The 140,579-nt window shown below is 41.7% G+C and overlaps 3 protein-coding genes and 1 long non-coding RNA gene across 8 annotated transcripts; 2 read left to right on the top strand and 2 right to left on the bottom strand.

Moving 5' to 3' along the window:
• Window positions 1-579: 579 nt before the first annotated feature.
• Window positions 580-1,382, bottom strand: LOC139614115 (uncharacterized). The gene is made up of 3 exons (XR_011686902.1): window positions 1,264-1,382; window positions 862-909; window positions 580-718 (listed from the first exon to the last, which is right to left on the bottom strand). It is a non-coding gene; the product is annotated as an uncharacterized lncRNA (long non-coding RNA).
• Window positions 1,383-1,396: 14 nt separating this feature from the next.
• ldlrap1b (low density lipoprotein receptor adaptor protein 1b) lies at window positions 1,397-33,872 on the top strand. Of its 2 annotated transcripts, none has more exons than XM_071471265.1 (9): window positions 1,397-1,701; window positions 16,659-16,801; window positions 17,848-17,960; window positions 20,772-20,886; window positions 22,282-22,354; window positions 26,858-26,953; window positions 29,374-29,468; window positions 29,909-29,943; window positions 32,448-32,641. In XM_071471265.1, the coding sequence occupies exons 1-9, from the start codon at window positions 1,428-1,430 to the stop codon at window positions 32,590-32,592; spliced, it is 1,089 nt and encodes a 362-aa protein (XP_071327366.1). In that variant the 5' UTR covers window positions 1,397-1,427; the 3' UTR covers window positions 32,593-32,641. The 2 variants fall into 2 exon arrangements, with proteins under 2 accessions (XP_071327366.1, XP_071327365.1); XM_071471264.1 differs by having other exon boundaries at window positions 1,407-1,701; window positions 29,374-29,507; window positions 32,448-33,872.
• A 16,477-nt stretch (window positions 33,873-50,349) lies between these two features.
• Window positions 50,350-57,383, top strand: LOC139614168 (uncharacterized). 3 transcript variants are annotated; one of them, XM_071471338.1, is made up of 6 exons: window positions 50,350-50,689; window positions 52,627-53,870; window positions 54,009-54,160; window positions 55,530-55,630; window positions 56,973-57,072; window positions 57,170-57,383. In XM_071471338.1, exons 2-6 carry the CDS (start codon window positions 52,629-52,631, stop codon window positions 57,297-57,299), a joined length of 1,725 nt encoding a protein of 574 aa, XP_071327439.1. In that variant the 5' UTR covers window positions 50,350-50,689; window positions 52,627-52,628; the 3' UTR covers window positions 57,300-57,383. The 3 variants fall into 3 exon arrangements, with proteins under 3 accessions (XP_071327439.1, XP_071327438.1, XP_071327437.1); XM_071471337.1 differs by having other exon boundaries at window positions 50,350-50,685; XM_071471336.1 differs by having other exon boundaries at window positions 50,350-50,535.
• Window positions 57,384-59,045: 1,662 nt separating this feature from the next.
• Window positions 59,046-92,149, bottom strand: fndc5a (fibronectin type III domain containing 5a). Of its 2 annotated transcripts, none has more exons than XR_011686916.1 (6): window positions 91,299-92,115; window positions 72,522-72,637; window positions 71,058-71,256; window positions 64,220-64,309; window positions 63,897-64,090; window positions 59,046-63,479 (listed from the first exon to the last, which is right to left on the bottom strand). XR_011686916.1 is itself a non-coding variant. In XM_071471339.1 (6 exons), exons 1-6 carry the CDS (start codon window positions 91,354-91,356, stop codon window positions 63,423-63,425), a joined length of 654 nt encoding a protein of 217 aa, XP_071327440.1. In that variant the 5' UTR covers window positions 91,357-92,149; the 3' UTR covers window positions 59,046-63,422. The 2 variants fall into 2 exon arrangements, 1 of the variants encoding a protein (XP_071327440.1); XM_071471339.1 differs by having other exon boundaries at window positions 63,957-64,090; window positions 91,299-92,149.
• Window positions 92,150-140,579: the final 48,430 nt, after the last annotated feature.

Raw genomic sequence — 140,579 nt, forward strand, 5'->3', positions numbered from 1 at the left:
ACTGGCAGATTTACAAGCAGAGAGCACGCTCTTTTGTCTCAAGCCTTTCATGGTTGTAGCTGCCAACAAAGTAACAGTGATTTAAAAGGAATGCACCGCGGAGTACAGAGGGATCGCTTAGTTTACAGCGCCACACTGATGTGATGATAATTCTCCAGCGGATTTGTTCTTTTTTCTGCAGGCTACCACCAGAACTTGAAGTACTGCTACCCGAGCTTCACACTGAAGATAGTGGTGGTGTTGCCCCATATCTGTCCTTAGGGATGTGTCATCCTGTTGCACTTTTATCTCTGAGCTTGTCATCTCCTATGAAATCTGGTACTGCAAGATTTTTTGAAGGCCATTCACACGAGTAGTTCATTTGCTGTGACACTGTAAGCAACAAAAGAAGACGGCTTACAATCAGCGTCATCGAGATACAAACCAGGATGTTATCAATGTCACATTAGTAGTTGGCCATAGTTTGCCCTTGTGTCCAGTAAACATCTGTTTTTAATCATGCACAAAGTGGTCAGTATGAAATTATTTTCTCTCGGCTGGTCAGTAGTGTCTCTTCTCCAGGACTGTGCAGTGAGGTGTCTTTGTCTGCAGTCTAGATCTCCCTGACTTCATATTTTTTTCATCAGGAGACCCCTCTCCTCCAGATGTCCAGCAGGGACTCTGTGGCTTCCAGTTTTGAGCAATGACTGATAGAGTGCATCTCTTCCAAGAAAGGACTCTTAACCCCGCCCACCAACCACACACACACACACACACACACACACACACACACACACATATAGGTTGTAATAGGTCACTTTTGGGGACACTACATAGACTTGCATTCATTTCCTGAATACATACCCTAACCTTGACCCTTACTTTAACTGACGTTTAGCCTTCAGTCTAAAATGTGTCCTTAAAAGTGGCCTATGAAAGAAAAAACGCACACACAGACAGCTGTTCACTTGAATGATACTGGCCATCAGACCACCAGGGCATGTGGGGGTTAGGGTTACATACAGCATAGGATGCACTTGTTCAGATAATCCTGGTATTATATTCAGTGTATGCACTGTATTACAGAGATCATCTGAGTAAAGTAGGACCATTAGTCTGTTACCATGAGGAGCATATTCACATTTATAAACAAAAATCTATTTACTTCTTATTATGATGCATAATGTGAATCTAGCTGCTTTTGTTTTTCATATCAACCTGTAAAAGGTGAGTGAACTGAATTAAAGTCGGTCCACTCTCCAACCTATTTGGTCATGACATTACCTGAGTTAAATACGCGAGGTCTGACCCCAGATGTCCCACAAAGACGCGGGGTGTGGGTGACACTGTGCCGCGCAGTAACAGGAACAAGGCTGCAGCACCGCCCGCCCGGGCTGCGACAGCCCCACAACCGGGCGTCACGCACGTTATCCGGTTAATTTACATACATGACACCGCCCACGGGGGACGAACATGATAATCCACCGTCGACTGAAAGCCAACCGTGCGGAGGGGAGGAAAAAAAACGCCGAAACAAAGTTTGGACGAGAGAGAGGGCTGTTTTAAACCAAGCCAAGTGTTTCGACAGAGACGAACAGGCGCTCGTCGGGCTCTTTGCCCCACTTCTGGATTACGACATGGACGCTTTGAAATCCGCTGGAAGGGCAATTATACGGAGCCCCAGTATCGCCAAACAGTCGTGGGGTGCGGGCAGACATAAAAGTAAGTCAATACATCACCGCGGAGGCGTTAGCTGGCGCAAATTTGGCTAAACCGAGCTAGCCAAGTAGCTATCACTACAACCGGCGTTTACTTAGCGTCACTTTACAACTCCTCTGCGGAGGCCAGCTGCAGCTTCTGGGGACAACAGCTGTCCGGGGGCAGGGTGTTTCATAGACCCAGAAACTCGAAGAACAGTGAGCCTAGCGAAACGCTTCCGATAGGAGCGGGTATTTCAAGTCGGAAACGTCTGGTTTTGCAGTTGAACTTGACGCTCAAACTGACAGCGGCGCCCCGCAGCTCGTAAACGGACTCCCGTTGAGACGTTTGCCCGCGGAGCAGCGGGGTCAGCTCCGGTCGTGGCTCCCACACACCCAACAAGTCCAACGGGTCGTTCGTCCGCTCCTGGCCGCAGGGAGCGGACGCGTGTCGCGACAAAAGTTTGAGAGTCCCGTGAAATCCTGTAGTTGTCTGCCACGTCACTCAGCCGGCTGACGGACCCGGTCTTGCAGGACGGAGGCTCAGGGTGACACCGGGGCAGACACGGCGGTGGAGAGGCGTGAGGAGGGTTGGTGGTCGTCCTCCCGGCGAGGCTGTACATCCTAGCAACGCACTGTTGCTAGGCGATACACTGTGAAACAAACCGAGAGGCTGTGCAAGGAGTGGCGGCGGAGGTCGGCGCGGCGCCTCGCTGAAATCTGTGGTTTTATTGTCATTTGGTTTTACTCGGGATTTCCTCACGATGCTCGCCGTCGTCCCCGGTGTGTCCGCTCGTCACCCTGAGCAGGCAGCGGAGCACGGTCACGCTGACTGTGCTAGCGGGGCTCCCACATGCAGGCTGAGCTGCCAGGACCCTTTTATGTTTCCTCACACAAAGGGGGGATGTCCCCTGCTCCCATGCCTCTCCTCCGTTTGTTTTTTTTACTGCACAGACAATAGAGCAGTTGGCAGCAAGATGTCACAGGTGCCAGACAGTGCTCTGTGTGGGTCCACTCCTCTCCCGGGGAGAGAGGTGGTCCCTCCACGTCCGACCGGGCAGAGGCCACCGAGGACTGACCAGCAGTCAGTGTCTGGTGTTGAACTTTGCCACAACTCCATGTTCAGTCTGTGGCAAAAGTCTCATCTCCTCCTCTCCTCTGCCACCACAGCTAGCAGAGGCAAGCCGAGGATTTATACCTCTCATGTCATTTCTTAAGCTACATTATTTTCTCATCGGGGGAGGTTACTGTGATTATTGTCTTTCTCCTATTTTCAATCACTGGATAAAATCATAGACTGCTGTGTCAAGAATGAGCAGCAACTTGTTTCATCTTGTAGTGTCAATAAGCTTCTGCTCCAAGGCGGACTCAGTTTGCATTTGCTGCATGCAGATATTGTAATTTAGACCCCATAGTGTGGGTATTCCTCCAACCTGGGTTATGTCTAGATACATAGAGGTCTGTAATTTGAGGCAAAGTTGTCTACAGAAAGATTTTGTGTTGGGCTTGGTCTTGTCAGAGCAGCTTATTCACTTCTTTGGCATCTATCAGCACTGCATTCCTCTTCTCCCACTGTCAGTCATGGATTGTAACAGGTTCCAGTATTGTTTTCATAAAACTGTCCATATCTCTTGAGCAATCACCACCCATCAATATTTAAAGCAGGCTGACATTAGCACCCGCTTTGTGGTGTTTACCCTGCTTCTGCAGGCTTGTTCCTCTGCACGGGCAAAAATGTGTTAGCTCTGTCATTTCCTGCACGGTTTTGAACAGCTCAGTTGCTTGTTGGCAGTCTGCTGAGCTGACAGAATGTTTCTCTGCACTGCCCTCTCATTACATCCAAATAGTTGCCACTTTACAGAGAGGGAAAAATGGTATGTAACATCAACCATCTTTGTAGGTCACGAAGGCCCTGTTTTTTTCTTTACCAATCTGGAAAAGTGTGGGAGGTAGAAAATCCCTGTCTGCACTGAACAGAGACGTTCCCTCCCACGTTCCTGGTCAAGGAGCTGTCTTCTGTGGGCCTGTCAATATCAAAATGGCTACATGTCAGGATGTCAGTCGACCCATACAGATGGCTAATGGGGAGTGCGTGTGATCTCAAGCCACTTGGACTGCATCATTTTTGACACTGTAGAGGTATGAGCCAATGTTGTGGTTGCAGCCACCAGAGGTGGTAGCTGGTGCAGCTTTTGACTGATTTGCATTTTGTGCATTATTCAGATAGCATCACTGCAGTGACAGACGTTTACATCTGTAGCTGTAATTTATATATCATAATGCTACATGACCTACATAATAGGTCTTAACTAAACAAGTAACTAAACCTCTGACCCTGCTCTGGTCAGTGTTGTGTCCCCTGCACAAAGTCATCCAAAGGTGGCTACCAGGCTGTAATGGAGATTGCTTTCTGCAGGAGTCCTTTATGGAGTTGTAAAGTCCTCAGCGATTTACAGCCCTGTTAGATCTTCTGTATCTGTAAGCTGCTTCTGTGTGGAATCGGTGTATCGAGTCACGTGTGAGTGTGTGTGTGTTTGGATAGGGCTGCACAATCATGCTTCGTCACCATTTCTCCACGAGGACAATTTTTAATCCTGTGGCAAAATAGATGTTTGACTTTCTCTTGTTTCAGCTGACACAGCAGGAAAATATGACACTTAAAACATCATAATTGTTTTAAATAGTTTTTAAACCAGTAACTGCCACAGGCTAAACTGAGCAGTGAATTGCAGTGTGAGAAATTTGTAAAGCAAGAGCTGATTTATTTGCATCTGTTATTCACTCTGCTATATTGTATTTGGTTATCTGTGATTAGAAAAACATGTACATCTCTTCCCATGTATTATTATGTCTGAGTAAACACTGTTTTCCTCTCTGTGTAAACTCCAACATTTGTTCCACAAGAAAGCTTATATTACAAAAACACATTTATTGGCAGAAACTAAGATTGGTTTGTTTAATTCCTTTTTCACCGAAATAGTCAGAGTGTGTTTTATTTGCCCCACTTTTTGAAAGACTATGCAGTACTGTGACGCCAGTAGAGAAGTGTGAACATGAAGCATGGTAGCTAACCTTCTTGGTAAGAAATAATTGATGTAATCTGCTTGAGCCATATGTCTAGACATATGGTCAGTGTGTTAGTTCACAGTTCTCTGTCTTCATTGTCAGTAGGAGATCTTGGTGACTAAATATATGCCACTTGAGACTTGAACAGCAAGACGAAAGCCTACAAATCCCAATTAAGTATGTTTAGACGGCTATCTTAGACTGGAAGCAGTTACGTTGTTGCTCATTCTGTGTTTCCAGCAGTTACTCCGTGACTCCTTCCCTGTTTAATCTGTTCTGTGCAAGTGAGTCAGTGTTAGCCAAAGCTACGGGCATGACGATAAACATTGGTCTACAGCTTTGAAAGCCTGAGAAAGATCGTATTGGACTCCTACAGTAGGAACAGTCAGGCTGTGAGGGTCGTGGGATGTCTTTTCAGTGTTTGACCAGTAGACAGGAATGAAACTCAGGTGGTTGATGTTGAAACCTGTCTTCCCTCCCCCCACATTCTTGCATGTAATTCAAGAATTACTTGCTGGTTTTAAGGACCTTCTCTAAAACCAATGCTTGTTACAAAACTTTTCTTTAAGGCCCTAATACAGCCAGAGCTATAGCTTGGAGAAAATCCCTGTTGTCTCCTGACAGTATTAGTGAAATCTTATGAAACCTCACGCGACACACCCTTTCCCATAAACTCATCTGGTCTATGAAGTCCCTGGGAATACAAGAGGGATTATTTTCATTAATGGAAGATTCCTTCACCTCCCACTGCCCTCTCTTTCTCTCCACTGCCTGTGTGTCTGCAACTGCTGCCAAAAGTACAACCTGAAACATGTCTCTGAGGATAAAAACATGAGCATATGACTAAAGATGCAGAGAAGAGACTTGCAGAAGGTACACACCTCCAAAATCACATTGCGCAAATCTGTGGTCTCGTGTGTCAAACACTGACGGATTGTACAAGAGAGACATTCATCAGCCCTCGGGGCAATATGTGCTTAAAACAAATGTTCAAACAGAGCAAACAAATGATTTGCTGTTTTTTCTTGCACTGGTTTGTCCTTACAGGGGTTCTTCGTTCCCAGTAACTGAGACGTGCCAGTGTGTTCAACACCCAGGTAGATTCAAATGGGCTCACCATCAGGTGTTCTGTCATCATAATCATCACAGCTGTCTGACCAACAGTGTAACACCACCCAGATATTCGGTTCACTAACAAACAAAGCAAAGAAAAGCAGCAAATTGTTCACCTTTGAGAAGCTGGAGTCAGACAGTGTTTGACAATTCTGCTCAAAATGAAAAGTTGGCGGTGTTGTGTCGCTGTTTTGGTTTTAACGAGTCAACCCCATTTCAGAGTAAGTCTCATTGTTCGGTTTTATTTTAGACCAGTTCTGACTGTCATTCGTCATTTTTTGAGTTAAGGATAGATTTTCCACCACTCTGTTTTCATTTGGTCCTGTGACGGCATCTAGTTTGGTTTACATATATTGATTGATTATAAGAATTGTTTTTTTGCAATTATTTTCCGATGATCAATGAATAATTGCGGCTGTACTATACATATCATAACGCAAATATGCTTATGTTTATAGACTTGAAGATATGGCATCCTTATTTGTCAGAATTATTTGAGTTGCAGTAGAATCCAGCTCCTCCCGTTGAGCGTTGCTGTGCACAGGGTGCTTGAGGGATCAGTTTCATAACCCTGATTCTTGTTGAGAGTACATTCTGGTCTCAGCTGGTCATCAGCTGTAATCCCTGACTGGCATGACCACTCATTCCCCCTCTCTCTCTCCCTCACCTCACTTTCCCTCTTTGAGTGGATTTGGCCAATACTGAAAGACACATGTCTTAATGTTAGGACTTTAACCATGACTATAAGACTCTTATCCTCTGCAAATCCTTTTCCTTCACCCAACTGGAATTGTTTTGAATGGTCATCAAATTAAATACAGATAGCTGTGCAGTCATCACTTCCTCTGTATCTCTGAAAATGCTCCAACACAGATATTATGTTTAAGAATATCATAAGCCTGTTGTGGAAACGAAACTAGAGAAGCATCCTGGTGTCCAAGGACAAAGACAAAAATGGTCACAGGCTGCTGGGCATAAAGGATCCTCACTGACTGTTCATCTTACTTACTTTGTATCGATTGCTCCTTTAGTGAACTGGCCTGTAGTTTATGTCTCTGGTCATTTTTGTCTAATGGTGTTATTTGTGCATGTCACACAGAGAGACTTTGACCTGGGTTACTGATAATATGTAAAACATTTCCTGTGTCCTTTCTGCAGAAGCTGCAGTTAAGAGGGGCAACAATGGATCAGTCTGTACCAGGCAGGGACAGACAGTGACAGTCACCCCATGTGTACTAACACACTTTTTCCCTTTGACTGACACTCAGTCCTTCTCTTCTTAACCGTTCTCCGTCTCGTTGTGAGGAATTAGTGATGATGAAACTTGTGTCTGACCTGCACTGCGCAGCCTGAACGGAGTACACAAGCTCACAGACACAGTGTGTACAGTACGTATATAGTTGCATGAGACCGCAATCAATAGTCTGCAATAGAAATGTAGGGCATAACTTTTTTTGGGGCATAGTTAAAGGTTGTCCACGGCTTTCTCTTCACAAGCTCAGTGCTGTGTGTGTCTGTGCACCCCTCCAGGCATCTTCTCTCACTTGAGTCAGCAGTTTCTAAATTAGCCCGAAGTGTCCTGATTGGAATCTAATAATGCTGGAATAGGTTGTTTTGTTTTTTTTTTTTGCACGCGTCTTGTCGTTGTGAGATAAGAGGAGGTCATCTCACCACAGGTGTAGGTCACCTGAGGCCTTAAATAGCCAAAGATACACAAGTAGATACACGAGTTGCAGTAAGCCTATATCATGATAATGGCAAACTATTGATCTTTTATGAACTCACTTTGTCCTCAAAGGTTGTTTGTGATTTGTCTTGGTGTTACTCTATATTTTCTTATTGTCAGCAAATTCCATGAAAAGACAAATCAACAATCAGTTGACACTACTAAGGATTGTGTGTGGAACCAAAGCTGGACAGTCCTGCACAAAAACTATTAAAACACATCAGTCAGCCACATCTTCGTTATGTTGATCATGGACAGTGTAGTTTATTTTGAGTAGATTCCAAATACACCGTCCTGCTGCTGGAAATACTCACTAGTGCACCAAACATATATCAGTCCAACAAATAAACAGTTTGCAAAATGAAATGTGTTGTGAGTTTTTTGGAACAGATAGAAATGGGAATATTTTGAGAGATAGAGTAGCACATCATTGGTTTTGGTCTCTTTATTGGATTAGTTAACAATAAGAAACAAGCAATTTCTTGTATTCCCTCCTACACCAATTTGTGAAGCTGAGAATTAATTACGACTTGCAAATGGACTCACAAAGCCTCCCTGGCTGAGGAGTAGTCAGTGCAACCTCTGTCTGTAGTTAAATACTGATCCTCTGAGAGGACCACGAGACAGACAGCCATACAACACCGCTTTTCCCAGTGCCCCAAGGTGACGCACATCTACACCCAAAACCAGAAGCGAGACCCTGTTATTTCCCAGGCATCGGTGCTTGTTTCACTGTAAAATCACAAACGTGTTTTAGAGCAACAGAAGGCCCAGTGGAGATTATATTCATTTCCCCATTTTTCTTTCAGGAGCTGTTATGCAGGTGGGCAGGACTGTGTCCAGCCAGACCAAAAACAATGAGTCATTCACAGTTTGAGATCCAGAGGGCTCAGATGAATGCAGCGGGACTCGCGCCTCTTGCTCTTTCACTGAAGCCGATGCGACACCACGCGGAGAGCTCTCCGTGCTCAGAAGCTCCTTTCAAATAAAAACAAAGGGGAAACTGTTGTTGCAGCAGGCTCAACTCGTGGAGCCTGCTGGAGCTGCGGAGTGGCGGCGGGGCTTTGACTGTTGACCTGAAAGTCTTTATTTGTGTTTGTATGTTAAACCAAGCCGGGCCACTTTGCTGCTAGTCCCCCTCCCCTTCCCGAGGATCTCAAAATAATCATTCATGACAGTTTCTGTTGAATATCTAACCGCAGTGGCTCACTCATGTACTCAGCGTGACGGACATAATGCGGTATCACTTGTAGACTGAACAAGGATGTAAAAAGATTTTCCCAGTCACTGCTAGAACATTAACTCCCACAGTTTCATGTGATAGTTAATCATGGTGTAAAGTCACAGCTGATTCACTCAGTCACACCAAAGTCAGGTCATCTGCACAACTTTGTCACCTTTTAACTTGTTTACGGTTGAGAAATGTGTCATTGACAGGGAGGAGTGGGCACTTTCCTCTTTAATTCATCTCTATTGGTCCTGAACCGTTGGACAGTTATATCTTGCATTTAGAGAAGCATTTTCATTCATTTTCAAGCAGAGAAACACTATTAATGTTGGCCGGAAGTAAGCCGATAGATCACAGTGATAAAACAACCAAGTTGTCATGATGGCGCTATGGTGATTTGCGTTTTTATCCCTTTATCGCTGCATGCATATCACCCCGTCTGCCAGCCCCAGAGTATTAACTGCATTATTTAGTCTGCACTCACAGCGTAGCAGAGTGCTCCTGCTGTTTCCACGGTGATTAAACTGTTGCATTTCTGTAATTGTCCATTACATTTGTTGTGCGAAGGGTTTATGTGTGTGAATTTATGGTGAGAATTTTGACTCGCTGCCATCATTTGCATATTTTTGTCCATGTTCGACTCTATTTCATGATTACCTCACTTCCATTTTCTCTTTTATCATCTTGTACTTCATTTAGGGATTTCTGGCTCCCTCTGTCTGTCCCTTCTCCCTGTCTCTACCACTCTGTCTGCCTGCCTGCCTGCCTGCATGTCGTCTGTCATCATCCCCTCTTAAAGCAGAGGCAAGGCCAGGAAGAGCAGATCCTCATTACAATCACTGTCGTTGGCTGTTGACAAGGATGGCGATAGTGATCCTCTCTGACCCTCCCTTGTCCAAATTCCCTGCTTCATTTCCTCTGTGTTGGCTTTGACCAAAATACCCACCACCACCACATCCACCACCTTTCTAATACTCTCCTGCTGCACAGGCTCAGCCCTCAAATCCCTTTGATTATAATTCCCTGAGACCTCTGTGCTGTCTTGCCTCTCTAGATCTCTTGTTGCATCAAATAGGCCTAACTGCCTCTGTAGTTTTAGCTTCATTAAAACTCCATGTAAAGTCCCAGCTTATGCATAGACTCAAATGATGGGATCTTAAACCAGAGGTTAAGGCCTCACCAGTACCTTTTCCTCTATAACAGCCATGTAACCACCAGAGTGGTCAGATGACCACAGCTTGGTCTGACACCCAGAGCTCTCTGACAACAGAGAGGCTGTCTGAGGTCCTGCCTACACATTCAATGAACCCCACAGCTCCAATAACCTGCCTGGATTCTACAAATACTGGACACTGTAGATGGTAAAACACAGTGTAGCTATGTTAATAATGCTATCCCTCTCCATATCAGAGAAAAGCAAAATAGAGATCATGGAAAAGGTGGTATGATGGGCCCAGTGTTATTATTTATGACAGCTTTTTTTTCATTGACACATAATCCGTTTTCCTTGAAATGGTTATTAAATTAAAATACTGTGAAATACCACAGATTGAGGGAACTTGAAATATGTGTGAAACACATTTTAGCTTTCTCATGCAGTGCAATATGCCATCTGACAGATCCTTGGTGCAGAAATCTTATTGCTTTAATGACCTGTTATCACATCCACGTACAGGAATATTTGAGAAGTCTGATGTTCCTGTACTATTAAGCCTATGTCTGCTTTTTACCGTCTACTCGGTTGACAGTGTGATGTAGAGCTTTTAAATGTCTGTTGGCTTACACGACAGTTCAGATGAGGTGAACTTCAGAGTGAGGAAGTAGCTGCATGTATGTTCTTTGTTCCTTGGCTCTTCTCCTGGCTGAGTCTCACTGGTGTGGTGTTGAGACTTGTACGAAGCAGGAGAAGTCAGAGCAGATGGAGCAACTTTCCATCTGACTGGCAGAGTGGACTTTAGGACTGTTGGCTCGCAAGGGGGTTTTTGTCCAGGTTATGAGTATGGGGTAGTGCTACTTGAGCTGTTATCACATTGCAAATTACACATGAAATGTAACATTATATGAAAATAAATATATAAGGTATCAAGAATGATTTAAGTATCCAACAGGCCTCCTTTCCTTAGACAGAGACATCACTTCTCACAATTAGAGGGCAGTATTAAATGTATAATAAGAAAATGAACCTTAAAGGCGGAGAGATTCAGTGTATTCAGTAAGTATTCAGACTCCTTCAGTGTTTTCAGATTTTGGTATGTTGGCCCTGAGGCCCTGTTCAGACCTGGCAAACTAATCTGAAGAACATGCGTCTTCAGTGATCTGATTACAATTGGTCAGCTCTGAGTACGTCTGTTCACACCTGGCTTTAAAATGCCTCTCCAGTGAGCACTTGTGATTAGATCTCATTTCCCTGCTTCATATGCAAATAAACAGGTATGCGGCATTGTTTTTAATAATCAATGCACTGTGCACAGCTCTACAGTGCACTTACAGCCATTAGAAATAGTAAAAAGTTTTGGTTCATTATGAAACTGTGATGGTCCTTCAGTTTGGCCCGGACACATTTGCATTCACACTGCTAAAAAAATGTGGTCTGAGTGATCAGATCTCAAATGCATCCTGAATGCATCCAGGGTGCGTTGACACCTGTACTTTGAGCTGATCCCTTGTGATCGGATCTCTCAGGATGCATTTTAATAACAGGTCTGAACGGGGCCCAAGGGTTATGTCTGGTTCCCTCCAGACATGACGCTTCAGACCAGAGAATCCTGTTCTTCACACTGTGAGAATCCTTCTGGTGTTTTTTTGCAAACCTTCCCTAAGGAGAGGCTTCCCTCTGGCCACTCTGTCATCAAGCCCAGATTGTTGGCGTGCTGCAGTGATAGTTGCCCAAGCAGGATCTCTGGAGCTCAGCCGTCTGGTTCTTGGTCACCACTCTAAGCAAGACCCTTCTCCCCTTATTGCTTAGTTTGTCTGGGCGGCCAGCTCCAGGAAGAGTCCTGGTTGTTCCACACTTTAAGAATTACAGAGGCCACTGTACTCTTGGGAACTTTCAGTGCAGCAGAAATATTTTGTAGCCTTCCTCAGATTTGTGCCTTGATGCAATCCTGTCTCTGAGCTCTGCAGGAAGTTCCCTCCACCTCATAGCTTGGTTTTTGCAGTGATGTGCATTGTCAGCTGTGAGATGGAATTCACCACAGGTGGTCTCCAGTCAAGGTGTTGAAACATCACAAAGATGATCAAGAGAAATGGCAGAGACCTGAGCTAAATTTCAAGTGTCATAGCAGAGCATCTGAGTACGTATGTTACTGTGATATTACAGTTTTTCCTTTTAATAAAGCTGCAAGAATTTCTAAAATTCAATTTTTAATTTGTCATAATTGGGTGTTGAATATAGAGAGATGAGAACAAAAGTGAATTTAAACAATTTTAGCAAAAGACTGCGATGTGACAAAGTGAAGGGGAAAAACTCAAAAGTCTCTGAACGCACTGTATATTTTTTAACTATTAATGTGCATATCCTGCGTCTGTTTTGGATTGTCGTTTGTCACATTGGTAAAATGAGAGAAACAGAACTTGCCATTATCATGATGTGCTTGGTTTAGGGGTCCTACGTACCATCCAGGGTAGTGCAGCTGCTTCTGATCTCAGTTATTAATTAAAATAGTAACCTCCTCACCATGTCACCATGTTTATTGTTTACAAATGCAGTAGCTCTATACGGTCTGAGTGATCTAGTTTGCCCTCTGGAAGTATCCTCCAGTAACATGCATTATACTTAGACAAGCGTGAGAGCGATTACTTTCACGATTCAGTTGTCTGTGCCAGTGCTTGGTTGAAAAGCAAATATATCTCTGCCTTCAGACAAACTGATCTGGCAACTACAAGTGTTAGATTTGGACTCTGAGAGCTATCTTTTTGTTTTACAGATACTGGAGGTATTAAATTCTTATTTTTCGTTCCCTCCAGTTTTCTTCCATAACACATATCTCCACCATCTGGCAAGAGCATCCCTGTTGAAATGTAGTTAATATTTATGTAATAGTGTGAGTGTGTGTGTAGAGTTGTGTGTGTTAAGTTTTCCAGAGGTTCAGGGTGCGGGCACCTGGCCCTGTAAAGACTTGCAGCGCAGGAGCCAGAACAAGACCGAGTGAACCACACTGGTTCATTATCTACACCATTCTTTGAAGGTGATTGGCTAATCGAACCCTCGCACTTCCCATGCTCACTCATGTTGGCAGCAGCTGTAGCTTTCTTACCTGTCCCCACAAATCCTATCCCCTTCCACTCAGCAAACATCAGTGCTCCGTCGCCTGGTCTCGCTGGCTTATTTACAGGCGGTGTCGCCCAGGCGAGCAGCACTCACTGACCAGCCAGAGCTCCAGCGTAGCCAAGAAGCCTTTGAAGTTGGCTCTAATCAGCACTGCAGCTGCAGAGAGCTGCTGTGGAGGGGGCTGGGGCTGGTGCTGGTGGTGGGTGGTGGGTTGGTTGTGTGAATGCAAATGTAACCAATATGAAAATGGATTATTATTCCATACAAAGCAGCATTCTGGGTTTATGCACCAGTCTAAAAATAGCTCTGGTTCATGAGTTACTCATTTGAACTGCCATCGTGTCTGTTCTTCAAGAAAGCTCTTGTTTCGTTGCTCACTAAAACTGCTGCTGTGCGGTTGCAGGGTTTTGTTTTGTTTTTTTAATTTTTTGCTAAATATTCATCTATTTCAGGGGAAAGACTCCCCATCATCCGTGTAGTCTAGTCTTATAGTAGCCTCCTCACTGTCTCATGGGATGGGGTATTCCTAAGACTCTGTGGTCAGGCTGAACAGGCTGGTAATCCCTGGAGACTTGCCTTCTGCAAGCATTAGTATGGGCAGTTGAAGTAGGGAGGCTTGCCTCTGATATCACTGCTGGACCAGCACAAGCCCGCTGCTGCACTTGTGTGTATTATGTGAATGACATCTCTCCTACGCCTTGAATCATTCAGGGCCTTTTCAAAGCACGTCTGACAGATTGTTGAAATTCAGCGTAGCAGATCAGTCAGCAACGTTTCCTTTTGTAAACACAAGAAATCTCTGGACCGAAGGTTCACGGCTGCTTTTACAAACACAAGCAAACACCAAAGGTTAGAAATGTCATTGCCCCCTGAGGTTAAGCTTGCATTATCCTCATCATATTTGTGTGACTTTGCAAATGCCTTAAGTGGCTACACCCGTTAATGGACATTTATAGTCCACTTGGACCACTCAGTAACTTGATTTAGGTCATGGGCAGCAGCTAGTGATTCTCTGCCACAGATTATATTACAGTAAGGGTGCTACTTACCCAGGCACTAATGTAACAGCAGCGGGGTACAGCCTGATCTGTTCACCACACTTAAGAGCGCAAAGACCTTGACCTTAGAGTGGGTGTTCACTGTTAAGACTCACCCATTACTTAAGTATGGGTTTGGTTAGAGCTGCATTTAGACTATTAAAACCCATTCTCCATGACCACTCACAGTTGGCTTGGTTTGGCCACAGAGGAGGCGAATGTTATAATTTAACCTCTGCTGCTTTCTTCAAATGGTTTCTGTTCCCTCAGCGATATTTTCTTCTTCTTTTCTTCAGCCAAGTGATAGTGTTCACAAAGTATAAATGCAATCACAAAGCTTTGTATGTAGTTGTGTAGTTGTCTGTTACAAGAGGTTGTTTTTTTTTTTTTTTTTTTTGGAACAATTTTTTAATTGAATACTTGAAATGATAATGATTTAATGATGTTTTAATTCAATAATTTGCTCATCAGTAATAATATCTGTCGGTGATTTATCACAAAAGCTAAAATATACGAAATGAATTTGCTAAATGAAGACGGAAACTGTTGACACGTGAAAGCAAGCACCGGTTTTTGCTGGGCCGAGAATGAGCGTGTCAATTCAGAACTGCGCAACAATCATGTGCTGTTAAAGATGAAAGCACTCGAGCTGTAATGGGGAAAATGAATCAAACTGATTTGAGCGCTATCAGATAGGTCAATTTTCATTTCAATTAATCAGCCGATTACTTTCTCAGTGAATGAACTCTTTTGTCTGACTTCTCCAAAACCCAAAGATATTCTGTGCAGTATTACACATGACTAAGGAAAGCAACAAAAAAGCAAGATATTTCAGAGACGGGAACCGGTGAGTTTTGATAAGCGGTTATCAGAAGTGAAGCCAATCAAGTTCTTGTCGATCAACTGATCATTAAATAGTTGTTTCAGTATAAGATAATGGTGTTAAAAGCATATAGCTGGCTGTAGCGATTCCTTGAAGAAAAACATGGTGACGGTGAGGATACTGGGTGACATGAAGACCATGAAGAGGCGGGAGTGATGTTCATTGTGTTTTCTGCTGGACCAATGGCCTCCACTCAGTATCACCACATAGCAGCAAGTCCATAAACTTTTTATGAGCTTCAAGGAGAAGTTAGCATGTTTATTGCCGGAGCAAATAGCTGAATACTGACGAGGCAGTTTGTTGTCGACCGATGTGTTCCCACAGTTTGTGCAGCTGGTTCCTCTATCAGCTCAAGTTCGGGCAGTTTGAAAGCTGATGAATGTTGGAGATCTAGTGTGGACTGTCAGCACTATTTGAACATGGCTCTCAGTCTCACACAAGCGCTTTTCTTTTCGCTGCTCCATCTCTGTGATCGCGCACGCCCGGCTCTCTTCACACTGATGTAACATGAAGAAAAACACATGGCCTTGAGCAGCTCACCAAGGTTTCCTCTGATGAAATAGACCAAAACTACAGTCTCAACAAAATTTACAATATTGAGTTGTGGATAAGTGTCATTGTCTCATAAGCTGCAGATGATATTTTATTAATGGCTTTGCAGGCTTGTAAATGAATTCTGGCAAACAGTCGAGAGGGAGCAGTTTTATCTCTTGAACCTGTATTTGACACGTTGACACTCAAACCACCACCGATGATGTTTAATGTTTAACCTTCATTGTGTTTTTATGGCATTTATGCTTGATCGGCCTGTATTCTGCACGGAGTGACAGATAAGAGGAAATTAAGGGTTTACAGTGGAGTGCAGACAGGGCCAGCTTAATTATGTGATACGTGATAAGATAAACTTTATTCCCCCCACGCAGTGAAATTGATGTGTCGCAGCAGCAGAAGTGCAGAGCAGATGCAAAGATAAGTCACTTTAAAAAAAAACCTGAAAAAAAGAACTAAGATGTACTAAACTCTATTTACAGTAATGTCTGTTGAGTCAAAAATACAATAAAATTGCTATATTCTTATTTCCTAATCCAGACAAAATAATATAAGCCCTCACTCAGTTTTTACGTTGTGAACCCAACATGATTTATTGTCAGCTATTTTCCCTTACTTTATATTTTCATAAAAAAAAATAAAGAGTTTATATTTTTCTTGGTTGTACAAAATGAGAAAAGAGATAACACATTTCTGGCAACTTGAGATTTGAATAAAAAATCTTTTTTATTTTCATTCCCTCTGGGTATTTCAACAAACGCCAGATAGTGCTACTTTACACTCCCTTTATCATGCACTCTATATTTGGCCAGGCTACAGGTTGGACAGCCTAAAAAGATGATCCATGTTTTTATTTAGATCAGAAAGACACTGAATTATGCATCTCATAAGAGCGCTTGATTTAGCTTTACTGCAAGGAGGAACAGCAAAAGCATGTGCTCATTACACACAGCCATAATGAGGACATGGTTTGGCTGCTGCCGTATCTAATCTAGAGTCCACATCCTGCAAGTGGACTGAGAGATTTACTGACATGCATCAGCCTACGGCAGAAGCAGCAGTGTTGTTGGTGAACAGTAGTGTCACTGGTGCGTGTGTCTCATCTCGCAGAGCTTCCAGAGAACTGGACGGACACGAGGGAGACCCTACTGGAGGGCATGGTGTTCCAGCTCAAGTACCTGGGGGTCACGATGGTCGAGCAGCCCAAAGGAGAGGAGCTGTCTGCGGCCGCTGTCAAGAGGATAGTGGCCACGGTGAGAGACGCCACACACTCGCACACCTTCACACACACACACACACACACACACATAACTGTAATAGTTTGACGCCCAAAATGTCCCGTCAACACACCCCTGTTCAGGGAATTTTTCCCAGAAAACGACTCTCTGAAATATTTTGTCCCCATTATCACCTCCGCTGCTTTATACTCCTGGTCATCCAGTAGTTTTCTCCTGTTTATGACCTGACACCTCCTTGAAAAGTGACTGGTTGGCTGCTGACCCCCCCCCATCCTCCCTCCCAAGGCCCAGGCTGACATTTAGAGAGGATGCAATTAGTTTAGACACTGTTGCTCATTGTGTGGCTCAGCCAGCTTTATCATGGTAGAAAAGGCTTAATGTTATTGGATCTGGCAGCTCAGTGGATAATGAAGTTAGCGGCGGCAAAATGGTCGGACTCGGGACACAGTGATATATGGAGAGGGAGGCAGAGGCTCTGGTTGGGCATAATCTGTTGGCTGCCATTGGTGTCCCTCTGAAATGGATGTTAGGCTACTGAATGGGAGATTTTTCTAACTTGTCATTTTATAGAATAGGTGGACTTGGCGTAAAGTAATGTTTTGTTTTGGCATAGTTGGAAGAGATTTCATTTACTCTGGACTGAATGTCTCTTTGGTTCTCACTCACACACATGCTTATTGTTGTTAAACTTCATTAACTCATTTAAATCATAGTTCATTTGATTTGTTTGTATGTTTATTTAAACAGCTTGTGGCAGATACATATTTTCATACTGTTAATCAAGCCATCAACTGTGCAGATTTTTGTTTAGCTGAGTCAGATCTCCAAGCATTTAGCTGAAGTTTTGGTGGCATCCTTTGAAAACTTGATGACAGGAAATTTGCTGTGATGGATTTAGTATTGCTGCCATCAGTGGATTTTGATTGGCTAGCTTGATTGGAAATTAGCAGTTTGAGTTGTAATTGGCACTTAGCTAGATTGATTTTTCCTTTTCCTTATCTCTCTATCTCACACACAGTTTTTTCTCTTCCTCCACCCATCTTCCCTTTCCTATCTTCCAGGCCAAAGCAAGTGGAAAAAAACTCCAGAAAGTCACGTTAACAGTCTCCCCACGAGGAATCATCCTTTACGACAGTGCCTCCAACCAGCTGATAGAAAACATCTCCATATACAGGTCAGTCCTCTTCAGACTCCTGAGGCCGTTGCTAATGTTTCTCACAGATTTTGTGTCCTGGACTCAGCTGGGCGTCTACAATTTGTGAAATACCTCCACCCTGAATTTGTCCTTATCACTTGCAGTACAACAAAAGTTGTTATTCTTCTCTTGTTCTCATCCATCACTGGTTGAATGTGAGTGTAAGGAGGTGTAGTACTCCAAGGCAGTCTGAAGTGTTTCTGTATGTGTGTGTGAGAGGAGAGCATCAGCAGTATGTCTCATCAATCTCAGCTCTCATGGGAGCACTACAACAGTTGTATGCCTGAGCTTTCACCTCAGGTGTGACTTACTGACACACACACACACACACACACACACACACACACACACACACATATATACACACTCCCCCCTCTAGTAAATGTCTTCAGATCTCACTGGCCTGCCACAGCCTGCTCACTTAAAGCTGCCTAACCTCCATTGGCCCTGAACTTATGAGCAAAGCTTGAATCACTTTTCTAAAATTCCAATTCCAAAATTCATAATGTTCCCATTATGAGCCCACATATTAAGTCAAGATGTGACTTTCCATCGTTTTTCCAAACATGCGTAGGCTCATGTTGAATAATTTCTTCGAAAAACTGGCAGATTGAGGACAAAATCTCAACTGTTGACAGTTTTCTTGAGTTGTCTCCGAGCAGTTTAATTGACAAGTTGTCTTCGCTGACCATGTTTCCAACTCTGCAGTGTCACCTGGAGATGTTTAGCTATTTTAGAGAAAAGTCTTCCCACCTGTTCAATATTCACTTGTCAACAGATAACCATTTTGTGGCTGTGCAAGATGGAGTCAATTTGTCAGACTCGCAGCATTTATCTATATTAAAAATCTAGTCTCTACATCTCTGGGCTGTTTTTTTTTTCAGATTGAACTTGAATAACCTAAGGTCGATTAAAGGCAGGATGACAGATGTCCCTGTCTTAAGCGAAGATAAAATTATGTCGATAAGATGTGTATATTGCATCAAAATGCACTGAGATCCAATTGTACAGAGATGGTCAACATCAGTTGTAGTATTTCCTGTGCAGTTTTAATCCACTCACAATACAGCTGATGATCATTTTCATTCTGAGTTAATCTGGTAATTACTGTCTTGCCATTACCATTCCCACTATAATCCTGACTCTTATCACAGTTGCAATACCTGTCAGAATCATCACAACATGATTTTTTTTTTTTTACTTGGAAAGTTTCACAGTGAATCTAAGAATATCTGCATCAGGTGTGTGGGAAGAAGTAGCCCAGCTACTTGAATTACCTCTGTGAGATGTTTGTCACGGCCGCTGCTGCAACTGTTGACCAAGTGGATAAGTGGGAAAAACCAGCAGCAAACTACAATAACTAACTTCCTGTTGTTCTCAGGAGACTGACATGCACCTCTTTCTTTCGTCTTCATTACAAGTTTGTTGTACAGTGCTCGTGCTCGTGCTCATCCAGTCCCTCTCTAATGCAATCCCAGCAAAATGTGGCACTGATAAAGGCTTCTGTCGTTTGACGAACATAAGTTATGTAAATAGAACAATAATTAAAAGGCTGAGTGGGTGAGGTGAGTCCAGCTGTAACCTCAGGATGGTGTGAAGACATAAAGCAGCTGGTTGTATGTTGCACCCCATTGGAGCTCTCCTCCCCAGACATCTGCTGAGAAGATGGATGACCAATAAAAGAAATGGATTTGCCTAGACACCCAATTTCCCTGACGCCCTCCCGCCCAAACATTTGCCAATAAATCTTGGTTGTGTTGTGCAGAGCGCAGCTGTGATTCTCAAACCTCTCCAAACTTTTCCTCCCTTGCTTTTATTTATATATTTATTACAAACCGTATATTCCCCAGTCATTAGTTAACCCAGTGTGCGGCTGTACTACAGTGAAGTTGGAGCACAGCGCTGATGCTCGAAGGAGAAAGGAAGGACAGATCATTATAGCCTTCCTCCATCATTTTGGGTCTCCCTCCCCAACTGGCCCGTGTGCCCATCACTTCGGTATTAGGGTAATGGCATGATGATCAAAAAGTGGAGAAAAGCTATATGTGAAGCATTACAGCTTAATTTAAGAGCCAGTTTTGCACCTGAGACTGACGAGCAAGACTGATGCCTCACAGACACGCGACATAGAGGAATCTCACATCAGGAGATGACCTTCTGCACCACAACAACACAGGCACAATCGCCTCCGTCTGAGTCTGCTTTCTGTACCTTACAGGGGCCTGACCCAATCTAAAAGCTATAATTTAAACCTCTGTGTGTGGAGGTTGTTTAACAGGTGTGCACAGTGGGTGTGATGAAGTAACTGCTTTAAAAAGCAGAAAGGAATGGCATCCCTTTGGCGGAACAGCACAGATGTCCACTGTGCATGATTCAGTTACGTTTCATGACCTGGCTCAGCCCTGTACCTGCGCGCACACACACACACACACACACACACACACACACACACACACACACACACACACACACACACACACACACACACACACACACACACACACACACACACACACACACACACACACCCAGCTGGGGTGTGTATTTGAACACGTGCAGAGCAGTGAGATTGTGAGTGCAGCTGGCTTTAGGAATGCCACAGATTTTTTATTGTAATAGTTTTTAGAGAAATGCTAGATTGAACAGTTTAAATCGGATTGCTGGGCTAGCTTAAGGGCTTAGTGCAGATGAAGTTGCATGATGGTCCCACTTGATCTTTGAAGACTGTATAAGGTCTTTGTTTTTATTAAAGAATCTGCATCTGTGTGCATTTGTGTGTTTTCCTCTCAGAATATCATATTGCACGGCGGACAAGATGCACGACAAAGTGTTTGCCTACATTGTCCAGAGCCAACATAACGAGACTCTCGAGTGTCACGCCTTCCTCTGCACCAAGAGAAAAATGGTGAGTAAATGAGTTTGTGGGGTTAAGTGTCTCTGAGAAACAAACCACTGTGTGCACAAGTGGGCTTTTTATCCATCACAGTCCAATGACCTGTTCATAGGTCCATAAGTTTATGAGTCTCACCTTCTGTAATATGACACAAAGAGCTTGAAACCACCTGCATCTAAATATTAGATAAAATGTTTACTGCTCGTTTCATTTTCCACTTTTTTAATTAAAGGATTAGTTCAACATTTTTGGAAAAAACACTTATTCAATTTCTTTCTGAGTTAGACGAAAAGATTGATATGAATATGAAGCTACGTCCAGCGGCTGGTTAGCTTAGCATAAAGACTGGAAATGAGGAAACAGTAGTCTGTCTGTCAAACGGTAACAAAGCCACCTAGCTGCACCTCTAAAGCTCACTAATCAACACGTTACATCTGACTGTTGCTTGGCCAGTGACGTTCTGAAGTCTTACCCTCGTTGTGAGGTTGCCAGGCAACTAGTCCCAACCAGGAAATAGTCCCTCCTCCCCTATAAAACCACAACTTTTTGTTTTCACAATTTTGTTTTTGAACTGAATAAAAACATGTTGAGCAATGAGTTTCAGAGTTTCTGGTAGGTGGATTTTGTTACATTTGGACGGAGCCAGTCCAGCTGTTTCCAGCCCTAATCCTAAATTATTTTTCCACTGGCTGTGGCTTTATATTTAGCAAACAGACTATGGAGTGGTTTTGATCTTCTCATCTAAGTCTCGGCAAGAAAGCAAATTAGCACATTTCCAAAATGTCAAATTATTCCGTCAAAGCCACTGGTTACGTATAAATAAATGTATAGTGAAATACAGATAGTGGCTGAAGCTACAAATGTAGACTAGAGATTCTTCATGCAGAGAACTTTGCATTCAGGTATCGCAGTCAGCTTTTGCTCCTGGCAGTGTGTGAAAAACACTTTATGCAGATATGTTGCAAAGGGAACAACTGCACTGCCACTTTGAGTCGCACTTTACTTGCAAATGTCCAAGTATTAAGTCAGGAGAAGGACAAGGAGTGAGAACATGAAGGGCGGGGAGGCCGTCATCCCTCTCTTGGCATTCTCTCCATCCCTGGAGGTTTGTAGAAAGAGTGAACCACTCCCTCCTCTTCCTTCCCCTCACTAATTTAGTTCTGGTCAAAAGGCCACGTATCCTCCCAGTTACATAAACAACTCGTCATAGAGCCCACTGGTTTCTCTTCCTCCTCCTCAAGTATCTGTGTTAGTGGTCAGTTCCTGTTTTTATCACTCATACTTCCTTGAATTCCCGGAGTTTTCCTTCCAGTGGATGAGATGCATCTTAGTATTATTCATCATCCTTTTGCTTTTTCTGTATCTCTCTGTCTCACTCTCGTCTGTCTCTCTGCTTCCCACCCCCAGGCCCAGGCAGTAACCCTCACGGTGGCTCAGGCTTTCAGAGTGGCGTTTGAATTCTGGCAGGCTGCCAAGGAAGGTACGCATGATCGCCCTGATGACCAGAGTGAGACGGATGAGCGAAAACATTCCTCCCTTCTTCCCTCTCCTCCCCATTGTTGTTATTCTTTACTCTTACTGTACATGTCCAGTATACAGTGCCCCTCTCCTTTATCCTGAGGTTTCCCCGACAGCACAGAAACATAAAGTTTCACCTGTCTTCCTGGTCTTGACCTTGACACCTAGTGGGGTCATGTGACCTACCAAAGAACTGTTTGATTGGTTGGTCGGTCCTGCCCATCACTGTTAATCCATCTCTCACACACACACACACTTGCATACAGTAGAGGAATGTCCCCATTGATTAGACCAGTTTCTCACACAGTAGTTAAATCATTGCCTTGAGAGCTGTTTCAGTTCAGTGATGCCTCTTTATTACAGGGAACTCAGTCATGGTTAAAGACTCATCTCGGTATCAGCGTGGGGAGGGGAGGGGTGGAGAGGAGTTGAGGTTAGCCTGGGGCGGAGGTGGGCTGACTCCCTGTTCCCTTTATGGTGAGAGCAGGACTCAGATGTGTGAGAGCTGGGATTTTCCCTCGATATATTTCCTCTTTGTTGTTTTTCTCCTCATGATATACAGTATATCTTCCTGCTTTATGTCAAACTTGTAAAGCACCCCCCCCCCCCCCCCCCCCCCTTTGAATTTGTGAGCACCGTTAATAGCCATGCACGGTGAGGAGATAAGCAGGCACCACGGCGAGCACAGCACGCAATCAGAGTGCTGTGTAAGGACGGTGTCACACACATTCTTTTGTACAGCTCAGCAGAACATGCGTGTAATTTACTGCATGTGTGACTCCAGTGTAAATGAGCAGTTCCTGCCACATAATATTGGTTTCAGCATCAACCCCCCCCCCCCCCCCCCCCCCCCCCCAATGTATCATCCTCATCTTTTACATGCATGTTGCTATGTAGGTGCTCTTTGAATTTTGTGATTATCCATTGTTGCTGTCCGTCTTGTTTTGCACCTGGCACCTTAATCCCCCTCACCCCACACCCGTCGAGTTATTTTATTCTCTCCTCCCCCCATAGCCCAGCACTTGCTTCTGTTTATTATGAGGACTGAAGACGAGGAGAGCAAAGGAAACGGGGGGGATGGGGATCAGGAGAGAGGGCAGGAGAGGATGAAAGGCGGGGCAGAGAGGGGTGTTGGGATGGCGAGTGTGTAAGAGAGAAAGGAAAATGATTGTATGCATGTGTCAGTGGGAGCTCAGCCCCCTGACAGATTCAATGTCAGTGCCATTGATTCTGTCTCATGCGAAGGCGAGCTTATTTATTCAGTCCTTCAGAGACACACACTCGCTGTATGAAAATTCCAACTGCCTCTTTCATTCACTCCACATTTCTACTCCGTCTTCTTGTTCTGCTGTGGTGTTTAAGAATGTTTTAATGTGTGCATCTTTCCATTTTGGGGGTGGATTATTTTTTTTCCAAGATCAAGGCCACAGGCCCCCTGCCTCCCGCCTCTTCGTTTGGCTGTTTGTATTTTGGAGCTGAATATAAAATCTGCAAATTAGCGCACACGGCCTCCTCCCTCTTTAACCTTACTCTTTTTCTGTAACACTTTACCGCTACAGCTTTTCCCCCCCTTTCTTGCCGTTGTTAACCTCTCCGTGTCTCCATTTTCTAGGTGGGTGTAGTGTCTCTTTTAATTTGCAGAGCTGCTTTCTTCTAGTTCAGTAGGGTCTCACTGATGAAGTAGAGCTGATGCCTAGTTGGTGGGAGGTTATGGAGGGGAAAGGAGGAATCTGTTTTTTCAAAAAGAAGTAGTGGCATTCTCTTGTGGCACTGAAGAAGAAAGTGAGATCGGGAGAAGAAAAAAAAATCCTTTTGAGTCTGTTTCATTAAAGTTAGAAGACTCCAGAGGATCAGGGCAGGAAGAAGGGGTATCTACTGTATATCTGTCTAGTTTGCAGCATCTGTTTTTTTTTTTTTTGTTTTTTTTTAAGCCTCCCCTCCACCACCCACAGTGGTTCTCCACAGACCACCACACATTCCTGACCTACATTCCTCCGTATATTACAGCTCCCGTCTCTGTTCATACATCTGTGTTGATAGAAAATTCCCTGTAAACACTGCATCTAGCTTTGAACTTGCATATCTGAAGTTGGTTCCATGTTTAGCAGGAGTTTGATGCTGCAGTCAGACTGAAAACTACACACTGGAAAGGCCGTGGGGAGAGAACGGGTGCTTGGGGACATTGTTGAAACGCTGCCATCACTAAGCTACCTGGGCTCATGGGAAATGAGATGAATTTTTTTTTTTTTTTCAGACTAAGGATGGTGATGAAATAAAAACAGCGTCTTGCCGTGAACAGGTCTCTTTAGGACAGACAGAAATGGACATTTAATCTCCAGCCATGCAGTTAGAGTGGGTCAGCATCTTGGCCCCTCAGGGAGTTATCACACTAGTGCAGAAGGTCTTGTGTTTTACTGGCGTCTTGATTTGTTTGCATCAGCCCTAACCTTTGCTTCACGGGGAAGAGAGTTAAGGCAGAGGTGGGTGTTGGCGCTCATTTGTGAGTAAACTCAGGGTCGTTAGTCATTCAAAACAAATTAATTGTATTTATCAAGTGTCGCAGAGTGGCGAATCGCCGCCCAGAACTTCTAATATGTTTTTTTTTTTTTATCATACTTTTAGTAACGTGAGTAGAACCATGTGGAGGTGTGCAATGATTTTAAATGAAGACAGAAACCGCAATAAAATTTTCCAATTTTTCATCTTCCCATTTTGCAATACATAGCAAAACCGAGGTATGAAACAAACTGTGATTCAAAAACTGAGGTCTGGACTGAAGCATAGATTCGGAGAATTGTTACACTCCTATTAGGAAATCATTTCTGTCTCTGCTGATATTTGAGAGAGCTCCAGAGGAGTTCTCTTTCAAGCTGCCAAGAGATTGTGTTCACACAGAGATATTCACTGAGAGGAGAGATATTTTGGGAATGCTTGATGATGATGATGATGATGATGATGATGATGATGATGATGATGATGATGATGATGATGATGATAATAATAATAATAATGAGCTTATAGAAAGATTGTTTTTACAAAATCAGAATAAAATGTGAGACTGACCTTGTGTTGGATGCACAGGAAAACGCACGCTGACCCTGCAGAAACTGTCGTCCTCTCAACATCACACTTGCTCCACAAAATGCAGCTGCAACCATGACTCTGTCAAACCCAACAGTTTCGAAAGTAATAAATAAAACTTTGTCGATGCAGACAGGAAATAAGGGGATAGAAGGAAGGATATAATATGAAACAAAGGTCCACAGCCGTAATTGAACCATGAATGCTACAGTTATGTGGTTTGCGCCTGAGCTATGATATTTGAAAGAAGAGGATACACTGTAACAATATTCTGTATGTTCGTATTGTTACAGTGCATTTCCTAAGACTGTCTGTTAAAAGGTGAATTGAACAGTAGGAACAGAGAGTTCATGTTCTTCATGTAGTGATGTACCACAACGCTCAGTGGGTTTGCAACATGTTCCTGTGCAAATTGTGCAAGATGTAGAACTGTTATGGGAACTGTGAAACTATGTGGTTGAATGGGGCTGATTTCATGCAGATGAGGTTCAAATGACCTCCTGTTTCAACGTATTTACTAGGCCACATTTATTTTTTACACCCTACTTAATGTAAATATCATCGTATGATTAATCATCCTATTAATAGCCTTAGAGGTTTACCTATGTTATTTACTCATTCACATAAAACCGCACTTCAAATTATACCTGTAATATTTCAAAGCACAACTGTCAGAGTGCTACAGTGCCTCATGATTATATTACTTTTGAATCTGTGTATCACATCTCACTCCGTCAGAGCAGAAGTCTTGGTTTCTTGCTGAAAATAAGTGTAGGACGATCCATCAATTAGCCTCAGGACCCATCCTGAAGAAGTGCTTTTAGTCCGAGATTAACTTTCAGCACAATTCCTAGGAGTATCTCTGACATGCTTGATAAATACTCCACTAGACCAGAGTGTAACAGAGCAGTGTTGTACAGGAAATACAATGAAAGCTGTTTTCAGTTGCACTTAGTAACCTGCACTGTGTTTTAAACCACTTTCTTCGCAGGTGAGAATGTTTACAGCGAGCAAAGCCTATTATCCATCTGACCCAGATGCCATGCCCACTCTGTTTGAATGCTGCTGTACTTACCGCTGCGTAAAATATGAAGTGTGTTACTTTGTTTGAAGCCCAGACAGGCCTTTTAGGTTTCTGCTGATGGATGGTTTGAGTAATGGCCTTAACCTGTACGTGCCAAGTTGCTGCTGCCAATTTGTTTACACACATTATATGCTTGCTTAGTGTAACATTTTAATACACACGTTTTCAGTTGCCAGAAAAGTAAACAGTTCCTTTTAGCAGCTGCGAGGGCATTCACCCAGCGGTTACAAGTTTCTGAATCATTCCCATGCTTCTTTTCTCTTTTTGTCTTCCTCTACCCCTCGCTGTACCCCCACACAGAAAAAGAGAAGCGAGTGAAGTTGGGTTCAGACGGGGAAGGAGCCAGCAACTCTCAGTCGGAGAGCTCGGCCAGCCTGGGCAGCCTGAAGGGAGGAGGTGAGTCATGTCACCCATCATCACACCCCACCCCCCCACCCCTCTCACCCTCTCTGTCACTGCAGTCGTAGCCTCAGGGGAAGGAAGAGTACTCAGCCACTTGTCAAAGGTTGGCCTATATTAAGGCTGCAGGTCAGCTGACAGTCACACAATCTGCATTCTGGTTATTCTTTCTCACTAACAGTCAACAGCAAATGACATTTTTAGGTGATTATGTATGATGATAATGGTAATGATAATGCTCTCTTTAATTTGAAAATATTAAGCCCCCCCCGCTGTGTTGTGGATCTGTTAAAAACAAATCGAGGTTCAGTGATCCCCTTGACATTTCATGATAATAGAGAACTGTTCATGATGGACACACAGTCATTTTCTGTCTGACTTTGTTTGTGTAAAAAGCATGAAAGAGGCCTACATTTTCTGTGACCCCCATGGTTCCATCAGATCTACCAAAATTCCTCCACTTAAGACTCAGTTCATGCCTTCGAAACATGTTGTTGACATCCACTGAGCCAGACGACCTCAAGGCATGATTAGCTCCACGTATTGTCCACAGCCTAAGATGAAATCGGATGAGGAGCATCCTCTTGCCAGTGGCTCAATGTCTGTACACTTATTCCTCATAATGCTTTCTTCTTTGTTTGTTTGTGCTTGTGCATGCCCTTTTCCTGTCACATTTTCAACGCCAGCGGCCACTGTTAGAGCTTCCCCTGATCTTTTTTGTCCTGGAGGCTTCAGTTTGAGACAGAGGCAGTGTTTTTTTTTTCCTACATCTGAAAACATCAGCTTTGTACTGAGCTTCCTCCCCTGCCCGGCCAGGCGGCCTCCAGCCAGAGAGGGATCTCTCTAAATCTGCTCTGATACTTTATCTGAGGCTGTGGCCCTGGATGTGCAGCATTTTATGAGCGACACAGGTTTTAAGGATGATCCCCAGTGAGAAGACTCAACAGAGTCGGACTTGGAAACAGATTCTAGGAACATAGAGGCTTGGTGTGCGTTTTTGGACTAACATCATCCCACTCACCATTCTGTGGGTCATTTAGCTGCCAGTGCACTGGATTTCTGTAAAGCAAATTGGTGTAATTGTACAGCAGAGTAATACACAGTGCTGCAGAGGCTTCGGAGTGCATTTCTCTCCTGACAGGTTTTCACTGTCAGCCCTAAAGCAGTGATTGGGGACAGCAGAGTTTTAGAGCTATCAGAAGGTTACATTTATGTACCCTTCACTGTGGCTAATCAAATGGCATGCCACTGAGTCAGAGGGAGTCTGAGCTTCAGTGGTGTTGTCAGGCATGATTCAGCTTTATTCAGGAGACATGATACTCTGAACTCCCTCCCGGCGCCAGGCCTCCTGCAGTGGATACAAAATATAATGCCACTTCTTCCTGTGTTTGGTTGTTTTCCTGCCTGACCCTCCTCCTGTGCGTGTGCCATCACTGATTTTGTCCGACCAGCAATCCAAAAACCAAAAGACATTTCATTTACTGTCATTAATGACTAAGATAAGCAGCAAATTGAACTTGAAAAATACCTGAAATGATTAAACGGTCAAATCACATCAAAATAGTTGTTGATTAATTTTCTTTCAATCAATTAATTGACTAATTGCTGCAGCTCCAGTGAAATGTGTCGACAGGGTGTCTGCTCCCAATGCCCAAGCTTCAGGGCATTACCATCAGACGAGCCTTGAGCCTCCCTCTTTTTCCACATGAATGACAGTCCCACAATATTGCCTTCTTGATAACAGCAGAACACTCTGAACACCTTTGAGCCGGTGTTGACAGAGGACAGGTTGAAGGGAATTACTTTTGCGTGCTGACTCAGTTGTTTATGAACCAGTCTTTTGAGGACTATAGATGTTGAGGAAAAGGTCGGTTAAGGATAGCAGAGCTTCAGCATCGGACTGCGTGATTCACAGGGTAAAGGTGTGCTGGCATCGGACGGATCACTGAGGTTTTTACTGTCCTCAGTGGACCACATTAGCCTAAAGACCAGTCAGAAATTAGAGTAGACGCATGTTATTGACACACATTTATCATTAGGCAGGCCATTACAAACCAATACTGTTACAGATCAGCGGAGTCACTGTGCTTAGACGTGCAAGTCAGGGGGTTACTGCATGCTCACTTATCAAAAAGTGACAATCCACAGATGGCTGCATAATGAGATACATTAGAGGGAAAGTGGACCTCAATGAATAGCATGGCGTTATACTTGGCGCATGCATACTGCTGTTTACTGTTGCATGAGGCAATGATAATCACAGGAGCCGATCAAATGGTTATTACGACTCCACTTCACTGTGCGTTCTTAAAACTACATTGGAAGTGAATGTAATGGGAGATTTGAAAGGTTGCACGTGAATTTTGATGCATTTGTATGTATTTTCTCAAATCTTGCCTATCTGTTTCCTGTTGCAGAGGTAGCCACGGGGAAACTTCTAGACTTGGCCGAGGGAGCCAACGTGGCACAGGTCCACTCAGGAACAAAGCAGGCTGAATCGGACCCCTTTATGGTGCATAATCACGCAACAGAGAACAACAATACTGTATGGGTAAGACACGAGTCAGGCTGGACAGTGAGTTTCAGCTGTTTAAGCTAGATAAGATAGGAGGAGAGAGATACCATGCAGGAAACAGTGATTAATCAGGGAAAGTGCCTGGTGATGTACTGTACCCGCTGTATTCAAAGGAGTGGACTCTGCAGCTGCACTGCTGCTGCACTGAGTTAGACAATAGCCCATTGAACAGAACTGACTTTATCAAATGGTCACATAGCTGAAGAGGGTGTGGGGCTACAAGTAGCCCAGACTGACCTCCCAAGGACGTTGTAGGTTAGAGGAAAAGTGGACAAAGGTGACTGTGTTCATGAGTGCGTGTATTAACATCTCATCTGTACAAAGTGCTCATTTATCATCACTTAACTTTAACCAAATGTGTATGCTCTCTGTGGCAGGAGTTGGAGGACGGTCTGGACGAGGCTTTCTCAAGGTGAGCACCAGTGTGGACATAGGTTTTCCGCTAAAGCCCGGTGTCTGCTAAACAGCCACACAAGCCGCTGTTCTGCAAATAGCCGCCTGTGGTTTGGGCTCCCCTTGTAATAAGCGCTGCCTCTCCCTCTGCTCGGCTCACCCTGGTGCACTCCCACAGACAAGAGACAGGCTCAGTTTACAGGCCCTGGCACAGCCGACACCCTGCCTGAGTCATGTTGCTTTTGTGGGCTCAGTTTGCCATCATCTCAGGCCCACACACTGATTTCATGAGAAGCCTGTGATTACCAGTGGGTGCTGCTGAGGGACACATTGCTTGGTGTTTATATCGCAAAACCATAGGAAAGTAACTTAATATGCAGTTTGAGGATAAAAACTAGGGTAAAAAGAGTAGGTCTCATAATTTTCTGGTTTAAAGTTGAAAGGAAAATCCATTGTCAGTGCTGTTTGGAAGTCCTTAAGCTCTGTCTGCGTCGTCAACAGACTAATCAGAATGGAGCTGGAGTCTAGTGTGATTAATGTTTCAATGTGGTGCGTATCGGCAGCACTCAGATAAGCTGCGGTGGTCTGCTGTCAGGTTGCACGGTGCAGCTGTTTACAGCTATTTGTTCCAGACTGCCATAAAGACTCATTCAATCCTATATTAGTGCATTCATTTCCTCTGGCTCCGCTTTTCATTCCCTCTGCTAATTCAACAGCGGTCGTCTTATTCTTTCACTTCCATTTAGTGAAGGGCAGAATGGGCTCCACAGTCTCTGTGATCAAACATTAAGAGGCCATTTTCGCCCTATTATCAGATGATTATTTGTCTGCACACACTGTAATTACACCCTAATGCCGTTAATCTCCCGCTCTGTGATTAATGAGGATGCTGCCAGCATAAACACAGATGCATCCATGTGTAGATTTCTGGACTTCAAGGAAGTTCAGGGGCCCGAGGGCCAGGTTGATGTCTTTTTCCTTGAGCAGAAGCAGAGGCAACAAGAGACAATTAATGATTCTGTGAATGAGAATATTACAGGATGACAGTGTCTGTGTTATCTTCATGCTACCTGATAGTTGGTGCGTGGATTTAAATAAACTCTGGATTAATGGCTGGTTTATAGTTACACAACATAAGTGTGCATCGTTATCTCTGTACTTTCTGAGTGAGCGTCCCCATAATAAAGACTTTAAACAGCTGAGATTAGTGGTCAGAGGGTGTAACTTATATTAAGCTTGAGAAACAGTTACAACTTTGAGACTACGAAAGATTTTTTCTTATCCTTCATGCTGTTTGAGTCATGGATGATACCGTCCTGAATTTGATCCAAGAACTCAGGAGATCATGTAACAGGCAGCAAACTGTGGAAATTATAAAAACATCTGCTCCTTCACTGCAACAGCACAATACCACAGTTTTATTCTTAGGTTCAAAGTGTCTGTTCCTAAATTTGATTCTTCCTTTTTATTTTTTGATGAGTGGCAGTAATGGTACTTTTTTTTGCCATGAACTGCAGATACATTCATGATAATTTTCTTTGCTATTTGAGAGACTGCACTGCCACCTGCTGGCTTCAGATGCAAACGCCTCTGAAGGTCCTGGTTATCATAAAGAGGAAAAAAACAATATGATATATATGTTTTCTGACATGCAAAGAGAAAATGGGTCTGTGGTGGGTTTATGGTCGTCAGTAAGTCAACTCTAGCCACAAGCATTTGGACGTGAAGTCAAACTGTCCGTCCACTTTATCTGAAGAGTTGGGAGTTGAAGTGTTGCCTGACTTGTGATGTTTCCTTTGCACCCCCAGCCACAGTCTGGATAGCTTTGAATCCTACTCAGGTAACATCATCATATATGGATGTAGTCACTTCACCTCATTCTCCCCCAGTCAACCCAACATTCAAGCCTGCTCATCTGCCTGGATGTCAGATTATTTAAGACACATGTAGTTTCACATTTTCTTTTAAGGCCATAAACCATTAACATAGTTCAGAACCTTTGTTTGACTCACTGAAAGGGGGGAAACCCCCTCCCACTGTCATTCACAGTTTGATCATAAGACGAGGCGCTGGTTAGTCCTGCTGTGTGTCCACGTCTTCATCACAAATGTTTTCTGTGCCTCTGCCTCACACTCATCAGCTTTGCACTCTGTTAGTGCCACGACACTGAACGAGTCCTGATGAATGTAAACAGTGTGTGTTCTGTGTGCACTGCAGGTCTAATGTGTGTGGTGTAGTGTTGTATGATGATGGCTTGCCATTATTAGTTCACAGAGGGAATCATTTTATTGCCACATCTGGCCACATGTCACTTTGCTTCATGATACTTTTCATTACAAATAGAACCACTCTGTTTAGAATCCATGTTTATGTCCATGCATTGTGCACACTCTGTACCTATCATTGTTCACAAGCTTTTTAATTGTAAAGAATTGTTACTTGTCATAAAAAATAATTTGGTCATTACCCAGGTTTCATCAAAGCAGTTACTAATAAACTGTCTCTTTTCCTCTGCTCCTGCAGACTCGCTGAGTCTCGCACTAACCCCCAGGTCCTGGACATTGGGGTAAACCCTCAGGACTTCAACACTGAAGAGTGCCTGTCCCCAGGCAAATGGGACCAAGAGGACACAGACTTCACTGCACAAAAAGACACTTTTGGGTGCTAATGTGAAGCCTTCACCAAGAAGGGAAAAACAGGGAAAGATGAGGAGAAAAGGTGGAAAAAGAAGAAAAGTAACAAAACCGACATTTGTAACATCAGTGAGGTTTCCCACCTTCTCGCTGCTGCCAAATCCTCTCAGTGGGGCAGTCTAGTGGCTCTCTGATGCTCCGGCATCTACACAGCCAGAGGAGGACGACATGAGCAGGCTGCTCACAGAACAGGCCAAAGCAATACAAACCAATTTCTCCTTTTCTATGGAAAAACATGCAGTTATTTAATGTTTGTTACAGTCAGTGTATTACTTCCTTTTTGTGTCTGTTTACCTGTTCACTGTTTGTAATGTTTGGTATGTGCTTGTATACATTGTGCACAGAAAGTGTGTGTGTGTGTGTGTGTGGGGGGGGGGGGAGATACACAGTATATAAATGTACAAACTGATATATGAGAATCATGAGGATCTGAGTGTGGAACTGTTCATTAATTGAGTTAAAGGTCAACAAGGGTGCTGTCGCATTTTATTCACTTAGAGTTGGAGAAATGTAACTGGATTAGAGGCTAAAACTCACTGGTGAAGACCACTGATGCTCCAGTTCTAATATTCTGCAAAGCTGTTAAGTTACTACCTATATGCTTCAAGGTATCAGCCTTTCGTTAGCCAACAAAGCTTTAAAAAAAAAAAAAAAAAGTGTGTATGTGTTGGTCAAAGAGTGTTTGTGTGAATAATGGATGAGAACAAAGTGACAATCTTTTTTTTTTCTTTTTTCTAATGCAAAATCTATTTTTGCACTCAGCATTCATCCATTTTTAAAAGCACACATTTCATGTAAGGGAATTTAATGTCAAATGCATCAAACTCTTTATTTAGGCTGATATGCAGTGCCTCTATTCACTCACCCCCTTGCATTTTTTCATCTTTTGTTGTTTAACTTTCAATCACAGTGAATTCGCGATGCTGCGGGGGCTGAAATGTTCAAGGATCAGGGACAAGACTTGAATAGGAAGTTGTTTTGTTTGACTTTAACATCGGTCCTTTCTTTGATCAAGTCAGCAAGCCTCATTAATAAACTGTGATTCATAGCTGAACAAACAAAATGTGAAGTCCAAGAGGTTGAGTATGTTAATTATTGGCGATCTACCCCTGTTTGTTAAATTATAATGTTACATTTGTTAGTTTACTGTTTTTTTCTGGGTATGGTTCCCTGTGTTATTTTTGACATTTTGGTTATGTATGAATATAATTTAATTCATTAATTTACATAAATTTCAATAAAAGCAAAATATGTATGTGTATGATGTTTATTTCAAAATCAGATTGTTCTAACTCTAATGTACATCTAATCCTAAAAGCCTTATTATATCATTGTTACAGCTCTTCATTCAGTTAGTCTCAGTGGTGTGATGCAATGTAAAAAGTTATTTTTTTAACAGCATCGATCCATTCAACAGAAGCAAATATCACACAGACAAACTATTTTAATGTGTTATGTCAAGTTCAAAACAACTCATTACTTTTTTGTTTTTTTGGGTAACAACGTGCACAGTTAAGGGCACTCAAACAACCATACAGTGAGAAATAGCTGATTTGTAAAATTTTAAATTTCTCGCGTGCATTTGGAAAATTTGATGTGATAATGTTGAACGCTCACATGGTTGAGATAAAAGTGACAAACTGAGTGACAGACTGGCATCACAATCTCTGAGGTATCTTATCCCTGCAAAACACATCTAACCCCAAGAATGATCAAAACATCCAAGTATTGTGTTGCGGCAACAAACTGCTGAACACGAGTAAATGAAAACCATGAGTGAGATTCGACCTCAAACAATTAGTCTGTGATGAATCTATGATCGACATATTGTTTGACTTTTTATGGACCAAACAATCTAATAATGAAGGAGAATGAACTGATTGATCAATAATAAAGATGAATGGTTTTATGCATTATGTTAAGTTGTTATGTTAAGGATTATTATGTTATGTTAAGGATTGGAGGATCACTGGCTATTCTGTCTTAAAACTAGTGTTTCCACAGCTGTGTGTTATTATTGAACACTGAATTACGGAGTCACACACAGGAACGAATTAAAGCTGTTTATTGATCTCAGTTCAAAAGTTCAAAGTTGCATTGATGATGATAATAATAATCTTTATTTATATAGCACCTTTCAAATGCTGTGTTACAAAGTGCTTGACAAGGAAATAAAAATTCAAACACTCAGATGTATAAAATCAATACAACCAACCAAGACCCCATGTGCATATGGCCTCACAGATGGGAGGGCCCTGGGTGACTTCAAGTGCCCTGTTTTCATCGTACAAGATCCTCAAGTGCAGTTAAAAGATGAGCTCTGCAGATTGACCTTAGCTGTGACCGAGACGCTGTCACTTCAGAGGCCCCGGTGACAAGCCAGAGCCATGAGTTAAACTCTGAAGGGCATCTCATGGTTTACCAGCACGATGCTGTTCGGCTTCAGGTCAGAGCAGATGACACCAAGTCTGTCAGCAACTGCAGGGACAGAGGAAGAAATGAAGATGGTTGAAGTTTTGGATCCTCTTTTTTAATTATTTTTTGGGCTTTTTTTCTTTTGCCTTTATTAGATAGGTATAGTGAGCGAGAGACAGGAAAGCTGGGGAGAGAGACAGGATGACATACAGCAAAAGGCCACCTGTCAGGCTTGAACCCCAGGCTGCTGCAGTTAGGACGAAGCCTTAATGGTACACACTCTACCAGGTGAGCCCTGAAGTTTTGGATCTTTTTCTGCGAGTGTACACAGTTAACATTCTCTAATCAAGTTTGTATACAGAGACATGCTGTTTCCCACATGTGCTTTTCTGCTTCTGTCTTAATGTTTAGACATTTTTCATACATTTTACGTTACATTGTCTCTCGCACTCTGCTGAAGTTTTGATCTCTGAAGGCTCTTTTCCAAAAGTACCTTTCATGAATGCAGACACATTAACATTTCAGAACCAGGACTTCTTACAATTTATACTTATGTCGAGATCAGGTTTACATAATCTCTCTGGAGAATGTCAGATCACAGATGGACAATCTGTAATTCATTTCATTTGTGACTGAAAGATGTGAACGTGTGTGTGAACACCTGCAGTCGCTGTACTGCTGGTCGTGATGACGGAAGTTATTGTTTGTAGCAGAGTTCAGTTTGTAAAGTTGCAAATTGAAACTCAAACTGCAAAATACACAGAATTGTGTCTGAAAAAAAAGATGCTTCAGTCAATGATACATAGTTTTAGTTGAGTTTTATCTTTAAAACAACATTAACTCTCAAACCCATACAATGCTGAGTGGTTCTAGGCAGATTTAATTGAATGGTTACCATTAAATTGTTGCTGAACCTGCAGTATCAATTTTAAATACTGAAACTATTGAAAGCATTCAGATGACATGGCCATCCTCGGTCTGACGCCCGGTCAGTCCGATGGTCTGCAGTATGAATCAGCATTAACTCAAACCTTTGTACAGCGGTGCGATGAACAATATCTCACTACTGAGGAGGAACTGAGGAGCTCATGGTCAATAGGTGACCACTCTCCACTGGTCGTCCATCAACATACCATCCAACATCTCACCTGCTATAAGTACTTGGGTGTTCATGTGGAAAACACTCTAACCTGGACAGTATATGTGGGAGAAGTGTCCAACAGAGACTGTATATATATATATTTTTCTAATGTTTTTTCTCTTGATAAGTGGACTGGGGTGTGTAGGAGTCTAACTTTTTTTTTTTGTGAAAGCAGTGAATGTTGTTTTTTTCCAGTTTGGCCTCATGATGGCGCTGGTGTCTCGCTGTCTTCTATGTGTCCACATGGGTAAACACAACAGCAACATGATGGCCGACACATGGCTGTCAGCTTTAAAGCACAGCAACATGTTTTATGACACCGGAGGCTTTTTCTGACTGCAGACGAACATGCACCCGAAGCAGCTGATGAATTAGTTCATTGTGCCATTCATGAACCGGATTGTTGAAAAGCAGAATCGGGAGTTTGTCGATCCTTTGAATGTCTAAGGTTTGATGTCAGAAATGAGAAACCGGATCATATCTAGCACAGTTGGACAGCAGGGGAATACAACGTTTTTGCAACACCAGCAATGGGGATGTTACTGAAGATGCAGACAGATGTGGGTAAATTTGAGCATCGAGCAGGGATGTAAACCAGATGACAACAGTCACGACAGAAACACCTGCACAAGCTGTCAACTTCCTATGAACTAACCCCCCTCCCCTCTCTAAAGATGGGCTCATAACAGAAGACATGACACTAATAAACGTGCGCTACAGTCTCGCTCCTGTCCAGTTACTCACGCCTTGCGTCAGCCAGCCAAGACACCGGAAGTGGCAGTTTCAAAATAAAAGCTACAATAAATAATCTTAAAGTGGGTTGTAAGTGCACCATCAAATAACAGTGTTTAATTCAAAGGGATGTTTGTGACACTTACACCCAAAACTGCCCCACAATACGATACAAGTACCAGGAAACAGTGACACAAACTAGCTGAAGCGGTTTTGCTTGCACAGTATCAATGTTGTGTCATTCTAGCAACAACATTTCACTGAGCCCACTGCTTTGATGATGGGATGGTGCTTTAGTTCAGATGTTAGATTTACACTTGCGTTTGCATTTGCGACTGATAAAATCTATTCTCTGTAGGTGTGATGGCATGAGAGAAATTTAAACTTCTTCCAAACTTACACACAACCTGAATCTGAGAACTGTCGTTTCCTTTATAAACTATTGTGACTGAGTTTGATTTTTGACTTTTTTTTTTATTTCTTTGCAAAACTAATGAACAGTTATGGTTGATTGTATAATGGTCTGTATTGTTATTGATAAGACATCTCTAGTTATATCTCAAATTACTCATTTAATGGCGCAACTCTACACATTTGTTGTAGGAAACACAATGCACCCATCCATTATCTATACCATTTATCCGTACAGGGACTGGTGCCAATTCCAGCTGACAATCTAGCCATAGCTTTTATTTTGAAGGTTGAGGTTGTATGACTTCCTGCGTGTGAGCATAAATAAAACGTGCGCGCTTGACCGCCGCTTCAGCAGGGCGAGAAAGATGGCTGCCGGCGGACGGCGGGAGCTTTTTGAGCTCATACTTGCATGTGAGTTATGTCTCATTGAAATGATTAATTGAAATCAAAGCCTGCAACCTGCACAACAAAGAGCAAACCCTTTTAGTGTGAAGTTATTTCGCTAACAGAGAGAGTTGCTGTTCCTGTTGCTGTTGCATCGCCGCTCACTCATGTTGAATCATACTGAGCCGTGAGCTCCTCAGCCTCTTTGATCAGAGACTCTGGGGACGGTGTGAGGGTATTTTCCCCTGAAGACGATCACAGCCACATGTTTTAGCACTTTGCCGCCGTCGACGGGTTCACGGTCCCGTAGGGGTGAGGTGAGTCAGGACCGGGTACTTAGCGTGTGGCCGGTGTTTATTATATTTATAACATGCAAAATATGTGACTCGATAAAGGTCGATAAAGTTATTTCTTGTCAGTCGGAAGTGAGAAAAAACAACTCGTTAGCTGAGACGTTTTTATTGCTGGTCCATGTAGTCCACACACACACACACACACACACACACACACACACACACACACACACACACACACACACACACACACACACACACACACACACACACACACACACACACACACACACAGCGAGGTGCCAGCGAAAGGCACACCGGGATTGAGCCTCTGTGCCGTGGGAATCCCCGTGGGAAGGTTAACTGAGGCATTTCTGCTTTAATAAAACAGTGCTGGGCATTTGTGTACTCTCTGTGTGTGTGTGTGTGTGTGTACTTGTACGTGCTACATAGTAAGGACCAAAAAAAGTATTTTACTAACAGAGTGAGGACATTTTGGGAAAGTGAGGACATTTTGGCCGGTCCTCACTTTTTGAGACACCTTCAGATCACATGTTGAGGGTTAAGACTTGGTTTTAGAGTTATGGTTAGAATTAGGTTTAGGTTAGGGTCAGGGTCAGGGTTAGGGTTAGGCACTCAGGTGTGATGGTTAAGGTTAGGGTAAGGCGCTAGGGAATGCATTATGTCAATGAGTGTCCTCACAAAGATGGAAGTACGCGTGTGCGTGTGCGTGTACGTGCGTGTGTGTGTGCAAATACCATGGAAAAGGGACTGGAGATGAGCGTGTTAACGGGGTGTCTTGTTTGCATAGCTCCCAGTCTGAGGTGGAGCCAATAAATACCTGCGACTATTACACTTTACAGTCATTTGACCCGATTGTAACTTTTAGCATTTAAGACTAAAGTCGGCTAGTAGCAGTTTCTTGTGTCCAGTGTAAAGGAGGCTAAAGTGAGCCGCGTATTACTTGATAACACATGTGACTTAGAGGATAGTCAGCAGTGAAGACACAACATGTCACAGAGAAAATGGAGCTCATAGTTGTGGTCTGCTATTCCTGAACATCCTGCCTGAGTTGGTGGCACAGTCCTGTGTTTACTTAAGAATAATCAAACATCTGCGTTTCAGTTCAAATGTAAAGAAACACAGGGCCGTAATCTGTCACAAATGTAATGAACGACTATTACACGTGCTTTCCTAAAACCGGATTATTTGAGCGGCAGTGTTAGGAACAGCAACACACACTCTGCATGTCAGCTTTGCCAGTTTATTAGCCATTTGCTGGCATAGTCTTTGGCATTAATGTATTATTGCAGTCTGTCTAGACTAGTATGGAGCATTTCATAACCAAATATTGCCTCTGATGGTGATGTGATGTGTTTGTCTTTTCATCCCCAGATTGTTTTCTGCAACCTTGCGTTGCACAGATCAACTGCACGGTCACTTGCCAGGCTGACCAAACTGTTTACAGCGTGCCAGATGTCAATGCATCTGACTGCGAGTACTCCTGGTCCTATGCAAGTGACACAAAAGTAAGTTGAACAAAACAGAATGGCTTAGCTCAATTTTCTGATATTACACGTGTTTTCATCGTTCTCATCACAGATGTCTTCATTTGTCACAGTTGTACACAATTGTAACTAACACCATTATTATAATTATTATTCTAATTCTAATTATTCTTATTGTGATTATTATTACAAAATAATATTACATTAGGACAACGTGCTTCCTGATGTTGAGTGCCGTGCTATGACATGTCAAATTATTACATCACTCTTATGTCCATTCGCAGTCGTATGATCACTTACCTGCTGAATGATATCTGAGCTTACTTTGATGAGCATCACTCATTAGCTTTTTGTTATATGGTTTGTGGGATGGACTGATTATTTTTCCCCTTTGTATTTTGACTTTAGCACACTGTGCTTGCAAATCAAAAGGAGAAAATCGAGACACTGGTGACGAGTAACAACATCAGCACTGTCATCACCCCACAATGCTTTGACTTGATCATCTACGACAGAAGCTGTGTCTCAGAGGTATTACACTTTGAATCTGAGTAAATATTACGGCACACTGACTCACAAACTCATGAAATGAATCATTAAAGTTTTTTCCATGCAGAAATATTAGAAATGTTAAAAAAAAAAACTCCAAATAACATTGGCCCTGTTCAGGCCAATATTAACATCTGTCCCGAGCGATCTGATCACAAGTGGACAGCTCTAAGTACAGGTGTGAAAGCATTCGGGACGCATTAGAGATCTGATCAGTCAGACCACATTCATAGGTGGTCTGGGACACATGTGGCCACGTTCTTTTAGCAGTGTGAATGCAAATGTGTCCTGTGGGCCGCACTGTAGGACTCTCCTCTGCCACAGTCGAATTAGTCCCATCCTATATACAGTCTATGGTCCCATCACAGTTTCATAATGAACTGAAAATATTTTACTATTCCTAATGGATAAAACCTTATTTCACTAAAGAGCTGTGAGCAGTGCATTGATTTGCTCCTCCACATCGCTCTCTCTCTCTCGCTTGCTCTCTCTCTCTCTCACTCACACACACACACATACACAGAGGCACATTGACAACAACGCATACATCTGTATTTGCATATGAAGCGGGGAAGTGAGATCTGGTCACAAGGGGTAACTTGAGACACATGTGGAGATGCATTTTAAAGCTGGGAATGAACAGACGTACTTAAAGCTGTCCGCTTGTGACCGGATCACTCAGGACAGATGTTAATACCAGGTCTGAACAGGACCATTGTTAGGAGAGCTGAAGAGCTACAAATATAAAGCTAAAGAGATTCATTTGAAGATACCAGTATTCTGCCGACCTCCAGACAACACTAATCTCGGTGTATTGTCCCTTTGTTTCTTCCTCATAGGGAATGCTTTACAAGGCAGAATGCACCAGTGAGTATTGTTTCCTGACAGACCTAACTTTGAATGAGAAGCTCAAACACTACTGTGTTTAATTCAATTGTCATTGTAAACATTTGGTTTGTACTCTTTAGGTTTTCCCTTCATGTATTTTTTGAATCTGTATTATTATTTATCCAGTGTTCTGATATAAGATGTGTTGTTTGTTGTTGTTGTTTTTTACAGTCAAGTGCAATCCAAGTCGCCAGGGGAATACACTGCCTGGGAAATACAATGGTAGGAATGAACTAAAAGTAATATATTACAGTACACTCATGTTTGTACCAGATATGGGTCACATGCTAGAGGAGACAGGAACAGTTAGATAAAGAATGAGTCAGTCGTTAGAAATGAGGTGAACAGGAAATCTAAAAGTGAGTCTGTTTCTTTTTGTGTTTTGCAATCTAAGGATGTGAAATTGATAATTTAAGGTTTCATCATGTGTCTGTACTTCCTTGTTTTCCATTCATAAGTAACAGGCAGCAGTTTTCTATGATTTACGAAGTTACATTTGCTTCTTCAGGTAGCACTGTTTGTCTTACCTGTACGCATTTTATCTGTCTTATTCTTATCACCAGATAGGGTGGGGCAGGTGCCTGAACAACTCATATAAGGATTTGTAAATAATATAGATAATATATAATATAATATAATATAGAGCAACTGCATGTTTACAAGAGTAGCTAAGGCCATATCTGTTATTACTGCTGTGCTTGATAGTGGAGTGTAAGAGGACTACATGGCACCCTGTTGTGTAGATTTCTATTCAAAATCTGTAAGAATAGTTGTAAGATGAACCAAGTTTTTTTTGTAGCTTCTGGTAATCGAGGTGTTTGAATGAACTATTGGACTTTTGAGTTGAAATAAAAATATTTTGTTGTTAGATTAATGGTCAACGTCTGTTTTCTCCTAACAGAGAACTACAAGTGGATTGTTCCTGCTGCTGCTGCTATCCTGCCGCTGCTGCTGCTGCTGCTGCTGGCGGCTGCTGTCATGAGCTACAGACACAGAGACAGAATTCTCGAAAAGTAAACATTTTTTTCACTCATGTCGGTATATAAAGTGACATGCATTGCCCTCATCTGGCATGTTTCGAATAATGTTCTCTTATCATTTGTAGGATCTGCAGTTACGCATCTGTGAATACTGAAGCTGATGTGGAGCTGGGGTAAAAGTAGAAAGACCTTCATTTAACAAGGGCAGTAATGACTTTTTTATCTGAGTCAACTTTCCATTTGATCTGTTACTGTAGTGTCATGATGTAATTCGTTTTCTTGTGCCTTCCATTTTTAATATATTGCCCTACAGTATGTAAGTGTAGACTGCCCTTTAGTTTCTCAGTAAATGCACCATAACAACCTTAAATCTATATCTACTGCTGAAAACTAGATTTATGCTTTTCATGTTTCCACCCCACAATCTTGTGGTTGTGGTGTGCTCTGTATTACTGCTGCACTACTCTTTATATTTAGCCAAAATCAGTGTGGTGTGCCTTTCTGTAGAAGACTCTTTTGTCTGTTTGAAATGATACTGCTGTGTATTCCCCTTTAAATCCATAGTTCAGCTGTCTTATCCAGTCATAAAACACTGTTATATTTTAATGCTCCTGTGTAGTATCCAAGGACTTCCTGTTTGACAAATTATCCATTAATTTAATCGGAATAATCATGTACATTAGTGGGATTTATATACTGTATGTTGGTATCACTTTGGAGGTATCTTGGTATACTTCATTTTAATTACCACCACAGTTGGCACGAGTTGCATGTATAACAGGATATGCCAGACTCTCTCACATAGAGGAGTTCCCCTTTATCAATTTTAACCACAGATTACCTTTATCAGTCTTATGTTTGGTAAGAAATGTCTAAAGCATTTATTTACTCATTCCAAAGATCAAAATTATGTTTGACAAAGCAGCATCTCAGTCTAGTAGCAGTGTTTGTGTTGCAAACAAAACACAATCAGTATTCATTCAGTCTTAACCTTGATTAAAGTTGATTGAAGTACAGCCAGTAGTCAGTGATGTATCGGTGAATAGTTCTTGAGGCTGTGGAAGCTGATAGACTCTTTGCTGCGCCAGCGAGTGCACTTTGAGGACCCAGTAGCAAAGCAATAACCCCCACAAGACCCAGTCAGGACCAAATAGTGGTGTTAAACATGAACCAAAGCTGTGGAAGCTAGGAGACTTGTAATGCAGCACCAGGGAGTGCCTTTTCAGTGTCCTGTAGCATTACAGCAGCCTCTCTTAATGTGTACCCGAAGCCTTAACTTACCTCCGACACTGCACAGAGCACAGATAGCATTACATATAATATTCTGGTAGATTATATTTCTATTGTATAGCTTGTATTTATATTAATATATTGTATTTCATAAATATATATTTATATATATTTATATTCATACTGTTGGATAATACACTAAATGTATTTATAAAATATTAAATGATAATATTTGTTACTATATATATATATATATATATATATATATATACACACACAGTATTTGTGTATGTCCTTCATCTTTGACATATAAAAAGTACTTTGAGTCTTGTCTCAACACATGTACCGTCCCATTAAATTAGCTCCTGTCTTTGTTGAGCTCCTTCAATGACTTTTCAAGTCAAGTCCTTTTTCATCAAGTGCTGTTTTATGACATTTAGTATAAGCACCAGCTACAAAGACAAACCATTACCCAGTGGGAGAGAATTGGCAGCATATTCAGCAGCCTGTGTATGTATATGTGTGTAATTCTATCCATTGCAGTTTTCTTTGTTGAGTGAAATATAGTGAAGATGTACTGTTGTTGGATTGGATTGGATTATGCTATGAGGTAGTTCCTGTCCTGTCATATTATGTCTTTAAGTCTTAGCCTATACATGAGTCCTTCTGTTACCTCTCTGCCTGTCAATCAAATCATGTAACATGTTCTTGTTTTTCTTGTCACAAACATTAAAAATGAAAAGTGAAATCGCGATGTTTTTGTTTTTATTGTCAAACATAGGTTTCTATGGATACAGGGGTGTGTTTTCATTATCTGGTGATTTTGACTCAGCCAGTGCGAGCGGGTTGAGGAGCAGCATGCTGTGGTGTGACGAAGCCAGTAACAGGAATTCTTGGAGTGTAATTCTAAAAATATGTCCTACACGACCTGCCCTGGCTACTAAAACTGCCCCTCTTACTCTCTGTGTCTAGGCAAGACTAAAGTGCTAAGACATTTGTAAAAGTAGTGAACACTGTACTGATAAAGGGTGAGCAGCTTTTCTGGAGCTAAACAAGATCATTTGAATGTCCACATGCAGTTAACTTTTTACTGACTGAGTGCAAAAAGGTCAGCAAAACATGGCCTTGTTTAGTCTAACCTAAATGTATAAAACACTGTACTTCACTTCTAATTCACTGACATGTGGTGTGACAACTTTCTAGTAATGTAATTATCAGTAGGTGTTTTTTGTGTGCATGTGGAACATGAGGTGAGCTGATGGTGTGATCACTTTACCCAATGAGAAAAAACAGGAAGTAATAAACACAAGCAACACTCTCAACACAAGTATGTAAATGTCCTGATGCTGACATCACATAAACATAACAGTGTTATCTAGGGTTTAAACACCAACTGGAGGTGACAGCCTATTTTGTATGAGAGTTTTCACCAAACAAGTTAACAGGTTTTGAATAAACTTTACACCTTAATTGACTGTGGCACTGACTTTGTCATGATCAGTACATTAGACTGAATGTTTATTGTCACACTAGCAGCTCTGTGAAGCACAGGTACTTAGGCACACCAGTGCTCTGAGCCACATTAGTTAATTAGCACAAACACAAATGGGAATGACATTAGCTTTACAGGTGTTTGGTCTGAAACCTGAAACATAAGATTTTGACCTGCGGGAATCATCAAAGGTTTTACAGTCTACGGGAGGAGAAATTAATATCTGTACCAAAATTAATTACAATCCTTCAAACTGGGTCTCTGACAGGATTTTAACCCAGGACCCTGTACATGAGACCTCTTTCCAGTGAAAATGAGAGGCAAACAAGATGTCATTTTCAGATAAATATGCTGAGTAATAGTGTCTGGTCTTTTGTCAAGATAAGAGATAATCACTCAGCTCGTGTCAGGAATCTGCTGTGCAGTATTTACTGTTGTTGCTATCTTGAAAACCATTTGTCAACATGACACCTCTTATGTATTGTACAGTAACAAAGACAGCAGTGGAAAACACGTGATTTACCACCACACAAAAACCTCAGACTTCTGGGAAACCAGGTCTGCAGCAGGGTCTAACTCACAGGAAATGCTTGTGCAATATAGAAGTAGTGGTTTGTAAACAGAGCAATGGAAAAGTTTAAATTCATTAGATGTATCATTACACATATCTTACTTTAAGGCCCATATTCACAAATCAGAAACTGTATATCTATAACAAGACTGAACTCTCAGACTCCCTATAATCTCCCCCATTCTCCCAGTTCATCTCATACCACCAGAGATATCCCCAAAAAAACCCCACAGCTTTAAAACCAAACTCAGAAGATTCTCAGGTTTTAGTATTTACAATGATGTCCCTGAAGACCTCCTCATTCAACAAGTCCTTCCACCAACAAGTTCCACTAGTAGGGTTACTATAGGTCATGTGAGTCAGCCCCTGAGGTAACTTAAGGTCACTGATCTTGTGGTTTGGGGGCATTTCTGGTGTGTGTGTGAAGGAGCTGCTCAGTGCTGTCAGAGTGTCCTGCAGGGGGTGGGAGGTGTTCTCCAACAGGGATGATAGCTTCGCCACCATTCTCCTGTCGCCCACTACCTCCACTGAGTCCAGGGGGCATCCCAGAGCAGAGCTGGCTTTCCTGATCAGCCTGTTCAGTCTCCTCCTGTCAGCAGTGGAGACGCTGCTGCCCCAGCAGACCACACCCTAAAAGATGGCTGATGCCACCACAGTCCTAAAAAGAGAGAGAGTCTCCATAGCAGGTACAGCCTGCTCTGTCCTTTCTTGTAAAGATGTGTGCTGTCAGTCCAGTCCAGTTTATTGTTCAGGTGAACACCCAGGTACTTATACGAGTCCAAAAGGGGTGCAACCGAGTGAAACAATTTCAGAATCAGAATCAGAATCAGAATCAGGTTTATTGCCAAGTATGTTTTCATGTACAAGGAAGTGTCTCACTGCAGCGATCTCGTGGGGGAGTTGTTCCAGCACTCCCCCACGCTGCGGGGGCCAGAACGCAGATTAGATTATGATTGTTTGGGTTAGGGCGAGCAGTCGTATTTCAATAGACACGGCTTACTCAGTTTGTCCATTCTGGTCATCAATTTATGGATCCTGTGAAAAATCATATCGAAATATTATATAAATTGCACTGGGTCCTAACTGAGAAATTGACTGCTAAATATGCCCTATGAAATCTGAGGTCTTTTTGGCTTCCTTTTGAAAAAATAAAAAATAAAAATAACAACCATAAATTAATTTCCATAAGTTCATTGGAAAATTCTGTATTCCCTTTTCCCCATTTCTCAATATATTTGCTGAAATGTTTGATTCCTGTTCAGATTGTCAATGACCTTGTTTGACCATGTTTTAATAAATTATACTCTGCTGTCTCTGGGCAAATTAAAGGGAAACCTAGTCAACCTGTAATGGAAAGATTTTTATGAGTATTTGAATTTGAGGATTTTATCCATGTGTATTTTGATTTTGGAGGGTGATGTATATGTATATAATCTGGTCATATGAAATTATGATGAGTCTGGACAGGAATCTATCAGGAATTATCAAAACTAATTCAAATTTCATAGGACATATTTAACAGCTGTCAGCTTCTTCAATTCATTTGTCCCCTTCCAGCACCCGTACCCTAAGTTCTCAAGGAGACTCACAATGAAGTCTGGCTCGCCTAAGGTTTTACCATTGACGGTCCACTTGGCCTCAGTGTTCAGCGTCATAGTGAAAAAAATGCACACCACTGTGATGTTGACGATTACGACATCTTGTGTCTCAATCCTGCCGGCATTCACTCTGCTGGGGGATTTCCTGAACATGTGGAGAGCTGCAAGAGTAGCAACGCATTTCACAGAAAAGCAGACTGAATTCCTACTGAGGCACATGGACAAGAGTTGGAAAGAGGGGATGGACACCAGTTATGAAACCACCTTACCTCTCCAAGTACAGGTAAGTTTCCTCAGCTGTACTGCCTCATCAGGTACTGATGATGTGTCAAAGGGAGGAGTCAAAGGTATTGTAGTGAATTCACCTCTAGGTGGAACAATATGACCACATGAATCACAGTGTGAGAGCGTTGGCTGCAGTTGTAAGGGCGAATGTGTCCATCCTTGCTAATACTGTGCATATTTTTACCAGTCTGCCTCTCTGCGTCATCAGTGTCTATATGGCCATATCAACTGAGCTGGTTGAGCTGGTTTTGCTGTCACCCTGTCTGAAGCATGCGATGTCTTGTATGGTTGACTGTGCTGAAGTGTGCTTGCATAGAGCTATTTCATTTAGTCACCAGACACATGAAGGAGAATCCAGGAGCAGCTCATGGTATGAACCTGAGTTTTATTTATTTATTTATTTATTTATTTAGGCAGGGGCAGGGCACAAGTAAACATTAACCTTGCAAAAAATAAAAATAAAATTTCCACCCGTAGTCCCTGAGCAGGTAAATAAAAGACAGAAAAGATGTAAATGGAATATGAAAACCAAATCGAACTTACAAGCAATATCATCCCAATATACCACCTCATCTGATCCCAAACAGTATAAGATTACAGTTACAACACAAAGTTGCAAACACAACTTCATACATATACATACATATGTGCAATCACTGCATAACCCAAGCCACCCCCCCACCCCCCCAAAACACTAAACAGACACACACACATATATATAGACACACAGACACACACACACACACACACACACACACATATACACACACACACATCAACTCAAAAATGTGTGCATGTTTGCTTTGACAATATCCAATGCTTTGTTACGCGCGAAAAGGTTTTAAAGTAATTATATCTGATGGGAGAGTCTACTGAAAACCTTAGAGACTGACACTGAGACAGCCTTTAATAGCATTGTTTTATAACAGTATTTTGATTCAGCACTGATGTGAAAATGTAAGTGTAGGACTGGATGGTATCACCTGAAGTCTATTACTTAGTTATTGAATTATTTTTGAATAGTGAATGGCAGTTCCTTTGCTTGGTTTTCTCATATTCTTGTCATTTTTGAAAGGCCTGTCAGTTTTCCCTCCACCCTTCGCTGCAGTTTGTTACCAGAGTAAATACAAATGTTGAATTTTAAATCTGTTCGTAAAAACAACACATTTTGTGTTTTCTCAAGGTGTCATGACTGAGCTTCTGAACCTGATGACCCACGTGACTGACCAGACACCACACCCTAATGGCAGACAGTGGCAGCGTCCCTCTGACGTGCACATATATCATTGTCACTTGGTTCTTTATAGTCATGAAGTGTGGATTAAAAGCAAGGTGAAAGACATGGCTCAGGCTCCTTTCTTGCGTTGTCTCATTTCAGGTTATGAAGGGCACGTCGTTATTACCCTCACTTCAACATCATGACATCCTTTTGGCCGTCAGTGTAAATGCAAGTCTGGTCTTTGTAAACCTGGTTTAAAAGCACATTTGTGTTTTCTGAAGTGGTCATGACTAAGCTGCTGGACCTGATGAATTCAGACAGCGGCCGCGTCCCCCTGACCTAACACACAGCTGCTGGTTTTGAGTTCAAATGTAATTTCTCTCAACAGGTTTGAGTCTCCTCTCCTGTAGTGAAGCAGAAGTCTCAGAGGCAGATACCTCAAGACCTCAGCAAATAAAAGCGTTGCATGGACCTATATCACAGTGGGTAAGTGGGAAATGTTCTTTTGTGTTTTGTGTGAACTGGTCGACATAAAGAGTAGAGCAGCGGAAGATCATTTCATATGGTGAAGGTGGGATACTTTTATTGGTATAAGAGAGACTGCACTGCTATCTGCTGTCCTAAAACATTTACTTTTAATGCTAGACACCATTAGCATACCTTACAACCATTGATGTCATTTATCATGTCTCATATATTTTACATTTTTTTCATGTTAAATTTTGTCACACATAATAAAATGTCTCTGTGCCTCTGCTCTTACCAACATACCTTTCATTGAAGGGAATTCAACATTATGTGTTCCAGTCACTACAGTGTAAACAGTACCTTTTTCACTGTCTTTGACTTTTTTATATTCTGTTGCTTTACAGCTATGAAACAAGACTGAAGTAGTGAACAATCTCCCTCCACAGAGGAAAAGAGATCATTTTGGTCTTGACTGTGGCTAAAAGACAGTAGGCTCAGTTCAGCCTAATATGAACATTTGAAACCTCTCTCAGTTTATTCCAGGATGATCACCTTTGACAAGGACGCCAGTCTGCACCATCTGAAAATGTTTTAAAGAGTGCGGTAGTGAATAATTGCTCCTCAAGGACAGATTATGTTAGATATGAAATTCAATTACCTGGTCAATTTTAATGTGCTCTCATATTCATTGTTTCAGAAATGTTAATATATTCTTCACACATTTCGACTTTCAGATGAATTTTTAATGCTCAGTTAAATATATATGACTTGTATTGAGTCATTACACAAAGGGGACTATCTCCATACCACTTCACTCAAGTGTCTTTGCATGTAGTTCTTTTGTTTTTGCATATAGTATTTTCTTTTTTTTGCCTCTAAACTGGGTTTATGTTCCCATACCAAATTATTTTTTTTAAATGTCACTTCACCCAAATCACAAATATAATCACATTATCTCATTCAGTCATAGTAATATCTAGAAAAGCAGAAATGTTTGGTTTTACAGGGGTTTTTAATCTTTGAAGATTCTTTTTTTTTTCAGCTGTCCTCAATACTAATAAATGTAAAATTGATTCTAGGGCTGCTCAGTGTCAGGATCAAGCAAATTTTTTTAGTAGACTTTAGTTTTTAAGAAATCTTATAAAAACTTATATTCAAGCAGAACCAAGTAAATTTAAGCTTGCTTCAACCCTAAATAAGGCCAGAGTAATATGCAATGAAATGCAGATGATGACATTTGAAATATAGTACAGTGAAGTACTTTGAGCTCAGTTACTCACTGCATGTGTCCCAAGAACAGTGATTCTGATTGTGACATTATATAACATGAATATTTTCATTTTCTTCATCATGTGTTGGTGTTTTCAAGACAACTCGTTAGGTTTCGTCTTTAAATCCATTGTGAAACTTCCACAGTGAGACATATTTTCAGTCAGCTTCCATTGGTCTCCTTGATTCTTGGTCTTGTGACAGTTCACATCACAGCTCACACTTTCTGAAATGAAATGTTGACAACAGCACAGAGACCACGCCGGACCGCGCCCCCGCCCCACGGGACCGCCCTGTCATCACACGCACCTGTGCGCGCCCCCGACAGAGCGGAGCCTGCGTGAAGAGCGGCGAGTAGCGTCTGTGCTTTGGTGACTTTAGGAAGGATTGTGCGTTTAATTCAGTGCCGGCACATCGTGGTAGAGCGCCGATGTTTAATTTGGCTAACCCAGATGAACCCGGCTCAGTTTGCAGGTTTACAGGTGACTTTTTATCGGTGGCGTTAACCGAGTTAGCTTTAGCCTGAATTGCTAACGTGAATGCCCGCCGAGTGTTTCTGCCGTTGAAAATCACCTTCAAACTTCACTGAGGTTGTTCAGCTTAACGTCGGAGATGTTTACATTTATCTGACAGTGGGTAATGTAATACTCACCATACATGAACTGAAACTTATGGCTTCGTTCCTGAAAATTAGACAAGATGTGGGTAAATTTAGCGGGGGAAAGCCACTCCATGTTCAGAGATATAACTTAGCTGATGTTCTGCACGCACACGTAGCATTTAAAGCTTATGCTAACAGTGACTTCTGTTTTTAAACCTTTTAAAGACATTATAGTTGTAGGATTGCGCCTTTTAGCTGCCCCATAAATAGAAAAGAGGTTGAACATGATTTTAACTTTAAATTTCGGTGTGTTCAGAAATTACTCGCACTGTTTACTTTTGAATTTAGTATGGGTCCCTGTGGGTTTTAGCAAAGCTTTGCTGTACTTTGAGTTTGTGAGGATAAACCTACCAGTATATCAAGTGTGTGATGGGACTTTTCTGACTTAATCGGGGTCCAGGTTACTTCTCCAAGGAATGAGTACAATTCTGTGCATAAATAGCCGACTTTGTATCATACTCATTTAAATCTGAACATACGTTTGAATATAAACTAATGAGGCCAAGGCAATATAATGGCGGGATAACTCAAAAATGTTATCTGAGTGTTAACTAAAACGATTTTGTGTCATTGAAACGATCTCCTCTGCCTTTGAAAGCACCCTTCACAATGGACAGATAAGGCTGGGGTTTACAAAAACCCCATTGGCAGCTTGTAAAGGCAGGGATAAATCGCTTTATGACCTTGACAATATTTCAGTGGGTCCTCAAGCCATCCAATAATGAGTTCTGCGAAGTACTTTTGTACCTCGAAAGTGGTGTCTGCTGTCAGACTGTTTGACGCTGTTGTCGAGATGGCACCACAGACTGTTACCTGATAAGCAAACAATGCTGTTAGTGAATGCAGTAATTAAAGAAAGACAACAACAACAAAAGAAAACCCCAGATTTTTCTGCAGCTTGTGATGTAGATTGCTGTGGATATTGTGCTTGGAGGGATTGATCTTCACACCCTCTTAAATCTGAGATCTAGCAGTGTGGCAAGTGACATAATGCTCATGGATTGCCATACGTGAAGCTTCTCTCTCAGCTGCTTTAGGTCTCCCTCCATTTGACTTGCCACTATATTTAGGCAGGGCAGTAAGTCTTGCAGATGGTGTTTTAACATTTTTAAAAGGGATAACACCTTTAGTCCAGAGCCATTTTTTTCCTTCTGCGAGCTCCTCAGTGGCTTCATTAAATGAAGCTAAAGGATGGAGGCAAGCTTTAATAGCTCTTAAGTCTTGATAGGTCAGTGCAGTGATATTTGTGTTCAGCTATCGGCTCCCTGAGCGACAGTGGGTTCAGCATTTAGTAGGTGATGTTCAATCAAGTTTCCACCTCTTGAATGATTTTTAGCGTAGGCCTTCCCATTTTTTCTTTAACCAAATGGAGGAAAATTTCCTACCTCATCAGTTATGTCATACATCTAAAACAATGAATGTGTCACACGTGTGCTTCACCGGACAAGCTCTGCTATGCTCAACCCTCACGTAACATCACTATCTAAAAGCCATTTTGAGGAATCAGTAAAGGCCCATTCTCTCGCTCAGAATATGACACTTTGCTTGTATGAGAGTGTGTTCTCAGTTTCAAACGCTGCCTTTGACAGGAATGAAGAGTGGCTTCACTAGGAAAGAACTGGTGGACATGGCCCGTACAGTCCAAAGGGAGTTAGAGCAAACTTGGGATCATTTATTAGGGGGAAAGCTTTTCGGATCTTATGTAGGATCTAATGAGCACAAATATTTTTTGCTTTTCTTGAAGAACTTGCGTATCTGCTATTGATAAAGTAAAAATATTTATATGTATGTATAGTGTTTATATTAGTTTGAGTCTAGTAATAATATCTAATAATTAAAATATATAATAATTAATATTTTGCTTGGGGTATTTAACTGATGGTCTGATTTGTGTGTTCTTGTTTTTCAACAGACATGGATGAAAAGGCACACTCAGGGAGTGCAGTTTTCATAAGGCTGAATCCATCGAAATGTGAACACTTGAAACCTCTTTCTGTGTATTCAAAGATGATCACATGTGGCCAAAAAGCCAGTCTGGATAGCCACAGAAAGTTTTCTAATTCATTTATAAACTTTAAAATTGAGGTAGTGAACAACTGTTTGGAAAAAAGGAAATTTGAGCATTCCAGTCCCGATGATGGTTATGAGTCTCCAGCAAAAAAGTCCTATAATTCAGAGGCTTTGTCCCCAGACCTCGGGTGTTTCATGGACGACTGCAGCCCCCCAGACTCTGCGTCCCCTTTCACCTTCTCTGCATCGTTAGATAAGACACATGCTCTGAGGAGTGAAATAAAAGAAAGTGTGAACTCTCAGCTGCACTCTGTGCATGTGGATTGTGGGTCCTCAACAGAGCCAGGGGGTGATAAGAGGACTGCAGCCCACAGTTTTAAGTGTGAGAACGTGGTCTTAAATCTGGCACCTACTTTTGACTGTGATGTTGATGACATCTTGTGTCTCAATCCTGTTGGCACTTACTCTGATGGAGGATTGCCTGAACATGTAGACAGCTGCAAGAGTAGTGACACATTTCAGAATAAAGCAGACTTAATTCCCGCTGTGGCACATGGACAAGAGTTGGAAAGAGGAGATGGGCAAGTGGACAAAGAACGAGAGGAGCGGACAAGAGAAATGCATCTAAATGTAAAAGATGAGGACACAGATAAGGGTTATTTCTCCATGTCCTATATTAAGAACCTTAAAACAGGAAAGAGCCCCCCTCAGTGTGGATACCCTCAGCTGTTCACAGCTGCCTCTAGCCCCTTGCACAGGATAGGTGAGATTCAGGGGCCACAGAATGAAAGCCATCCTGAAAATTCATCTGAACAAGCTATGCTGTCTGGACAGCAGAATTTGTTCTCAGTTAGTGATTTGTGTCCTACTGTTAGTGGGCCACGACTGGAGACAAAGAACTCAGATGTAGATTCTTTAGATGGTGACGTTGAAGAGATGTGGAATATCGGTCCCCCGATATTTGAATCATCAGTGTGCCACAGTGTCACAGTGACGTTGAATGCTGGTAGTGAGCAAAGTAGACAGGTGATAGAGGAGGTGTGTGGAGATGTGATGGAGCCTATCCGTGAGTGTCAGACTACACTTAGTGGAGAGGAGGCCACTTCAGACACCAGTTATGAAACCACCTTACCTCTCCAAGTACAGGTAAGTTTCCTCAGCTGTACTGCTTCATCAGGTACTGATGATGTGGTCCTGCTCACATGTAATTTACTGAGCTCATCTTGAACAGTATATAGTGTGCATACTGTATGTTCATGCCCACAGCCTCTGTGCTTTTTCAAGGTGAAATCAGTTGTGATGGTTCCCAACCAGCAAACCAGCAGTAAACCAGGAGCACCTGCTCTGCCGGAGCTGAACGCTAAACCTACAAGGCCAAATCCAGATAAGAGAGTTTCCCAGAGAGACAAATGTGTCAGCAGTGGCAGGAGTCAAAGGTATTGTAGTGAATTCACCTCTAGGTGGAGCAATATGACCACATGAAACACAGTGTGGTACACTGTCTCCACTTGGTTCCTTCCCTGAGTACACTTGCATGGAGGACTCTCTGTATACTATGTATATGACTATATATTAATACAATTTTATTTCACTGTAGAGCTATGATTCGCTGAACCTATCCGAACCGCTCTCTCTCTCTGACGCACGCACAAAAACACACACACGTACAGTTGTCATGATGGGTGAAATTAGCTGTAGAGTGTTGTTGTGTTTAGCCAATCCGACAGACGGATCTGTCAGTGTGTGTGTGTGTGCACGTGCGTACGTGCATGTGTGTGCGAGAGAGTGTGAGAGAGAGCGTGAGTGAGAGAAAGGGAGCTCTATGGATGGGTTCAGTGAATCAATGTGCACAGCTCTACAGTGAAATAAAGTTTTTGCCATTAAAAACAGTAAAATATATTGGGTTCTTTATGAAATTGTGATGGGATTAATTAGACTGTGGCAGAAGACGTCTGTAGAGGAGGTGGTCCTTCAGTGTGGCCAGGATGCATTTGTGTTCATGCTGCTAAAATAATGTGGCCCAGACCCCCTCCAAATGTGGTCTGAGTGGTCTCAGACCCCAGATGCGTCCTCAATGCGTCCTGGGTATGTTCACACCTGTACGTAGAGTTGTCCACTTATGATTGGATCCCGAGTCAAATGTTAATACCAGGTCTACTCAGGGCCTGCAGGGCTTTACTTGCTTTTGGAGCCAGCCTCAAGTGGTCACCTGGGGAACTGCAGTCTTTGGCACTTCAGTGTTTGCTTCATTTTTCAGCCCTGGAGGTTGCTGCTTGGTGTTCTCTCAAACACAGTCGTTGTGCACTTATTGCAATGTTGATTGCATCATTTGACCGCGATTTCCTCTCACCAAAACATCTGCTGGCTGCTTTACCCAATTGATTTAAAAGTAAACTGTTTACTTTGTGTGTGTGCCCCTTGTTTCATTCAGCATGGGAAATCCAACTTTTTTGAGTACACCATCGTGGTACTCACAGCACACTGCATGTTGCCATAAATGTCAGTTTGAATGCACTTATGCACTCGAAGTAGCAAATCTAAGCACAGAAGAACGCCAATTGAGACACAGTGCGGGAGTTCTGGCTGTGGTTTAATGGTTGTAAAGGTGACTACCTATCTTTGATAATTGTCGCATATTTTTACCAGTCTGCCTGTCTGTGTCAGTGGCTATAAGGTCGTATCAACTGAGCATGATTTTGCTTACCTCTACTCAGGATACTCACGCATACATTCATACATACATTGCTTTCCTGTCTCGTTTGGTGGCTGCAGTTAAGTGTGCTTATGATATTGTCTTTTTTTCAGGCGGGTGGTGTTTGACAGGGAAGTGGACTGGGAACGTGGAAAAAAGAGTTATGTCCATGCTGTCACCAGACACATGAAGGAGAAAACAGGAGCAGTTCAAGGTATGAACCTGAGCTCTACCAGTAACCCCAGAGAATCACACTGAGACAGCCTTTAATGGCATTGTTTTATGAGTGTATTTATGAGAGAATGTGAGTGTAGGGCTGGATGATATCACCTAAAGTCTATATCATGATAATTACTTTTAAATAGTGAATGGCATTTCCTTTGTTTTGTTTTCTCACATTCTTTGAATGTGAACATATTTGAAGGGCATGTAACTTTGCCCTCCATCCTTTACTACATTTTGTTGACAATCAGCGTAAATATTCAATTCAATTCAATTCAATTTTATTTGTATAGCGCCAAATCATAATATACATTATCTCAAGGCACTTTACAGGGTAAGGTCAAGACCTTACTTTGTTACAGAGAAAAACCCAACAGTCCCCACAACGAGCAAGCGCTTGGCGACAGGGGGGAGGAAAAACTCCCTTTTAACAGGAAGAAACCTCCAACAGAACCGGGCTCAGGGTGGGCGGCCGTCTGCCTCGACCGGTTGGGTTTAGGAGAAGATAGAAAGAGGGGGAGGGGGAGGAGAGGGGAGAGAAGAGAGAGAGAGAGAGAGAGAGAGAGAGAGACCAGGAACAGCTGTGTAGGTAATGGTGTTATCAATAATAATGATGACAGGTAACAGTGGTTAATAGTAAAGATGAGTAGTGGTGGATCTGGATCCTGCTGCTCCCGAGGCAGAGATACCTGCAGAATGAGGACAGAGAGAGGGAGAGAGAGGAGAAGCACAAACTACGGGAGAGAAAAGGAAACAAAGTTAATGGCATGAAGTCATCGAGAGAGAGAGGGGGAGAGAGACAGAAATAGGGAGAGAGCGCCCAGTGAATCATGGGAATCCCCCAGCAGTCTAGCTCTATAGCAGCATAACTAAGGGATGGGTCAGGACATACCCGAGCCAGCCCTAACTATAAGCTTTACTAAACAAGACAGTTTTAAGCCTGATCTTAAAGGTAGAGAGGGTGTCTGCCTCCCGAACCCACACTGGGAGCTGGTTCCACAGGAGAGGAGCCTGATAGCTGAAGGCTCTGCCCCCCATTCTACTCTTACAAACTCTGGGAACCACAAGTTGACCTGCATTTAGAGAGCGAAGTGTCCTATTGGGAAAATAGGGAACTATAAGCTCTCCAAGGTACGATGGTGCCTGACCATTAATGGCTTTGTAGGTGAGGAGGAGGATTTTAAATTCGATTCTGGATTTTACAGGGAGCCAATGCAGAGAGGCTAACACAGGAGAGATGTGATCTCGTTTCCTAGTTCCTGTCAGTACTCGTAAATATAAATGTTGATCTTCAAATCTGTTTTTAAAAACAACACATTTTGTGTTTTCTGAAGATGTCATGTCTGAGCTGTTGAACCTGATGAGCCATGTGGCCGACCAGACACCGAGCTCTCATGACAGACAGTGGCAGCATCCTTCGGACCTTACACGCAGGTACGTCATTCTGATTTAGCTCTTTATAGTTATGAAGAATGGATTTAAGACCTGTTTGAAGCAAAACACGTGGCTCAGGATCTGTGCTTACTTCCAGGAACTACCAGAAGCGCTTTGGCAATATGACTCCAAAAATGTCCCTGGAACAATGGCAGGAAAAGAACTATACAGCTCACAAGCGTTTTTCCAAGGTCCCCAAAATCTTTGAAAGGAGCCCATTTCCTTAAATTTGGACTTGCACTTAAAGAATTTAACTGATTGACTCAGTCCTAATACATATAAATGTATATATGATGTATAATGTAGATATAATGTTATCCCAGGTACAAAAAGGGCACTGCTTTTCTTCGTTAATTTAATGTGTGGTGTGTATTTTGTATTTTTGGGTCATTTTGAGTGTTGTCTGTTTTTTTGTTTTGTTTTTTTTCTTTACTTTCCATTATGCATGTGAAAATCTATGCATGTTTTAAAGTGTTTTGACCTTTTCTGAATTTTTCTACTGAACAAACACTTAAGTGTTTGAAGCACATTACATTACTAGCCTTTTTACTAGATGTGAAACTATGCCTGTTTTAAAAGAGTATTGAAGTACAGAAAATAATGTTGAGCACCACAAACAGAATTCCTCCATTCCTTGTTTTTTGAGGTGTCAGCAGAAATCTCATTTCAAAACCCTGCCAATAGCCTAAACAATACCACGAGGGGTTAAATGGGAGAAATGCTCTTAAGGATTTGTGTGAACTAGCCCTTCAATTGTAGAGCAGCAGTGACCAGTGTACTCTCAGCTGACTGGAGGATTCCCTGCACTGTGGTCTCATTAAACCCATAACCTTGTAAGGGAAGTCTAAGTGTTATAGGCGCTGAGTTGAGAACTCAGTCCCCAGAGTCAAAGCGGGGCTGCGTTTGTGTGGGGGCGAGACAGTGCTGCAGATGAAGTACTCGTAATAAAGCCTAGCCTGTTCATCTTACACTACAGTTGTTTGGAGAATAATGCTGCATCTTTGTCAGCTTTATTCTACTACACAGCATCACAGTGTTGCACACAGGTACAGGCTGACAGACGGGACCACAGGGAGTAAAAAATGGAACATGGACTTTATCAGCATGGGTCCCATCCATTGAATAATGCATGTTGTTAAAGTAATCCTGTCTGTACAGATAGTGGGGCAGCTTGTCCCGGCCAGTCATCCATCCAGAAGGCAGAGGTGTGTGGGTGTCAGTGAAGGCTTTGTGACACATGCTGTGCAGACTGCAAGGCACGTGTACAGCCAAGCAGCCACACCACCTCTCTACACCTTCTAACTATGCTTTTCCCCACCAGAGTCATGAGCAGGATCTCAGCAGTAAAGAGAATTAGTGTTTATCTGACATGCCTCTCAGTTCTCCTGCGGTTGTGTAGGGTATTGTCTCAACAGACTGCAAACAAAAGACTCTGAGAGATGAAGTCATGCATGTCAGCTACAAAATCCCAGAGCCTCATTTCACCTGCTCAGCCAAACAGTCAAGATGACTGCTCTTGCATTGATTCATAGACAATGTAAACATAATCTAATATCTAAGCTGTTACAAGTTCAGATGCGTTTTTTTTTCTACACAAGTTGCTGACTGAGCAGTAAATGCATTTTCCTGAAACCATGTTCTTGGGTAAATTTTTCAGGACGATTAATGTTTTTCTTGGGCAAAAGTCGATATCTCCACAGTAACAGTAAAGCACTAAAAAAGGTGCTTTTTTTGATGGAGAAAAGTCTGACAGGTGAAGCCTGGTGAAGTCTGAGGTTCGCATGTATTATTCACCAAAGAAAATTCCTGTCTGCCTGGATTTTGTAAAACTTTTTTTAAAAAAAAACAAAAAAACAAGAAAGAAAAATTTCACCACCCTGACTTTTTGCCCAGAAAGGTTTAAACTGTCTCACAATTTGTTTTGAATGTCACCTGTTAATGTTATTGTTCCAAATTAAGAATAGACATTTTTGTGGAAAATATGTAATATTTTATTGAAGCATACACAAGTAAGCATACACCATATTCTTCATAATAGAAGTTGTGTAACCTTGTGCATAATAGTTAAACCATGCTAGCCCTCATTAAGCAATGACTGCTGTACACTTCATACAATGAATATAAACATGATAGCACTAATAAAGCAGTTCATTTTTCTAAACCATGCTTCTTTGTTGATCTCATTCCTATATTTCAATAACTCCAAAACGAAAAAGTCCAATGTCTTTTTATCATCACAACACTGAGTTTCAGTTTCCAGGCATGTTTCTAGTCTAATACAAAATACACATTGTGTAAGTTGTTTTGAAAAATAGTGTGTCCCTTTACTGCCCTGGTGTCTCATCGCAAAATAGCCCATTACAGCTACTAAGCATATTTTTCAGGCATTGTATGGTACACACAGTAGCTTGAGAAAACATCTTGGGCCTGTGACACTGAAAGTCCTCAGTGTGTTAAAGCGAGGTTCGACACCACAGGGCTCAAGTGGAATGTTGAGTTCTTACAGTCGTCACCATTTGTCGAGTGAGATTAAAGGAAAGTACACGTAACCTGTTCTAACCAGACGCATCAGTAGTGGCTGGATGTCCTTGCACCAATTGTCAACTTGAATCCAAACATTTGTTTCTTTAGCAGTAGGAACACAGTCCACATATGGCTGACTGAGCAAACTGCGCCACACTACACCATCAGGTATGACGTGTGGACTCTAATTAGATACCCAAATATCTTCCTTTGATCCACAAAACATGTAAGACCTCCGTTTTTGTTTATCCTGGTTAAACTCATTTCTTTGTAAAATCAAAAACTACCCCACTGCTGTTTACCATCACACCGAGGCTGCTGGATTCTCTGCAGGAGAGCTCACTCAAACACATTGATTTAATGCAGAAGCTGCAACCCTTAAATGAATAGTCAGTATTTTGGGAACATGCTTATTTAGTTCTCTTGTTAAGAGTTAGATGAGAGGATCAATATGGCTCTCATATAAGCTATGTTGCTCCAGCCAGCAGCTGGTTAACGTAGCTTAGCATAAGGACTTGAAATGCTTAGCTCTGTTCAAAGGCAAGAAAATATGTTTCTAGTCTTTATGGGAAGCAAAGCTAACCAGCTGCATGTTGTAGCTTCATATTTAAGGTATAGATATAAGTGGTATTGATTGTCTCATCTAACTGCAAAAAAAAAAAAGTATTTCCCAAAATGTCAAACTATTCCTTTAACACTTAAATTGGACAACAACCTGCCACACAAGTGAAAGTTCACAATATCCCTACATTTAAATTAATAAGAAATACATTATTTACAGTGGCAACATAGAAGTTTCTACATACATTTAGAATCAACTTTATTCAGCCAAATCTGCAACAACTTTAAAAGTAAACCTCTTATGTTGCTAGCTGAAGTTTTACTCATTTAAGCGAGGAGGAAAGTAAATAGGGACTGCCTACAGGGAATGCTGTTGAGAAATATATTGCTGGCAAACTTAAGGCATGGCCCTAGTTCAAAGAAATCATCCGGGGAGACAATCATCATTATCCGTTGCTGTGTGGATGGATGCCTATCGATCGGAGAGCCTGCTACCGGTGCAGTACTCCTGGGGAAAAATGGATTCAGCCTTCAGCCGCAGAAGTTGTGGGTGAAGTGCTGATCACTCTGGGTAATGCAGCAGAACAGTGTTTTGAGTCTTCACCAAGTTTGTTCTGGCAACAGCTTAAACATCAGGGTTAATCTGTCAAAAAGGCCCCTCTCCTTCTCCCTTTTACCACTCTGTGACTTTCAGAAAAATTTTAAACCCCTTCTTGCCTCTGACATGAATCGGTGCTTATTGGAGGTGCGTAATCTTGAGCTTTTCCTGTCTTATTAAGAGTGGAAGACAAGAGAGAGAGAGGGAGGTAGGGAGTGATAAGAGCCTGCCCTTGCATTAGTCATCATTCTTTCCACTCCGCTCAACTGTAACCTTCATTGTTCACTCTTAACTGCCTCTCCCCTATTCACTATAGGAGTTGTGACCTGTTATGTAGGTGTGCACACATGTATTTGTCTGTTTACATTAAATGACCTGCCAGTGCATCGCAAAATGAGATGGAGGACAAGAGTGTTTATCACTGCCTGTCAATAGAGATTTCCATCTGAAAGGCTTTTAAATGTTATGTTTGGATGATTATTTAGAATATCCTGCACTCATCAAAAAGAGTCTTTTCTTATGCACATAAACAGCACAATGACATAATGTAATAGAAATACATTAACAGTAGAGGAGTGCTATGATAAGCTCATAATAACAAGACTTCCACAGCTGTGTATTAACATAAAAATCACCTACAGTTTCACAAGCAGCAGTGCCCTCTTACAGTACGTGTCTATACATTTTCCCTGTTAGTCTTGTCATATTTTAAAAAAGGCTCTTTAAACTGACCACCAAACAAGAATGACGTATAAAATGTATGTACACATTAGATGCCAATCATTACTTCCATATTTTCATACTCAGCTCAGTCTAAACGGCATCAATCTGTAGTGTTTCCTCTTACTTTGCACACACATTTAAATATGTGAAAGGTAAAACATATGATACAAATGTGATATATGAGGCCCTCCATCCTATTAGCTAAGTCATAACATAATTATTTTTAAGGCAGTACTACTGAGTTTGAATCAGCCCCCAAATACACCATTTGTAATCTTCTATCAAGTTCTCTTACAGTATACAGAGCACAGTACCGTATGGCCACAGTTGATCCCTTAAAATTACATTTATCCTCTCCACATGGAGTTCGACACAAATATTGACTTTGAATTGAGAAAAAAAGTGTTGATAGAAGCCCTTCGGTCTTGCTGACATCTGCTCAGGATGTCACAAAGAAGTCTTAGGGTTGAAGATTGGGCCCATAAAAACTTTTTTTTTTTTCTTCCCATGCTCGCCATCAGAAACCAAAGTTTTTACAACAGCGCTGAAAGACTTTTCTCTGAAAGTCCAGGAGAAGGATCACCTACAAACTCAAAGGCTCAGGATTCCCTCATATTCGATGTTCAGTTTGTTCATCTCTCTGAATGTTGCATGCTGGGAGGTCGGGTTCTGGACGAAGAGGCTACAGAGTTTGAGTCCTAGCTTCCGCACTCCACTGAGAGCTGTTATTGCTGATATAAGGGGTCTCTTTAGTCCACTCCTCTGTGGACATCCATAGAGTCCAGCCCCTTTTAAAGTTCATTAATTAGATGAATGCACTACATTATGGCAGTTCCTTTTCCTCCCCAGAAACGCTTTGAAATTCATCACCCACAGAAAAAGACACAAGGAAATACTAAAGGGCTTATCCTGGACATGGAATGTAACGTTTCAGAAATCTATAATAAGAGCAGGAAATAAGTGAGATAATGTCAAAAAGCAAGTGTGACCAAAAAGTTTTAGACTTCACTGTGTTCAGATCAGAGATGCCTTTCAAAATGATTTCATGATTTTCATCTTTTCTGTCAAAAGCAGGTGATTCGGCTCTGGTGGTGAGCTGAGTGATCCCTCTAAAGCTGCTCCGGCGTCATCACAGCACATCTAAGAAATGGCTCCTAAATTGGCCAGGTGGAGTCTGGATTCCCTGAGGGGGAAAACAAGCTCGCCAGAATGAAAACATTTCCCACAGGATGGCAAACAGTTTCTGCCCGAGGGGTGGATCAGAATTAAGGGAAAAAAAAAAAGAAAAAGCAATTCCAGAACAACAGGACTATTCTGGTGGCACCTTCTTAAAAAGCAAAGAAGTGAAACTTCGGTGAGACAGCTGGATCATCTACAGTATTCACCTTAGAGTAAGATGGAGTATAAAACATGTTATAAACAAAATAAGGTGTTGAAGATGAGATTAAGGTACAGAAAGTGGATGTATCTCAGTGCCATCCAGTAATGAGAAATGTCCAGGTTTGTGATCGTTGATAGCGCACTGAAAGATGTAGAGAAAAAAGAGGTGACAGAGGGAGAGAGAGAGAGAAAAGGTCTCTGGCTCTGTTTATCGGCTTTGGTCCCTGGGGTTGGTTGATCTGCAGTCTCTCCACCACCGGAGCCATTTGGACCTAATCTCTGCTGCCCTATGGTACAGTAGTCATTGGGCACAGCGCAGCCACTCAACTCTCGCCACAGTCCCACCAGTGCTGACGCTGCTCTCAGACCAGCACTAGCCGGGTCGTGTCTGACCCCCGGAGTCCTGCGGCTTCATTTCAGCACCAGGCCCTGCGCCAAAGGAGAGTGGGTGCTGCCGAGGGGCCCAGAGTCCCAGCCTCATCCTGACAAGCAGATGGGCTTAAAAGGGCCCCGCTTGTTTGTGAGAACACAAAGTCTTTTGGATAAAGAGAAGACGTCCTGGCAGTCACACCTCAATGATGTTGACAGATGGCATCCTATTGTTGTTGTTGTTCTTGGGGAACTGTGGGAGGAAAGAAGAAGATGACAGGTATAAGAAGGCTGGAGGACTCACAGGAATCATACAACAAGCCTCTTCATTGAGCATGAGGATGCCTCTCTATCTGGATGTTTTTTTTTTTTTTTTGATGTTGGTAGCAAGAGAGTAAAAGGAGTAAAGATTTGTATTTGACTTTTGTTTTCTGCTCCGGTTTTGCGACAGTGATGGTATGGAGCTCTGTGCGGTGATCAATAGAGACCCTATCAGAGCGGATGATTTGATTGTGTGTGGTGGTTGCCGCTGAAAGCTGCAGAGTCATGCACATAATGATGGCATGTTGAAGCAGTGCTGAGCGTTAGCCTGAAGCCGATGTTCAGATGACACTATGAGTGTGCATGACGTGTCAGTGGAAAAAGTCTAGAAGTGGCCGGGACCATTCACCTGCCCGGCGCCGCTGAGGGGGAGGCACCCGGGGAGAGGAGGAGTGGGGGTGGGTTATACCTTACTGCGCAACAGCCCCCCCGTCGGGTGTTCAGGAGTGCTGCACTCTGAGGAGTTTTTGGCTTTGTCCTTGTTGTTGTTGGGCTCGTTGTCTTTGATTATGTCATACTGGCGACAGAAGAGAGCGATTACACCTGGGAGGAGAGAAGGTATTCACAAATGAATCCACAGCAGGATTTCACCTTGGTTTGAGTCAGATTATTAACAGAAAGGATGCATGTGAAGCTGTCTGATCCGGGCTTATCCAACAGTTCTGTCCTCACCTGCCCACATGATAAGTACCACCACGATGATGATGAGCTCCCCCGCTCTCAGCTGGGTGGTCTGGCCCACTTCCTCCATCGTCACTTCGTCTGAGGGAGTCAAGAGAGCATGTGTTTATAAATCTGGTACAGGAAGTGGATTAGGATTGACCAAGAATGATAAATGAACCACTATTCAACATTAATCATTGAATAACACAGGCACAGCAACACTGACTAAAATTAACATGAATTTTTCTCTTGATGATGTCAACATCATCATACTCTCCACCGTCTCAAATGCCATTTCACGGCCTTAACGTTTCAGCCTGTTACATGCTCTGCACATCAAGGTGGTAAATGTCTCTCAGTCTTGAGGCGAGTCAGCGTTTGGAAGACAAGGAACTAATTGGCTTTGAACAGCAAATTGTACAACATATCAGCAAAATGTGTTTCTATGAAATCAGAGTTTTCACTGAGTCTAATGACTGACACTTGAAGCACCCTGAGCTTGGAGGCAAACAAGTCAGCATCAGTGTGTTTATGCGGTGCAGGTCTCCTGTAATAAGAACTGCCAGGTTGCTCTCTCACAGAGTGAGCACACAAATCCTGTGCAAGCTATAACAACGTTGCATCAACAATTTCCTCAGAGGAAAACCAGTGTTGTGATCAAAGAGGAAGTTTGTATTTTGAATAACTTGTGCCAAAGCTGATATGCAGATATCAAAAGGTAAACAACTTTGATATCCATGTATTCTCCTTGTGGTAATTAAGGGACTCTACGGCATTATTATAAGATTTAAATTAGATGGGACAAACTTAGATTCCAGATGCAGTGCCTGTTTTAATTATTGGTAAAACAAGTTGAAGCAACTCTGTACTATATTTTGAGTTATTGCTGTGTTGCATTTTTTTATCTTTCAAGAAAAACTAATAATGTTAAGGTCATGGTGTCTTCCATTTTTTTTTCCACACAGTTTGTATACTTTTCTTATGGGATTCATCTGAGGGTTTCTTCAACTCTTTTGCATTTTTTAACGGCTGTTTTTGCTCCTGCTACAGTGCAGAGTATAGCGGGCAGCAGGGGGCAGGCTGGAGAGTCCTCGTGAGTCTCATGGTCTCATCATCTTTGGGGGCCAACACAGTTGAGCTCTTCATCTCCACGTTGAGTGATACTTTTTTTTTTTTTTACCATCACCTCCCTGCATTCTGCTGTTCCTGAGAGGATGGGTTTCTTCTCTCTGTCTTTAGTTCTCGGTTCATGTTACTGTAGAGCCACAGCAGACCTGACTGAACTAAACTGCACAGTCATTTTATACATTTGGTGCTTCATTGATGCACTTTCTGCTTTTATTTTAGACGGTTGCAGTTTAAGGTCTGTATTCATACTCTTGAGATTTGTCTTGCTTTTAGCTCTTGAATCTCACTCAGAGTGCTGGTGTTACTATTTCACAGCTGTCTTATTCCCTAAATGTTCTACGAATCGAGTGCTTTTACCCATTCAGATCACACTCTGTCCTTCGCACATCCATAAGGGATACTGGCACTTGTCAGGTAGTCTTCTCCAGCTGCCATTACACCTTAAATTACAGGTGTTGCCCAGTAATGGCAGGGAGCAGTAGCGCAGGTGTAGTTGCAGTAGAAAGGCAGATAGAAGAAGTGACGGTTTTCTAAAGATTGACTTCATACAGGGAGCCACAGGGATGTATTTTGCGTGATCACTAATAGATCAAAGTCTGCGAGGGCTTGATGGAGTCAAAAGATCACAGAGAGGCAGAACATGAGAAGAATAGTTAAGGCCATTGGGGAACCCTCCGTATTAGAGTGTGATAAAAAGATGAAGCAATGAAAAAAGTTAATCACAGCAGTCATGATCAATTCACACCAGCCTCAATAAAACTCCATCATCTGCTTTGAAGTTGAATGACCATCAGGAGAAGTATCAAAGAGAGGGTGGTGTGTGTTTTTCTTGGTGCTTGCACGTACTGCATGTCTGCATGTGGATGCCTGCAGGTTTGTATCGAACAAAGCAACAACACGTAGGAACTTTTTCTCGCACCGCTGAGTGTTGTGGAAGTCAGAGGCTTGATCTAAAGTTCACTGAAGAGGAGAACGCACCCCTTTACTTTTATTAGATGCACTGGGTGACATTTGGAGGGCCCGGCATGGCAGGAACCACACGCTTCAGTAGCTTTTAGCAACAAGCAATCTGCTGATCGATTGGCCTCTGTTGCCCAGTATTAACTAATCAAAGCAGAACAGCCCAAGGCGTCTGACACTGTTGCCATTCGTCCTCACTGGGGCAAACAGGTCAGCTGTGACACTGCTGATGCTCACTGACCAAGCTCCAGATGAGGCTCTCTGTCTTATGAATTAATAGCTTTCAAGGTCCATTCACTTTTCTATGTTATCTTCATTTCATCAAGAAAGCTCTGTTGTTTTGTCGATTTTATAATTGAAAGTTTAGTTTTCATGCTTAAAATTACAGTGCAAACCTGCAGCTCTCATCATGTTTACGTCGGATTGGTTGTCTGACAAACTATTGTCTAACTATGTAATAAAAGTTAGTGTATTTTATCCTCTTTTGTTCTTATTTTAATCTGTCTTGTGTCACTCCATCATCTTAAAAGAAGCCCAATGCTCAATCACTGGAGTGACACTTTTTATTCCAAGTTATTTTTTTGCCTTTACTATGATGGGTGCAGTGAGAGAAACAGGAAAGTTAGGGGAGAGAGAGAAGGCATGACGAGAGAAGGCCCGGGCTGGTTTCGAACCTCAGTTGCTGTGGTAAGGACTTAGTTTTAATGGTACATGCTCTACCAGCAGGTAAGCTACTTTTTCAGTAGTACTTTTAGATTATTCTATAATTAATTTTTGTTTTGATCACATTTTCCTAAAAATTGTCAAATCACTCCTCAAATATACTAAAGTAGGGTGTAGAAATATTATTTATCATGTGAAAGCCCACTGTGTAAGTATAAATGACAAAATATTTACCACGCTTCAGGTTCCCATTTTCCCAGACAAAAGCACTGAGGACATAACCTCATGTTTTGCAGTGTGTTTACAGACTAACTGCTCCGCCCTGTTTCCAGTCTTTACGCTGAGCAGAGCTAACCATGTCCAGACTTAACTCCACAATTAATGCACAGGATGAGACTGGTATCGATTTCATTATCTCATGTAGGACTCGTCCTGTGTCTTTCATTTAGCTACTTTCATTCCAGTGGCCACACAGTGTAAAATAAAATCCAGGAGTTTTGTTCGTCCTTTGGGGTGTAGCAGAGCTGTCTGGGGAGCAGTACTTTACTGCAGCCCTGTTTTGACATGCATATCAAAGTACTATGTGACAGCACAAAAGAAAAACTAGTTTTGAGATTTTTCCAGAAGGGCCAGAGAGAGGAAGTTTTCCCTTTAATAGGTCTGAGGAGACCAATGATCCTTGTTTGCAGTAGTTTTTTTATTTGTGTGTCTGGTTGCCCAGGGAGTATACGTGTACATCTGTGTGAAACCACCACACATAGTTTGTGTGTTTTTGACAGTAGAATTAAATTGTCAGGATTTCTTTTTTCTCCTCTAAAGCTGCATCCTCTGTGACCCCCCCCCCGTCTTCTCTGTCTCTGATTCATTGTCTCTTTCTCATATTTGGTGTACAGGTTGTGCTGTTTTTTTTTTTCCATCTCCCTCTTGCTTCCTTTGATCTCCTGAAGCTTAAACCTATTGTGAAAGAGGAAATGAGAAGAAATGTGGAATAATCCAGCATCCGTGCTCTTCCTTTGCTCTTTCCACTCAGATCAGCATGATATGGCAGAACAGAAGGGCTGAGCAGTTGAGTGAGGATGGTGAAAACCTCCCTTTTCTTCTCAGGACATTCGCCTGTCATACCGAGACAAAGGACTAACAGCTGTACCGAGAGACTCTCTCTCCCACACTCTCTACTCTGAGCAATTATCTGGAGACAAACTGCATTTCTCTCATTTTTTTCCATCTATTTCTTACAATAACAACATTAACGTTCCCTTTCCCACTGTTTGGGCTTGCACTTCCTTCAATGAAAGGTAAACTTGGAAATAGTAATAGTCCAATTTAACAATATGAACACCTCAGTTAACACTATGTATGTTGTTTCTGCCGATGGGGAATTTGCAGGATAAGCAATGAATGTCTAAAAGGGTGAAGAAATGAAAATGATAAGTTGGCCCCCATTATTTGCCTAACTAGTTAGAACAAAATGAAGCATAAATGCAGTGCAAAACTACCACATGTCCTAATGGATTGAAACAAATCACTGAACTGAAGAAGTGTTTTAGCTCCGTATCAGAAACGATCCGGGTCCAAACTAACACACCTGAAAACACATTCATGTGTGACCATTCATGGACACTGGACATGCGTGAGCTGGTCTAAACAGGAAGCAGATTGTCTACCCTCAGGTGTGCTCAGCTGATTAGTTGCAGAAAATATTACCAACGAGGAAAGCAAAGGCTGTTGTAGCGTTAACATGAAGAATTTAACTGAACAACAGCTGCGAGTAAAGACAACGAGGTCAAGTGTTACAAGTGTTACACTTGTAATTCATGTTTTCACTACTGGTAGTTGAGGCCGATGAGACCCAATCAGGAAGCGGCCCGGTGTGTCTACGTCATCGTTTTTAAAGGTCTCTGTTTTTGCCCGTCCAGACTACAACGCAGCCCCCAACAGTGTTTCTGAAACGCTCCGTTTTCGGGGCTGGAAAATTCCAGAGTAGTGTGGACAGGAGGTGAAAACGTAGCAAAAGAGATGTGTTTTAAAATGAAAACGTAGTAGTGTCGACGAAGCCTAACACTGACTTTGACACCTCCAGTCCCAAATCCCAACTATACAGATTTTACGCTGAACTACAAACTGACTGACTTGAACAACATCATCAAATGGTTTCATTGTCTCAATGTGGCTGAGCTCTGTTAAACACACTTCCTTGAGCAAGCAGCTCAAATGAGACAGAGAACGATGTCCGGTGTTGTGTTAAACTGAGAAGCTGTTGCTGCTGAGTACGTGTGGTGGAGCACGGAAATATTTTTTTTGCTTTGCAGCGAACAGGGACTTTGACTCAGAGTGTGTGTGTGTGTGTTTGTGTGTGCAGAGCCTGCCAACATGTGGGAATCTAACATTTTTTGGGGAGTGGTTGAGTGAACTGAGGCTGAGTGCTGCTTCCTTTAACAGCTTTCCAAATAAACCATGCAAACAAACATTCACAGAAGCCTCGACTGCACTCGACTCAACAACCTCATCTAAAAACTGGAGGGTCTCTCCTCGTCCTTTTAAAGGAATATGTCCACATTTTTAGAAGATACACTTATTTGCTTTCTTCCTGAGAGTTAGATGAGAAGATCAGTCTTAGCCTGTCTAAAGGTAATACAATCTGCCAACCAGCACCTCTGAAGTCACTAACTAAGATGTTATATCACATTTATTTAAGCTGTACAAAAAAAATGGAAAGATATAAATGTTTATAGTTAAAATGAAAATTATTAGAAAAACATACATAAGCATATAGATTTGTTTTTAATGTCGGTTGTTTTAATAAACTTTCTTATATAAATCAAATATATATTGATAACATATATGCTTGAAACATGTTATAGGTAACACATATGGAAACATCACTCTTGATATAGGGACATATATGTCATATATTACATTTCTGTCAGGAAAACAATATACAACTTTTTAATGACTGAGTTTAAGAGCTGCTGTAAGACTGTTTTCCTGTTTCCAGTGTTTATTGCTAGGCTAAGTTAGCCGTCTGCTGGCCGTAGCATCATATTTTTACGAGCAAGGTTGTGGAGCCGCATCAATCTTCTCATCAAGCTTTCTCCAACAAATCAATGTTGAACTTTTTCTGTGTAATTTCGCTGTCGTCACTATCCCTCCTAAAAAATTAATTACTGCTCTCAGTGAAACTATGTCTGTGCCACTGTTTGCCTCGGTGTGTGTTTGTAGCTATGAGGCACTTCTGTTTATTTCTGTGCAATACACATGAGCTGTTTTGTCGTCATTGCTTTTGAAAACAGCAGGAGAGAGAATATCTCTGAAATGTGTGCATGAAATGTGCATGAAAATAATTTTTTTTTATCCGAAGCCTGTGCAGTTATTGATTTCTGTACATTCCTCCCCTCGCAGAAACAACTCACAGCCAGCCCTTCCTGTGCTAATTAGGCCTCAGTGGTGGAGATTACATTCAGTGTTCTGCAATGATCGTACTTATATTCTACATATCTCTGCCGGCCCACTCGCCACCATAATGGAAGTTCAGACTCCTTCTGGCTCCACGCCCTCGGACGTATCGGACACCAGCTCACATGAGAGATGAGTGCAAATGAGAGAATAGATGGAGCAGGGCTTTAGCCAAAAGCACATTGATTCACCACCCCTCGCAGCTCTGACGATCTCCTCTCTGCGTGTGATAAATGCCTCTCCTCATTTTGGTTTACCGTGCAGCTGTGCTGGGTGCATACAGGGTGAGGCCTGCAGAAGTACGTCAATACACAATGAAGTCTACACCCCCCTCGGCTGTTTTATTCCTGAGTCGTGGTCAGAGGCGGTCAGCTTCAGGAGCACTCTGTTGTGAAATTTCATTTCACGCTTTGTGTGTCTATTGATTTTTATTGGTCTTTAGACAAAATCAGTCAAGATATTGTCAAAAGGCCAAATCCCCTCTGCACTCACTGTCTCGAAAAGGACAGAAACAGAGTGAGGAAATGTGAAGTTTTTTTCTCTAAGTGTGGATATGTCAGATGACTGAGCAAGTGTTCGTATATATATGTGTGTGTGTGTGTGTGTGTGTGTGTGTGTGTGTTTTGTCTTTGTGCCTCTCTACCTTTACTCTTAGAGGCCTGAGTCTCGGCCTCCTTCGGTGTTCGGAAGCGCAGAGGTTCGCTCAGCGGGCTCATCCCAGACATGCTGATGGACTGGACATGCACAATGTAGTCTGTCTCTTCCTCCAAGTCCCATAATGCACAGGAGCGTGTGGTGGTGTTGACTTCCTGGATGAACCGCAGCATGCGCACATCTTTCTTCTGTTGGAGTCAGAATCAGAATCTGGTTTATTGCCAAGTAGGTTTTCAACATACAAGGAATTTACTTTGGTGTTTTGGTGCAGAACAATAAACATAGTGAGAAGAAAAGAAACAAGGAGAAATCAAGCAGGAATATTTACAATAAAAATGTAAAGAAATATAGAAATATTTATATACAAGCAGGAAGAGCTTACAGGGTAGATGTTTTGTCCTCAGTCGTATTCTAGAGAGTAACAGTTGAAGTGTTTGTAGTAAAAACACATAATATATAATATATAATATAAACACAATTAAAGCGCTAGTTCAGTATTTTGGGGAATATCATTATTTGATTTCTTGTCAACAGTTAAATGAGAAGATCGATCTCACTCTCCTGTATGTACGTTAAATATGAAACTGGAGCCAGAAGTCAATTAACTTCCCAAAACATAAAGACTGAAGGCAGTCTCCTGGCTTTAGCTTCATCATAAGCTTCATTCAGAGGACAGATGCAAGTGCAGCATCAATCTCCTGTGACACTTAGCAAGAGAGTGAAAAAGTGTGTCTCCTAAAAATGTCGTCAACTACTGTAAAAATACAGATCAAAAAAGCATGTACGTAATGTAACAGAGAAGAGAAGAGAAAAATAGTTACACTGCTGGCAGATGTATATTTTTCTCTTTTTACTTAAGTTGCCTTGTTTGGAAACAAAATAATACTGAGTGTGTTATTTATAACTTCTAACATTGCACTTCTTCAGTATTTCAGTTTCCTCTGCACACACCTCACTACCACTACGAGCAGGTGACCCATGCTGACCCCACAGCTGTCCTCCTCAATCATGTCACTCCCATCTCCCATGAGAGAGTCTGTATGTGTCCCTAAAATCACGAGCTGGAAGCTTGTCCCACGTACACTAATGCGATTAAAGTGTGGGTGTGAACCAAGTAGGATGTGAGTTTGTGTGTGTGTGGTTGGCAGTGAATAATAGCACTTTCCCCCTTTTTCATAGTTGTCAGAGTCTGCTGTTGCTGAAGAGCAGACAAGCAGTCCGACAGGATCCAGGGTCCTGTGATAATACCCATAATGCATTCTGACTCAGACCAAGGGAACAACACAATAAAGAGAACTGGACATGGCAGTAAACAACCAGTGATGAACCATAACCTAATTTAATTTTTTTGTGTGTGTGCTTAAGTAGCTTACACTTGCACAAGCAAATGCGTTCACCCTGGTGGCACATTTACACATAGATCCAGTGTGTGTTGTGTCTGTGTGTTACTCACCTGCTGTGTGATGGCAAAGCCGATGACGGAGTCTCCCTCGGGGATGTCCCATGTCACTACAGCAGAGTTTGCTTTCAGCGCTTTGATGGTCACATTGACGGGAGGCGACAAGCTATCTGCAAACAGAGAGAGAGAGAGAGAAACAAAAGCTCGTTTTATCTTCTGTGGTATGAAGCAAATGAGAAGTTCAGCTCCATTATATTTCCACCAGTTGCCGAAACGACCAGCAGCATGGCAGGAAACCAAATTCAGTGGTGTGAATAAATGGCTCAGCAGAATCTATTATGTACGGTGGAATCGATGAGCAGAAACACAAATTCCTCAGTGTGTTACAGTGGTACTGCCCAAGGCTCAGCAGACGCTGTGGTATGTAAGATATGGAGGGATCGATGCAGTCAGCGAGACAAAACCAATCATATCATTCATGAAATTAGAACTGAGATTTGAAAGGTTAAATTTGAGTTTTGAAAGTTAAAATTCTAGTTCAAACTTTAAAATTATATGTGAATGTTTGAAAATAAAACTGTAATGTGTTTATCAACAGCAGCAGGGGGGCTCAATGGATATTGATCTAATGGCCAAACAGCTGAACCAGGCCTGAAACGTCTCAGGGGCTACTGGCTGGACTGTCATGAAATTTGCGTTCATGTCCCCTCACACCTTAACTTTTGTAACGCTTGCGAACCTAATAACCTCCTCATCAGACTCATCCGTATTTTCTGCTTAGTAACAATTTGCTAATGTTAGCATGCTAACACACTAAACTAAGATAGTTAACACTGTAAACATGATACCTAGCATCTGCATGTTAGAATTGTCATTGTGAGCATATTCGCATGCTCACATTAGCATTTACAATAACAGTTTCTGTTACTTCACATTTTTCTTTGTGAATTTAATGAATAATGAAAATAAAGGCTTATCCTCTTGACATTCAACACAAACCTCTCAGAAATTCAAAGCTGTTCAGTGTTGCATGCATGGATTTCTAACAACACAGTGTTAATGATGAAATTAAATGAACTCTGGATTTACCATTTCCTTTTTGTTATTCTGTCCTTCTGTCTGTCTGTAAGAGCTTAACTAATGACTGCTGAGATTTTAAACTATTAAAACACCAAACAACTTTGTAGGAGAAACTCTTGATTCAGATTTTTTTCTTTTATTCCCCAAAACCTGAATGAACATTGTTTAGGTTTTTAAAGGTAGAAGGAAAGTTTTAATGCCACACAAAATACAACTGATAACACAAATGATGATGCCCGAATATGTTTCAGCCTCAGAATGAAACACTCTGAGGTCCCCGTGCAACACATTAAATCACAGGGGCCACCTGTACAGAGCATATTAACGACAATAGTCAGCAACACAGTTCATATCATCCCTCAATATGAAATAGTGCTGCTGTCGCTCTTGACTGTGAACCTGTCTGTAATGCTGCGAGAACAATGCGTACTGACACAACCAATGTCACAGTGCCCACTGCTGAATGTATGAAAAAGTCTGGAGCTGTCACTTTTACAAATAATACAGTAAAACTACAAAATCTTTCTCAGTTTTGACAGGTATTAACATTATATTATACTCCTCATCCTAATCCAATATGCATTTGGTCTATTATTTCTGTACAGGGCACAAAAGTACTATATAGCTAAAATACAAATAAGAATGAAAAAAAAAAAACCTATTAGCACATAACAGAATCTTTAGGCAACAGCAACAGAACAACATGTTACGCAGCAGCTCTCAGGCATTCAAATATTACAGCTTTTCAAAAATTCCTGCCTTTCAGATCTTAGTGTGAGACTGGTTTTTATGTCTTGTCCAAAGCTAGACAGTAATAAGACTTCATCAGTCGCTCTATATCACTCTGCCTCACTTTAATTGAAACTGGTGAGGTTGGTTCATAGCTGAATGAACGAAAGTCTCAACACTGACCGCAGTACATTATCATGAAATTCTACCCCTGACTCCTTCCTGGAAGTGACCGACCACTTTCAGTGTTTATGAAAGATTCTGGGAAGCTCTTTTCTCAGAATGAAAAACAAGTGCTATTACATGAAAACATGTACACATCACATCAGCAAAATATCCCAGTCTCTATATGTACAACAAGTGTGTGTTTGTGTGTGTGTGTGTGTGTGTGTGTGGCTTTCAGCTAGGTGTCATGCTTCATGTTCCAAACACACCTCCAGTTTAATTAAGGTCACAGGCTACACGATTTGAGAACAATGATTTGGTTTCATTATATAATTAAGTTTGAGGCTGTGTGTGCTGTGTTGCCCTCATCCACTTCAAAATAAGACTCTCTATAATTACTCTATGTGCTACTCCAGTCTTGCACAACACACACATATACACACACCTAATGGCTTCAGTCTTACATGAACGTGTGTGCAGATGATCAAAGTGCCTGCAGCAAAGACAAACCCATCAGTTCACTTTAGATTAGTGGGAAATGGATTTTTCTTTCACACTGTTTACAAAATCACTTTCATTTCTCCGCTTATAAAAATCATTTGAAGTGTAAACTGTGTCAACACTAATGGCATAATGGGCAGAAACGTTCAGAGTCTCAATATATATTTTGATGCAAAACTATGACTGTATGCACAGAAATTGACCATAATCTTACATTACTCTACTCCAAACTCTTGGTATGCTCTTGGTTTTCATTTAGATGCACCTATTGCTTTAGGAACTAATCAGTTTTATTAACACTGTGAACTGCTGGATATTTGAACTGCTGCCTGAAAATGATGACACGATGAAAGACCAAAAAATAATCAGCCCATCATTAAAATCAGTTGATCTGAATATAATGTTTCTAAATTAAACTGAGGTATCTGAAGTATGTCCATCCAAATTTAGACATTTGCTTTGCCCAACGTCTAATTCAGGACATTATTTAAATCATTCATTTTATTATATTTATATGTGATCATATTTTATTTATATTTTTAACACTTCTTTATGCCTTTACACTCAAGTTATACTCAACTATAAAAGATGGTAGTGGCTAGCATTTCTATACTGTATAGAGCATTTTTCCCAAAATGTCAAACTTGTTTATAATGTCAGAAGGAAGCAATGACTGTCACAGTTTGCTTTCATTCATATTAGTTACAAATACTCCTGTGTAGAACCATGAAGCCTGTATGTTGTATCATCCTGACCCATGAGAAGACTGTGTTGTTACACCTTTACACCGTAGCTGACAACAGTTCCTATGAATCACTGTGGCCTTGTGGGATGGATGGATATCTGTAATGTGAAGTAGGACTGAGAGAGATGAACAGGAATGTGAAGTGGTCACTCTCAGTGATGCTACACAGCTGTCTTTAATGGGATATAAATCTAATTCAGCACCCAGTGACTTACTGAATAGGTTAACGCTCACTTGCCCTTCAATGGAGACAAATCACATGGTTGGTAATTACAGGATGATGGGGTGCTGTAGCTCTAGCACACACGCTGACGTACTGTACGCTCAGAGACAGCACAGTGTATCCATGTAACATGTCTCCACCCTGTCAGCTGAATGGTGTGACTGTGGATGGCAGGATGGAGACCTGCTGCATCTCTTCATCAGGAGCGGACTCTGATTTTCGGAGTGGCTTCGCTTTTGTTTACTGTCTGCTGTGTGATTTCCTGAGGGACTGGTATCTTGGGTGGAGGGGGTCACAAAGTCACAAATCAAACTCATTATCTCTCAGTTAGTTCCCTCCCACTCTTTTTCTCTCTGTTATGCACCAATGTCACTCTCAAAACACACAGTGAGAGCAAACGTTTAGCCCCTCAGGGAACACATTCATTTCTGCGACTCTGACACAGACCATTGCTTTGTTTACTCGTGCTAAAAAAAGTTCTTCAAAATTGCAAATGTCTATTTAGTCTTCCTCCTTTTTTCAGCTCTAACAAGAACTGAACCTAAAAAGAGAATATAGGACATTAAATGAGTCATCCAGTGATTTACTTGATCAACATCTACTTCTTTACACGATTTACTGATGCACTCTTGTTATGTTTGGAGAGGACTGAGAGACAGACTAAAAATAAATAATAATTGGTGCAGCAGACGCCAAGATAACCTGTCTGATGGCATGTAGTCCTGTTCATGTTCACACTGACTTGTTACAAACAAGATGTAAACATGACGTCACATGGGAAACTTGCAGAGGTGGACGAAGTACACGGCTCCAATACTTAAGTAAACTGGTCAAACATTACTCCAATACAACTGAAAATTGGTCAGTCATATTTTCACTTGAGTTAAAGGACTGGTTTTCTTGCTTTTAAAAATACTTAAAGGTCCTCTCCAGACATGTTTTAAACTATGTAAACATCTGTTATGACTCTGCTATGATTAATGTTTTGTTTAACATAGTTTTCCCACATAAAAAGTAAAAACAAATGCTTACTTCCTCATTGAAATATCTAGATTAGACCTCATACTCCACCCACCACCGCTGCTTGTGATAGGTTGACAGATGAATAAGCAGACAGTATAAATATAACTAACAGAGAAAACATCCAGAGACTCAACCACATGTTTGAGCCCCAGTCAGACCCAGACACAGACTGTGACCAAAATCGGACTAGAAAACATGTGTAGTAATTTATGTATGATGTTTGTTAGCTTGCAACTGGCAGTGGCTGACACAGTGTTAGTGGTTGTGCTAATGCAAACCTTCATTCTCTGTAATGACAAGGTTTCTGGTTTATTTTGCCCTCCCCCTCAGGATTGGTACCTTAAATATGTTACACATGAAACCCTGGCTGTCTGAATCTGTTTTATGAGACTGTCATTGGTTCACTGCACTTCCAAGGTGGAAATGTGAAGCCATGGCATTAACTACTGATTTTGCTCATGATATGTCCTGTACTATATAAAAAAACATCACATGGACATGTTAACAAGGTTAAAAACCTGATTTTTATTGGTGGGGGTCTTCAAGTATTCAAAAGTAAACTTTTTTAAGCCAATGCATTGTTGTATTGTGCCACATTTACAGACCCTAATGACTCTGAAACAAACTAATGAATGCACTGACTGACTGTAGAACCTGCAGAATAAAAAGCTTGAGGATATGATACAGATACGATAGAAATGGACATTGTCATTTTCATCTCTCTCTTTTCTGTTATTTGTGAAGTTTGGTCGTGGTAAACACAGCAAACATTGAAAAAAAAAAGGAATCTTTCTTTATTTCTAAAAATTCAGTCATGGACTTAAGATAAGGCCATGGTGCTCTGCTGAAGAATCTTCTGCCTCATCTTTATCTGACGTAGCCACCATTAGGCCACTGCCAACTTCAAATTGAGCTGTTCAAAAATGCAGCAAGCACAACATGATGAGTTGATGAACACAGCCTATGGTCTATCACATTTTCAAAAATTAAAAGAAAATTACTAAAAGCTCTGCTTCAAAGTAACAAGTACTTCATAGAAATATAGAGGAGTCAAAAGTATAATATTTATCTTTTAAGTGTAGTGGAGAAGTTTCAAGTAAAAAAAAAAGAAAAAATTAACTAAAACTGAAGAACTCAAGTAAAGTCTGCCATTATAAAATCCTGTGGTTGGCTCATTTGTTTTCACTCTACAAATGAACTGCAGCAGAATTTGTTTGGAAGCAGACCAGAAGGCCTTCAGTCTGGGTCTGGTTGTCGAGATGATTTTGACCGAAAGCTTTCACACCAGCCAAAATAAACCAAACCAAAGGGACAAACACACGAGAGTTTGTTTGGACTGTAAAAACATGCTTAGTCCCTAGTATGGCTTGAGCTCAAAATACACAGGATCCTACACTTCCCATAATTCAGCTTGATATCGACTCTTTGCTAGACCCATGTTCTTTGAGGTCATCGATGACATCATCAAATCTCCTGCACACCTAGCACAGCTGTTTTCATGGTAAACGAATCTGCTATCTGTAAAAATCACTGAACTTCCTCTTTAAAGAGAAACAACAGACTGTAAAGAAAGAAGAAGGAGAAGAAGAACAAACTAATGACTGAGAGAAATGAAAGCAGATTTTGACATTAACATGAGTTTTGTTGATTACATAGATGGAGGAGAATTTTTTATCTTCCAGAAGCGATAACAGAATCAGTCTGGTGTCGCTCTACCCTTCTTTCTTCTCAATAATTGCCTGATAACGGTCTGATGTATAAAGCTCTACTTGTTAAGCTCTGCACCTCAATTCTCATGTCTTTTAAATCTTATAATTTGCACAGAGCTGGTTAACTTTAAGTAAAGCCTTTCAGACCTGCAGTCCTCTTTAAAAGGAGAAATGCCTTTCCTGCTGGATGATCTTAAAATAATATCTCACATTTTCATTGATGTCTGCAACTAATTTGTAGAGTGTAGCATTTCGTTTGGTTTCTCCTTCTTTTATTATATAAAGTACTGACTGCCTGTTGAAATGTGTAACTGAATTATTGTGTTTTCAAACCTCATCTGGAAAACAGGCCTTGATCTGTCCAATACTCTAAGATTAAATAAGAGAAAATGAAGAAAAGGTTACTATTACATATAGATTGCAGGAGACTGTAAAAAGATGGGGAGTAAAGTTTTGTAAAAAAAAAAAGAAAAAGAAAAAGAAAAGAAAGTGTTGTTATCACTCCTTAACTTTCTTAAAAAACAAAGTTAAATCGTCTCTTTGACTGTCCTCATGTCCCACAGCTTCACTTTTCATCTGTCTTTGAGTGTCTCCTCTCTGGCATATGAGTGTGTTACGCTGAGGGACGATGGGAGCTGACGTGGGCCGTGACCACGGGCCTTAAATATCCACGACATGAGAGTCAGCTCTAATGAAACACCAGACAGATGTCTTCATGAACTCCTTCTCATCGCTGTGACACACAGCCCGCCTCACCCTGAGAGATGGGAGTGACTTTGAGCCATGACGGATGTCCCTTGAGTGGGTGTGTCTGTGTGTGTGTGTGTGTGTGTGTGGGTGTGGGTGGGTATCTTTGTTAGTCCAGTGATGATCAGAGTGACAGTTAGGTGTCTCTCCCATGCTGAGTAGTTTGAAGGGTGACAGCTCTCTAATATCCCTGCTCATTAGAGAACCCACTGGGAGTTTGTGTGTGTGTGTGTGTGTGTGTGAGAGAGAGAAACTGTACACAGTCAAGGAGAGGAAGTTAAGTTGGAGTTTCACAACACAGACATGTTGTGAATGCACAGGCAGTGACCAGTCCTGGTGTATAAAGCTGATCATTATTTAATTAACATTTTCTTCATCTCTCTGTCGACCTCAGAAAGACAGACTCCATCCTCCTACACCTCCGCCAGGCTGGCTGCCATCCCTCTATCCTTACTCTTCCTCTGCATCTCCTTTCAGTTTGTTGGGTAAAATGCTGTTCACTGCTTTTAAGCTGGTGAATTTTTGAGTGGATTTATCAGATAAATATTACAGGTATATGAAATGTGGAAGACATGATGTGCTATAAAGAACAAATTGTTTATCTTTCATTTTACCAGATCTGTAACTTCTGATTTTACAATACTGCTCTTTTCCTCAGTCGGTCTCAGTCGGTAGTTTCAGTCCCCTTACCTAAGATTCTGTATGGTGGATCTCATTTACTCCTGGTATTATTATGCAATCTAGACAGCATCTAGATATTTAATATGGATGAGTAAAAGTGGTGTAAATACATGCAGAGCTCTTTGCAGTTCTATCCCGCCACAGTTTTGCTATGCAAATAATATAATAGGTATTTTTTCATACAGGGCCCTTTTACAGCACTTATCATCAGGCTACTATACCGCTATACTTTTGTGGAGTTTTTTTGACAATTGCCACACAGTGATCCTGAGGCTTCTTTACTCATTTGGCGGAAGTGCAGTAGGAACCCTTGGTGTAAGTACCAAGCACCACATCTATTTAATAAGTGCAAGAATACCAGGTGTAAAAAAGTGCATCAAAAGTGCACAGTAAGTAGTAGTTAGGCATGCGAGGCTGTTATAGGTGTTTGGAGAGGAGATGCTCTCGGAGGAGATGAGTCTTCAAGAGATTTGTGAAGATAGAGAGGGATGCCCCTGCTCTGATAGCATTTGGTAGCTCGTTCCATCTTCAAGGAACCACAGAAGAGAACAGTCTGGACCGTGATTGCCTTGTGTGCAGGGATGGCAACGCCAGGTCAACCCACAGGTCACTCTGAAGGCATTACTAGTGACTTGAATTTGATATTGGTGGCCATAGGTAGCCATTAGTACTGGAGTGACACTTTCCCGTTTAGGCTGACTGAAGGCCAGACAGGCTGCTGCACTCTGAGCCATCTGTAAGGGTTTTACTGTGTGTGAAGGGAGTCCCACCAGAAGAGCACTGTAGTAGTTGAGGTGAGAGATAACCATGGGCTCGACCAAGAGTTGGGTGGTGCAATGAGTCAGGTAAACATCAAACATGACAACCAGGTTTCTCACAACCTCCGTTGGGATAAGAGGTGAAGTGGAGATCTTGATACTGATATCATGATGGAGACTGATTGGTCAGGATGACTAAGAATACAGTCTTAGAGGTTTAGATGAAAGTGGTGTTCCTTCATCCATGTGACCATGAGGTCCTCTGGTGGGAACGACAGGTATAATTTGGTGTCATCTGCATAGCAGTGATATGAGAAGCCATACAAGTGGATAACTGGAATCAAAGAGGTGATGTATATTGCAAAGGGGCCCCAGTACTGATCCTTGGGGCACCCTTGTAGGCAGGGTATGGGATAAGGATGTTTGTCTTTGCCACTTAAAGAGCTCTCAGGAAGATAGGATTTTCACTGTCATTATCTGAAGAATGATATGAACCAGTTTTTTAACCAGTCTTTTTTACAGAAGACATTTTAATATGTTGCAATAAGAAAACGCTTGTTATAAAGTTATTATGGCTAAATTACATTTAGCTGCTTCTGCTCACTGGGACACTTGAATAGAACGGTGCCATCATTAATGTTATTATTAGCACCTCAAGTCAAATATACCAGTTGTAAAAAAGGACTGTTGGAATGTGTGATTAGCAAAATGGCCCCAGTGCTGCCTCCATGTTTGAATGTGCAGTCTGTGAGTTTAACCTGTTCAGCTGCTGCTCTACACTTGTGACCCTGCTCAGCTGAAACAGTGTGATTGAGTGTGAAACCTGTGCAGACAGCAGGGGTTTAGAGACTGAGAAATCATGAAAGCTGGCAGGGTGGTGTTCCAGCAGTTCCGTCTGCCCCCGTGGGGAGATATCCCTGATTTGTACCACCTTATTAATGCTTAGAAATGCATTTCTCACAGTCAGGCCCCTGGGCTTCTTCTGCTCCCCGGGATGTTAATGAGTTAGTCTGTCGGCTTGTGAACTAACATGAAAACTGCCTGTTAGCGACATCATGCTCCACCGTTATCTGGCATTTTAGCACAGGCCTTGGGTGTTTGTTACTTCCTGTCCTTTTCTTTGAATCACTTCATGGATCATTGTGCTGCTACTAATTCATCCTTAGCAACTTGAACTACTTTAGCTCATTTCACGGCTAATACGGGTGCACTTGAAGCAACTCTTTGGAAGAGGGAAGAAATGAAACTTGCCTGAGCCCACAGGGGAATTACTGGCTATAAATTGGAGAATTACAATTGCTTGCCGCCTGTTACCCGTTAACATATTATTAAGTCTCAGAGCTTTGTGAGCTGCAGGTTGCACTGCGCTCCTGTGAGTTACCATACATACAGCTGGCAGGGACGCTAGCTCCCCCCCATTCATAGTTAATGTGCCATGATAGAGCCATCAGGATATTGTGCTGATCAGGAGTTTGCCCTTGCATGTGTCAGAGGAGACCTTGGCACGTGGTCTCGTCCTTGTGGATACACATAGAGCACACACACACTCACACATACACATATACACAAGTTTAGGGGGATCACCGTTCAACACTCCCAGGCGAACATGAGGCGTTAATGTGTCTCATTTAGAAGCTGAAGCATCTGGTGAATAATTTAGAAGTCCTGTCTAACGCATGTGTACGTGTTGGAGTCACACTGTAACGCTGTTTCATGTTTTATAATTGATTGCCCGTAATGCCTTTTTCATTAGAGGCGTCCTACTGTTTCACAGCCGTGCCGCCACTTTTCCATACGGCATCTTGAAATGTCACCACAAAAGGGAGCTCCCACATGGATATCCTCTTCTTCTTACTTTTGCTCTCAGCACCTATTTCCCTGGCTGTAAAGGACACATGGTGCTAAACCTCCCACTCACTGTCTACCTGTTTTTGTCTCTCTTTCTTTTCATCTCTGTCTCTCCAATGCTTCTCGCTGTGTTTCTGTGCAGCTACTACACCGGGGCTTTTTGGCAGCTCCTCCGTAGCCTGGTGTTTGTAAAGATCTCTGCCTGTAACTGACACTTCAGTGGGAATCTGGGTGCAGAGAGGAGATGGTGGGTGAAACGGGGAGACAGTAGCACAGCTGTGACTCACTCATGTACTATTCTACTGCTGATCAGCCTCATGCTGCTTTAGAATATAGGCAGATGTTTATAGGCTGGGATATTGGCCACCTATAGTTTTCAATTTTGAATTAATTTAAGATGTCTAACTTTAACAGCCACAGAGCGCCTGTTTGCATGTGCAGGAGGCTGTAGTTGTGGGTTTTCTGCACGTGTGCACGTCCCACAGAGCCTGTGTGTTCTCCGTAGTCCATTCTGCCTCTGTTCAGAGCGGCCCAGCACCGTCAAATAACACCTAAGGGTCTTTTTGTCCCTTTGTAGAGAAATGAGTTATTTACTCATAGGAAATGAATTTTCCAAACCCGCTGGCCATGGAAATGCTGAGGTGGGGAGGGTGGGGTTGCAAAACAGCTTCTTTCTCCCTCTCTTTCCATCAGATGGACAAACACACACACACACACACACACACACACGCATACACACACACTTTTCTCTAATTAAATGTCAAAAGGCAGGGTATGAAAATCAATGCAGCATTGTGTGCAGAGAGAATGCAAGCCAGCTAATTCAGAAAGGCAAAGGAGTGCCGTGAGGCTGATTATTTGACAAGCCCACTGCTAATGAAATCTACTCTCAAAGCAGGAGCAGCCAAACCCCCCCCCCCCCCCCCCCCCCCCCCCCCCCCCCCCACATAGGGGGGGGGGGGTATTCAGTAATATGGAATGGGGCAGATAACACTAAAGGAGTTCATAGCTTGATATAAGGTTATGAATATGATATTAATGCTTGAAAATACACTTTCCTCTCTTTTCTTTTCTTTTCTTGTTGCGCCTGTCTCTGTGTCTCTGTGGAGCTGGGTACAGCTGGTAAAGTAACGCCCTCAGTATCTGCCTGGAGGGATTGGTGTCACAGGCAGGTGGAGGGGGAGAACGTGAATAATACTCTCTCTGATTCCTCCATGTTTCACTCTCTCCTCTTGCCACTAGCTGTCTCTCTGTGGGTTTGTCTTTCTCTGTTGTGTCTCTGACACTGGTGCATATATACATTTGCCTTCTCTCTATTCATCTCTGCCTTCATCTCTTTGTGTCTCTCTACCAAGTATTCCCCCAAGACTAACACTTGCTGTGTGACTGACTACTGGCCCCTGACTGAGGATTGAGCGCCCCCCCCCCCCCCCTTTCAATAAAACCAGATACATTACATTTATATTTACGCAAAAAACAAAACACCTGGAACAGGAGGCAAAATCTTTGTAAAAGAGTCAAACCAGCAGAAGTGTGTGTCTGTGTGTTAGTGAGGATGTGGTAGAAGAGGTAAGTTCCTTGGGGACACGTCTGTTCTCCAGGCTGCTCAAATGTAAACCCCCCCCCCCCCCCCCCCCCCCCGCACTTCTTTATTCAACCATTACATAGAGTTAAATCATTGTTTTAACCTCTTCTCATACTGCATTTATTTATCTTTGGACTGTTCACTGGTGAGCGTTTTAAATAATAAAAAAAAAGTTTGGTTTAGCTGAATTTCATTAAATGCTACAGCGATTTATCAGCTATGAATCAATACAAGAGCAGAATCTACCTCCTATGTTTCATCGTTTCATTGTTCACTGCATAAACATGAGTGCTCATATTTGATAAATATTTTCTTGTTTGTTCCTACACACACATTTACATTTTGATAAATGACGCTTCAGGTTGAAAAAACCCAGAACACACGCTCATGTACACATACAGATAAGTCTGTGACGCAGAGTAACCCACAAGCACCTTTACATCCATGGCACTGAGTTGCTCCAAATGGCAGCTGAGACCCTCCTCCACCTGCACACATTCAGACGAGACACCGGACAGACGACAGACTGCGTCAGAGAGCTGCCGCTGCCACGTCAGTCTTTTGGCATTGCCATCTCTTTCTCCCACAGGCCGAGTGTCCAGATGATTGTTCCAATCTGTCCTCTAATGCCGGCGCCATTTTTGGCAAAAATATAGAGCTAAACACTGAACGAATATGAACATGGTAAGAGAAAAGCTTCCAAGTAACATAAAAACAATTTTTGGGGCAAAAAATTAAAATCTCCATTATTTTCTTTGCTACAGCTCCTGCTGTTTGGTCTATATCCTAGTGTTGCCACCAGATCTGAAAGCTTTAGCACGAAAGAGCTCTTGCTATGAAGCACAAGGCCATCGCTGCATTCATCTGTGTCTCACAAAGCCATTGGCGAGCTCTCAAAAGAACTCGAGAGAGGCTTTTTGAAATAAAGAAAAGGGTGATGAGGTGCCAGAGGAAAGAGCAGCAGCAGTAGTGTGTTGATACAAACACTTACGTAAGAGCACTTTGAAAAGACATTATGAAAATGGATTTTCATCTGTGTTCCTTCACTTCTGCTTGTCACGTGACAATTAAAATGTGTCAGACTGTGAGAAGGATTAAAGAAGATTATCTGGGCAGTACTGACACAGTAACAACAGCAGAGCTACAGAGAAGATGGACTTTATCTCTTTTTTTTTTCTTTTTTTTTTCCCCCAGCCCCAATTCTGTTTTCCAAAAATACACAGATTCTGTCAGGCCAAGCAAATAAATTAGCTCGAGCTTCGTATTTGTATTCTAAAGCTCGTTCTGGGTTTACACACAGATCACCACACACCTGCACACCAAAAATACCTGTGTGCATGCAGCTGAAACAAAGTCTATGAGAGCGCCAGCACACACATAGCAAAGCTTATGCATATTAAACAGAAGTATGGCTCAGAATCATACAGTATGTTACGTCTCGCTCATCAAGAAGCCAAAGATCTTTAGCTCCACAGCTGAGAGCTCAGACGGAAAACAGAAAGTATGAACCGTGTGATTTGGGAAATGTGGAAATGAGTCTCATTGTCTTTTTTATACAAAAAAAAAAAAAAATTAAATTAAATATTCTGGTGTACAGAGGGTGAAAGAATTAAATGATTATTCACTTTTTATATATTTAAACTAATTAATTAGTAAAGACGACAAGATGGATTACACAATTACATAATTAGTATTTTTTTCTATGATTTCTACAGTATCATACAGTAGCCCTAATGTTTTGTCAGTCATTTATGAGTCTTGTTATAGACATGAAGGTCAGGTTGGGTGTTGAAAGTTATTCAAATATCTATTTGTGAACATTTCACTGTAATGTTTACGCAGCACTCTGGGTCTGCTGGAGCTGGTTTGTAAATTCAGGCTTAGCCTCCTTCAGATGTAAAGGTTCAAAGCTTTTTAAAACAAGGTGCACCACACAAACGGATTCTTATTTAGAGATGAGTTGTTACTAAATATTTACACCCAATAAGTGCCGGGTGTGACTGTTACAGCTACTGAACCATCTGACAAAGCTAATGTTAGCTTGCTAATAAATACAGTCTATGTATCTGCCGTGAAACATGACAAATGATGCTTCATAATGATGTAAACCTTAAAGACTTTAAATTACATTTCATTTCACAGAATACCTCACCACCACGAATGCTAAAAATGCTGGACTAAATGATTAAATAACGTCAGCAAGGTTAGCATAATTGGATACTTCCCTCTCATTATAGACTGTATGAATAACTACTTACTCTGAACCACATCTGTCTGTGTGTACATAAGCAAATGAATAAATAAATACCAACGTATACACAAGATATATCTGTTGAAGCTCTAAAACTGTAATTCTTTTAGTTGTGCTAGCTTGTAATGCTGCAGTAACTTCCTGTTTACATACATACAGCATTACAGATGTTCCTTTGCAATAGATTTACATATTACTCAAGTCTTTACCAGCTAAGGCACGTATTAAGTTGTAATGGTGCAACCTGGTTTAGTAAACCACTAGTCTGAAGCTAGCTAGTATAAGACCTTAAGAAGGTTACTTAGTTAATTGATTTATGAATAATCCTGCTTAATGTTGATGAGTGATTCTTTAGTAAAGTAGTGACAAAGACCTTGCATCACTAGTTTTGCTTATTAATTAGACCTCAAAGCTTTGATTAATTATCAAACAGCACTGTAAAATCAGCAAATTCAGTCAGTGACTGTCACAAAACATACTGTCGTTCTAGTTCTGGCACTGTTACATGCGCCTGCATCATAATGAGGTATTTCCCTGTCAACGCCCCAAATCCGATGCAACATATTTGTAAGAAGAAAACGCGGTGACTACATGGTGTCTACTGTAATTAGCTCATGGAAAAAGTCCAGTAGTCTGCTTTTAAAAAACTTGCAAACAGCAAACAAGATTACCAACAGCTAATAATTACAAACAGCTAATTGTGCTCACACAATTCACTAGAGGGAAACTAATGAACTGATAATCACATGCACACACAGAGTTCTGTATCCCCTGCGACATGCACACACACACGCACGCACAGCTCCCATCCTTTCCATGCCCATGTTAAAGAGGGAACAGTGATGATTCAGCCCTCCAATCAGGAGCCTGCCCCAAATACCCTGCAGGTCACCACATTTGAATAAAATCAAATTTAAATGAATAATGCAGCGTGATGTGACTACCAGACAATCAGTAAAGCATAAAGACGTGTTTGCAATGTGTGCTTACCGTATGCATGTGTGTGTGTGTGTATGTAAGAGACAAACAGCAAAAACTGTTATGAAACCCTGTGATTTAGTTGTTTTTTTTTTGCATTTCTCTGACTGATTGGATGTCTGCTCAGAAATATTCACAGTGTAAGTCTGTTTCTTGTGCGATGATAATTTGGTGAGAGAGAGGAGAAGATGGATAGCTTTTACAAACTCTGGCTTCCACAGCTGAGGCCTATAACTCCTCTCTATGGATGCTAGATGGCTTAGCACCTGACACATAATATACTGTTCTCACACAGAATTTATCACCTGGCTGGTGGCTGCCAAAGTTTTCTGAGATTCAAAGAAATAACCTCTGCGCTCTTGAAAGACTTTGCTTTCTTTACTCATTATTACAAACACACAAAGCGAACAGCCTTGAACCTTCCCACCACCTTGCATCACTGTTCAGTTTGTTGATTGATTCATTGATTTCTTTTCTTTCTTTCTCCAAACTCAGAACTGTTAGGGACCGGGGGAAAATTGCCTGCCAGGATTTATGGCCTCATTTAGATGAATGTGTTAGAGAGTCGATTTACATTTTAAATGGAAACATTACCTTTCCTTTCCCGGTATCAACCAACTGTTTATGAGTCACTATAAACACAGACACAGTAAAGACGTCACCCCGCTATAAATTTTATGGTGCCGTGGCGCGCACCCACTCACTCCTGCCAGTCCACCTCTCCTCCTCAAAATCGATTTGGCCTGGTTTCCCAGTGCAGGTGTCTGAGTCTTAAAATAAACTGGGAGACAAAAAGTTGAATCAAGTTGAACTGTGAAAATAATTCAGTTACACTTCAGTTTCTTTGGTCGCATCTTCCAAACATTTGGACTCTTGAGATTGAAAATATAGTCTTGACTTCGAAAACAGCCATTGACAAAACGGTCTCACTTAAGGGTCCATTTGTCGGTGTTCTGGAGCTTTTCATCGTTTCACATGATCTTCATTAGTGGATAAAGTTTGCTCAGTTGTCATGGAAGAGTAGGTGTTTTAATTGTAGTTTTTTTTTTCTGTGTACTTTTTGGGGCATTTTGTGCCTTGGATATAACCTTTATTTAATCAGGTAGTCTCACTGAGGCCAAGTCTGTTTCCCAGGAGACAGAAGAAAAAATACATATTCAGACATGACGAAAGCACAGACAGCTTCACTGACCTAAATCACTAAATTGATTCAGACTAGATTCAGTTTTAAAATCCTCTGTACTTCAGTCCATTTATAAGGTGAAAATGACTAGAAGACAGTCTTCTCAACTTTAGCATTTACCTAAGGGGTAACTAGATTTTAACAGTCCTGAGATCTGCTTTGGTGACCAGTGCTTTTAAATTAGAGAAGACTGAGAAAATACTTGAGCCCCTTTTGAGAACTTTATGCAGTTTTTTTCCAGTGGACAAAACTGGAACAAAAAAATGGATTTGCAGCCTTAAATAATGCAAATGGACCAAAGTCTCTGCACTAAAGTTTTTTCATCCGTACGATCATCATTGGATTTTGTTAGTTGCAATAGTTTTCAAATCTGTTGGATAATGAATCCAAGGCTGGGAGCTGCGACAGTTCAGAAAAGCCCTTTTCATCTGGATTTATCGTAACTTAACATACAACAGTCTGCAGAGCAGTGTTTTGCTGCCCTCTCTGCTTGAAAACTTGAAACTTGAACACCCAGCATCACCGCTGGGTGTAGTTGGGTGTGGTCAGGTGTGTGCTGCTGTTGCAACCACATGCAACGGTGGCGGCACAGCGTCCTGGAGTACTGCATTGTTACATCACTGCAGCGAGGTGAGAAGTCAAACCACTGGAGGTAAACAACTGGGGACAAGATTTTCAAGGGCTGTGAAGTTACTCTTTAAAAGCTGAGGTTCAGTGTTTCTGATGAATATCCTGTGATATGAGTTAAAGCTCCAGGACAGCGACTAAATGAACCCTAAAGTGAGGGCTGTTTGTTTCCACTGTGAACTCATAACCAAAAACAGTCACAACATGATGAAAGCTATTTCTTTATTCTTTATTCTTTTTAGTGTTTTTAGGATTTATGCAACGACTATTATTGTAATATTGTACGTATCAGTGGTTAAAAAATAATTGCATTCATTATACCCACAATATTATCATTGGATAAGCAGCAAGTAATTCATGGTTCAAAACACACTATAATGGAGCTGTAAGCAGATATAAAGACATTTTAAGTATTTATTTGTCATTTGTCATGAACCTCCTTTAATGAATCCTCTATAACTGGTGTATAAACAGTTAATAAATGCTTTACAACGCACTGTAAGATTTGTTCATCATGATGTATCATTATAACCATGTTGTGTTATCAAGCAGTCATTGCAATCTGAGTTTGCAATTATGTTAGAGTGTGTTGTGGTGTTTTATGAACCATTCATGAATATTTAGTATACTGCTTATAATGTTTAATACAGAGAGCTGAAATAGTGGAAAACTAAAAGGTTCAGAAAACGTTTGTACACCATAAATTCTCCATACAAAAAAAAAAAAAATCTATATTCTTCTCAAGGGCTGCGTAATATAGTGGAGCTCAGCTTTAATCAAAATATAGCGATGAAAGCACTAACATCCATTATAGACACCCCACTGCCTGCTCACCAGTGGAGATGCTGTGTGCTTCAAGTGCCTGAACAACACTTTGTAATATAGTCTTTTTACAGTACGACTATAAAATTGTTTACTCCTGTAGGAGAAAGACAAAAGCACACAAGACTGTGAGAGTGTGTTTGTACATGTGTGTCTCAGTAAACTGGATAAGAGTGTGTGTGTGTGTGTGTGTGTGTGTGTGTGTGTGTGCGTGCATCACAGTGATTTATGGTCAGTAGAAAGGTTGAGAAGTGGGAGGATGTCGAGCGAACCAGAGGTGCATTTTGATGGCAGGAGTGTGTCAGGAGTGAAGTGCGGCACTCCATCGCAGTGAGCGGTCAAAGAGTGTGTGTGTGTGTGTGTGTGTGTCTGTGTAGTTTGGGCTCTAAAAGACATGTTTTATAGATGCACACGCAGACAGTACAGTACATGTCAGACACCAGCACTCACACTGACAGGCACAGCACGCATCAGTGGTGTTTCCATGGATCTGTGTGAGAGGACCACTGTCACTCCTCAGCAATCCGATCATGTGTTTCTAGTGGCCACTGCCAGTTCAGTACAGGCAGATTTTGGACTCTATGGATGAAAATATCTAGTGATGATCCGTATTCAACAAATGTTCGTACAATTCTGACACTGATGGACAGTGTTAATACACAGCTCAGGTCAACACTGAGTGTCTTTGTGCAGCAGCTTATATTAAATGAGATTCAAAGGTCAGCTTGGCTCACGTCAAACACACACACACACACACACACACACACACACACACACACACACACTGACACAATGACAATAACATAGTTTGTTATAGGTCAATTTAGCCCCACTAATCTTAATCAATGCACATCACAAACTGTCTCTTGTGACTGATTCTGTGCAGGTTTCTTTTTCATCAGATGACAACACGGAAATGCCTCCAGTAGCCTGCAAACACAGTAAGCCTTTCCACAAACACCACAGTCTACGCAACGTCTCACAACAATACCGGTTCAAAACCTAAAGCCTCTACAGCACAGCTCCGTGAAAAGCCGGCGCTATTTCCCCCACATGCCGCTGCAATCCCCCGCACTTCGTCTAATCAGGCAATAAAATGCCCCTCTGTGAGGGCTGAGGAGACAGGCTGCCAGCCGTGGACACATCCCCTCTCACTGCACATAAACATAAACTTACCGGCTGCGACTCGAGAGGCGCCGACACAGCTGAGGACGAGCAGCAAAAATCTCTCCATCTTTCCGACGCTCGGACGACGTGCGGTCCCATCTACTCTGGCCGGAGGAGCTGGGCTGTGTTGCTCGGCATTCGCCTCAGTTCATGCGTATAGTCTCGACTGGAAAAGGGTCAGCGACGGTCTCACCGACACCTCCGCTCATGCAACAGCCTCGACTGTGCCCGAGCGACCGGCGACCGGCGACCGGCCGCGGAGCATCAGTACTGACTGGTGTCGAGCCTGGTGCTGTGGATATGCGTCGTCGGTCCTCCAACTGTGCTCCAAAACCCTCCCCGACCTGCTGCTGCTGCTGCTGCTGCTGGAGGTGGTGCTGCTGCTGGAGGTGGTGCTGCTGCTGGAGGTGGTGCTCAGCACCGCTCGGCTGCTGCAGACAGAGTGAAACGTGCTGGCTGTGTATATGAGCGCCTGTCCCTGCTGCCACACTGACTCCTGAAGGCGTTACAGTGAGAGAGGGAGTCAACCCCACCTGGCTGAATAACTGGTAAAATATGTCATTAAATGTGAAATAAATAAATTTAAAAAATGTAAATTGAAACTTTGAGGATTTCCTGCATCCCACTGTTTCTATAGTTCAATAGTTACTGGCCTACTTTTAGACAAGAGGCAGCCTTTGCCCGATTTGCTGTATCCTCTCTCCATCCCACACATTTCACAGAGCAAGCGCCCAGGCCATCCAGCACCAGAGCCAGCCAGCAGCCCAGCGGCGAGGGACAGAGCATCTGATCAAGTGCAAACTTGTCACCCAGAGCCCTCTCCTTCCCCTGCGCCATCCTCCTGCTTTACTTGCCCACTCGGTGAGCCAGCGCGCTGAATTACTGCTGCCCACACATCGATTAAATATGCATACACTGGCCCACGCAAACAGTCGCCTGTGCAAAGACAAACTCTCCGTGGTGCTGCTTTGAACTTGCTTTTTTTTTTTCCCACTTCAAAAACAAACACGTGTCTCTTGACCCTCCTGCTTCTCCAGCAGCAGCGAGAGCGCACCATGAAGCGCGTAGAGAAGTGGATAAAGTCTGAATACAGTACCTGACGGGTTCCCTGCGGCGCGCTGTGGACGTGGAGCTTCCCGGGGTGTGCATGTGTTGTTGTGTGAGTGTGAGTGTGTGGGAGTGTCAGTCCCGAGAAAGGAGACCAGCACAGTCCCCTAGCTGTGTCCCCATGAAATGTTTTCCTCACCCCGCTGTGCACCTCGATTCATAGCCTGCTGCCTCTGACGTGCTTCAGAGGACCGCTGTTGGTGGTGGGGTTATTGTGCTGTTTGTTTGCATGCTTCACTCTCCCGTGGGCTACTGCTCTCTCCCTCCACTTCTCTGTGCGTAAGTGTGAGTGTGGGAGAGGGAGAGTGCGGGAGTTCGTGGGGACACAGGGGGAGGCAAACACCAAACACCTCCGTCAGGATGTATCCTTGAGCAGCGGCGAATCACATCCTTTACACGAGTTCAGGTGACCAATACCACACTTGCTTTACACTTAAAAGTCCTCAGTTAAAGATGTTACTTAAGTAAAAACATTATCAATATCATTAACAACATGTAGTTGTAGAATCAAAAGTAAAAGTACTGAACGCAGGAAGTGGTCCTTGTTAGAGTTTTACTGTTATTTATAATAGTTAATTATAATAAATGTAAATGTTATTGTAACAAAAAAGAACAATATTTTAGATATGACATGACTGGACATGGAAATAGGCTGTTCAAGTAAAGTACAAGTACCTTTTTTTAAATTTTTTTCCAAAAGCATAGTACTTGAAAAATGCACAGCAAAATTTTGCCCGTCACTGAAGCTTGCAGTGTTACAACCAGACTAAAATCTGACTGCAGGGAGCTTTGGAAACAAATGTAACATTTTCTGAACATATTGTAGACAGAGCACATTCTTCAGATCCATTTTTGGACCCGACCTCATCTGTGGTTCCTCTGAGCTGTGGCGTTCCTCAAGGCTCCATCCGCGGCCCTCTCTCGTTGCCACATGAGACAAATCACACATAAGCACAGCCATTGTAATGTGGATAACGTGCAAATGTATGCCCCATTAAAAAACTGTGAAAAAGGGCATCTTGCCATCTTGCCTTTCCCCAAACCTTTTCCAGATAGATGAAAACAGATCTATAATCAATCAATCAATCAATCAATCAATCAATCAATCAGAAGTTTATCTGACTTCTTGTCTACAGATGTAAAACCTGCAGCCAGAGACTTGGGAGTGAAAAACAAGTATCAAAAGTCACTAAATCATTTTTTTTTAAATAAAAAGATGAGTGTCTCCAAAATCAGGTCTTTTCCCTCTTGGCCTGTGAGTTAAAGCAAAGAGACTAGAGAAAAAAAAAAGACTATTTCACATCTTTGGTTCGTACAAAATGCAGCTGCTCAGCTTTAAACAAATACTGGAGGATCATACCACTCCTGTGTTAGCCTCTCTCGTCTGATTCACAGACAGCTATAGAAGTGCTTGTAATATTTTTTCTGATAACGATCTGTATTGTGTCTTGTAGGACCTCTGATTTAATAAGATGAGCATATTAATTTTACTAGAAAGGTTTTAAAGTAGTAAAATGTTCCCAAACCTAAAAGCTGTTTTCATGTGCATACACTCACTCTCTGGTGTGAGTCAGTGAGTGTGTGTCTGTTGGAAGAACTGGAGATTCAAAAGGTAGCCTAGTGAAAACATAGCAAAACATTTTTTTTAGTGAATCTGTAAGAAAATGGAAGCAGAAGCAGACTTTGAAAATACATCACAGTCTACATGAAGCATATAACTTCAATCTCATCTAAGCCTTCACTTCCTTCACATCTGACCACCTTGTTTTTTAACTTATGTTAACTTTTTAAAATTTTGTAACACCAGCATTTCACTAAACTGGAATAATCCTTTAAACCTGTCTTCTTAAACTCAGACCAGGCAGTTTACAGGTGATAAGGACGGCAGTTTTCTGTCCACAGCCTCAAAGACAAGATGACAACATACATTAAGTCTGTAGCTGATCTCCTGCAGCTGTAAAACAAAACTGTTAAAGCTGTATTTCTTTAATGAAGTTAATGTGATCCTGCAGAGCCCCCGAGACATTTAGGGGGACTGTGAAGTAAAATCCCATTGAAGGCTTCTTTGAGCTGCACTGTCAGTGTCATGTGGCTGTTTGCTTTGTGCCCCAGCCAGGTCCAGGCACTTTCTTCATTCTCCATTCTGACCTTGTATGAACATGAAAATCAACAGGTGCTTAGTGTATCAGTCATGAGTGATAAAGTGTGGAGAGGATGTGGTTGATTTTCAGACTGAGGAAAGGCGAGGAGGCAGAATCACACATCTGCAGTGAGACCTTTTTGTTTCTGTACAGTTTAAAAGGAACAGAAAGGAGTTTTATCTGTAGATGTTTGGGGTAGAAAATAGAACAAAAATACAGGACCTGACTCACTGTAGGACATGATATATTGACATTGAATCCTGCTTCTAACAGAGATGAACTATGTAACGTTCACAGTTTACATTCCCACTGTGAAGTGCTGTGAGAGCCTGTGAGCCCTGAGCCCTACGTCCTGTTGTGATGACTGTCACCTTTCTTCTGATGGTAGAGGACAAACACGTACATGTGACCATAACAACAGATGCAAGCAAAGAAGACAAAGCAAAAATTCTGCAAGGATCTGGATTGTTTTGCCATAATTGTGAGACTGTGTTGGTTTAAATGTAAATTAGTGACGTTATGAACATTTTAGGCTACACTGTGAATTTACCCTGTGAGCCCCCAGACAGACCAGGATGATAATCTGAGACAACTGAGATAGATATTGAGCAGTCCTCACAGTAACCCATTAAGTATGTCTTCTTCTGAGGGAATAGAAATGAGACGTGTGCCTGAACCCCAAAGGTGTCATACCCTGATTTGATAAATGCAGTCAGAAGGTGGCATGGCAATATAAACTATCACCTGATTAACTTTTAACCTACAATGAGGAATAAAACCGGGCCATGTAATTAAAGGTTAAGTTAATTAGAATGAACCTGTGTTGAAGGTTTTATTGGCTTAAAAGTAATGACCACATTTACAAACTGGTGCTAAGAATGAGGGCCCAGCAATCCACACTCAGTTCTAGAGGCTGGATTTCAAACGTGCCTATAGGAAAGACAAACTATCAAGTACACACGATTTCTTTATTAAATGTTTAATAATGTTTATTACCCCCTTCTCATTAAACCCATAATTGAGAATCCTGTCCCAAGATACCAGGCATCACATACTTACTAAACAGTTTGAAGGAGGTAAAATGGACCAGAAGAAGGTGAAGTTTATGATCATTATTTGTAAAACCGAATACAAAATACTTGTGTGTAATAACATGTGATTCATAGGTCATATAAAGGCATGGTTGAAACCATCCCTCTGTAAAACAAGAGTAGGTCAATACCTAGTATATGGCTGGACTGCCTATCGTCAAATCCTGGTTTTATAACCGTGACATCATCTGACAAAATCACCAAACACATAAATTAAAGACAATGATTGAGCTGTAATTTTAGCTATATATAGAGTAAAATTGCTCAAGGCAGAAGCAACACAATATCCGTCTTATTTTGTCTCTTGCACAGAGCACAGCCTCCGTCTGGGATCCACAACAGTTTGGCCTTTATTTACCTCTTACATGTTATTCACATCTGCCAGTCTCTTTAGCAGTTCCTGAGGACTTCTCTCTCTCCCTCCCTCTCTCCTGCTCTCTCTGCTTGGTGTGTCTTATGTTTAGTTATTCCTCTACCTCCTTTAGTAATAATGATACATGTAATGAAAGTACTTTATTTGCTGTAACATAGGTGAGGTGCAGTGTATTGGAAGTGCTCCTCCGCTTTCCTGCAGTTCCCAAGCAGCTGGGAAACTAGAGTGGCTCGGTGGACTGCCCGTAACAAGAGGTGCAGCCCTAAGCTCCTGGTTGGCCTCCATCCGCAGTCCAGTCATGTAGCAGGTTTATAGCCAGCAAACAAACGTGATTAGTGAAATATAGTGACATTAACAGATGTGCTTTAGCAACTCGTAACACAGACACTGAATGGCTACCATTTTTTCCCTAGTATTTAATTCATTCTTTGGTTAGACTACTTCCCTCTTACCGATACTGAAATTTCTGGCCTACCAAAGTGAGCACGTTGCCCAAAGTAAAAAAAAAATAAAAATCTGTTTAGGGTTCTGTCATTTTATTCATCATGAACAAGTACAGTATAAAGACCACATTTTCTCACAGTATGAGTTTACGTTATTTATATTACACAGAAGATATGTATGACTATATATTTAGCATTTGTCAAATCAGTGACACATTCATAACAGTGGACACCAGTCACCCAGTCACACATATTCTACACAGAGAACAGGAACCTGCCTCTAATGAATAAAAATAAAAATAATAAAAGAAGGACAGTGAATTGCTGACATCTGTGAGAGAAAGTCTCCAGTGACAAGATGTGGTGGGAATAGATGGTATCAGCTGGATGGCAACTGATGCATGAAGATCACACAGCATCGTCTGAGCTTTGCAAATGCAGAAGTCAGACACACACACACACCCACACACACACACACACACAAATAGAGACACTGAACCTCATCCTTTTCAGACAGTCATGATGAAATGTATGTAATTCTTGTTCTCATTTCTGTTCATTTCAGTATAACTGTAAGTTGGTAGATGCAGTTCTGGTGTGAATACAGCAACAACAACAATGAGGAAAAGGGCAAAGTGCTGTGTTTGATGTTCAGGGAGTGTGTACATGGCAGCATTTTGGATTGGGGTCAAGAGAGGTCGAGTGAGAACTGAATGCCTATATTGAAATAGAAAGCAGCTGTGTGAGTGGAGAGTTGAAGGATGGATCGGTGGAAACAAATACTCCGATGAGTGAAAGAACAGTGGTAATTGTTTCTTATTCCCACTTGACTGACTTTGTCTTTCTACAGTGGATTTCAAAGGGGTGATAAAAGTGAACATGTGAGAGTCAGTGGATCGGGCAGAGGCCTGCAAGACATCTGGTTATTCAGATGAACAAAATGGGGCATGAGGAGCTTTTATAACTTTTCTTTTCTGTAGGCAGCCTCCTCTGTGAATGAAGCAAAATGAGTCAGTGTTTTAGCTTATATTGCTCAGTATGACACAGCTGATGTTTTCTGCTGTGTTTTCCAGTTTGGGGACGATGGAACGATGAGAACTACCCGTCTCTCTGTGTATGTCAAGAAAATCATTATCATCATCAGTATCAATGATGTTATCTTTACATATAGACCTGATAAAAAGTGCTGCAGTTGCAACAAATATTAAGCATTAGCAAAAAGCAAACAAACACCTGCATACACACATGCACACCATTTCAGCATCAGCAAATGTGTTCGTGGTTCTTGTTTTATTTCTTTTTATTCAGCCGCAGTGATTGTTGTAGTATTATGTAGGTAATCTGTCCATCAGTACTAATTTCATTGCAACAATACAAAATATAAACTGGTAAAATAGGACCCTGTGAAAACATAATGGGCTGAAGCTACTACACATTTTACAAACAGCTCGTGTTGAAGAGTTTTCTGTGTGGATGTTGTCTGTGAAGGTTCCCAGTCACCAGGTCATGGTTATCCAAGAATGAATCAGAGGCAGCTGGGCTTAGTAGTAAATACTCAAAGACGTTTCACCTCTCATCCATGAGGGTTATTTGGTTCTCCAGAACTCTAGCTGGTCTCGATTCAACTTTTCATGGTTGTGTGTCCAACCTGAGAACAGAAATAAACCGTACAGAGGTGAATTTTTATCTATTTACCTGTTTAAATTGATCAAGGCCTTACAGTTATGCATAATTGAGGGCATGGCCGCTTTGGGTTACAGTTGGGTGGCGTCACACTTGGCTAGCTGCTCGGTGTCTGGCTGCTAGGCATCACAGCAGCTGAATCAAACACTGAACGTAACCGCTGGGCCATGTTTGAGGTGTTGGTGTCTTATGGAGGATTTTACATTCAAATATTGGACAAATAATATAACAAGTACTAAGTCTGTGCTCCTGTTTTAAGAGCTGAAATTCTAGTGTTATTTTATTTATATGTTAGCATAATTAGTGGTATTTAACCATGCCTGACTTGTTAGCTATTTAGCCAGCAAATGAATTAGCCTCGTGTTAGCCTTCGAGCAAGACACCAAGCTGTGCTAACGATGCCAACAGGAGCGTATGCTTGTACGAGTTATTAAATCGGCAAGTCTCAGCTCCACACAAGACCCACCTTTTTTCCCATTTTTGGATTAGTGGAAATAGACTCACACTTTTCCAAAATACAGTTTCCTGGGCATCAATTCATAGATTAACTAACTGCTAAATTGAAATAAAATAAAAGCCTGTGGGTGTTAATCTGCCCATGTCCGAACCATTTCTGCATAGAATCTTTGAAAACACTTCCCCCTTTCTTAAGCTGTTAGAAATCATGAGTGATGCTGTTTTTTTTTTATTTTTTTTTTATTACAGATGTCTTTGAGCATCAACAAAGTGTTTCCAATTTACAAATGCTTATGAAGCTCACTTCTCCTGACAAATAATCATCAATCAATCATAATGTGCTGTACAATGTGCTGAGGAGCACATACAGCTAGGGCAAATTTACTTCATTCATTTTAAGGCCAAGCAGCACAAAGACAGCCCACTGAACTGTCAACAGTTTCCACAGTGAGGGGAAAGCTCAGACACCTCTCAAAGTCCTGGGCCAACAGAATGTTAATGGTCTTTAAATTCAGCACTCAGCAAACACATAAAGGAATCAGCCCAAGCGAGTAATTTGCTTCTGGAAATTGGCCCCACTGATACCTTACAGTCTTCTACATTAAACCTCGATCAAGCAGAAAATCAGCAATACATCTGATGTCTTTATGGACATTCTGCTTCATCTGTGTGTGTGTGTGTGTGTGTGTGTGTGTGTGTGTCAGTGTTTGTGTTTGGTCAGAGACAAGGAGTCCTATGGTCTCTGTAATGATTTTTCAAAAAGGGGAGCAAGGTGCCATGAAGTGGAACATTAGTCTAAAGTTGTAGAGGTCACGCTCAGCTTATCCAGGTTCTTTGAAGTGTCTCTTCTTCTAACACTGACTTCAGGAAACTCTGATTATGCAGCAGCTCGCTGCCTATGTAATGAAAGAAAGCCCTGGGTCACACCTGGCAGGTTAGTGATACACTGAGAGACACTGAAAGCAAAAGCAAAAGGTGAGAACTGATTTGGTGACACACTCATGGCAATTAGATGTTTCCACCAAGCAGCACACGAACAAGATAATCTGAACAGTCTACAGTCTACTTACAATGATTTCTCATGATGCCTGTCTTTCCTGTGCTGAAAGTCTCTCTCCTGCATCTTGCTGCTCTCTGCCTGGATAGCTTCACCTTTCTGCTCTCCTTCCTGGCTTAAGAAGTATCAAGATTATTCCTCTGAACTGTATCACATGTGCAATGCAGAGGAAAAATATCAAAAAAAAAAAAAGGAAATTTACCATTAGCTGACAATGACACATTCGACTGACAATGCAGAATCCTCTATATTCCAGCCTCGCTATGCTGTCTTAGATTTAAACTCAAACTTACTGCAGATCTTGCACAGAGAACCAGGAAGAGACATTAACATGATAGTTAGAGAGCAGAACAGAAATAAAAGGCTTGTGTATATTGTTACATGGGTAACTGTAAATATGTAAATTAAATAAATATAAATGTTTTAATCTTGAGGTGGAGCAGGGCAGTAACTGATTTGAGTTGATAAATCACAGTGTAATTTGCTCTTTTAATTGCTTCTGCTGCCTCTCAACACTTAGATAATTTAGTTTAGTTTAGAAGTTTAGTTTCTACACACATCTGCCCATAATAATGCTGCAATATCATAACTGATTTCAGAACGGTGGGACCTGAGTCAAGGACAGTCTAACAAGCACAGTCTGGCTATCACAGCTGACATACGGAGCCAGAGTGCCCAGAGGAAACCCGGGTATGAACCCAGAACCTTCTTGCTGTGAAGTGACAGTGCTAACCACTGCACCGCCGTGCTGCCCAGTTACCAAGTTTAAAACTGTGAAATTTTGCAGCAAAATAGTTGCTTTAATTGGAAGTGAAGTGAAACTAAATCCATGTAATTCTTTCGTGTCAAGTTCATCTTTGGTGAACTTTGCCCTGCAGATTTGCGCCATTAACCAATATCACCTCACACACACACACACACACACACACACACACACACTATCAGGAATAAACGGGTGGAGAGATACTTCATTTATTAATCGACCTAACACAAGTCAAATTTAAACATCCCTGGTGCACCAGTAATGGGATATGTAGCCTATAAAATACTCAAGATACAGCATGTAGGTTTTAAAATGTTCAATGTAAACTCCCCCCTGTTGCTAAAATTGTCTTTCTTGAAGTATTCCCAGGACACCCCAAGAGGAGCTACAGGACATGGCTGGGACTAAAAATATCTTGGACATCTTGCTCAGTCTGCTGCCACCAGAACAAATGTGGTTGTTGGTTGTGCAAAGGTCAGCAAATAACCTCTATCATGAACCTCCAAATATTCATTTTAGTAGATGTAAAACATAAAATCTTATGTATATTGCAGGTCGGGGGGAAACTCCATGGTTGTTTGAGACAATTCAAACATTTCGTTATGCGTTTAATTTGAAATTGCTGAGGCATTAAGCTCAGCCATTATCACTTTTAGTCACAGAGTGAAAGCTCCATCTGACCAAGCACTATGGCCAGAGGATTAAAAAAAAAAAAAACAGTCCACAACCTGATTTAGCAATTTTTTTCCTTAAACACAGAATGAAATAGTAACTAGGACATCCTGGCATGAATATTTTACACGCACCAATATTTCCTGACGCGACAGTGGAGCTTACCGGGACTTTTCTGCCTTTCAAAATTAGTTTAGATTATGAGCTCTGGCAGGTCGCTCAGAGGTGAGGACCAGGACCAAGAGGGGATTTTTTAGAGATTGTGGAGTGGAAGCAGGGATTGAGGGAGTAGGAAGCGAGGGACAGCGGTCTTTGTTCCTGTTTCAGCTTGATAGGATTGGGACTCTGGCCCAGGGAGAAGAAAAACAACAAAAACTGAGCTGTGACGGCAGAGCAAGGTTTGACTAAACCTGGGAGAGAAAGAGAAGAATTATAATTCACACTTGGAATAAGTTCAAAAAACTTTTCTACAGTCTCTCTCCCTGCTATAGTTTGAGAAGTTTGATTGGCACCCACTGTTGACAGGTTGGGAGGAATGAATATGCTGTTCCTGCTCACACGTGGAGCAGCTGTAGCGCTTGGATGATTGAGTTCCTGCTCATAATCCCATTACAGCGCTGCAGATTCAGAGTTCATTTGTAGCTTTGTGCGAAGACACGCTCCTGTCTGAAAACGGGGTAAATCTGAACTGGCAGCAGCTCACTAACTCAAAGCTTCTTATGGGAGAACATGGAAGATGAGGCTCTTAAAGTGACCGAAAATTAAACTAAATGAATTTTAAAGTTAGCAGAGAGCACAGCCACCTCTGATGAGGAAAAATGTAAAACACACTCTCTCCTGAGGCAAATTACACTTTGTTTGTTGGTTTATAATTTCTGAATATTTGATGAAGGGCAATTTGATCAACGTCAACATGTTCTGTTGAGATGCGGGAAAGCACGTCTGTTGGATTAGACAAAAGCAGAGGCTGGAGATGACAGGTTGTTTTGATGCCAAATTATCAAGCTTGTTTATTGATTGTGAGAACAGCGACCTGTGGTCTAGTACAGTATGTACATGTGCGTGACCATATGTGACAGTTCAGTTGACGTTTGCTTAACCCCCTCCCCTGAACTGAGATTGTCCAATAATAGCTTAGCAGCAGCCGGCCTGTCAATCTTTGAAATGAATCAAAAACACTAAAACAAAACTGTAAGGGCTGAATTAACTGTTGATCACCTCTAACCAGGGAGTGCATCATTATCAAACTACATTATAATGTGTGTTTTCAGGTCATGTTAGAAAAAGCCCTGTTCAGACCAACCTTCACTCTAATATAAAGTCCAGCCAAATTTCCAATTGAAGTAAAATACATTGTTTCATAATTACAAAAAAAATAAAAAATCTGACTTCTCTGTTGCTCCTCTGAGTTATTCTTCTCAGGGAAGCATCCGGCAAACATTAGAGCAAATGACTCCAATGTGGTGACTCATTCCTTTAAACCTCATTTTTGCACTTTAGAGCAAACAAAACAAACATTTTTGCTTCATTAATTCTCAAGTTACGAGTGTTACATTTCAGATAAGTTGGAATAACTTTAGAAACCATTTGTGTGCGTGGTAGGGTCCCGTTCATTTCCCACACCCACCCAGTCTGTTGCACTGTGAATGCATGCACAGGAAATCCAGTGTTACAGGCTTAGCAACAGTAAATAAAGGAGGTGGGGCTTAACAAAGGAAAGGCCACTTAATTGATTAGAGCCCCATCCATACCTACTGTTGAAGCTGATACTAACATTGATAGTTGCAAATAATAATAATCTATTTATCTATTTATATATTTTACATGAACATCTATTCAACATAGATATAAAGAAATTATAAACCATGATGTAAACAACAAATATATGTTTGGTGATAAATATATGTCTGTAACACTGGGGTGACCACAGGGATTAGGACTCAACAGCGTGACTCAGACACAGGCAGACTTCAGAGAGCAAACGGTTTACTAGAAGGGTTCGGTACACAGGATGACCGACAGAATTCCCGCAAACAAATCCAATGGGTTTAGGCAAAATGTCCAGGAGGCAAGCAAGAAGTCGGTGACTAAAATACAATAACACTGGGAAATTAAGGCAGGAATGTATAAGTCAGAGGACAAAATGAACTGGCACAGAGGGAGGGGCGCACAGGGACAAAATACACTATGAAGGGGAAGAAAGAGAGATGCAGGTGGAACCAATAAGGGTGGGGGCAGACAATCACAGTGGCGGGAAACGCAAGGGCAGGAAATAAGGGATCTTAAATGAGAGGACGTGTCAGTAACACCGAGATAAAACTGGAAATAATGAAAATGTGAAACAAGGAAAACATAACCTTAAGAAACAGAGCGGGACATGACAATGTCAAAGTGAAGCTGTTTAGCAGTTGAACAATAAACTTCGTTATTAAAAACAACAGTAACAGTCACATTTTGAGCAAAATATATCAAACAAATTTTAAGTTTTTTTAAAACCATGAATAAATAATGAATTAAATGTTGTAGTTGTACTGAAGATTTTTTTTTTTGCATAGCAGTCACCATAAATACTGATGCCAGTATATTTTGCCAGTGCATGGACAAGGCTCTCATTGTGCGTGCTGAAGGTGTACATACTTGCTCTAACAGTTTGTATACAGTATAATGTATGTGCGTGAGTATGTGCTTGTGTCAGCCTTCCTGCAGCAGCTGAAGACTGTAAGTCACTGAAGACAGGAGGCAGACCTGACTCCTCTCCGAGGCAGGGAGACCACGTCCAGCTCTCCGGGACAGATAAAAGAAGTCAGGGCAGGGATACAATTACAGTCATCTCCCTCCTGTCTCTGTCTCCTGTCTCTGTCTCAGCCTCCACATCCTCTGTGTTTGACTTGAGTCTGAGGAATTACAGGCTCATTAATGACATTCAGTCTCTCCCCTTGACCACAAGAACATCTTATCTCTCTGACTTTTGTTTGGGTGTAGTCTTTTTTCAGTATTGTCTTCCCATCTTTAATTTTTGTCACTGCCTCATCTCTTCATTTCCGCTTTTGAAATCTTTTTCTTTTTTTTAATGGCTTTCTGATACCATCTTGCAGTCTTTAAGTGTTTGCCTGTATGAGACAGTGAGATTTACAGCAGGTCTCTGGGTCGGAGCTGTTCAGCCTGTTCATGGAGGCAATCGCACCGTCCGCCCAAATAATGACCGCCATGAATCAACCCATGAATGACACAGCCACTGGATTCAGCACCGCGGTCAGCACTTCTGCCTTTAACTAACCCTAGAAGTGGACGATAAAACTATATAGGAGGCCGTTTGTGTTGAAATGAGTGTCACAGGCGCTTGCTCTCAGGTTAGCCCGAGCTGAATGATTTGATTTGGCAGAATAGTTACAGTGGAGAGGGAGCATTTCTCCCCTTGGTGGCGAAGTCAATTTAATTGGCTACGTTTTGCATCACAGGGCACACTTGCATAGCTGTTTTTTTTAATGAGAAGCAGATGCAGACCTCAGTGGAGCAATGCTTTCTGACTCCTACTGCAGCACCTATTCATCAAGACTGTAATCTCTAATGAGGAAGCATTAATGTTTACTCTGTGAAGTGAAGGAAACGACCTGCCTGTTGTGCATCGGTGTTTTCCATGGAAGGGAAGATGTGCTCTGAACTTCTCATTGATTTTAACTGCACCGTAAGCCCAGATGAGTGAAAGTGCTGCCTTAAAACGAGGAGATGGTTTTATTCACCCTTCATTTTTAAATTATAGTTTGCTTTTTACAGGAGTGGGACTTTGTAGTGCGCTCAAATTACAGTGAAAGAAGACTCCCCTTAAAGGATCATTAGAAGAGCAGAAAAAAATGGAGCAGCTTAGGTAATTCTCAGTAGGAGTGCAAGTGATGAACTCTCTGATTCATGGCCCAATAAGTAAAACCGCTCACTTTCTGGGCTACACAGTCAGCCAAATGATGTTCTGCTTACGCCCAGCACTGCTGATGATCTCACATCCAAACAGAAATTGGCATTTCCAAATTCTCCTCGTGTGTTCATCAAAGCCGCACCGAAACCCACCACTTCCAAAAGCTCAAAGTGTGCACAGATCATCTGAGATGAAACAGCACAGACTGATTGAGAGAAATCCCCTAAGCTGCTTCTGCATCTGGTTTCTGCCACTCCGACTCTTGATCTGCAGTGTCATTGAAGTTCCAGTGCTCCAAGAAAGCACTCAGGAAAACGACTGCGGCGAAAGGCAAGGCTGACATCATCTTCTGCTGCTTGATGAATAAATAAAGGAATAAAGCAGGAGGAGTGGTGAAGGTGGTGGTTATGACCGCGTTGGACATGGGTGGCATGAAGAATTGGACAAGGCTGTCCTTTATGAAAAGGTGTTATATCAGTATAAGTGTGTGTGTGTGTGTGTGTGTGTGTGTGTGTGTCTGTGTAGACTAAAACAGGAAGACATGATGAAAATGCACATTTGACAAGCGTCTCAGTGGATTGTGACAGGAAAGAGGTCATTGTACCCTCTGTGAGACTCTACTGACGTCATTAACACACACACACACACACACACACACACACACACAGAAAAAACAATCATGCGCACGAGCCAATCAGAACACAGTCTTGTCTTTTTCCTGTCTGGGAAATAAACCTGCCACAGTATGTTCACATAAACTTACACATTGTTACATTAAAGTATTAATTTAGATTAATTTGGCAACTTTTTTTTTTTAAATTAGAAAATTGTACTCATCAACATAATTCCTGATATTTGGAAAAACATCCCACAAAGAAAGACAGAGAGAAACAGGGAACAACTAGAAAATGTAATTTGACTGTCATGAAATTCAAACAAGTTGTTGAAAGTGTTCCGATGTGGAAATAAATTCTTTAATCACCTCAATTCAAAATGAAGAGTGTTTAAGTTCAACAGTCCACGTCTTGCAGTCCTGCTCCATCTGACCCATTTCACACCATGTTGCCCTGTTAGTGAACTGAGCTGTTGTCGTTTTCTTTGCGAACACAAAAAAATGGAGAAACGGCGAGCCATGCTAAACACTTCATCATGACACCAAACCATACTGTGTGGAAGCTTTTTATATGACAAGGTAAATCACCTGACATATTATTATGACTGATAGAACAGTGGCCAAAATAAGGCCTGATTTCTAATAAAACACAACTGCTTGTTAAAGATCCCCCTAACCCTACATATACTCATGTGTACACACACACACATACACACACACACACAGGGACACATCAGAAGCTGAGGATTAGCAGAGAAGACTTGGGGGGGGGCTCACACAGGTGGAATAAAAAACAAATTATAGTAACAGGAGAATAGAGATGCCGTCTCCATGCACTGTAAGCAGTCACACCGCACTTGTGTGGGTGGACTCACTGGCTTGAGGAACACAATTACTGACACACCACCGCGCTCATTTGCCTGAAACAGCGCATCGGCTGCTGTGTTCTGTGGTACCTCTTTCAAAACCATGCTTTGTCTTTTTACTGAGCTGGTGCGCTACCCCAAAAAAAAAAAAAAATGCACAGCAACACTGCCTTTTGTGTGTGTGTGTGTGTGTGTGTGTGTGTGTGTGTGTGTGTGCGCATCTTGCTCTCTTTGCCCTATTGTTGTAAGACGCTGTGAGGATGCTGCTGCAGCTGTGTTCTGCTGGCCGCCCTTTTCACTCCGTCGGCCTTTAACTTCATCTCATCCTCTCTCTTCCATCGCAGACATTAATACACTGAGCGGTAGCATTGTTTAGCATCCACACATAAACACACAAACACTCGCTTGCACACACACACACACGGTATACAAATGTCTCTCAGTCATGCTTTCCAGCTGTCTGTCAGTGCCTTGTCTGTTTTTCACACACACACACTAACTTGCACGTAAACCACGGATCACTCATCAGGCACTGGGTTGCCACATGCTCAGTTTTCCAGTAGCAGTTACTACATTTTAATACTCATTTCTTTGTGACCTGCGATGTGAATTTCCCATTTTAGAGATTAAAGACAATGAAGAGCAGTGACACACATGCACGGTGCAAATAAAAAATTCTCCCCACACACAAAAGAAGCAGGAGGAGCAGCCTCTAACTATCTGCTTGCCATTTCTCTCTGCGTTGCGGCTGTGGCAGGTCAGTAAATTGAGTGCATCTATGCAGAGCAGGATCCCCACACATCCCACATCAGTCTGGCAGCAGCCCCGGCATCTTCCCTTTTCACCTGTCACACAGTGCCTCTCTCAATTAAATGGGCCACTAAGCACCAGCATTCACCACCGAGGAGAGGTTTCCTTCAAGGTGAGGGACTGCGGGGCTGCAGGGCCAACCTCCAGGGCGGACACACACACACACACACACACACACACACACACACACACACACACACACAGACACACACACACGTGTTTGTGTTTGCATCATATGTTTTTTTCTGTTCGCCTACAACTGTAGTCACACAGGAACAGCAAACCTGACTTGCACGTCTTTGTGACATCAATCTTTTCACTGCTGCCTAACCATGGGAAAATCCGATCCTGTGCCCCCCCCCCCCCCCCCGTTTAGGCAGACATGCAGACAAAAAATCAGATTTGTGCCAATGACTTTAACATCAGGACTTTGTGCCTGTGTGAAATCAACCAAACAGCTGAGCGGAGGCAAACCGCTCAAATCTGAAATGAAACTCGTGTCTGATGACATGACTTGGACGGCTTCCTCAGCATGACTGACCATGATTTGTCTCACCATATTGCCGCCTCTGTCTTTCACTTTCCTTGCCTCTCCTCTTTTTTCTCCGTCTTTCTGTTGCTCCCCAGTTGCACATACCAGCATACACTTGTTTGTCTATCTGTTTGTATAGTACAGAGAGAGAGAGAGAGAGAGAGAGAGAGAGAAACATTTGGGCATTCAAGGAAGCCTGCCCACTGGGGAGCTGCAGCGGGCAAAGCACCAATGCTCACTTCAAAGTGTGAGTTGAACGCTGGCCTCTAATCGAAAGGCTCTCTCCCTCCAAACGCCCCCTCAGTCCAGCCTCTGATGTAACAGGTCACTTTCACACACCTACTCTCTTTTACACCCTGTTGTTCATCCTTCATTGAACTTGGGCTGGTCACAATCTCACAGTAGTACTAGTAGTAGTAGTCTGAGCGATTCATATGGAAGTGTTTTGGCAACACAGTTTTTTTTTTGTTTTTTTTTGGGAGACAGTTTAAAACAAAATTTACCTGATAAAATTTTAAATGAGGGTCTGCAGCAGTGATCAACACCTGCAGGAATAGAGTGGAAAGATGTAAATGTTGTGGCTCAAATGCAGTGGGGGACAAAATAACAGAAACACCAGTATAATATGGGGATATTTTTTATTTTTGCTACAGTCTACAAATTTGCTGAAAGCTCTGTGACATGTTGCATCATCATGCTGGAGGTAGCCATCAGAAGACGGTAACTTGTGGAAGCACACGGTCAGCAACATTACTCAGATAAACTGTGGCAGTCTGACGATGATTGATTGGTCTTAAAGGGCCTAGTGTACCAAGGAAACAGTCCTTACACATTTACACCACCACCACCAACATGGACTGTTGACACAAGGCAGGTTGGGTTCGTGGATTCATGCTGTTGACACCAGATTCTGACTCTGCCATCTGTGTTCGTCAGCGGAAATCCAGATTGATCAGACCAGGCTTTGTTTTCATCTTAAATTGCCCAGTTTTGGTGCCTGTGTCCACTGCAGTCTACAGTACAGTAGCAAAATTATTTAGTTTTATTTTGCATGAAAATAGAACTATAGCCTCAATAAACTATATACTTGTGAGCTGTTATGTCTTCAGAGGGAAGAAATGGGTGTTGTTTATGTGTTTTTATGGCACTTGTATACAGTAACAACAAAGTCAAGAGGCAGTTTACAGGCAAGGTAAAGCCTTTATTAAGCTGTTGATTTGAGCTAAATGCTAATGCTAATGTCAGCATGCTAACATAGTGATGTAACACCAGTGACGGTTAACAGCATTTAGCAGATATAAGGTGTATCCCAATGCAGGGGTCGCTTCCCTCAGAGGGCGCAGTCTACGAAAGCGAGGCCCTTCGTAGCCGTCATAGACCGTGGAGGCTGAACCGAAATTGCGGTTCCTGTTGCCAAGCAACCTTGACAGCACAACTTTTTTTCACGATAACTTTAGGTTTTGAGGCCCTTGGTTTTCACAGTTGTACTGTAACCTGCTCAACTCACATATTGACGTTTAAAAGTGTAATCCTCAGGCAATGAATCTTGGGATAGGTTGGGCAACGAAGGGTACATTTGTTGGATCCTTTGTTGCCCAGGAGAAGAAGGCCACATTTCCTGGCCACATTTGAAGGAGCCATTGAAATGCGACAGTCTGGTCACGCCACTGTGCTGCAATTGGTCTTAAAATGCAAAGGATGCAGCCCTTGGATTGGGACACAGTTAAAGTGTTTACAATGGTCACCATCTTAGTTTAGTGTTTAATAACATTTGCTTAATAGCACAGAGTACAAATCGAGCTGGGGTTGATGGGAATGTCATTAGTTTTACAGGTCATAAACCAAAGTATTGTACAAATTAATTAATTAAAAAATTAATTTTTAAAATTAATTTTGACCTCATTATGGCTCTAAATAAAGATTCAGGGGATCACCAAAGTAATTAAAAGTCCATCCTGAGGGGAACATGAATGTGTGTAATAAATACCATGGCCTCCATTCAAGATATTTCAGTAAAAACCAAAAATATCAACCTCATGGCGACACCAGTGGTAAAGTCTGGGCATCACCAAAGCCAGTGCGATTCATCCTCAGAGCACCATGAACATGTGTAAAAAACTTGAAGTCCAAACGTATTTTGAGCAGAGTCACTGCCCACATTAAACGCTTGCTGGGAAATATTGTGATCATCATGACAGTGAGACCACCAACCAGTGTCAGTACTGATGACGATGATGACGATGATGATGATGATGATGATGATGATGCACAATCAGAAAAAAAAAATCTAGATACAATCTGCCTGATGTAAAATAGACTGATAAACTGCAGAGGACTGTGAAAGAGAATTATCTGACCATGATTTCTGTCACGAACGTCTTTGGTCAATAGAAAGATGTTGCCATTAATCATAATGATTAGTGTGATTAGACATTACCTTTAATGTTGATTAACACTTCCAGGGCCAATAACTCAAATGCAATCACAGAATTAATAGTTGTTGTGTCACATCTTTCATTATGTCTTCCCCTTAACACCCTGTCCCACATATTCTCAAACATTATTCTGTCTACTCGAAATAGATTCTGTTTTGATTCAGCGATTAAAACCTACTTTTATGTAGAAAAGAAAAAGAAAAAAGAAGCCATGTAATTATGTTGTGCTGGTTCACTGTGAGGACAAATATGTAAACACTTTCTCCTGCTTCACTGTAAACCCAAATAATCCTCCCTTTGTATCTGGCTCTCCCTCTGTCCATCTCTTTCTGTCCTTTTCTTTCTCCCTCATTGTCTTTGTGTCTCCCAGGTTATTCCTATTAGACATTATTCAGCATGGGGCTGACAAAGACCTGCCTGCTGCAAGCTGATACAGCCACAGAGCACCGCTCCAGCCTCTCCTCTCTGATGTTACGCCATGCACACACACACACACACACACACACACACACGCACACTCACACAATAAATTCTCTTTATATTTAGAGCACTGTGATGTGTGTGCGTGTGTAGAAACTGAGGAAGGCGGAAAGAATTGAAGCATTAACAACTAAATAGTTTTCTTTGCTTGGCCGGAGAACAAAGGAGTGAAGGCGTTTCAGTGGACAATGGAGGAAACGCACAGATTTTGATTCGCAAAAACGAGGATAGCAGTGCTTTCAGAGACACGCGAAGGGCCCATGGACAGTGATGGATGCACACAGACGGTGGGCGACAGTGAAAAATGAGAGGATGGGAATTGTTCTTGAGGTGACACACATAGATGATGGCGGCCACAGAGTGAGGGATGAACAAAAAAAGGGATAGAGAAGGGCGTGTGAGATGAACCCGAGCCATCAGGTCAGTGGAAGTGAGTTATGCACTGAGCAGCAGAGCCTCGTGTGTCACGTGCATATGTAAACACACCTATCCTACATACAGCTTTACCTGCACTGAGGGGTCTGACACGGTGGAAATCGACACGTGGTGGGCTGAGTACTCACATCCAGTTTGATCAAAGTGTTTAAAGAAGCATACATTTTTAATTCAGCTCAGTTTCCTGAGTGAAGGGTGAGAGAAGAGATGCTCCAAACTGCAGCCATCGTCACATCAGATGAAACATCTTCCAACATTTTCCAGATGTGCATAGCAGAGCACCTTGATGCTTGTGGTGGTTGTTGTCACTGTCAGAGGAGGAGGAACAGATCCGCTGTTATTTGAATCTCTGACTAAACTGTCTGCAGTTGAGATGCAATGTGGGTATTGTAGGAGCCACATTGGACCAGGAAGGATAGAATAAAAACCACTACATCTCTCCTGCTGTGTCGAGTTTGAAAACACCATCATCAGTCTGATGATGTTATAAGAACACAATGCTAAATTAGTGGAGTACACTTTTTAATTATAAATGATAAAACAAGAGTCTGAGTCATTCCAGGGCCTCTGTGTCGCTGTACTTTTTCACTTAGCTGATGATTAGTAGGTATAATGTTTACCATGTTAAAGTGATAGCTTGGGCTATTTGATGTGGCATTGTGTGAGGTGCTTATCTATAGTCTGTGTTTCCTGTTGCCTGCAGTAGATTCAGACCAGCTGTTGATGTGAGGCTGAGCGATGTGCTGCTGTGGATGTGGGCAGCAAAAAAAAAAAAAAAAACCCAAAATATTTTGAATGAATATTTTTACTGATTTATCTTGCCGTCAAACAGAACTACATTTCAGTCATTGAACCACTGTATTCCTACGCACAAGCACACCTACGCTTAGCTCTATGTGACTTAAACATCTGATCAATTAATCAATGAATTTCAATATAGTATTTTACTCTACTTATGAATCTGAAGTGTAATGTAGTTTTATGATAGAGAAAATTTACTCTTTTGGTTGAATTGTACATGTAAAAGCCCAACTTGGGACAGGAGTCAAGAATTAGCAATAGGTATAAACTCACATTAGTTTCATGCATTGTTTTGGTGCTATGTTAAATTACATTACAATAAACTGAACTAAAACTAAACTGATCTAAAGAGTAATACAGTGTGTAGTAACACAACAACAGTTCAAGTTCAAGTTCAAGAGTTCACAAAGCGTAGATCCAAAGGAAAGGGATTATGACAGTAAGATAAAGTGATGAAGGTATTCAAAATACAGCGTACACTGAAACCGATATTAGCTTTTTTATGTGAGCATTTTTTAAAGTTGCAAAAACACGTTTTTTTCGGAGGGCATGTCCACAGCAGCACATCACTCAACTTCTCAAGCTGCTTCTCCAAACTGGGATCGCACTGATCCACATCAGCTGCAGGTAATACACTATAGATAAGTACCTTACACAACCCCATGTCAAATAACCTGAACTATCACTTTAATGTCTTAGTTTAGTCAGCATTCTAACGTTTGCTATTTAGCACTAAACATTAAGCGCAACTGAGGCTGGTGGGGCAGTGATTGAAAACCAAAGTGTAGAACAAATTGAAATTTTGACTTGAAGATAGTCAGGGAAGAACCAGAGTTATTACAGTTCTACTGAGGGAAACATGGATGTCTGTACAGAACTTTGTGTAAATGCTGAGATGTTATGACAGAGGACAATTATGAGGAAAACATGATTTTGCAGTAAAATTATGTCTAGAGCTCCCATGAGAAATAAATATTTCAGTATATGTACAGTATATATGTACACATGCTGTCATGCATGTGTTTGCATATGTATTTATATGTATATAATCATATATGCATGTGTGCCTGTATTATAAATGTATTTCATTTCCATCTTCTTATTGGTAAAACTGAAAACATGAAGCGAAGGGGAAAATAGTTCAGAAAGCAAGAAGCCAGCTTTAGCACCACCTCCAACCTGCAACACACATGATTATTCACAGACCGAGCTGTTTGACGCAGCTTGTGATATTTGGGTCCAGCAGCAGCTGTTGTGTACCCGTCCGCTCCACAGAGAAACGTCACATGGTGCTCAACCTCTAGAGAGAAGGAGAGAAAAAAAACGTCCTCAGTTATCTGCAGACATTTACATATAACTCCAAACTCTGCTAAATGTATTTCACTGATTGGAGTTTCTGTTTGGCAGCGGCCCTTTAATCTAAACACCTTCAGAACTAATACACTTAAACCCTTTTAGTGCCATAAACATACTTCTCTGCACGCCTCCGCTCCATTAGGTGAAGAAATGCCCTTCAGAAATATGCAAATAACACGAGAAGTGCTGAACCAATTAAGAAAGTGAAGTATGTCAGTTTGATCAGCTTGATCAGAGTAAAGATGAAGTGCTTCTTATTTAATGTGTCCAAGCTCAATGAAGTAGTCATTAGCAAGTGATGGATAACAAGAGCTGCTCTTAACCATCAGAAGTACATCTCTGTCTAATATGAGTCATAAACTACGTACAGAGCGGATGTGACATCCATCAGGCAGGAGATCAATCTTTCATTCATTTCAACCCGCTGAGGAGGACTAAAAGGCACATTGCTGAAATAGTCAGCCTGTCAACGCCAGTGGTCAAATATACTGTACTGCGCTCTGACTGCTGCGTGAATGATGAGGAACACAATCGCAATGCTGTATTTGGCAGTGGAATGAGGTCGGCCCCGCGTGACCTCCCGTCGATGGCTCTTTAGCTGAAAGAGAGCGCTGCTGGCTGGTGACAGAGCCACTGCTGTAGGGGATCTCATGCAGAAATAATGCATGCGTGGCATCAGATTGTTGTCTTGCCATTTCAGGTACACTATGTGTGTTTTTCTTTGTTGTCTTGAAAGCACAGGAGAGCAGCGGAAAGCCAAACTTCAATGGGACAGCGGCGTCATGTGGCAGAGTGACTCACTGAGTTTAATGAGGGTGTCTGTCAAAACAAAGGGCTTTTCTTTTGATGTCTGGTGGTCCTGTCTTCTGACAGCCATATCAAAGCTGCGTTATTTTGTGGTGACTTGGGGCTCGATCTGGAGTGACTCATCTTTGCCTGAAATCCATCCGTCAGGGTGACTTCAAAATCAAAAGTTCAACTGAAATCTTGAGTAGGAAACAAAAGATTCCTCTTGATTCTGGCAAATCACAAAACAAGTGGCCTTTTCCTCCCCTACAAATCTGCTCTAAATAAGGGAAACTTTGTTTGTGGTTAGTCGCCTCCAAGCCTCCCGACCTGCTCTGCTCATCACTCGGCCGCGCTGCCATCTGCTTCAATCGTCCTAATGAAGCCCGTCCCTCTCTGAGGTCCTTGGAGCCGCCACCTCCACACTGGCCTAATCAGCCTCGGAAAAGCTCCGGCCCCTCTGGCGGCATCCGGTTCCGGCCAGGCCACGTCTCAGCCCAGATCGGTCATTTCATCAACACCCGGTACCTAATGAACTAGAGGATGGAGGGCAGCGAGAGGAGAGGCAGGAGGGAAACATGGGAAAACCACCAGCGTGGGCCCTTTGTACTAATAAAGAGACTCTTTCCCTAATGAGAGTGGCTCTTTTGTTCAATATTGGACACACTCAGAGGACGGGACTCAGCGGTCGCGGCAATCTGACCACTTTAACATTCAGCTCTGTGATAAATGGTCAAGCAGTGAATTATTTCCCCCTTTTGGGAGGTCTTTCTTCTCATATGCCAGCACTGTATTAAGCTCTCATTTTAACTGATTGGTTCCTTTGTGCTTCAAGGCTCAGGCGCCACACTTGCAATCTCCCATTCATTCTGCATGAGCAAAATGTATATTCCTTTGCACAGGCAGCTCTTTCTCTGCTCTGCATCAGCTGGGAAAGTCACATTCATTCAATATCAGAACGGACTGTGAACTCCTGAATCACTGCAGTGTGGTTGATGATTTTGTATTTTCCATAGAAACAAGATCGATGAATTTAATGGTGAGGATGAGATGTGTCTCCATTTAAATGAGGAGAAAAATCACTGAGAAGTGGCCTTGAAGGATGTTACTTACAGCACAGTTTCAACATTATAATTGAGCTTATTAATCATTTATATAACCCCCGTTCACCGCTCACCCTGCCCCACCTTGTGCCAGATTGTGGCTCTAAATATAGTCCCTCCTGCTTCTCCTCTCTCCTACACAGACACACACACATACTGTAGACACACACACACACACACTCAGACTTGCAAGACTTTCCCTGTAGCCATGTGTTGTCTCTCTGATCGAGCTCCCAGTGGATAATCCACTTTTGTATGGACAGATGCCAGAGGGAAGCCAGTCAGTTTAGAGCAGGAAAACTACCTATCTCCTCACATGTGTGTGTGCGTCTGTGTGTGTGTTTCTGATAATCTGTAGGCTGTTGAAGTCTGCACCAGGTTATGATGGTTTTTTTTTTTTTTTTAAACAAACTTGATTTATATGGTTATTCTCGTAAAGTAAGCCCCAGCGACGATGGTGGTGCATTTCCATTTAGAGGAGTTTTATTGAGGCTGGAGAAATGATAAAGCGAATGATTTATGAGCGGGAGCGGCGTGCCAGGGTAAATCTAATCCAGCAGCAGCAGAGGGGGGAACCCACCAATTTTATTCTGAAGGAGGTAAGAGGGCAGTTTAGCAAATTACAGATGAGAACGGTGTGCAGTGTAAAGTGATGCAGGTTTTGTGTGCTGAATATTAACACTTTAAACTGTGTGATCCATCACAAATCAAAATCTACAGAATCCTTCTTAAACACTGTCAGCCAGGGTAAGAGTGTCATGTGCGACATAGAAGGAGTTTAAAATAAAGTGTTTCCCCAAAAACTGCTCTTCCTGAAGTGCCTCCTCAGTGTAGCATCTGCCAATGTCTTCTGGCTACACTGCCCTCATCAGCAGGCAGACTCGTGCAGGACTTTCTCCATCTGGTAGCCCCGAGCAGCACACACTGTGCCGCGCTCAGCACAACACAGAGCTCATACAAAGTACAGCCACAGTGCAGAGCGTGCAGCTCGACATGCGTACGGCTCACAGCCTGGGATCCACATGTACAGCTGCTGAAACATCTTCTCACTAAGTCTAACCCACAAAATGAAATGTGTTGGGTTGTTAAATCTGTATTATCTTCATAGTTAATGTGCCATGCAACAGTAAATACTATAAAACGCTTTAAGATCTCAAGCAGAGAACTGACAGAACCCCAAAGCACCATCATAAACAACCGGTCCAATAATATTTTAGTCCAGATGCTTCAGTTTTTAGAGCAGCCACGTGGTTTTGGTGCACACACTTTAAGAAGCACAAAGTTTCCCAGTTTGAATTGTTCCTTAATTGGCATTTAAACGAAGCCTCACCTCTTCTTTTAACTATTTTTTGAAATGCGGGACCATGTGTGAAGTCTATAAATTGGAAAGTGAAGTGTCAGTGCAACAAAAAGCAGCTTTTAGTGAGCCGGTGGTGCCTGTCAAAAGACATTAAATCTGCCTTGGAGTCCCACTTGGCAGGAAGACAACAACTCCTGTAAAACAACCACAATCTTATTTTTGAATGCACGATGCTTCACTTCACTCAGGGAGAGCTTCGTTTTCGACATCGTCTCTGTCAAAAACATCAGCGCACTTTCTGTGGTTGCTGTTTTTGAACCAAGAGAACAGCAACGAGGACGGTTTTTAGTGTGAATATAATGCGGCTTATTAGAGAACCCCCTAACACAGGCACTTTTTAGCGTGATTGCTCCCATTGAGAGGTGAGCCACTAACGCCGGCAGAGTTAATGACATACTCCACAGGACAAAAACTTGCTTCCTAAAGTGTTTTTCACATGCAAATGAGGTGTTTTTTTCAGCTCGGGAAATATGATGTAGGCATGCTGAACAGACTGAGCCCTCAGCTTGTGCAGAGCAAAGCAGAGCCACGCTTTCTGCAGCCTGAAGGCCATGTTCGCACACCCTGACAGGTTTTGCTGTTTTCTGCCTGAAGTTACAGCATAAATCACCCACGGGGAGGCCAAATTAGTCTGTGTAAAACTCAAACCAAACAAATCATTTGGGGCTGTCCGTCACTCCTGTCCTCCTGCCAAGCGTCCATCATGCATTTCCTAACAGTGTATTTTTAACATTTCTGTAATACCAGATGGGAGATTTGACAGTGCGACACATCTGTAAGCCGTGGTATTTTCAGGATGATTCACTGATCCTTCAGATTTTTCTACCAAATGCAACATCCACTGGAAGGAATCTAATCTTCTAATGTGCCTGATAAAGATCAATGAAGAACCTTTATCAGCACAATTCCCCCGAAGCTACAAACCGGGCTTGTTTTTTTTAAAGCATTCAGTGCAAATATATTTATATAACAGACATGACACTGTCTCACCCAAAATCAACAGTGAGACAGAAAACACAGGGCAGAACATGTGACGGCGTGGACAATTCCCTGTGCAATTCATGCGGTGCAGTAGCAGGATTAGCGCTGTTGCATTCGCTGGAGGGATTACATGGAGGGGGCGTCACAGACTATATCTGTCTGCGGTGCCAGTGAGACTTCCTCACACACTTAAAATGATTTATGGGATGGAAAAGGCTGGAATTACAGCAAGAGGGAGAGAGGAGTCAGAGGAGCAGGCACGTGGGAGAGCGACTTGGGAATGGGAAGGAAGTTGGAAATGAGGTTGGCTTGAATGACAGGAGGGTGAAGTGTAGAGGTGTAGAGGAAGATCAGCTCCATGAGGAACAGTGTGGACCACTGTGAGCAGCTCAGCTTCAATTAGAGACTGAAAAATCTGTTACTTTCTAAAATGTCAAAACTTATGAGGAGATTTTACATTTTCATGAGGATTCAGACACGTGTGCGTTCACGGTCCCATGACCACCATTAAGTGACATTTATAGGAAGAGGAACGTCCTCACAGGGAAATGATGCACATGCATACACAGTACAGTGAGTCTGGTCCCAGTGTGACTGAACTGCACCAAACCATTTTATGTTCATATTCCCTCCTCTCCTACTGTGCACAAGATGTGTATGTGTTTTCAAACTGTAGAGGAGGGAGCTGAGTCTGATGCTACAAACACACAGACACACACACACACACACACACATAAAAAAGACTGACCCAGCATAGCCTCCTGAGCCATCATTTGCCAAACCACAACACAGCATAAATCTGCAGTTGGATTTTTGCAACAGCTCCTCACTACTGGCTGGGAAATTCAGCTATTATTTTGCCTCGGTGTTTAACAGGTTGAACTTTGAAATATTTGTGTGTGTACAGACAGGAGACAAATTAAAGGAAAAGCCAACGTAAAGGGTCTTAAGTAGGTCTTGGGCCGCTATGTGCTGCCAGAACAGCTTCAATATTCCTTAGCACTGACTGAAGTCTCTGAGCTCCAGTGGAGGGATGAACACTGTTCTTCCAAAAGATATTTCCTCATCCTCCTATCATGAGGGTGGTGGAGAGAGTCCTGTCTGTGACTGCGAAGGCCTTCGCTTATGATTCACATCATTTTCATGCTCATCAAACCACTCAGTGACCCCTCGTGCTCTATGTATGGAGGCGTCATCATTATGTTTCTCTGCTCATTTTTTTTAGGCCCCTCCTTAGAAGCATCAGTTTCGATGGAGGCAGGTAGGTCCTAGGTACCTCCACACTTTCTGCTTCAAAGGGTGACAGCAAAGACAGAGCTAAGAACTTTTTAGATGCAGTTTCAGAGTGAGCAAAGAGGAAACTTTAACATGGAGAAGGATTCAGAGTGTAATTCTGTTTGGCAGTCTGTCTGAGGTACCAGGTACGTTCCTGTTCTCACTCCTGGACACGCAAGGACACTCAGGGTGGAAGGTGAGGAACAAAGAAAGAATCAAAAGTAATAAAACAACAACTGAAACTAAAAGCATGCTCTAAATGTACATGCAGTATTTGAATTGAGTGTTTTATGTTGGAAATGCCACCATACCAGCCCACCAGCTTCCCCAGCTGAGGACTGGCAGGTGTCAGGGAGGCTTTTGTCACTGATGGACGAGCCCCCTCCTCCTCACATCAAAAGGCCACTGGGCCAGATGGAGACCTGATGGGTGGTTCCTTATTGATGGGCTCCACATGCCGGGAGAACAGATCGATGGAGAGCAAAAATGATTTCACCTGTGAGTTTGGAACGGCTCGGGCTAAAAATCAAATGGCACCCAGTGAGTTAGCTATTATGTACATAATCTGAGTAAATATCAGCTGCCAGGAGTGAGCAAGTGAGTGACGTGTGAGGTGTAACTTTGCACTTTCCACAGCCTTGCACCGAACCCACTCACACTCCCCAGCTGTAATGCCCGCGGCATTTAGCTGGCAAAGCCTGATGAGATATTAGCAATTAGAGAAGAGCAGGTTTAATGATTTCATCAGGCCCGCAGCTCGACCCAGCTTTATTTAATTGCAGTCCAGAGGAAGGTTGTTGTGTGGTGACACAATACCAATAGGCCACTGCCTGGAGGAAAACGCTGCTGGTGATGGAAGTCATACAGAGGGGCCACCATGTTTCAGAGGAAATTCCATCGCATTTGTTCACAGCTACGATTGATGAATAAACAGAAGTAGTGGCACTTTATAAATTGGATTATATTGAGTCCAAATGAGATTTCTGTTTTCCAAAATAAAGCATAGATGATGCAGCACATCAGATTTTTCTTGAATCATACGAAGAAAATCACCTTAAATCTTCTACAGTCAGTTCCTTTTTCTTATCAGCACAGGAGAGTGATTTGATAATGTCTCCTGTTTGCTCCACATTTGTTGTAACATGAGCCAAAAGCAGTCTCATTACACAATAGTAACAAATAGCATCACTGCTGTATATTAAAAGGTGAGTGTTTAATATGCTTAACATGATCCTGTTAGACTTTAAGCTGCTTTTTGCATGTCATCTCAGGATTTTTTAACTTCGGCAGGGTTTAAACTGCAGTAGCTGTGATGACTGATGCAATTTATGGAGCAATGAACCAGAGGACAAATTTGATGAAATGAATCATTCCTGTTGTTGATATATATATATATATATATATATATATATATATATATATATATATATATATATATATATATATATATATATATATATATATATAATGTACTTCTTTGTACTGTCCACTTTGCAGCTGCAATACTGAAAAAATTCTTATTCAAGATGACCCTGTCACAGAGAGCATCTGTTTGTGAGCACACTTCAGTGTGACTGTAATTCTTGTCGGTTTCATTTTATGATGTGTACAAAAAGAGCATCAAGTGAACATTTACACACAAAGGTCAGGTGATACTGAAAAGGCACATAAAAGACAGCCGTGCATTTATGTTTGGTTTTTATTTTGTAGCAACTTGTAGCTTGGTAGGAATTTACTGTGCTACTGTACAATATTTGACTGGGTTCAAATGTCCATGTGAAGCTTTGCCAGTCATACACTCGTAAAGAAAAAAAAATTCACATTCACTCTGATCACTGACTTGACTCGGTCATTCTAAACAGATCTGGCTTTTTCTCTGTAGCAGTGCCACTTAGTTTGAAAGTATTGGCACCAAAGAAGAAGAGGTCTCTCCTTGAAGCTCAAAGGATGGATTTTTAAAATAATTTTTCAGCTGAATGGCTGCTTATCCACACAACATGATTTTCTGAGAGGGATGGTGGGGATTGTTAGGAAGACCCTATTATCCCACTTATAGATTTATGCTCAGGGACAACACTGGGCTGAACTCACCGTAAACCTTCTAGAAATTGGGAAGACATCAAAATGAAAGTCAAAGGTGCATTAGGGATTAAAAAAACATTCTGTCCAGTCACTCTGATCTGCAGAGAAAATGGCTTTTAAACCATTGAAATGGAGTTTTGGAGGAAGAAACAAATTGTAAACAACAGTGGAGACAGTCCTGTAAAAAACTAGCCCATAGGTCGTCTGTGCAGCAGCTTATTATGACCTGCAGTTACGTTTCGTTGTTTGGCGAGGTCTAGTTACCATAGTAATTTGACAGGTACAGTCTGTGTGTTTATTATTGTAACCAAGGTCTGGTACACTTGTGGCCATAGGGACACTGCTATGGGTCGTATAAGAGGGTTGCAACTTTGATATTTAATCACCCTTTACATTATGCTACATCTTTGTTAGCAAACAAGTCCTATTTACACTCCAGCAGACAAAGAGTTAGCTTTCACTTGGAGTTGTGTTTTTTTTCTCTTGATAAATAGGCTACGAGTCCAAAATGAAGGACAGGTCTGACTCTTTTTCTGCTAAATGCTTCACTAGAACTACACGCACACTGATATGTTTTAGTTTTAAAATGCATCACTTATGCAGCATTTACACCTGGTGTGGAATTATAGAGCTCCTAAAACTGAGACTTTTGGAAATGCTGCTGCTGGTTTTAGATTGAAAACTCCAGATTTGCTTTTTAGTCCGGACAGGCAGAAATGGAGACCTTTGTAAACAATGACACAGACATCTGCATTTGCCACTGGTGAAGACAATGTAGACAACAAATTGCAAGCGTAAGCTGACCTTGTCGTCTTTGCTAGCAGCTGCTGTGCAGTTACATTCTGCATTTCATAAAGCTACAACTGCCTACATGCGCCATTGCTGTTCCCTGTTTGTGGTACAGTATTTTCTGCAACTAAGCAACCAGCTGCAGACTAGACTGGGGTAGCTACATGAATGGTCATGTGATTTATGTTTTCAGGTGTGTTGGTATGGACAGAGATTATTTCTAATATGGAGCTAAAATGCTTGTTTGGACGAAGATTGTTTTTGTTAATCTAACTGTGTCTGCCACTAGGTGAAAGTAACTGCTGTATCTAGAAATGACTTGGATCAGAATGAACATGAGGTGTGAACATACATGCTCTCAGTGGGAATTTAAATAAATTTGTTGTAATTTGACGCTATATAAATAAAACTTGATTTGATTTTAACGTGAATTAAAGGTCCAGGCTGTAAAATGAAAACAAGGAGCTGAAAGACGCTGAAACTCATGGCAGAGCTGAAGGTAACTGCAGAATTATGACCAGACTGCAGAGTCTGGTCATAATTCTGTGTGTGACCCCTTACTCTTACACAGTCATTTGATCTATTGCTAATACTAAAATAATATTGATTATTGCAGCTTTAACATTGCACCAGTTGCAGCCACATACAGCAGTGACATACACCCATCAATAAATTCACTGCAGTAGGCTATAGTGTGTGTTTTTGATAGTCTTGAAATGTTATCATACCTAAATATAACAAGCATATATAACATGTAGTCAAGCATCCAGACATAAAAACATCAGAGTGAATAACCTGAGCAGAAAAACCCCAATGGATATAATCTTTCAAATAAAACCCTGCTCTTGTTCATCCATATTTTGAAATTGACACAGACACAGAATTTAACTACTGAAGCAGTTGATTTAACATATTTTTATCTCTTGGAATGAAAAACATCAGCGAAATGGAGAATTTCCAGATACATACAGTATGTGTATCTGCACATGGTGGCGCTTACTTGTTTTCTGATCATCAGTTAACTGCTGTCCATTGACAAGGGCTAAGTTGTGGCTTTGCATGTAAATTGTGAGGTACAGGAATGTCCAGTATTGACACTCAGTAATTGGGAATACTTAACCCTGAATCCTGAATGTTTGACTTTAGAAGTGGAGGAAAAATTTCCACAGTTTCACCCACACCAGCTGAGCGTTGGTAGAAAAGCCAAATGTGAGTCCCTGATCTGATCAAGTTGGCCTCTGTCCCAGACCTTCTGTCGGCTAATGTTGTCGTTCTTTCATCATCGGCTGTAAGTCGGCACCCATTACCTCTCAGCGCCACCCCTTAATTTTCCCCATCCACCCTCTCACCCCACCTCTAATCACTGCCAGCGTCAGCCCAGGAATGCTAATGGTTCCCTGTGATGGGAGAACTGCAAGCTGACCGCTCCCCAAAATAATAACCAACTCCCAGAGTTCTCTGGGAGCCACAGTGGAGCATTGCCACCGGCATTATTCTCAATATACACTTATTACCCCAGCAGTAATAAAGGTGCTGTAGCTGGGATATCATGGCAACAGGGAGGAGGGGGCTTTTTGTGTTGATAGTGAGTTATAGTGATTAAGCCTCGGGACAAAACTATCAGCCCTCTAACACGGGGCAGTAGATTGGAGCAGTGGATCATCTTTGTGGCCATTCATCCGCATGAATATGACTGTGTGCTGGTGTTTCTGCCCCCACTGTGGGAGTGTTGCAGCCTCAGACAAAGATGCCTTGCTGCTGAAATTGAAATCCATTGATCTGCACGAAGGAACTGCAAGTGCGAAAAACAGAAAAAGAGAGATTATCGATCAGGAATGTTTGGGGCTTTTCCTTGAAAGGCGCTACAGCATAAGAGGAACTGAGTAACAGAGAGATAGCAATTTTAAAAATAGACACCAGCGTGAAAGAGTCTGAATAAGATTCACTATAGAAGTTGGAATGAGAAAATAAATCCTCTCTGTGTTTCATTTAATTTCTCCCTCTCAACAGAGTTATTAATGTCTGAGCCTTAATTACTTTGTGGACCGTGGCGAGCCGACGCTTTTATCCTGAGAAGGACTCATTTTTTTGTCGAACATGGAGAAGCACTTCACACAGGCTCGTTTTTTTCAGAGCTCCGGAGTATAATTAATGGACGGCATGAAAACCATGAATAGCAATGCAGCACATATGTCATTTCATGAACACCCTCCACTCCGGCCCCTTCCTCTTGATCTTCCTTTTGTCAAGACAAGTCTGAATGTATTTGTATAAAGTGCTGAACAGGCTTAAAATGCTAGAATAAACAAATATAATGAGAATACTCAAAGAAAACAATAAACATAATAATAAAAGAATTGCCGCACATTAAAAGATGAAGTCATGGAGTGAAGCTCTACTTCCATTGAACGGCAGTGAGAGGAGGTGGGTGAGCAGCGACGCCACCGTTGTTACATGAATAGGTAAACTGCTGCAGAGATTAGGGGCAGCGGGGCTTTATGCTGTTTGACAGTTGAGGTAATTCATTTGTGGGGAGGCTGTGTAAAAAATAGATGTGTTTAATCATGAAGCCTGTGTTAAAGTGTGAGAGGCTCTGACTCATCATTCATCTTAAACTAACTCAGATGTCCTACTTGTGAAGGACATTTTCTTCACGTTCAGTGTTTCTCTTGTCTTCCTAGGCCTCACTGAGAGTTCAGGCCATAACAGCCTCCAGTGTTTCACTGTTTGGTTTCTGTTGTGACTGTTTGCGTCACTGTTATCCTCCATAGCTGGGGTCCCCAAGGTCTTATAGATAAGGAGGTAGAAGGAAGACATTGCTCAAATCTAGTTCGTGTCAAGGATGAGCTAAGTAGGTAAAAGGACAAGACATGTAATATTAATAAGGTAATAATATGTGACAATGTGGATTTTGGTGTCCAATAGCATCTTCACACAGGAATGTTTCGACTACAGTTTAGCCTTATCTGGGGTAAGGTGCAGTAAAATCTTGCAACTGTGTGACACCTGGAAATGTAAATTAATCGTCAGACGAGACATCTTCAGGAACTGATGTGGCACTACTCTGGTTCACATGCTGACTGTGCACTGCTCATCATTTACTCCTTGGCCAAGCTTACAATAAATACTTCTGTCTATTGTGTCTTCATCAGCTCAAAAGAATTTCCATCGTGCTACTGACCCTTATGATATGTTGCCAGAGGCAGGACAGCCCCGCAGTGGAAGCTCAGACATGACCTGATTAAAAACATACACGGCTGCCCTGAGCCTGCTGTAAATTCCCCTCATTGACTCTTATCACGCAGTGCTACAGGCCGGTGACAGCTTTTTGGATGCAAGAGGCAACGTCAGCACTCGCGAGAGGGGTGTATACATCCTCTTGTCAACTTCATCTTCTCTAAGGTTGTGTGTGTGTGTGTGCGCTTTCCTGTGTATTCATGTGTGCTGGAGTCATGTTAGATAAATTCCCAGCCATTTGAACAGAATGGATGGCATTACCACACAGCGGCCAACCCTGTAATCATCACAATTCCTCAATCAGTGAAGCGTCCATTCAGTGCTTCAATTGACGAATTGACTCCTTAGCCTTCAGCTCACCCCTCTCCCCCCTCTGTTCCTGTTAGTGGCTCGAGATGAAAGTAGAAAAAGACTCGGCATCCTTTTATCCCACATTGTGTGTAATCCCTCCATTTCCATAGCTATGGGGTATTCAGCCTCTGGATGGAAAATAGCGCCAGATTGTTACAAGCTCCAGCACTGATAATGTTGGCTGCTCTTGGAGCGCGTCAAGCACAATAATTCCATTAAGTGTTCAGCTCTGCATCAGCATAAAGGCCGACATTTGCTTCCTCAGCATCGGGTTTTGCTTCTATTCATCACGCCTCCCCTCTGAGAAGATGCTTATTTCTGCCTCTGTACACACGCACAGCAGGGACGGCTGATAACCATGTTTCCATGAAAGTGAAGCTGACGCAGTTGATATTTAAGGAGATGCTTTAGTGGTTCCTCTCCATCGGTACAGTGGAGATCTGCTGGGTTAAGTACTCATGTAATGTGGTAAAATTACATTTTTCTCCTTTGCCACAATAATACTGATATAATGAAAAAATAATATTCAGTTTCAGTCATTTTTACCTTCACTTGTTGCCAAATTGGATAAATTAGAGATCTCTCCCCCACATGGACCTAATCACCCTCAGTACATGCTCGTTGGACCCTGAAGGTGTGCTCACGCTGCTATGATTGACTGGGAACAACTCAGAGCCCCTTAGGTGTATTGAGAACCAATTGTCTTCCCATCTATATCATGTTCTGTCAGTTCAGTGCTGCCAGAGGGTGATTATCAGCACCTCAATGGGGGAGTGATTCTTTGGCTGTGATTTGTAACCTTGCCTCACTTAAGCTGATGGATATACTGTACGAAGGCCTTTATCAGAAAGTGGAAAGGAGAGATTTAGTTGTTTAAGGAGCTAATATCTAGAAAAAAACAACAGGTTTACAGCAACATATTCATTAAAAGGTTAAAAAGGTTGTCATCTGTCTGTAGCTAATGACATTTCCATCACTTTGTTTTTACATGTGCAGTTTCCACTCAGACAAATTGGTGTATTATCCTTATTATTGACGAACTGTTGTTAATGATGACAGAGGAGTGTCACACTCAATGACAAGGAGTCACTGTATTTACAGATGACAAAATGTTTTCAGCTTCATCAGAACAGCTTAAAAGGCATTTTTCTACACATCTACAAACTGTAGTTCGCACTGTGAGCAAAAATTCAATATATTTAAAATGTAAACAATAATAGGTGTTAACCAAACATCTCTATACCTTGCTTGGAAAGTTTTCAGAACATAATATTGACACAGTTAAATACCTCAAATCCATTTGCCATTCATCTGTTTTTTCCCAATCACTTTTTAATGCCAAAACGTTGCGTGATATGTTTACATGTTTACATATTTTACTGCGTTACACATAAGGCATTGTTAACTACTCAGTGACTGACACCAAACACAAATTAGTCAGCGACTAGCATGGGCCAGCTCTGTCATACTTGTACGCCAATACATCTCCTGAATGATCTGATTGAAGAACAGCAGAACAATACATCCTCACCCCCAGTTGACTCAGGCACATCTTCATTATTAGAGTTAATGTCACCAGATTCCTCCAGTGTCAAAGATGTTACTGTGACAGTAGAAGGAAACTTCTTCACTCTTTTGTTTGAATAAATAACACACAATGAAAAGAACACAAACACAACATTATCTGCTATTATCTGTATGCCGGGAAAAAATATACATTTGTGACATTTTGACACCAGGAAATTATGACAAACAAATAGTTGAAGGGACAGAATAAATTTAGGGCATAATTGAAGATTTTGATTGATTTCTCTAAAAAACACAAGGTAAGTGTTCAAGAGATAAATTTGAATGTACGGATTCACACTGAAATGACGAAGGAGTTGGTGTCTCTCCAAGAGTTGCATTTACAGCATAATAATAATAATGATACTAATGATAATAATAATAATAATAACATTTTACATCATGGAAGACCAGATATTGGCTGATTTTTGCTGTTCATAGTAAAAGGACAATATTGGCCTGGTGTAATGCACTGTACCAACTCAAGAAGTGAATACATGTGGTGTTGTGTGGGTGTCATCTTGTGCGTGGTGGATAACAATTTTTGAAGTGAGCAGGTCAGAGTGGCCTCCACATGGCTGCCACTACAGATGGCTCATTAGACAAGCGTTTGATACAAACCCCCCCCTCCGCTCTCCACTCCGCCTCCATCTCCCATCCCTCCGTCCTCCTGTCATCCCTCTTTCATCAGTCTAACACTCTACCAGCTGCTCACATCTAACAACCGCAAGAGTTCACACCAGAAGAAACAAGAGAGCTGTTCAACATATTGCACTATGAAAACTGCAAATAAATAGTTTATACCATGCCTTTATGCCCACACAGAGAATTTAAAACAGCCATGTAGTATTTTCTTGGAGTTGGAGCAAGTTACTTTTCAGACTTAGGCTATTAAAATGTAAGTGTTTACTAAATGGAGATTTACTGTTTACATCACTCAATTAAATGGGTTTCACCATTCAAACTAGTTCTTATGTAGAGATTAACAGTTACTAAATAATTACTTTTTGTAACTAACTCACAAAACTGATAAACTGACAAACAACACATTTATTTATCATGCATTTGGAGAGATGTTACCAGATAAATCTCAGTCCAATATTAAATCTCTTTTAGCTCTGTTTTTGGTCTCGACCAGCTCTGGCTTTGTAGCTGCTAAGTGCTCCACCCACTAACACCTGGCTTTGGTCTTCAGTGTGAAAGGAAACAACCAGCATTCATTTCCAGGTGAAATGATAGCGGTAGTCACAAATATTTTTTGGCTCCAGCTCCAATCAGCAGTGATGTTAATATAACACCTGGGTGAAAACAATCATTTTCACCCCTTTTCCGCGCTGGGACATCTTTCAGAGCAAACAAACTCTGTAAACAGACCTGACTGTTAAACCAGAGACACTGTGGCTACACCATGTTTTTATATTCCATGGGCTACACATAGTATGGCTATGCTATCCTTGCTAACCAGCTGCTTGCTGCCTTGCAGGTCTACTGAGAGCCCTGAAATTAGTTTTAACAATAACTACTGCCTCATGGTTGTAAGACTCCACCAACCATCCAAATTGCATGGAATATGGTCACAATCTCTCCTTCCTGAGTTACAGCATTCAATAATGGCCAAGTGTTTTTGCAGAGCATTATGATGTCACAGTGAAGTTTACCTTTGACCATTTTGATTTAAAATGTCATCACTTATCCTAGTTAAATTGTGTCATAATTAGCTATGAATTCACAAGTTATGGTGATAACATAAGAGAGTAGTGAGAGTGAATCAAAACAACAAAGTTGGAGGCCAGACTGCTAAACAATGAGCTGGACCTTGCTGTAGAGCAATGTAAAGCAGAGGGGAGTTGCAGATTCAGGTGAATATTCTCTTTGGGTTCATTACTATGAGAGCCCTTTAATACAATGTGGTCACATCGTTTTTACAATGTGATCTGATAAATTGTTTCTGCCTAAAATGTAAGTTGACTGCTTTTGATTAGACTAGAAACCAATTTATAAATTTAAGAAATTCATTGTATTTTACATTACAAGTTTGAAACTAAGTGTATGGGTGTTCCAAATAAAGTGCTCTGTGAGTGTTTGTGTGCAGCAATGAATTGATTTAGTGAAGTATTTGTATATGGAATCCACAATTTTATTACAACAAGTGTGCATCTCCTCTTTTATGTTTTCTCAAGCAATTACTGAAGTGGGTGTATTTATATGTGTGCAAAGGGGTGACCTGTATTCTGTTCTAGAACATAAAACACACTTTATTACATAAACATGGTATACAGCCCCTATAGCTGTGAGTGTTTAGCTATACACTGCAAAGATTTATTTTGTTATTGCTAAATGCAGTGCCTCACATTTCATCAACAATAGCCATGCATTATTCCTCAGTGAGGCAATTAAATGGGTGTGTTTTATGAGATGTTTATCATCACAGTCTGTATCTCTCAAGTTTATTAGACACTGTTCATAGATCAGGAAGAGGGTGTTCATGTGAGTTACTGATGTGCGTGGAGTGTGTGTGTGTGACTGTGCTGTGAGGTGTCTTCTTTACAGTCAGGTCAATGCATGAAGCCCTGTGTTGACAGACAGAGTCCTTGCTTGTGAACGTGTCGCTGATTAAATGGATGTGATTGAATTGCGTCGCGAGCGATGGGTTTGACCCATAAAGAGCCAGCAGGGTCACACTGCCTCATTGCTTCTGAAACAGCCATCATAATTTAAGACGTAACCCCACACACTCGGTCACACACACATAGATGCCGCATGTGCTCAACACAAGCCTGTATTTTACAGCAGTACAGTATAAAAGTGAAGATGCAAAAACGACAACATGACCTATAGATGTTTTTACTTTTGACGCATGAGTGAGATACAGTGAGAGAAATGCTGGGCTCCAGAGGAAGAGTAAAGTTGAGAAAAACACAAGTGAGGAGGGCAAATGAGTAAAGATCACAGGTATTTATAAACCAGGAAAACTGCAGAAAATTTCCATCAATATTTAAAGATGAATTATTGGCTGTGTGACAGGGAAGTGACGAGAGAGAGAGAGAGAGAGAGAGAGAGAGAGAGAGAGAGAATAGTAAAATGATTCTCAAAATGTGGTTTCAACCTTTTTATAATACGCTGAATATTTTATCATGGCAGTAGCAGTTAAACAGCTATAAAGAAGCACAAGGTCGTCTTCTCTCCTCTCCTCTCTCCTCTCTCCTCTCCTCTCCTCTCCTCTCCTCTCCTCTCCTCTTCTCTCCTCTCCTCTCCTCTCTCCTCTCCTCTCCTCTCCTCTCTCCTCTCCTCTCCTCTTCTCTCTTCTCTCCTCTCTTCTCTTCTTCTTCTCTTCTCTAAGGAACATCAAAGAGGCGAACAGGATATTTAGAAATGAGTTGTTCCTCCCACTTCTTACAAAGTGTTGCCACACGCTTCATTCACCTTGAACTTAAGCTGCACTTACAGATAGCGAGGCTGTCAAGAGAAAATTGCATTAAAATTTCACTCATGAAGTGTCATGCAGTAATAAAACATGACCCCAAACTGTGCACTGATGGAATGGGAGGAACCATGCGTGGATAAAACTGAGCTACGAAAACCACCCTGGGGACGGAGGTGTAGCCAGACAGAGGGCAAAATTTCCCCAGCTAAATTTCCGTGTGAATGCCTCCAACTAGGTTATATCATTCCTGCATGGAAAGCCTGACAGAGAATTTTAGCCACATAAAGCTAAGCCCTTTATCCACCTCTGGTTTACAGGCTGTGATGTTTGCTTTGTATGTAAACACCTCCCTTGTTTTCTGATTGATCGTATCCCCAGGCGACATCTTTGTCCTATCAGTCAATAATCATTGGCCATATATCCAGTTATGTTTTATGTCCTCACTCTCCTCCACATGTCTTTTACAGTAAAGGTGGCTAAAATAGCCGGTATGAGGTCATTAAAACCCCCCTCTCAGTAGAAGCCAGTGAGCAGCTACTGAAGCTTAAACAGTCCTTCCCTCTTCCAGACAGTCCTGGAAATTGACCGGAGGTTCAGTGTGTGAAAGTGCAGACGTGGCTGTGAGAGAACAACACATCGATTCCATTTGAAAGGCACTGTTGTTTGGGTGCAGGTAATGTGTTTGAGTGCGGGGAGAGTGACTCTGGAGATGGCCGACAACTGCTTGGTTACATCGGCTAATGAAAGCTTCGTTTTCTCTGCTTTTGGATCGGGCTCACCTCTTCCATCACTTGGAGCACATTAGAGAGAGAAAGTGGGAGAAGTGTGCAGCCTCAGGGATTCCCTCCATTGCTGAAAATTAGAAAACTAATAGTAGGGCAAGGCTGGCAGAGGGCTTCAAAATGTTTACTGCTTTTAAAAGGCCTAGAAAAAAGAGAGATGAGATGTACAATAATGAGGTGGGTCAAAGGTCTGGACCCAAACATTACTCTGTATATTCTGTTTTTCAGTATCTAATCAGATATTTCTGTGTATTCTGGACACATACAGTATATTGACACTTTAATGGTCATGTATGTGTTTGTGATAACTGTGTGCCATTATGAAAGTCTGCTTGGTGGATTCCACTCTGCCTGTGTGTCCAGTATGTGGCCGCATTTACAGAAAGAGACAGAGCGAAGAAAAAGGTGTAAGAAGACCCTACAGATCCTTGAGGGAATATTGCGATGCCTCCGCTGCTACACTAATGAACCCTGACTTAGCTGACCTCTCTGCTCCTGAGAGCGTTAGCAGACGCACACACTGCAGCCAATTACACCCGACCCAGAGCTGAGACGCACAACATTACAAGGGGGCAGTGACAGAAACACTGATGGGTGTGTGAGCTATGGGGAGGGATGGTATTGTTATGAGTTCGAGGTTAGATAATAAGAAAATGTTTTTATATTAAGAGAATGTATAATGTGAAAGTGACAAATAGTGACAAATTTGCAGAGAATTATCACCCAACTTTGTTCCCCTCAGCTCTACAGCATCTGCCAAGCTAATTTGGTTTTACAGCCCAAAACTTTACTATTTTCAGTCTTACCACTCATCAAAAGAGTGGGTAGCTGGCAACTTTCAGCAAGAAATGCTTTGTTAAACCCACCATACGTTACCTACCAAGCACCAAAGGCCGACGAAGTCAGCGGCTTGCTGGTGAACACGATGGAAAATAAAGCAGCTAAAAAGACAAAGAAATTTTTTCTTTTTCCTCTGGAGTGACTGGAAACCAAACCAATAATAAAAGTAGAGTGAATATTGGATCAGGTGGACAGAAAACTGACTTCAAATTATACTAATGTAGCTCCATGTCTGCTATGTGTGTAAATATATAGCTTTTTTATAGCTTGTTCTGATGCCCCCCAGTGACCAGAAATAAACTAAATAATTAAACGGTAAACACTGCGAGGTCATTGAATCCAAGGAACTCTTGGCTTAAAAAAAACAACAAAAAAACAACAAAACCCCATGTAACCCAAATATGGAAGTTTAGCCTCAGGGCAGCAATGAATATCTCATCCTCGCTGCCTTACACAAACTATAGCAACCATCCATCATGTTAGGGCTCAATGATTTTAGTATTTCATGGTGTTAATGAGTTTTTGACAGATATTTTCAGCATGTAAAAAATTCCAAAGCATTAAATTCTCTTTTGTGTTTAATATTGATGTTAATAAAACATTAAGAATGGTATGATGTGTGTCTTCTGCAACACATGTATTTTCCCAGTCTGTTTTTTTTCTCCTCTGGGTTTTTGAATCTTTCTTTCTCTCTTAGTGGAGACGTTAAGCTCTCCTTCACCTCCTCCACAATGCTCCCTGGGGATCCCATCACGCCCACTGTCTCCCATGGATACCTCAACTCTCCCTCTCATCACCGTGGAGACCCAGCAAGCCGCTTGCTCCCAGCAGGCATTGGTCCATAGCACGAGTCCTCCATTAACACGGTGTTATCACCTGCACTAATGGAGTAATTTAGCTAGTTCACATGCCTTTGAACGCCTCATAAGTTCCTGCACTGACAGAGTTGAATGACTCCCAGTGTTTTAGTCAAGATAAACTTTATGTGGCAAAAACCAATTAGAAACTCATACATGATCAATGAATTGCCAGTGTTATGGATCACTTCCTGTTGGAAATACCCGACATCGGATTCGTTTTTGGAATCAAGTTTCATTGTTTATACGCAAGTCAGCTTTGGAACGTGTTCTTATTATATTTTTAACACCATGAGGTCCTGCCCCCATTTTCATCTTAACTGTTTTGTGGGGTTTTTTTGTGTTTTAATTTAATAAAGAAATAAAATATAAGGGAAAAGAGAAACAAAACAAAAGGTTTCTTTGTTTTCCAAGTTTACAGCGATGCTGCGTGTAAACTTGATTTATTCAATTAACCCAATCTCATGTGTGATATTCTGTTGTTTAACTGAGTGATTTCTCCATAGGGTTTCTCACCTCCTCCCACTCATCTGCCTGTAACTTCATAAATTTGCCAACAGTAATACAATAGTGAGTCTTAAAATCAACAGCAATATGTGTGATGTATATTAAAGAGGTGGGTTTTTGTGCTACAAACACATTGAAGCAGGACTCCCATCTGAACCAACCATCTAACTGCCCTGAAGAAATAAAATTTCCAAGACTCCATAAAAAGCTTTATATAAGAACATCTTCTGTTAAATCTGCAAAAACCAACAAGTGGAAACAGACCGATGTTGTTCAACAAATCTTTGTATTTCTTAGAAATTCTCAGTGATCTTCTATCACAGGCTGTTAACTCTGCTCCACCATATCATATGCACTGCACATCCTGATAACTTCCTCCTGGGACACATTACCAGTAAGCACCAGAGCTCTTCCCCTGAGAACTATTAGTCTTCTTAACATAACCTTTACACTGGTGTTTCAGTTTACTTACAGGGAAGGACCAATTATGTGGAGGGTCTGGCTTTAATTTTACCTTTAGCAAATTAGGATTTTGTATGTAGTATCATAGAGCCAAATAATAATTTTTTTTTTTGTCTTTTTACAGTAAATTCCTGTAATGTTATTCATATCCTGAGGAGGTCATTCAGAATCTGCAGTATCACCCTACAGATGTTGTCATTCGCTGGTGCTCATGAGTGTTTTGTTCTGTGCTGTGTTGCCAGCAGGATGAGAGCAGGCGACGCTGACAGGATCAACAAACTTATCAGGAAGACTGGCTCAGTCCTCGGGGGATCAAGCTCGATTCTCTGATGGAGGTGTTAGAGAAAAGCATGCTGTTTAATTGACAGAGTATTATGGACAATCCTGCTGTCCCTCATGTCTTTCTGGATCAACCCAGGAGCATCTTTGTAGCCTGAAAACATCAGCACTTAAAACAACAGAATCTTGTGGTGAAAATCTTTCCAATAGAACTGGTGAGAGGAGGTGAAATGATTCCTCGTAGAGGTCTTAGATGAACTGCACACACAAATTTGCAGCACTGACCAATAGCGAGCCATCTTGACAGACAGTCCAAAAACTGTTCCAAAAAAGAGCAATATTTTGAAGACAGTTATGAGACAAGTTTACAAATACAGACCAAACTAAGCTAATGAGCTAATGAGTTTGATAACTGACCATTCGCAAGCTTGCCTGCTTGGACAGCTTTACTGCACCTCTTCAGTAACTTTACTGGATGAAATGGTGTACAATGGTGAACAATATGTCAGGCGCATGCAATCAAAACAGTAGAGAGAAAATAGAGAGAATCTTCAAGTGCTATTGTGACGAGCTAACGGTTAGCTCACCAGCTACAGCATTTTACCACTAGCTCTGCAAATAGTCAGTGTGACCAAGTCTCTAGCCAAGTCTAGTCTATTTCCAACCTGAGCCAATGGCACTTTGGGGTGTGACCGCTGCATCAGCAACAGACACTGACACTGGGCAGTGTTGTTCTTGTTATTGTTGTTGTTGCTGTCTTTCAGCTGCTCCCCTTAGGGGTCACCATCTGCATAGTTAATTTGGCATAGGTTTTTTACACCAGATGCACTTGACATAAGCCTTGGATCAAGGAGCGGAGCTGGGCATCGAGCTGCACACCCAGAGATCAAGCTGGACGAGCTGCTCTACCACCTGAGCCACACAGCTCCTCAGACACTGGACAATAATAAGTATTATTATCATGCTGTATTATCACAATATAGATTTAAAAATGATTAGATTTAGACATCAGTATTATTAGTGCTGAAACCACTTACAATTTATAGATTAGTCTATGACAGAAAATTGATCAGTAACTATTTTGATAATCAATTATTTACATCTGTGATTTTCGAGTGGAAATGCCAAACACCTTATTGTTCCACCTTTTCGAATGTGAGGATTTGCTAGTCTTACATCATGCTATTGTAAATTGAATATATTTGGCTTCTGGACTGTGGGTTAAACAAAAAAGCTATTTGAAGACATCACCGAGGATACTGGAAAGTAATTGTGGTCATTTCCACTATTTTCTGATGTTTTAGAGCAAACATAATTGAAAAAATAAAGCAGGTTTGTTGTTTTTGTTTTATTTTCATACTTAATCAGTTATTTCATTTTCATTTTATATGATTTTCTGCACAGTTTATCAGTTACTATACTGCACTTTAATTCATGTATTTTACTCTTTTTTTATATTAATATGTGTATTTTATTTTAGTATTTACCATATATATGGCATGCTTGATGTTTGTGTATAACTCTGTCTTAACATAGGAAAAACATTTTTTTCAACTGGTGACCAAAGTGCCCATACTGTAATATTTACCTCTTTGAAAAAAGACCCAATTAAAATCATAAAAACATTCACACGGTATCCTCATTTTTGAGCTTCAGCTCCCTGGGGGTATCACTGTGATATATGCAAAATGTGTGTGTTTGATTTTGTCTCCATCTCTGTGCATCAAGACATGTGTTTTATATGCACTCTGATACAATTATCCATATACAGTAGCTCACAGCTATCTGACACCAACATGTTTAGATTATACATTACAATACACCGGGGGCCTTATGCTGTGGCTTTGATGTCAGCAGTAGCAGCTGAAATGTATTCAAAGCCTGGGGTTCATTCAATGGTATCTGATCTGATCACACGCTTATTTTACATGTACACATTGATCCGAAAAATGTTCTTATGTCTATGTACTATCAGACATACTGTATGATAGTTTATTCTACCCTTTAACTGTTGAAATGTCTATGATTTACAGTTAAAGGTCTCTACAGCCACATATGGAGCGTGGCAGAAAATTACTAAGCAGAACAGAGTGTTTCTTTTTCTGCCTGGCTGGCGTGAAGCCACTGAAAGCTGCACATGACCACCCTAACTCAAGCTGACACCCAACATTACGGCTGTTCCAGCTCCAGTCCTTCCTCTGGTGAATCTACAAATCCTCTCTTGATTTCCTCAGCTCCTCCCCAGCTACTTTCACCCTGAAATTATCAATATTTCTGTAAAATTGTGACTCAATTTCCCTCCCAAATGTGCTCTCTGGTGTCTTTCAGTGATTGTGTAGGGCTGGCACACTGGAGCAGTAAAAGCCTTCTGCTTAACAGGCTCATAAAAATAGAGGCTACAGCGAACTGGGCTTGTTACGGTGGAGTGAGCGTGAGGGGGATTTTTATGAGAGATGTGTGGCATAGTGTAAAGCTAGGAGATGTACGTGACAATGCCAAGAGCCCAGAGGCACCACGGGCACAGAGAGTACCCCACACCAGGGGAGGCGAATCCCTTTTTCATCTTTAAAGACATTCTGTGTAGGAATTCAGGCCCATAGGAACAACAGGAAGCCAATAGTTTAACTTAGCCTTTACTAAAAGCTAAGCGGGCTGAAAATCCTCTGTCTAAAACGAATGCAGTCTAATACAACAAGTCTGCAATAGATTCTATTTTCATGGATGTTATTACGTTGAGTTTTTGCTGAAACAGTTTTAGAAAGGTGTTGACTCAACATGAGGCAAGTTCAACATTTTGGGAAATAAGCTTTTTTAATTTCTAGCCAGGAGTTTTTCTGCTAAATATGACGCTACCATCGGCAATAGTAAGTTTAGCTTAGCATTAGGACTTTATACAGGGGGAAAGAGCTTTGTAAGTTTTACTATTGCTACGTAGCCAATGTTAAACGTTGTGAGTTCAGCATCAAACTTCATTTCTTTATTCCCCAAGAGCTGTCTCCAGCGGTGGAAAGCAACACCAGTGGTTACTCTTGCTTTTATCACTTCCTTTTTTCTACTGAGGTTAGCATGCTAACCAGCTAGCCCTGGCTGGTAGCAGCCCGTCTTGTCACCTTTTGATAACGACTTATTAGCCTCCAATCTTCATCTGAAGACCTACATTGCACTGCACAAAGGGTGTAAGACACCATGTTTGGTGGCAGAGAAAACAAATAGTCCCTTTAATAGTTATTTTGGAGGCTGTAGTTTTGGTTAGTCTGTTATGCTATGCCACATATTGTTTTTAATGTGTAATTTACTTTTGGAATATTTGTTTTCACTGCTCTTTCTGGATGTGAAATGAAAAAAATCTGTACTCTTAGTCTTAACAGGAGGCAATTTGCCTAGCTTAGCATAAAGACCGGAAACATCTGGCATGGCTTTCCCCATAGTTCCAAAATATGTTTACCTGCCTCTAAAGTTGAAAAATTAAAATTAATTATTTTGAACACAGTCAGTATTATTATTATTATTTTTTTTTTAAAGAACAATGTCTGGTCTTGTAGGAAGAGTCATACATGCTGTAACTATTCCTTGGCAAACAACAGCTGGGCGCAATGACTTCTTGGAGCTTTGTCGTCACATTGAGGTGTGGTGCCATTGCGCCTTTTACTTATAGGCTCCTAAAACCTCTCTGGATGGCCACAATATTTATTTTATGCTTCATATTTTGACCTGTCACAGTAGGAAAAGCACAGGTGTAAATCATAAATTTTACAATGACTGAATAGCATGTAGCTGCCTGAATGGAACAGAACTTTTGATACTATGATGGGTCTAAATGTCTGCTGTTAAAAGACATATAGTCTACATATACATAACAAACTCATTTTTCTATTTTTCTATTGTATGGATCAAACAACGGATACAACGTGTTAATTAGTTTTGGAGGTGCAATTAGGGATATTTTGAACTTTGGACATTGGCAGGCTAGCTGTTTCCCACTGTTTTCCACTCAGTCTTTATGCTAAGCTAGTCTAATTGCCTACTGACTCTCCAGCTTGGTACTTAACACACAGACACTGGGATGAAAGCAAATGCACATATTTCTCAAAACATTAAAATGCTTCTTTGAAATTAAGCAAGATCTATTTGTGACGCATCATTGTTAGTTGCATATGTGAAGGACCAGATCAGCCTGTGTCAACCCTTTATTTCCTTCCCTGTTTTATTTGAAGGTGTTATTGGAAATAAAATAAGAGGGTGTTATTCAATTCAATTCAATTCAATTTTATTTGTATAGCGCCAAATCATAATATACATTATTTCAGGGCACTTTACAGGGTAAAGACCTTACTTTGTTAAAGAGAAAAACCCAACAGTTTCCACAAAGAGCAAGCGCTTGGCGACAGGGGGGAGGAAAAACTCCCTTTTAACAGGAAGAAACCTCCAACAGAACTGGGCTCAGGGTGGGCGGCCGTCTGCCTCGACCGGTTGGGTTTAGGAGAAGATAAAAAGAGGGGGTGGGGGGAGGAGAGAGGAGAGAAGAGAGAGAGAGAGGGAGACCAGGAACAGCTGTGTAGGTAATGGTGTTATTTGACTTAAAGGTGTAAAAATATATTGATTCACAAGAGGTGCCCATGATGACATTAGTATAATTTTCTATAGCATTTGTGGTTTCTAAAAACATTTTCCTATTTATTCTTAGGTCTGATATTTGCCTATAACTGGTTTCCACATACTGTGGCATGTCTCTGGCAATTATGGGTGTACGGACTGACCCTATCTCCCCTCTCCCTCTGTTACACACTCTGAAGGGAAAACATCCTCTAGGGACAGCCTGTGGCTTTCCTGCACCACTGGGTGTTTTAGGAGATTTAAAACCCCCCACAGAGAGATACTTGATATCAACATAATACCTCTCTCTCTCTCTCTTTCTCTCTGTGTATACCAATTAACACAATGAGCAACTACATCTATGTAAGCTACAATAAAACCGTGTGACTGCTGAGGATGTTTGCATGTACCAAAACGCGTTTACAGTACACTGCAAAGGATGTCAACACAGCATGTAGCATGGTGATGCAAGATGTTAATGTGTGATTTTGTATGTGAGAACATGTCAGGTCTGTTTACTGTACATTCTGCTATTCACATGGTAAAGTCAGGCTTGAGAGGAGATCCACAGCTCCCCCTGTCAGTAACTGGGGACAGTACAAGATAGATACGTCAAAGTGTCTTGCAGGCTGTCATGTGTGTTTTGTTAAACTCCAGTAACCTTGAACAACTCTGTATGTATAACTAGGCATGCACACAGGCAAAAGGCAAAGGCAGAAGTAAAAAAGAGGGAAAAAGATTAAATTACTCTTGTGAAGTCCAATAATCTTTCTCAAGTGCTACATCTCACCTCCCTCCTCCCACCTCTCAGCCTATCTCTCTCCAGCTCTCTCAGTCTCCTCCGAGGTCACTGAAACGGCACGTAATGTTTGTTCGCCCGTAAACGCACCATAAAATAGATGGTCCTGAAGTGGGGAAAGGTTCTGCAAAGTCACAGTGACATTGCTGAGCCAGGGCGAGAGTGCTGATGGAGGCACGAGATTGTACACGGATGAATATTCCACTGCTGAGAAAGATCATTAATCAGGAACTTACCTTTTCTGTCAGGTCATGGTTAGGCCGCCCCAGACGGACGCTGGTTAAGGTCAGGGTGTGATGACTGATACTAAATGTGAAAAAGTCTCTGTTTAACTTCTTTATCCTTGTCTAAACTTTTTCTTCTTTTTAATTTTGTGTCATATAAAGGTGTCACTGGAAAACCCAGAGTTGTATCTGCATGTCTGTGAACAGGTATGAGTCACATTTAGATAATGTGCTTTTCCCATGAGCTAAAAAAGATACATGAGATTTGTATTTTGCACAACACCCATAGCTGTAATTATCTTTGTTAGCTCCAAGCTTTTGTCATTTAGCATAAAAGGTGGTAAAAAAGGAAGGACAAAGTTAAAACAACCGTGAGCCCCTAAAGCTCTTCCTCTCCTCCTCTTCATCTCTTTTATTCACTGGATAAACTGGCAGCAGAATTAAATTACCTTTCTGAGAGAGAGAAATGAGGAGGAGAAGAAGAGGAGAGAAAGAGGCTTCCTCTGCCCCAGGATATCACCAGTGTCTCCGTGCCCCAAAGTAGAGGAGCTTTAGATTTAGAGAGAAATGGGAGGCGATAATATGACAATTCATCTGCCAAATATGAGAAGAATTCTGTAATCCTCTTCTGCTCTCACCTGGAAGAATGAGATGATTTTTGTGCTCTTGGTACTGGTCATATTAAGGCTTCGGGAGTTTTTTCTTGATCGTTTTTGTCAAATAATATTTGAATGGGAGTGAAATTACAGGTGGGGGTATTAGCTGAAGTTGAGCGAATGACCTTCGTGCCCTTTTTGAAGGTCTTTCTGAAATCTTGTTTGCTGTTTCCACATCTCTCCTGTCTCCTGTATGAATAAAAATGACTAAAAGTTTGCAATTACATAACATTCACTGCATTCACTGCATGGAGGGACAAACAACCCCGAGGGAAGTCAGGTTGTTTACTGGCAGTGTTCTTTAATCAGAAAT

Source organism: Trachinotus anak, unplaced genomic scaffold (assembly GCF_046630095.1).
Source record: "Trachinotus anak isolate AG129_WGS33_773 ecotype Australia unplaced genomic scaffold, CSIRO_AGI_Tana_v1 ptg000033l, whole genome shotgun sequence".
In the NCBI taxonomy this organism is placed as follows: domain Eukaryota; kingdom Metazoa; phylum Chordata; class Actinopteri; order Carangiformes; family Carangidae; genus Trachinotus; species Trachinotus anak.

Excerpts from the sequence above, each read along its gene's own strand:
- ldlrap1b (XM_071471264.1), top strand. The coding sequence starts at position 1,428 with ATGACACCGCCCACGGGGGACGAACATGATAATCCACCGTCGACTGAA. Across the intron at positions 17,961-20,771 it reads GAAAACATCTCCATATACAG|AATATCATATTGCACGGCGG; the intron begins GTCAGTCCTCTT and ends TTTTCCTCTCAG. Across the intron at positions 26,954-29,373 it reads GGGCAGCCTGAAGGGAGGAG|AGGTAGCCACGGGGAAACTT; the intron begins GTGAGTCATGTC and ends TTCCTGTTGCAG.
- LOC139614168 (XM_071471336.1), top strand. The coding sequence starts at position 50,484 with ATGTTTAATTTGGCTAACCCAGATGAACCCGGCTCAGTTTGCAGGTTT. Across the intron at positions 54,161-55,529 it reads AGCAGTGGCAGGAGTCAAAG|GCGGGTGGTGTTTGACAGGG; the intron begins GTATTGTAGTGA and ends TCTTTTTTTCAG. Across the intron at positions 57,073-57,169 it reads CCTTCGGACCTTACACGCAG|GAACTACCAGAAGCGCTTTG; the intron begins GTACGTCATTCT and ends GCTTACTTCCAG.
- fndc5a (XM_071471339.1), bottom strand. The coding sequence starts at position 91,356 with ATGGAGAGATTTTTGCTGCTCGTCCTCAGCTGTGTCGGCGCCTCTCGA. Across the intron at positions 64,091-64,219 it reads GGTACTTATCATGTGGGCAG|GTGTAATCGCTCTCTTCTGT; the intron begins GTGAGGACAGAA and ends CTCTCCTCCCAG. Across the intron at positions 63,480-63,956 it reads GGGGGCTGTTGCGCAGTAAG|TTCCCCAAGAACAACAACAA; the intron begins GTATAACCCACC and ends TTCCTCCCACAG.